This window comes from Rhinolophus sinicus, linkage group LG04, assembly GCF_036562045.2.
Source record: "Rhinolophus sinicus isolate RSC01 linkage group LG04, ASM3656204v1, whole genome shotgun sequence".
Lineage (NCBI taxonomy): Eukaryota > Metazoa > Chordata > Mammalia > Chiroptera > Rhinolophidae > Rhinolophus > Rhinolophus sinicus.
The window spans coordinates 68,132,200-68,239,574 of record NC_133754.1 but is presented as its reverse complement, the minus strand read 5'-3'; the positions used below and the strand labels follow the sequence as shown (position 1 = coordinate 68,239,574).

Below are 107,375 nucleotides of genomic sequence, written 5' to 3'. Positions count from 1 at the left end.
TATAAAAGTAATTGTGTTCACTGGGGTCGGCAAGGGTTTCCTATAAAGGAATTTCTGTTTTATTCCAGTTTGAGTAACTGCCACAGGGGTTTGTGCCTGACTTTAAGGGAAGGAGCCAGACTTTTGCTGGATGTTCCATCCCAACTAGTCTTCTACTTGTGTTGATAGCACTGCTACCAACACTTAAAAAAGCACCCACTGGAAGACTGCAGCAGCACAGAACACCCAGTATTTCTGAATACCCCCCAGGAGGGTGAAAACCATGAGAACTGACAGTACTGGCTGAGCGCATAGCAGTAAGGGCCAGACATGGACGACTACGTGATGCAGGAAGGAGAAGTGCTTACCACACTGCTCATCTGTCCCATCAGGGCACTCTCGCTCTCCATTGCACAGCCAGGCCACAGGAATGCATCTCTCTCCACATGCAACTTGCCTCGTCATGTTACAATGTAGTTCATCTGCATTGGATGATCAAGAGGCAAAGCCATGAGAGTTCCTGGCTTCCTTGGGTACAAGAGAGCACCTTTTCACGATAAGCTGCCATCAGTGGTCATTTTGATAGACCTTCCTCCAACACTAGGGAACACTAGGGAATTCGTTACCATAAAAACCTATGCGAGTGTGCCAGTGACGACCCTTGGGAAGGGTTCTTTCTAATGTAGCGGAATTGTTGCTTGAGTACTGCCATTTGTCTCCCTGTTTTCCTATTAGAATGGGGCAGATTTAACACTTGTGTTTAAAGCGACATGCATACTTCTTCCAGCTCTAGTTTGGTCTTAAAGACTCGGTGTATGAATAGTTGCAAGTTTAGAGATCTAGGTTCAAAGCACTTGATTCTTGTTTACTTTTAGACATGTGGAGACACATCTTCAAATGAAATGGGGTGTTTGGTCCTACACACTATCTTTATAAAAATGCCTCTAAATAGCCTGGTTACAAATATTTGAAAGTTTTCAGTTATTTGTAAGAGATTGATCTATACTATCAGTTTTATTTAAGTCATGAACATATGTTTATCAACCTTGAATGATTAGTGGTCAAAAATAAGTCTGTTATGTAATGTGGTCCTCAGAGGGAAGCTCCAGGAAGGCTGACTGTAATGAATTTACAATACTGTTCTAACTTTCAAAGAGAAAAAGCCAATCCTTGGTTCCTATTAAACATAAGTCACATGATCTGTACTAGTAGAGGTCTCTGCAAGACCCAGCAGTCCTACTCGCAGGGACAATTCGTGCACATGGAGTGGAAAGTGGTACACAAAACTATGTAATGGAAATTACACAATGGGAGGTCATTGTATAAACATACCTTCTTGGCACCACGTCTTAGTCTTATACTTGTCTACTTCTAAGATAATGCTGTTAGCAGTTACTCAATGTTTGATTCTTTTAAGGCTAGCTTATAAAAGCTATTTTAGATAAAATATCCAGGAAGTACTGGTTATCAATGAATAGGTAATAACTTTGCCATCTACTCACATACCATCCAGGTAATCTCACTTAACTCACCCAAAACCATGAAATTGAGAGCAGGTGATGTTATCAACCACTAATATGGGCGCACAGGCTGGGTCATCAGGCTACCCACGTTGGGGTTTTGGTTAGACCGCTTACTAACAACACAACTTCTTACTAACAACACAACTTCTTACTAACAACACAACTTCTTACTAACAACACAACTTCGGGAGTGCAACTTCCTCTCTCTGGACCTCGGTGTTCTTGTCTATAAAATGAGGCTAGTAAATAAGTAATCCTAAGAAGATTCAGGGAGTAAATGATCACAAAGCCACTTGGTACAGTACCCACCACATAAATGCTCATACGGCATTAATTCTTCTGCTCTCTCTTCCAGCAGATCCTTCCAGAAGGATCCCAATTCAGGCTGCAGTCAGCCCTCAAAGACTCACACTGCTAAATGAGTCACACCTTGAAAAATACTTTGCCCTGGTGATTCTCAGTCTGGAGACTAAATGTGTGTATAGATTCTACACATTATCGGCAGATGGGTCTCAAACATTACTTTCCAAATTTAGGTAAATGCTTGCTGTGAATAAACAAGAAATTTATTTGTTAATATAGTTATTTATGCATTAAATTTATGGTAGCTTTCTCATAGTCTGTCAATATACAAAGGACAAAGATCGTATGCTGTTCCAAATCAGACGTTATAACGATGTCTTCATACCAGAAGGTGTTGGGAAGCATAGCTTAGTAAAGAACACAAATAACTTTAATCCTATTTCAGGAGTAGTGCAAACACCCCACAGAGCAAGGGCTTACTGCCACAGCAGAGCTGCTCCACCCGGTGAGGCAAAAATCGGGGATAGTTAGCATCCCTCCCGGAACACAAACCACACAGGTGTTAAGTGGCTCCTCCCCCCAACTGCTTAACAGCACCTTGACCAAGAAAGGGTCTGCACAAGTTAAAATGATGTAAAGCCTGCTTTCTATCCATGGGGGCCACTCAGGGGCACCTGTCAGGAAGGAAAGGCAAGCCTGCGGGTCAGGTGGTTTGACAAATCCTGGGCACCTACCACACCGGGCTAGGTCGCCAGCCACCGACCTTTCCGAACCGTGGGTGTCTCTGTCACCCTGGCATTGCAGCTCAGCTCTCCTATGCCTTGGGGACTGCCGAAACCGGAGTGGTATCTATTGCAGCCGGAAGTAGCTTCCTAACTGCACCTCAGACCCAAGTCCATTTCCCCGAGGGTTTTCTGGAGTGAGGCACCGCTTCTCGAGGTGCCTGGCATCGAAGTGGCTCAGTTTTCTACCTAGTAAACCCCGAGCGGCGCGCGCATCAGAGACAGGCTAGAAAGCGAATCCCACTCGGCCTGGACGTTGGGGACAGGAAGGTGCGCCCTGCCCTCAGGTGTGGCGAGAGCTTCTTTCCCACCCGCTTGAGGACCACAGAAGGAACGACACCGAATTCTTCCGCTGAGTCCCCTTACCCTCCCACCCGCGGGGCAGGCGTGTACAGGATAACCGCAAGAAACTCACCTGGCGGTCCCTTCAGAAGGCCAGCCTCGCCCTCCTAGAGAAACTGTCACTGCACAATGTGTGTGTTGGGAGGTGTGGTTGCACAATGAGCAAGAGTCCAAGCTCTCCTTTGCCCCCCGCCCCTGCAGCGCCCGCAGCCCGCGCCCCCTGCTCCCTGCAGAGTGGGGTGCAGTTCCTCCCCAGCGCGCCCGCGAGCCCCACTCACCGGCCCCGCAGCCCCCGAGGCCGCCTAGCGCGGCCAGCACCCGCAGCAGAAACGGAAGGAACGCCCGGCGACCCATGGACCGGCAGGGGACTGAGCGCGGGGGACCCCGAGCTGCGTGCGATGCCTCCAGGATGGAGCCGCACTCGCCTGAGGAAACCCCAGGCGGGGAGGAGGGCGGGGGCGCCGGAGGCGGGCTTTATTCCCGCTCCCGCCGCTCATTGGGGACCGCTGGGTGGGGGGCGAGGGACTGGGAAGAATTGGCGCCGTCGCTCGGTGGGGGGGGGGGGGGACGCCCAGGTAGGAGCGGAGGCTTCGGGGCCATCGCTGCTCCTTGTGTCCGTCTCTCTCCAGCTCCTCGGTGGCGAGGAATGGCCAGGACGCCGGGCCCCTCCTGCAGTGAAACAGCAGACACCCAGCTAATTGAGGGCCCTTGCTACACTTGGGGACAAGGTTGGGTGGTCAGCGACACTTAACTAAAATCTTTTCAAACTTATATGTCCAAGAATCACTTGATATATCCTTCATACACAGACTCCGCTTCTGCAGGTCTGGGGCAGGGTGTGAGATTTTAACAAACTCACAGGTGATGTCTTTGTTGCTGGCTTTCAGACCTCCCGTTGCAAAGCAGGTGTTCAATAGCTTCCAAACTGAGGGCAACGCTGTGACTACTGGTCTCTGGGGCTGTTCTCTGGAGAGGACTCCCTCTCTGCCTCCCTAGCACACCTAGGCAGAATTAGGTTTTCATGACCCTGGGTCTGTAATGACAGCTCTGAGCTGTCAATCTTCTTTGGTTGGTGATCGGCAAACTGTACAAAAGAAAGGTAACAGCACAAAGCCCTGAAAAACACCATTTCCCTTTGAGTCTGACTCACTGCCAGGAGTGGAATGCTTTAATCAACAACTGGACATGGAATGGATTGAATTTGATGGGTCCAAACCAGAGTCAAACATAATCCTGGTCAGGTTGTGGATTTATAGGACTGGAAGAATTTAGAGGTCATTTTAACCAAATTTTGCTGGTTAGGGAGAAAATGATGAATAAAAATGAGAGTTTGTGACACATTCCCACAAGCACAGACCACCCTCCCACCCCCTTCCTTAGCTAAGCTGTGAGATTCCTTCCTTCCCATATTCAAGGAGAAGTAAGTGTCAGATTCTTGGAGAGAACAGGATGGAGTTATAATTTAGAATGTAAAACTGGCAAAGAACATTTATAGTGTTTGGGAATGAAAGGCAGCAATAAAACACCAGGAAAAAATAGAAACGGAGAAGTGAATTGCAAAGTGCCTTCTTAGATTTTATTTGCAACACAATATTCCACCAGCTTTCTTTAAATCATACCTCCTCTTCATGTTCACTGCTGGTCCCATCAAACCACACTTGGAAGGCGGCAGAATGCCATATGCTCTGAAGTTTTCTTTAAATTTGTTGTATGCTCTGATTGCATAAGCCTTCTACTTTTAACAAAAAGCTCCTGAGACGTCATATTGATTTCTGCTGAAATAATGCTGCTTTGGAACCATATCTCTTCAGATGCTTAATGGTATTCAGTGACACAAATAGAGCAACTCAGGGTTATAAGAATATAGACAAGTTTTCCACACAAGAAGTCATTGAAGCTAGTGGTAAGTACCGTGTTTCCCTGAAAATAAGACCTAGCTGGACAATCAGCTCTAATGCATCTTTTGGAGCAAAAATTAATATAAGACCTGGTCTTATTTTACTATAAGACTGAGTATAATATAATATAATATAATATAATATAATATAATATAATATAATATAATATAATACCGGGTCTTACATTCATTTTTGCTCCAAAAGACTCATTAGAGCTGATTGTCCGGCTAGGTCTTATTTTCGGGGAAACACGGTAGCTGGAACTGAGTATGATAGACCTGGGTTTAAATCACAGCTAAATGAGATTATATATAGAGAGAGATGGCAGCTGTATTATTGTTATAAACAGTTAGCATCAGTTCTTAAAAACCCATACCACCTGGGGAAGCCACAGACAAAAGTGATATAAATAATAACTAATTTAAATAACATTTGTATTTGACCTGGCCCATCTTGCCTCCTCCATGGAGACCTCCTCAACAGGTGTTGCCTGCACTACACATCTCAGCACTTAATTAGACTTTGCCTCGAGAATCTTGGCTTAACAAAAATGAACCTGTTGATTTCTTACCTGAAATTTCTTAAATGTAGGAACGGTATCGTACACCCCTTTTGTATTTCTTATATTCTCTTAATCAAATGTCTTAGTGCAGGTCCTTTGGTGACAAACATAAAAATTCGCACCGTCCTTGAATTCACTCAAATCATCAAACACCCGCTATGTTCTAAGCACTGTTTCAGGCACTGAGGATACATCAGTGAACAAAACAGATAAAACTTCGTACCTTAACAGAACTTACATTCTAGTAATGGTTGTTGAGGAGGGAGTGGGGGAACACAAGCAATACATGAAATAAACTCGTACATTTGATAGTTTGTAATAAAGTGATTAACTCTTATGAATAAGGAACTCTTACAGAGAAAAATAAAACAGAGAATAGGAATATGGAGTGCTGGTGAGGGTGTGGGGAAGAGTTTCGGTTTCGGATGGTTGTCATGCAACACCTTACTGAGAAGCTATCATTTGAGAAAAAGTTTAAAGAAGACAAGAGAAAACCTTTGACTCTGATCATGAGGGAGTAACTGGATTTGGAAATACCCACCCATGATAAACTACAAAAAAAATTGAACAAAATATAAAAAACAATTATTTTCAGACATTGGAAACCAGCCCTGACACTGAGAAAAGGGAACCAAATGAGGCGAGCCCTAGCATTGCCCAGACTTTCTGCCTGGAGGCAACTTCCAGACTTGGGCTCACAGGGAGAAAGAACAAATGGATCTGGGGTTCTGCCTTTATTGGGACCAAGGGTAGGGTTCCTAGGGTTCACTCTTTATCGGTGAATTTAAAACATAAGAACAGGAATTAGCACAGGAAGGAAAAAGCAAGCAGTCAGTCAAATGGTCAGTTGTCTTGGTCAACCAGAGCTTTCTAGAATGGGGAACTTCATGGATGGGGCAGGCCAGCTATTTATCTAGCTGTGTAGCTAGCAATGTGTTTATTCAAAATGGATGTCTTTAAAGTGGATACCTCAGCAATCAAAAGCTTAATGTCAGACACTTACAAGCAAAAAAGCTAATTGTCAGGAGTTTACAGCCAACCTTACATTCCTGGGATAAATCCATCCCACTTGGTCATAAACATAAATTTGTACTAAAGAAAAATAGCACGGTTAATAGAATACACACAAAAATAGACTCATGAGAACATAAGCATATAGTTAGCATATTACATATGCATCCATCTAAACAATAATCTAATGAACACTGGTCACTGTGAAATAACCAGAAATTCAGAAGTGCACAATTAAGAACAAATTAATAGCAAATGATAAGGCAACTTGCTATAAAGTTTTATACCAATGATAGCTACTAAAATTATTTATTTGGTGTTATATGTATTTTACTTTCTAACTCTGTGAAATTTTCTAATTCATGTGTGTTTAAGCATAGTGAGTCTCTGTCAATGAGTTGATTCACCAACACCTTATACTCTGTCAGGCTGGAGAGCTGAGAGCTGTGTGGGTGTCCATGTGTATATCGAAGAGCTGAAGGGAATAAATGTTGAATGATGACGTGCCAAGAGATATTAGTCTGGAAAGATTTCATGGAAGAGGTGAAATTTAAGCAGCAATTTGAAAGAAAAAAGAAAATGCCACAGAGGATTATTTTAAATAGCAAGTCAAATCTATGTTAATTTCCTAGCTGCTAATTTGTGAGTGCGGCAACCTGAATCACTGTGGAAGAACCCATCTGTTGGAGTATTAGTACCAGAGAATCACCTTTTCCAAGCCTCCCTTGTAAGTGTCCATCTGGGCCGTCTGATGAACAGATTGCTCATATAATCTGGTGTGACAGGAGACATTTTGAAGACCGCTGCGCTTATCCCATTGTAAGTGACACCCTGCTTCTTCACCAATGACTGCAGCCATGGGTCTTGGGGAATCTCCATTCCATGGATCCATTTGATTTCACTCCTTGCCCAAATTTGTGTCATTTATGATTTCAATTTTAAAATGTTGCACTCTCCATTTTGAAAGAGCCATTCAAATGTTATTGTCACTGGTAAAAATGACTCATTTTAGCTCCTTTTGCTGTGTTTCTCCAGAGTGTATCCCAGTGACTCAACCTGAGAGTCAAAGATCTTGAAATTATAGCACAGGAAAAAATAATGAGAACCTTATTGGTAGTTCATTTATAGCATTGTTGATCTTTATCTTAAAAAGAGTAGTGGCAAGTGTCAGCACGGACTCATCACAGGCAGGGACCATAAATAGTACAGAGAGAAAGACTTCAGAGCCTCAGCCAAGTGATTGGGGAGAGCATCTGTGTCAGTGTATTCTGTTTACATATTAAGTTGCTTACAAGAAAAACAGCATTTAGTGAATGTCTTGTGTACTGTACTAACCGTGGCATTGTTTGCTCCATCAGGTGTTCACCGGGCCCTGTAATTCCACCTTTTCTACCAACTCTCTCTCTCCCTCCCATTGCTCCCTCCTCCTTAGGCCCACTGGCCCCACCCCAGCTCCTCCCCTCAGGGCTTCTCACATGCCCTTCTCAGCAGTTGGCACCAAAGTGTTGTGAGCCGTTTATTTCTCTTCAACAGGCTGCTTTCTGTCTGATATGGCCACAAGTAGGCTTATATTCCCTGTCACCTAATTAAAGATAGATCTTGGTCTGCTCAGCAATTTTCCTTCTCTGCTTCTTTTTATCAAGTACTGCAAGATTGTGACTAAGAAAAAGATAGAGGTATCTGATATTACCAGATTTTTAAAAATAAGGCTGGATAGTTCATTTACCAGATTTCTTCTTGCCCCTCCTCACACACCTTTCTTTTCATCTTCCTCTGTTCTATTTATTTTTGGGGGTGTTTGTTTTTGTTATTTTGATTTGGTTCTGATTTCGGTTTGTCCTGGTAATATTTGAAGATCAGTCCTCATTTGTTTATATAACAATAACAAAAATGACTTCCCACTGAGATCTGGGCAGTGAAGAGGAGAAAGAAAGCAGGGATCTAGAAATGAGGAGACCTGAGTTCTTTTTCTTGCCCTGCTGCTTATTAGTTCCATGACATTTATGAAGCTTTTTAGCCTCTCTGGACTTTACATATAAAATCAGATGGAGGAAATTGTTCTTCTTTCAGATCTTTTCAAACTTCAGCATTCTATGCGTATAAATCTAAAAACATAGAGTACAAACATCTAAAAACACTCTTGAAAGCCTATATTAAAGGGATTCTGAGAAAATATCAGGTTAAGCCTACATTTCTGGGCCTTCCACCTTCCCCCTCTGTGTTAGGACCACACAACAACCAAGATATAACACCACATATTTAGAAACTAAACAGCATACTTCTAAATAACCCATGGGTTAAAGATGAAATGAAAAGGGAAATTTAAAAATATTTTGAACTGATTGAAAATGAAAAAATGACATGTCAAAATGTGTGATGCGTCAGAAACAGTACTCAGATGGAAAATAATAGCACTAAGAAACAAAATAATAGTACTAAACGCCTATTTTAGGAAAGAAGAAAGGTGTCAATTAATGACCTCAGCTTCTATATCAAACCAGAGAAAGGAAAGCAAACTAAACCCAAAACAAGCATAAGGAAGAAAATAATAAAGAGAATTGATCATAAATCAATTAAATAGGAAATAGGAAAAATAATAGAGAAAAATCAATGAAACTAAAAGCTGGTTCTTTGAAAAGCTCAGCAACATCAAAATAATAAAATTCTAGCCAGACTCGTCAAGAAAAAAAAAGAGGACACAAATGACCAACATCAGGAATGAAGGAAGGAGTCCCTATAGACCTCACATACATGAAAAAGATGTTTTAGATGAAATGGACAAATTCCTTAAAAGACACAAACTATAGAACTCACTCAAAAAGAAACAGATTATTGGAATCATCCTATATCTATCAAAGAGATGAACTTCGAAGTTAAAAACTTCCAAACAAAAAAAACTCCAGGCTCAGATGTATTCACTGGTGAAGTCTACCAAATATTTAAGAGTTTGTTATCGATTCTACATAATCTCTCCCAGAGAAATGGGGAGAAAGAAAAACAAGAACAACAATAACAACAACAAAACCCCACCAGAAACTGAAAGCTAACTGAAACTAAAACACCTAATTGTATTTCAAATTAAGGAGGGAGACAGTAAAGAAGGGAAGGGAAAGGAAGGGAGGAGAGAATGAGAGAGATGGATAAAAGGAAGGAGGGAGAAATTAATCCAAGTAATGTATGAACACAGTATTTGCCTATGTAGCCTCATTTTGGGAGAAAAGTAAGGGTCATTGAGGTGGGGAAAGAATTGAAAACAAACCCTGAACTCTTTTTAGTGGTTTGCTTATAATAGTAGCAGCATAGACAAAATAATTATGAAACTATTTTAGATGTATTAAAGGACTGAGCAAATGACTAAACATGTTGATATTGTTGGGAGCTAAATTCTTACTGTGGAAGAAGAGACATACAAATATGACTTCCACTGGCAAATCTGGGACAATTTGAGCACCAAAATAGTTGAGTACTGAATTACAAACCTTTGAAAATCTAGGGATTAATGAGCCATGCCTGTAAATTAGATAGATAGACAGATAGCAAGGGAGGGTTCTTGTTTACAGTCGAATACCAACAGGTAATTGGCGAATATGCAGGGAGTGATAAAGCTGGCAAATCACTATTTAGCAAACATTTTAAGTAATGATTGGATCAGGCAAGAATCATCAATAGATGATAAATCTGGGGGGAGCTTTGAGAAGGAGAAAAATAGTTGCAAGGCAATAAGGTATATCATTACAGACTGCTTATTAGTTTCAAGGGAGAAAAACAAAACCCTAATTATAGAGTGGAGAACAAGACAACAGCCTGCATAGGATCAAAATGAGCATCACGATGGAGTGCTGGGAGATAGTGTGTGACGGCAGATGAGATATCCTGAGGAAAACACAGCCTCATTGACAAAAATGAGCTGAGAATGCATAAGCTGAATCTAATTATGGTGGACTAATCTGAAAAACACAAAATAAACATTTTACTTTTAGAATATCAGGGGATCTGTATTATTAAAACACGTTAAATGTCATAAAATACAGAGAAAGGCTGGAGAGAGTTCCGGACTAAAGGAGGATAACACAACTAAATCTGATACCTAAGCCTAGACTGGATCCTGCACTAGAGAGGGGTGAGAAACACTATAAAAGGTATTATTAAGTCAACTGACAAAACATGAGTATAGACTATACATTAGATTAAACTATCATAGCAATATAAACGTATTAAATTGATAACTATGCTATAGACATGTAAGAGAATATCATTCTTCTTAAAACACTAAACAAAGGATCGGAGTAACATAAGGGTATATGTGTAACTTACCCACAAGTGGTTTAGAAAATAATTGTGTGTTTGTGTGTGTGTGTGTGTGTGTGTGTGTGTGTGTGTACAGAGAGAGAAAGCAAATGATAGAGTGAATTGGGGTATAATACTAATAATAGGTAAATCTGAGTTAAGGGCACTACAAATGTTCCCGTATTATTTTTCTAATTATAAAATTGTTTTCAAAAGATTTTAAATCCATAACTACAAATTCTAATTTTATAAACAAAATATGGGTATTAGGAAGGGGAGAATAAATAAGTGAGAAAGCCAAAGCATTCCTAAAACTCAGTTTGGTGGAGGGAGTAGGATTGATGACGTTAAATCTTTAGGGAGTCAAAGTGACTGTGATTTTAGTATATTGATAGAGACTTCTAACTTTAAACACGAGTTACAATGTAAGAGAGGTATAGTAGAATGTGTATCGCTTGAGAAGAAGGAAGGCAGGGGGAGGAATTTAAGAAATTAATGTCCTGATTAATCTAGAAGAAATTGGAAAAGAGGAAAAACATGAACAATAACAGATACAATAAATAGTAAATATTTAAGGAAGAAGGAAGGTAGGAAATCAAACCTATCAAAAGATATGTGAGCAGGTTACACGCCAGTATCAGATAACAAGGACTCTCAGACTGGATTAAGGAACAATATCAAGCTATACGCTCTCTACAGAAAGCATATTCACAGAAAGTTTGAAAATTAAGGGATAGGTAAAAGTAAATCAGGCCTATGCAACCAAATCATATGCAATGAAATGAAATTCAAAAGCAGAAATTTTGAAATCATCTATAGGTGAACCCTGTGGGTTTACAAGTGATGAAGAATCATTCTATATCGCCCTATCTTCTGTTTAGGATCTGCACTGTTCCCTTAGCAACCCAGTCAAAAGGGGTGAATTTGTTCCAGCATAAATAACATTAACATTAATGATTACTGCTGTCTGTCAGAGGCAGCAGTAATCATAATTTCGAAGATATCGCTCATTAAATTTGAATAATAATAATGCCCGAATGCTGAGAATGATATTCTAATTATATGTATGTAAAATTGTTTTCAAATTTTTTACGTTCCTTTATGTAAAAATGTTCTTTTATGTAAAAATCATACATATATATGCGTATATATGAACCTGAATATATGTCCTTTAGAGTTTATACTAGTGACCTCAGATATCTTCATTCACGCTGAAGAACAGATAGGATGGCTTTAAATAGTGTGTCGAATCCACTAAAATTATAACTGTTAAAATTTCCCAGGTCTTTTTTTTGTAAGTCACTAAAACTAAGTAGACAACCCATGGCAATCACAGTTTCTCCTTTGCTGACTGGCTCCATTTTCCATGCCTGAGTTTTTGCTGCCACCTACAGTCTCAGTCTGGGCACAGCATTTTTCCCATAAAGTTATTTTCACACTTGCCAAATGCCCCTTCAATATTGTACATGTTGCATCTTGCACAATGAATACAAATATGAAACCTCCACAAATACGGTGACTGTCCGATCCAGGACCTGCAGACATATAGCTTGTACATGTCAGGGAGGAAAATGACGTGATTTCAAAGGAAACCATTCATACCAGGAACGGTTTCCTTTGCCAGGCCCTGCGATGACCACTGAGTGTGGAATCCCAGGGTCACACAATTTTCCCAGTCTGGAAATTCAACTTAGTCAATAGTCAACCGTGCTTCTTCCTCCTGAGTTGATGAGAGACTGAGATGAGCCCTCACCCAGACCACACTGTCACTCCACACGGCAATAATAATGATAATCAGAGTAAACACCAGCATTTATTTCATGCTTCCTCTGTACCCGGCACCTTATCTCATTCATTCTTCGCAACAATACTATGAGATAGTCTCCCCCTTTGTGTAGACAAGGAAACAAACCCAGGTTCAGAGAAACCAAGTAGCTTGTCCAAAAATATACTACTACTAAATGATAGGTCCTGGCTTTAAACCCAAATCTTGTGGTTCAAAGGCAACAGATCTTTCCAGTATGATACACTTGAGTTACTCAAGTACACGGAAAAATCAACCCCATGGCTGAGCAACTGGGACAATCTCTCCCTAAAAAAGATACAATGTTACTTCACCATGATGCCTTTCCATGTTTTATTGTCCTGATGGTATCCATGCAAAAATGTCGTTCCCCCCAAATCTAGAGCAACCGAGGACATGAAGCTGCTAAGTTTTTGAGAATACAAATTAGTAAAACGGTCACATTACATGACCACACTAGCCTCAGTGAGCTTTTCATCTGGTAAAGGAGATAGCCTTCCCTCTCTCCCTCCCTTCCCTCATTCATTCATGCCAACATGTCCCTGGAGCTATGCTAGCCACATAAACCAGACCACAATACAGCGTAGCGGTTGCATCAACAGTGGTGTAAGGGGCGCGTAAAGGCAGTGTGATACACTGTCATCTAACACCGCTGACCTGGTCAGTTACTGCTTTACCCTAGTCAGATTCCTTCTTCATGAAAACTGATGTCTTCCTCAGACTACAAAGAATACATCCAATGACAGTGCAAACCTTTCTTTTTATTGCTGTTTGTTTCAAAGTTTATGTTTTCTTATTGGTTTTTTCCATTTAAATTATATAACTCTAAATGTGTTAATGTGATCATGTCATATATCACGGAGGGACTTTTCAATGCCCTTTTTCATCTTTTTCTTTGTTTGGTTTCACCCTGTCTTCTCCCTCCGCACGTCCCTGACAAAAGTTCCTACTTATCAAGGTAACACACATTACAGATATTCCATTTTGTACTCAGTGTTTATATATTCACATAGACATATAAATACACACACATTTGGGGGGAAGGATGTCAAGAAAAAACTTCACGTGTGTACTATATAACATTTTCAAGGCTATTGTTTAATTATTGTGTCTCAGCCACTCAGCATCCAAAGACTCTTTTGGCTGAAAGGGTCCAGAACCCCCCACCTGCTTCAACCCCTGCCTCATGGCAAATGATTTATAAAGCCTCTATGCCAGATTACTTTCTTCTTCAAAATATTTTTTTGTCAAAGACTCAGTGATGACCCCAGGCAGACTATAAAACATCTCTGTGTTATGTCTGCTAGAGCAGATACGTAGATGTTTTCTTATATCTAAATATCTCTCTAGCTTCTATTTCAACCTATTTTACAGAGTGAATCTTTATTGGATCCTCTGTTCTTAAAATCCTTAAAATGTATTTGAGAAAAGAAAAATGTGCCCTGAAGGAGTAAGCAATGTTGATTCCAGGGTGATTCAAGTCTCACTAAGAACTTTCAAATAAACCCCAGCTCCATACCTGCAGGCTGTGTGGCATTGGGCAAGCCACTTAACCTCTCTGAGCCTCTGTGTCTATGTTATGGACTTTGTTGCAAGAACTGAGCTAATATAATGCACAGTCCTTAGCAAAAGCCAAGACTCTGGCATAAATGATAGATTTTAGAAAAATACTGCTGACCCAGGTTTCTACAACAGAAGATACGATTCCGTTGGCTTGACAGAGAGAAACAGAAAGGTAGCAAACACTACAATGCTCCAGAGTGAGCCAGAGCATGGAGCTCTAAGTCCACGTCCCATGTCCCACATCCCCACATTGAATGTGGGGCATGGGATAATGAAACCTCCATATGAGCCTGAGGATCTGAAAAGTAGCCTGTGTCTCACTTCCTGGGTGGCTCCAGGGAAACCGCGGGACCCAGAGAACCCTCCCCCCAAACTGGTGAGATGCTGCAGTGGATGAGCAGAAATGGCAGCATGGAGTCACTACAAGGGCACCTGAAACAGCCCCGCGGGATTCTCCAGATCCACAGTGGCAAGAGTGGGAATCAAGACAGACACACACATAGCAGAGGCCAGCTGGCCCAGAGAGGCCTCCAGGTGTAGAAAGGTAGAAGTAGGGTTACCTGCAGACCTGTCAGTACGAAGCCAGATGAAGTTTGGACATTTTCCAGGTGTTGGTGGGCAGAGAAGTTCAGAGGCCAGTGGACATGGGGATTCAGCAGAAGATGCCACGTGGACACACAAACATGAGGGACCAGACACCCCCACCCTGTGCCTTAACTGTAAACCCCCTTGGAAGTCAGATGCAATGCTGAAGCGAAAGGAGGGAAGTGAGAACCCCTGAATTCACAGGAAAAACCCTAAGTTGGCTAAGATTAATTCCTATTATCAGAGGAACGTGGGCCCAAAATATAAATTCAGGTGTAAAAAAAAATTGATAAAGCAACTAATGACATATGTTTGTGTTTGAGACCTGAGCATTTCGTTTCACAAATAAAGTACTCAGCACAGGACTTGGCTGTTATAAATCCTTCATAAACATTAATGATGATCATTAATAACAATAGAGGCTTAAATACCAATTCAGTGAGGCAAGACGAGAAAGTAAATGACAAAGGTTCAGAAGCCTGGCAGCCATGGAAATGCACAGCCCAGACGCCCTGCTGCAGGCAGCAAGGTGAGCAGAAGCCCCTGTGTCTCCACTCTAGGTCTGCTCCTGGCCAACGAACAATGCCAGGGGGACCACGACCCCTCTCACAGCCCTTGGCTCAGGAACTCCGCTCCATCCTGGCAAAGAGCCCTAGGAGCTGCGCTGCGTCTGAAGCCCCTCCTCCCCAGCCCTCCCTCCTTCCTCCTCTGCCCGCTGGAGTCAGGGCTGCATGTGGTCTGCAGGCTCCCGTGCCCACTCCCCATCATCTTTCACAGCATCTTAGCCCCCCAATAACTCTTGCACATCAAATCCTATCTACTTCTCAGAGGACCTCAGCTTCTATAAGAGGCCCAATCTTACGGTCGCTGTGGGTTCGAAAGGACATAGATGGCTTCAGTGAAGAAGTCAGATTGGGTTCCAAAAGGAATTAGATGTGGCCGGGCTGAGTCAGAGAGTGATCTCCAGAGCAGGCGTGGGCCTGGGCTCTGCACCATTGGCTCAAGTGGGGGTCAAATTGCAGACCCTGTCAGAGAGGCTGGGCTTATCTGGAGCAATCGGTGGGGTGCCGGTTGGAGGGCTTTTTTCAGGGGGAGGACAAGGGTGAAGGAATTGAGGGCAACTCAGCCATTTTGCTCTGCAAGCTTTATCTTTCACTGCGGAACGCAAAACCCTGCTTTCTGACAAATGAATTCTAAGCTTCAGCAAGTATGTGAGGAACGTGATCTCATTGCACCGTATAATATACGGCTGATCCTAGACACACAAAAGTGTAAGTGCTGCCGAGAGGCCCAACTTAGAAAACAAAAAAATCTATATTGTACAAAGTATGTAAGGTTTAATTGGGGAGAAGAGTCATATTATTTTACCACATTGAGCCTTAGGTTAAGGAAACAAAACTAAATAAAGGAAAAGAGACCAGGTGGACTGTGAGATCCATTGTAGCTCTACTCACTTACGCTTTTCAGTTATTGAACTATGAGTGGTGGCATCATTTCAAACTTGCATTTCAATACTAGGAGACGCCGGGCTAACTTTATTGGCCAATTCTGGACATCACATCCCCGAAAAAGATTTATAAACATATCTGTGACGTGAGACTCTCCATTTCATCCGTTATAAATAACAGCTGTTGACAGTTTATACTGACAAGTGTTTGAGCAGCTGTCAGTGAGATGACCATTTTATTGATTTTTTGCCTTGTATATCACGACTGAAATTTAAGTAGCTCAGAGTATAAATATAATTGAACCATAACTCTTAGCTCCTTGATGAAAGGTCACAGAATCAGCAGTTTTCCCTCTGATGCTTCCATGAAGTAAGAGGATTATGAGGGAATAAAGGGCAGTGACGCAGACAGGTTTAGATTGGTATCCCAATAAGTCATCAAAAAACCCTCAAAACAGCCACAGGCTTCTTTAGAGATGATTAGCAAGATCCCCCCAGTGGGTAGCATGAGATACCAAATCAAAAAATAAAAGTGAACGTCTACATGTTAAACCCTGAAACTCACCCTACCCAGCCCCTTCCTCTGCCCAGCTCCGTTCATCTGCAGCCAGACTTACACCGTCTGACAGGAAATGGGAGGTGTGCACCCTTCTCGGGAAGGTGTTCATGTTTAGAGGTTGCCCACTAAAGCAGTGGGGCCCCTTCCCAATCATGCTACCGTAACCCCCACCAGACACCAGCCTCTTAAGACACAGTGCGGCCCACTCTAAACGGTCAGGCACAGCTTGCCAGATATTTGAGGAGTAGAGGTAAAATAAAAGTAAAGCAAAAGAGACCAAAACAAACACATGGAAACCAAAAATTTAAAAGAAACAGAGATTATGCAGGGAGCAGAAGAAAAAACGATGCATATGCTCAGAGAAAGAAGCAAATATGGCATCTATAAAACAAGAATAGTGTCAGTCTTTTAAAAGAACAAAGAGCAAGAAAAGCTTTGGAAATTAGAAATCTTCTAGCCAATATATTTTAAAAATCAGTAAGTAAAACTGGGTAGCTACCAAAAAAATCTGAAAACATTTATCCCTAAAGGGACGTGTGGGGACAGAGCCCCAGAGAGCAGTTTCCAGGCTCTTGGCCTTACATGGAAAGGTGCTGGCTCGGGTAGTAGATGGCCGTTGGCTGTGGCTAGTTGGCCGTCAGCTGTAGCCGGTTAGCCAATTGGCCACTGATATAACTGCCACGGCTGCGGTGGAGAGAGAGAGTTGGTCGGTTGGCAGAAAAGCGGACAGCAGGTCGCACATCATGTGAATCCAGCCTCCAGTGAGACTATAGTGGTATGACTCCCCTACCTATGGCTCCGTGGGTGTTCCTTTTTGGCCTCACCATATCCTGCGTTCTTATGTGGGGAGTGGGAGCAGAGACCCCGCATGACACCCCGTGTGACAGCACGTGTGCTCTAATGTTCATTGCAGCTTTATTTATGGTGGCCAAGACATGGAAACAACCAGTGTCCTTCGATAGATTAATGGATAAAGAAGTTATGGTATATATACACAATGGAATACTATTCTGCCATAAGAAAAGATGAAATAGTACCATTTGGGACAGCATGGATGGACCTTGAGATTATAATGCTAAGCGAAATAAGTCAGACAGAAAAAGCAGAGAACCATATGATTTCACTGATATGTGGTATATAAACTGAAAACAACAAAAGAACAAGACAAACGAATGAAGAAACAAAAACTCATAGACATAAACAATAGTTTAGTGGTTACGAGAGGGTAAGGGGGGAGAGGGGTGGTAGAAGAGGGTAAAGGGGATCAAATATATGATGATGGAAGGAGAACTGACTCTGGGTGGTGAACACACAATGTGATATATAGATGATGTATCACAGAATTGTACACCTGAAATCTATGTAACTTTACTTACAATTGTCACCCCAATAAACTTCAATTAAAAAAAATCAGTAAGTAAATGTGTTGAAAATAAAGTTGAAAAATCAATCATATATGTATATTTTTAAGACAATAGGAGGCGAAAGATAAATAAATTAGAAGATCATTGCAGGAGCTGCAACAGCAAAATAATAAAAAATCCAAAAGGAGAGAATGGAGAAATTACTGCAAAGAAAGTGATCAATAACAGACAGAAGAAAACTTCACCAAACTAAAGACACAGTTCTCCAGACCCTGGACCCACTGAGAGCCTATGACAATAAAGACTCACAACACGACACATCCCCATAAACTTCAGAACTGGAGATTAAAAAAAAAAAAATTAAACTTTTCCAGAACAACCAGGGCACACAAAATAAAAACAGGAATCAAATGGCATCAAACTTCTTAACAGCAACCCTGGAAGCAACAAAACACTGGAACAATGCCTTTAAGATTCTGAATGAAAGTGATTTTTCAGCAGAAATCAAGACCCAGCTAAACTGTCAATCATGAAACTATTAGGTGGTGCAAAAGTAATTGCGTTTTTTGCAATTATTTTCACCCTTTTAAACTGCAATTACTTTTGTACCAACCTAATAGACTAAAGACATATTCTGTGTGGCCTCAGGCAAGAGTCATAACCTCTCTGAACCTCGTGTTCCCACTATACAAGCAATCGAGAAGTAACACCCACCTTGACCTCTCACAGGGTCCTCCTGAAGGTGAAATGAAGCATAACTTCTATCCTTAGAATACTAAATCTAAAACTTGGGGGCAGTGTCTAATCATGATTCATTTTTGGACCCTCTAAATTACTCAGGCCAGTGACTTACATATAGCAGATATCAATAAAACATTTTTAAATAAATAACTAAGACTTATAGAAAGACTTTTGAGATGTGGGGCACTTTATATATAATGAAAATTTAGAAACTTAATATACATATTGTTATATTAGAGAAAAATTAAGGATGGCATAGCCAAGAAATAGACCATTGCGTATTCATTAGACTGAGTGGCTATTTATTAGGACATTGGATATTCTGATTCACATTTAGAAGCCAAACCTGAAGATCCTCCCACTACTCTGGAGTTGGGGTGGTGAGCTCAAAGGAGGACAAAAATCCTGCTAATATATTAGTGAAGGGCTCTTTGGCCCAATGCCTGGGACTTTATCTTAAAGGCCTTAGTATAAGAGACTGTAAACTAACAAGAGTTAAATTACCCATTGGAAGTCCTACAAGTAGCTGAACATGCCAGTTGTTACGGTAAAGAATGCGCCCCATCTGAGAAGAGCCCTGAAGCACGAGTGCAAGACAGCAGCAGGAAATGTAGCGATTGCTAATTGCAACCACCAGGTGGCGCAACAGAACGCAAAACTCTCAGCAGCAGAGGGTAAACCCATTCCTTAGCTGTTTTGAAAGAGGAGTTTGGTAACCCCAGAAATTTGTCTGGAGGACGGTTCAGAATCAGACCCCGTTGAGAGAGTAATTCAATACCTTAATTTCACCCTTTTCTCAGTTTTACACTAAAAAGTACTTCCAGGAAATGTATTTTCTGATAGAACTGGCTCTTGAGAGCCAATTGCTACATTTTCAAGAACTAAAAAAAATTTTTCAGATTATATAAATTTACAATTAACTAGATTATATTTTAAACAAAGATAATACTCAAATCTCACTGTTATCTAATTATTTTTATTACGTTTTACTATTTTCTGTGCTCTTGAGGTCATTATACATCTATTGTATCTATATGATATAAATCCTATATAATGGGCTGCTACTATCTCTTCCCAACTCCACGTTCAGGGGCAGTAAATTGATAATCTGAAATTGGCCACTTGGTGATTGACCATGGAAATTGGCAAATGCTACAAATCAGCTCTTCAGGGGCTGCTGGTTAAATATTTACTAACTACCAGTAGGTGAGGAAAAGGGGAGACCACCCATAAATTATGCTGGGAGGCAGAGGGAAAGGAGTTTTGCATAACAACTTGCCTCTGATAATAATTCAGACACAGCACAATGCAGTAGCTAAAAACTTGTACTCTGTAGTCAGGATGGAGACTTTGAATCTGTGCTCTGCCATTTACTAATTGTGTACCTTGGGCAATTGACTCTTGGTGCTTGTCTGTTTATCTGTAAAAAGGAAGTAAAAGTACCTACTTTATAAGGGTATTTTAAAGTCCTTATTTTAAGGACTAAATGAATTTAATACATATAAGTCACCTTAAATAGCTGTGTTGGTTATTATTGATAAAAGGCAATGGAATTCTTAATACACATGACAGAAGTAATGATGATGCAAACAGAGCAGACACATTTGAATTCTAAGATCTTAAAGCCATATACCAATCTTGTTATATTTTACATTTAATTTCACATCATGATTTAAATTTATTTTCTGGAAAGAGGTGAAACACCATGCCAGATCTCAATACAGAATAATAAATGTTTACTATCAGACATTCCCTTTTTAATATTTGGGAAGTAACTTTAAAATTCCCAGGGTTTAGTTCTAAACGCTTTTATCTTGCTTTCTTAAATATTTTGTAAATATCAGAAAATAGGTTGGGTATTCCCAAAGAGCATGCCATTTAATGGATGAGTATATCTTGCGTTGTCTGAGTCAAACTGAGAGGTTTCTCAGAAACTGAGTTCATAGAAACTTCATGTCTCATTCCCCTAATGAGGTTAAGAATTTTTCTCCATATTTGAATGATGGCAGCCTTTCAGAATAAATACAGAACATGGTCTCTCATAGTGACAGAAGGGAATGAGAAAAATCTAGAATAAATAGATGTCATTCCTCTCTTCAAAATCACAAATTAAATACCCAGCTTTGTGAAATGGAGAGCTTGATCAGTTAGGTCTGGTTTATGAGTGATTAAAAATTTAGGATGTCTGCTGGCATAAAGTTGTGAAAGCGCTTTCTGGAAGTTTTGAAGAATGTTGGAGTACAGCCTACAATCTGAGATCCTCACCTGCTAACACTTCCTGCCAGAGGCCAGAGGAAAATTCAGTGACCCACTGAAGTCATTTCCAACTGGCAGAAACGGAAAAATTGTGAAATAAATTGTTCAAAGAGACTGTCAAACCCATTGCACAATCCAAACTTCCAAACCTGGACTGCAGAATTTTCTACTCACACCAGTCACTCACATTATTTTTTATTCATTTTTCGATTAGCTAATCAGACGAGTATTTATTGGCTCTATTATTTATGCCCAACACTGTGAGCAGTGCTATTTCAAAATGTATTTTAAGAACTATACCTAAAAGGAAAAGAATACTTTTCCAAGGCACCCAAGATGTTCTATAAATCTGTAAGAAATAATAATTTGCTTTAAAAAAAATAATCAATGACCCTTCAACAACGCAGACACACTCCAAGTTCATCACTCTGGAACTCTGACGCCACCACACAATGACAGGGTGTTTCCTCAGCAGACTATGCACATTGCCATTTTTAGAATTCCTTCTGTTATGCGATATACTCATCGCCTCAGGGGAAAAGCATGTGACACTGTAAGTCATTCGAGACTACAGCTGTCTTACTGTCATGATCCCATTCAGAACTATTTTGGTTCTGGTACAGCTGCTGGGAGAGCCCAGATGGGTGTAACCAAGCATGAGGAGAGTAGTGACATGGACAAGACAACTGACGCTGACAAGGAGCCATCACGACAGATCAAGAGCCAAAGGCCTTGTTAGTGCCTTAAAAAATTTTAAATATATGTGTGTTATAAAAATAAATACATGCTTATTGTTGAATATGTGTAAAATATAAAAGCAAAACAATTAATTTTATTTTTTATTTCCCCTCCAGCTTTAGTGAGATACAATTGACATGACATTGTGTAAGTTTAAGGTGTGCAACATGATGATTTCATTCAATATAGATAGTTACCGAATTAGGATAGTTAACACATCCCTCACCTCACACAATGATTACCTTTTCTTGTTGTTGTTATAATGAAAACATTTAAGATCTACTCTCTCAGCAATTATCAAGTATACAATATAGTATTGTTAATTATAGTCTCCATGATGTACATTAGATCCTAAGAACTTATTCACCTTATAACTGAAAGTTTGCACCCTTTGACAAACATCTCCCCATGTCCCCCATCCCCCAGCCCTTGACAACCACTATTATACTCACTGTTTCTATGAGTTCCTTTTTTTTCAGGTACCATATATAAGTGAGAACATACAGTATTTGTCTTTCTCTGTCTGACTTATTTCACTTAGCATAATACCCTCAAGGTCCATCCATGTTGTCACAAATGGCAGGATTTCCTTCTTGTTTAAGGCTAAATATACTCCATTATAGATACATACATACATATATGGATATAGATATAGGTATAAGTATAGATATAGATCTATAGATATAGATATATAGCTCTCTCTCTCTCTCTCTCTCTCTCTCTCTCTCTCTCATATATATTATTTCTGAACCATCTGATAGTAAATTGCAAACTGATACCCCCTTGCCTCTAAATACTGCATGTATTCCCTAAAAATAAGACCAGTCTTACTAGACAACAAAATCAGGAAATTAATAATGATACTATTGTATTATTTAACCTATAGAATTTATTTAATTTCACTAATTGTCTCCTTATTGCTCTTTTAGCAAAAGAAAACCAATTCTGGTCCAGGATCCAATCTTACATTATTTATGGCATTTAGCCTCTTTGGTAGCCTTTAATCTGGGTAGCTCTTCCGTCTTTCTTGTCTGGCCTGGACATTTTTAAACAGTATAGACCAATTATCTTGTAAGAGAATTTTGAGTTTGTTGATGTTTTTTCATGAGAGATTCATGTTGCATCTTTGGCAGGAAGTTCTCCTCAGGGCTTTGTATCAAGTGCACATGCCACGGTTTTGTCACATTACTGGGGATGCTAACTTTGATCAGTTGGTTAAAGTGGTGTCTGCCAACATGCCCTACTGTAAACAATACTATTTTATCCTTTGTAATGAAAAAACTAGCTTGTGGGTAGATGACATTAATACTATGTATCTTCCAATTTTTACCTATTATTTTTACCATCCTTGATGATTTTTGCCTGAATCAATTATTATGATGATGGTTACTAAGTGGGGATTTTCTAATGTCATTACTCCTCATTTATGGGTTTGCGTTCTACTGTAAGGAAGTGCTTTTCCTCCTCATTTTTTTGTTATCTTATTTATAGCAGTGTTGATACTCATGGATTCTCCTTTTTAGTGTGAGTTAAATCTATTGCTCTCTTTCCCTATTTTGATGCTCAAACTGTCCCAGACTTGGTGAGCTGGAATCCCATCAATCTGGCTCCTATGTCTTTGGAAATGGCTGCATCACCCTCTGAGTGCACCCTTACTTATTTACACAGCAAGATGCTCCAGCCCTGGAATCAGCCAATCCTCCAAGGAACTCTAGTTCTTTTTAGTGGAGCATGGTATTTAAAAAACCATATCGTTCCTTTTCAGCACTCTCAATAAACAGAGTCAGGAATATGTTTGTGTCCTGAGATATATATTGACTTCTCTATCTAAATATTTAAAAATCATGTGTTTATACTGATACTCCAATTCCAGTACAACACCACAGGGTGCATTTTCGCCTTCTCCCTTCGTGTATTTGTAAGTCTCTTCTATGATAATGAAAAACCTAGATCCCTCTTTTTGCTCAGTCTGAGAGTATCCATAAAGCAGTTTCAGAATTGCTAACATATACTACTGTGAAAAAGAAACTTACTAACTACAATAATTGCCTACAGTTTTTATCTTTAGCCTGAGGGTATAAAATCAAATTATTGTATTTAAAAAGTACTTGACTGGTTCCCTATGCTCCCTTTGTTTATGGTTGTTATTTAAGTACTATTAGGATTCTTTTGTTTCTGTTCATGTTCTATTTGCAGTTTTCATCCCACTTCCTCATTGATTCTATTTATTAATTCATGTACTTTTTAATTTATCCTTTGAATATGTGAAACATAAAAATGGTTGTAAAAGTCAAAACTACACAAAAACCTTATTGAAGGGAATGTCACTCCTCTCGACTGTCTTACCCTGTTCCCATCCACCTACCCGGAAGGTGACCAACCTCATTTATTTCTAGTCTATTCTTCCCGTGATTCTTTTTGCAAAGGTAAGAAGATATTGAGTATTTTCTTATTTCTCCACTTCTTTGTTACACAAAAGGTGGTATAAAATAGATACTCCTTTGCATACTGCTTTTTCATTTAACAATATATCCTGAAAAATCATTCCATATTAGTTTATACTAAGACCTTCTTCATTCTTTTTCATAGCTGCATAGTATTCCATTACATGGCTATACCATAATTTATTCAACTTTTCTTATGTATAGGTACTTAGATTATTTCCAATACTTTGAAATTACAAATGGCGATGCGATGAATAACCTTGTGTGTATATATTTTTGTTTTGCTAGAGTTATATTTTCAGAGTAAATTCTCTGAAGTGGAATTGCTGGGTTCAAAGGTAACTTTAAATAGATATGTAGCTATTATTTATTGCCAAAATCGCCTCCAAATTTTCTGTACCAATTTCCATTCCCAGCAATGTATGAAAATGCCTATTTCCCACCATTTCTGTAAGAGAATGTGTTGTCATACTTTTAAATTTTCACCAATCTGATAGGTGAGAAATGACATCTCAGTGAAGTTGTAATTTGCATTTCCCTAATTATGAGTGGGATTGAATATTTTTCACATGTTCAGGCTATTTTTAGATTTTTTAAAATGAATTGCTTCTTAGTATTTTTTACACCTAGTTTTTGGTATTCCTTTAATTTTAAAAAGTATATATATATATATATATATATATATATATATATATATATATATATATAGAGAGAGAGAGAGAGAGAGAGAGAGAGACATTATTCCTTTGTCGGATAAATGTTGCAAATAGTTTTAGAAAACCTTTCTTCATAAACATGTTATAATAGAATTCACTCTTGCTTTCTTCTAGTACTTCTATGATTTTGTTTTTACAAAATTCATCATCTGAATTTTTGTGTCTCCCTTTTTTAAAGGTAACATATATGAAGGCTTTCCTGTATTGATAAAAATTCTTTTAAAATATGGTTTTGAAATGTTGCATTTTCTTTGGTGGATTGAATACAATTACTTGATTTATCTCTTATTGTTGGACATATAGATACCTTCTAATTTTTGATAATGTAAATAATGCTGTAATGTACATCTTTATACACAAATCTCTGATTATTTTCTTAGAATAAATGTCTAGAAAAACATAGTGGGCAATTTCATGCCAATTGACAGATGAATGGATAAGTAGATGATGGTACACCCATACCATGGAATACTACTCAGCAATAAACAGGAATTCATTAGATACAAGTAACGACATGGATAAATCTCACAATAATTATGTTGAGTGAAGAAATAGAGACCAAAAATAAGGGGATATACTATATTATTTAATTTATATAAAATGCCAAAAATAAAATTAATCTATAGTGAAAGAAAGCGCAGCAGTTGTTACTTGGGGGTGGAGGTAGACGATGTATAAAGGGACACAGACATATTTGGGGGTCATTTTTTATATTGTGATGGTAGTTTCATGGGTGCATATGTATGTTAAACTTATCAAATTGTGCACTTCAAATATGTGCAGTTTATTTTATGCCAATTGTACCTCAATAAAATTGTAAAACCAAAAAGCTATATGGCCAAGTGGACCAGGAGGAAAAAGACTAAAGGCACATTTAGGCCATTGATACTGCCAATTGCCCAGCAGGTCAGCTGTACCATCATATACTTTCCATAGTATAGGTGTATAACGACTTCTCCACAGTCATTAACAGGAATTTTGCACCTTTAAAAATCTTTGCTAGTTTGGTATACACGATCATAAGATTGTTCTAACATGCCTTTTATTAATAATGCAGTCCAACATTTTTATATGTGTACTTGCTACTTTTATTTCTTATGTGAATTGTCTGGGTTCATTGATCATTTTGCTAAATTTAACTTTTAAGGTTTCTTTTTACAGTATGCTATCTCTTTGTGTATGTTGCAAATATTTAAATTTGTCTTTTACTTTCTTATTTCATCTGTGGTATTTTTTGATAGAACTTTTGAAAGATACATAAAATTAAATGCAGTGATTTCCTTCATGGCTCTTGTTAGAAAATCCAACCTATTCCGAAATTAAGTAAATGTTCACTCTATTTTTCTTAGTGTTTGTTTCATTTCAGTGTTCACATTGAATTTCATAATTCCCCTCTGGAATATAGGTGTATGCTAAGAAAAAATATCTAACCTTTCCACCCTACAAGTACTAAAACATGTTTCCCAGAACCATTTTGGTGATATTTCTAAAGAATAGACGGCCATTAAAAGAAAAGAATTTCTATATTGTCCGATTTTTCCTATCTGTAAAGTAGGTATAATGATTTCCACCTCATTATTTCATCACACATAGAAAACATTAGCCGATGTCCTACCATGCTAGTTAGTTCCCCCATGCAAGATAAGCTTTTTGAAAAGAGGATATGTAACCCTGATGCTCTGAATTAATGCACCTAGGAGGGCTTAAATTCACTATATCGGTAACCCATCTGGAGCCCAAAGGAAGCACTTTGGGGGAAATATTCGCACTGATGGCATTTTCAATGTTATTCCTGAGCATCTTGTTTTTCTCTTTTTACCCAGTCCTTAAATGGACCACTCATCAGATACAGAGTAAGATAACTCTGGTCAGCTGCAAGGCAAGGAGAGGGAAAGAAGGAAGAAAGTAAGTAGTAAAATTCACCAGATTAAAAGAGAAATTTACAAATAATTTCACCTGCATGAATTTGACTCCAGATTTTTCCCTCTACATGCTATTCTCCTATTTATTCCTTAACCACATTTAAGACCCCCCCCCCAATGATGTAGTGATATACTGACTCTCACCTTTACAGACTTATTCTAGTCAATATTGCAGATCTAACCCTTAACATCTAATATGCAAAATATCAAGTGTATGCAAAATATAAATTAGAAAGTAAGTATGTTACTGCAAAATTATCTCCTCTATGGATGTTTTCAGAGTTAGATTCCTTGGTGCACCCAAACTCTGGCCCAGATGACGAAGTGCAGTGAGCATGGGTGCAGAAATGAAGCTCATGCCATTCTGTTTGGCGTTTAGTCTCTACACAGCTGAATTTCCTCCCAGGGAGCACTGTGATTGATCATCTTTTGGACCTTCATTCACAAAGCACTTGGTAAGTGGCCTTACTATTTTAATAACATAGGCACCCTTTATAACACTTAATGATCACAGGCTTGGGAAGCCACTGCTTACATTATGCACATATAAAACAGCCATTGAACCGGGTCACTGCACTGTAGCAAAGGCTCTCCTCAACGTCATTAGCTTTATCAGCATGTCCCGCCTTGTGAATATTGATCCTTTTCTTCCTCCTATGCCCACACTTGGAAGAGTCTCTGCAAGGGCTAATTGTGCTGATGTTATTAGTGACATTTGTAATCACCACCAGCAGAAGTGAATTCTGTGGCTTTGATTTTCTCATTTGTTGTGTGTCTTCAGGGATAAGGGAATGGCAGTAAAGGACAGGGAGACAAGGCCACCTGTCATGTGGGGCAGCCTGCGGGGTCTCTGCTCCTGCCCCCCACATAAGAACGCAGGATATGGTGAGGCCAAAAAGGAACACCCACGGAGCCATAGGTAGGGGAGTCATACTACTATAGTCTCACTGGAGGCTGGATTCACACGACGTGTGACCTGCTGTCTGCTTGTCTGCCAACCGACTAACTCTTCTCGACTCACCAACCAGCGCAGCCGCGGCAGTTATATCAGTGGCCAATTGGCTAACTGGCTACAGCTGACGGCCATGCAATCACAGTTTATGGCCATTTACTACCTGAGCCAGCACCTTTCCATGTGAGGCAGAGAGCCCGGAAACTGCACTCCTGGCTCTGTCCCCACACCTCCTCAAGGAAGGGAGGTGGTGATCATCTAAGAGACATGCATCAGTTTTGGGTAATGACATTTTATTTTCAAGGCAAATCTTATTTTGGGCAATTTGGAAAGCAGAGTGAAGAATAAAGAAGGAGGGGAAATAAAAATCACTCGTTCTCCCAAATCTAAAGTAATCTCTGTTAGCATTTTGGCTTTTTTGTATTATTAAGAACCATACAGTGAAAAGACTTCTAAACTGAGATGAAATACCTTCTTACCGCAAATCTTGAAAAGCTGCAGCCATGGGTCTTGGAGCAGATCTCGCATCTGGATACTTCAGCAAACATGACTTACACAGCAATGTATTCATGCAAGGAACTGTCATTTTTCCTTCCTAGTTGACCACATAGAATTATTCTTTTTTCTTGTTTAAGCTTTTCACAGGGAGGGTGGGAAGTTTGCATTTGAGAATGACCACCTGTCATCTCCTCTTGAGAAACCTGCTATCAGGCTGCATTGGAGAGAGCTGTGCGTGGTAGCTCAGCCTCCGTCCATGAAGCGTCAGCTTTCCTGCCTCTGGCCTGCTCTCTGCAGAGTGGTGTGTGTAGGGCGGGGGAGGGCAGTGGTGGTGGCTCAGGGACAGTCTCATTCTGTGCATCTGTTTTCACATATGTTGAATATATATATATAAAACTTGCAACCTCACTTTTCCACTTAAAATTGTAGCAAAAGCTTGTGTGTATTATCCAACATTCTTCAGAAGCATCACTAATGACACTTCCCATCATATACTTAACACGTGAAGTGAATCCTGTTCTCTTTGTTGCTTTAAATTTTTGCCAGAAACATCCTTATACATATATCTTTGACTATATCTCTATGATGTTGAGATACGTTCCTGAGAGTGGGATTGCATTTGGACACACTGACAGCTATTCCTAACTGCTTCCTGGAGTGGTGCCCCCTCCACTGCTATGGCCTCCACAGCATAGGAGTGCAAGAGGCAAACGTGAAAGGCACATTGTTCGGGAATAGTCGGAGCACTAGATGGCACAAGACATCAAAAACAAGGTGGCTTCCTGACATCTCTCTCTGGGCATCTTTATTTTACAATCCTAATAATGAAATACAATTCCATTTTGGATTCCATCTGGGCAGTTTGGCTTTAGCAATGCCTTACATTATAGTCTGGTCAGTCCATGTTTTAAAAACATGGTTCCAATAAACAAACAAACAAACAAAAATAAAACTTATATAAATAAAGGAAAACATGGTTCCAAGGACAGTGTTCTACAGGCGACCCAGGGTATAAAGATCTCTGATGAAACCGGATTTACTCTTTTCCTTTAGCTCTGTTGAATGTCCTCCTCAATTTTACAAGGGTTCACCTTTGCACAGAAATCACTCATCCAACCTATCCACTTCAGAACTTGAACATTTAGTTCTTTTCACTTGAGTTTAAAGATAACACTGTGATAAAATTGTTGAAGGTTAGTGTCCACATAAGTCGATCTGCTTGTCTCTGCATCAAAGACAAGCAGTCCTAGAGGCTGGTCCCCTAATACCATGTGTGAGTAAGAGAAAAGGTGTCACAGCCCCAGCCAAATCCCATTACCTGAGGCGACTGTGTGACAGACGCAGGGTAAGTCACCAGGAGAACCAGGTCAGAACATGTCTGCGGATCAGCGCAATTAGAAAAACGAGCCTAATGTGATGGGTCAGCTCCAGTAATTCTGTAGATGTGGGACAACAGCCTTATGAACTGGCACAGATTCAATTCAAACTGTGGAGGGGACCTTCAACAATCACTGTGATGAAGATGAGCAATCCGAGGCCTAAAGCAGTCCAGTGACATGCACAAGATCCCTTGGCCAGTTAGTGGCGATCTGGCTCGTTACCCAGGTCTTCTGATTGCAAGGTCAGTACGGCATTAACTGCATCGCTGGCTCATGTCCATGGAGTCTCGGCAAGGTCAGGGGGCTTGGCAGAACTGGCGGAGAGAGAAGCCTGGACATATATTCTTTATGTTGCGGCCACCCGCACCTAAGCAGTGGAATTTTCTGGTGTAGCCCAGCCACTGACAGTCATCTACTTATCTTTGTATCTCTCAGGAGGAGGAAATAAAGTTCATTTAAGAATTAATTTCCTCAGCCCTTTATTTATAGCAAACTCCTTATGCATGAAGGAATAGTTCCAAATCAAGATTCTTTTCCAATGAGAGGGAAACCAGTTTGCAGCGAAATATGTAACCAGGGAACTGTAATTCCCTGACCCAGCGTCGTTACACCTCAGCAATGCCATCAAGTTAGCTGGTTTTCACGTCATTGTATAAACACAGCTTTGCCAGTTCAAAGCACTTGGAAGCATTTCATTATGCCTTCTTCCTAGCTGGATAGTACTGACCACATGCCAAGGCTGAAAAAAATAACGAGCTTGTCCATCAGCTAGTGATGATGTGGGTCTGTAAGAAGGCAGCTGGACTAACGTTCTTAGACACACATCACCATTTCAATGTCACTCTGGAAGACAGGGTGAAAATGAGGGGCTTGCAACCATGTGCTTGGAAGTGGGAGTCAGGAATAAGAGAAAAGGGGCAATTCTTCATTTCTCCCTCCCTAGCTCCTCATAGGTTGAATTTAATTCAGCTGAACCAATATCATTAAAAGGAGGCCCTGTGGAAGGTTCCATTAACAGGCCCAAGGCAGAGGAAGAGTCAGGCCCATTTCTGTTCCCAAGCAGTTCAAGCTCCTGAACGTGAGCTAAGTGTATAAAGAACTTACACTCTGAGCCAAAATGGCAGAAGGGCTAACTGACACAAGAAAGAGGGAAATTAATTTTGTCTGAGAGGTTCTGAGAGGCTGCTCAGAAGAAACAGTATTTGAACTGTGTCTGGAAGGAGGATAGTATTTACCCTGTTTCCCTGAAAATAAGACCTAGCCGGACCATCAGCTCTAATGTGTCTTTTAGAGCAAAAATTAATATAAGACCCGGTATTAGATTTATATTATATTATATTATATTAATTATATTATATATTATATTATACCTGGTCTTATATAATATAAGACCCAGTCTTATATTAAAATAACACTGGGTCTTATATTAATTTTTGCTCCAAAAGACACATTAGAGCTGACGGTTCAGCTAGGTCTTATTTTCGGGGAAACACAGTAGCAGGTAAAGGGAATTCTATGAAGAGGAACCATTCTGAACAGTGTGAGTCAAAGGCACATGGCTAGGGGTGTGCAAGTGCAGGGAACGGGGCTGGGGGTGAATAATCCAGTGTGAGGAATGAACACTGTGGTCTGTGACCACAGGAAAAGCAGCTCTCAGCAGAGGTCCAGTCTGCCTTACCCAGTGCTGAATCTCCAGTGCCCAAACAGCACTCAGCATATAATGAGTCCCCAGTAATTGAATGCAGGACTTCCTAGGAAAGGGGTCTGCTGCAACAAGTATTTTTGGTGCAAATGCAGGGATCCATTCAATGGGTGGAGCTCAGGGGAGCTGGGTTATTTTAAGAATATATTTGGACTGGAACAATGGAGGCAGCGCCAGCTAGGGACCCTGATTGTCTCCAGACCCACTCCCAGGGGTGTGGTCTCTGGCTCGCTTTTCTGCATTGTGACATTCTACTCTGTTTCTGCCAGCTTCCTTGGCTTCATCCAGGTCTCTGATCCATTTTAACTTCAGTCCGGAAGTGGCCATGATGGCCACTCTGACCCCTCTCTCCCTATCACAGCGTCACCCCTGCTTCTGCTGTTGCTTGGCTCGGTCTTTCCTATTTCTAGTCCCAGGAGCAGGACACTTTTTGGCCTGGACGATTTTTGCATACCAGGCCACCCAGATGCCCATGCCTACTTCAACCAGCAATGCTGGACTGGCGGACGGGCAGTGGGAGCTGCGGGCAAGGCTGTTACCCTTAGAACTTGACGTGGCTGCACCAATAGTCTCAAGTACACCTGTAGAGGGGATAGAGTTAAGTTTGACTTAGGCCAAGTGACCAAGGAATTTGACCGGTACGCAGTAGGCACACGTTGTGGAAGGCTTTTACCAGGCACAGGCTGTGGCCCTATGTCCTGCCACGTCCTCAGACCCCACCATACCAGTGCTGGGCAGGAGCCTAACAACTCATTGTCCCCAAATATTTCCTATCAATTTTGTGTCTTCACTTGAAAGACTCATCACTCCATTCTCAATTTGGCTCCACCTCTCTCTCTGTCATTGTTCGCTGGGGCTTTCTCATAGACGCCTGTGCCCTCAGCTTTCGTAATGGCAGATTGCCCTCCATAATATGGGTGGGCCTCATCCAATCAGTTACAAGCCTGAACAGACCAAAAGGCTGACCCTTCCCCCCAGTAAAAGAAAATTCTCCTGCCCAATAGCCTGCAAACTGGGACATCAGCTTTGCAGATTTTGGACTTGTCAGCCCAAATCATTGAGCCAATTTCTTATAAGTCTCTTTCTCATGTATGTTATTGGTTTTGTTTCTCTGGAGAACCGTAATACACTCCTTAAAAGCAGCCTTGTACCCCTTAGCAGTCATTCCCTATCTCTCCTCCCGCCAGCCCTAAAAAAAACACTATATCTTTGCCTATACTGGATATTTCATATAAACAGAAGCACACAGTATGTGGTCTCCCGTGACTGGCTTCTTTTACCTAGCATGTTTCTATGATTTCTCCAGTGATAGGATACCTCAGTACTTCATTTCTTTTTATTGCCAGACAATATTCCATTGTATGAATGTACCACATTTTAGTTATCCATTCATCAGTAGATGCATTATTTGGGTTGTTGCCACTTTTTGGTTACTAGGAATTGTGCTGCCATAAACATTTGTTGACAAGTTTTTGGATGGACGTATGTTTTTACTTTTCTTGGGTACAATCTTGGATTGGAGGAATGGAATTGCCCAGCCACGGGTAACATTTTCTTTAACATTTGGATGAACTGCCAAACTGTCAAAGTGTCTTTACCATTTTATTGGCAGCATAGGAGAGTTCCAATTTCTCCTTGTCAGTGCTTGTTATTCTCTATGATAGTCATTATAGGTGCAAAGTGGTACCTCATTGAGGCTTTGATTTGCATTTCCCCCCTATTTTCTAATTACTCTTGTGTTTTCTTCTTTGACCCATGGGTGATTCAGTATTGTGTCACTGAGTCTCGTATTTTTCTGCATGTCCCAAATTTCCTTCCCTTCCTGATGGGTTGACCCTTTTTCATAATGAAGTGTCCTTCTTTATCTCCAGCCACATTTTTGTTTTTAATGTCTATTTTGTCTGACAGAAGTACAGCCACTGCAGATCTGTTATGGTTGTATTTTGCCTGGCATACCTTTGTCCATCCTATTACTTTCCACCTATTTGTATCTTTACATTAAAACCTGCTTTCTATAGAGCATGATTTTTAAATCCAATCACATAATCTCTGTCTTTTGATTGAGTTGTTTAGCCCATTCACATTTTATGAGGTGGTTGGATTTACATTAGCCATATTGCCTGTTGTTCGCTATATGGCTCATACGTTTTGTTCCTCTATTTCTCCCTTACTGCTTACTTCTACATTAAGTGGATAGGAGGAACTGACTGTTCAGTGTTTGCTCACAGGTTGTGTTTGAGCCCCTGTGGCTGTGAGGCTTCTGCCCTGGGGTGAGGGGTCTGTGTGTGTTGTGTGGATGCTTTTAAGGATGCCGTGTTTTGCTCTGAATACTCTTGAGTGGGTGCAGACTAGAGCACCCCCAGAATTGACTGTGATCCCAGGAGGGTTCTTCTTGGCTCTTTCCCTGGTTCTGTTCACTGCTGCCTACTCTGCTGTTTGACTTGCCTCACAGGGCGACCAGCCTCCTCTATGGCTCTCCACCGAGATCTCCATTATTTTGACCACACCCTTAGTTAGGCATGCAGTTCTCCAGGCTCTGTTCCAAATAGTCTGTTCTCCTCAGGCAGAGCTGGGGAGCTCTTCATCCTTATGGTCTGCCTTTCTTCTGGACAAGCCAATGTGCCCCTGCACTGAAACTGTGGGTGGGGACCCCTTTTTTTCTGAGAATGACACCCCTGCTCTACAAGTGGGCACCGAGGGAGGAAGAAGTGGTGCCCCTGGTCTTTCTGACTTGCTTCTCCTGGGGTGGAATGTCCACCCTATTTGAGAGTTGGGGCACGGGTGATCGAGCCCCATCTTCTTGGCCAACCCTGCCTGTGGTGGAGCTTTGGCCCTGGAAGTGGAAGGAGGCTCTAGTCCTCTAAGCCACTCTTGCCTGAATAGAGCTTCTGCCATAAAGGGCTGGCGGGGGGGTGGGGGATATTGGTACTAGCAGCCTGTCTCTCCCAACATGAAACAGGGAGCTGATGTGAGAGAGAATCTTCATCGTCTTGGCCGCCTCTGCCCAGAGGAGCGGGCCCATGGCAGCACTTCCGGAACATGAAGCTGTGGGGGAGGAGGGGTGTGGATCAAATGGAGGGCATGGGGGAGAAGGACATGGATCAAATGTCAGACTGGGCTGACATTATACTCACTGGATTGTCTCCATTTGCTATATCCTTAGAACAATTTTCAGAGATTTTAAATGATTGTGTTTTTGTTTTTTTTTCAAAAATAATTTTCCCTGTTTTGTTCTGTTGGAGTGACTTTCACTGAGCTCTTTACTCCATTACTCTGGAAGTCCTCTCATCTGCCATCTCGGCACACTTTTTGGATAGGAGAGAAAAGAGTAAGTGTATTGCTAGTTTGCTGGGCGTGACATCAACCCCTTGAAACACCCCAGGCATGTGGCCTGTACCCACCTTAATTTCATGCCATGATTCCTCAAGTACTGAGTGACTGTAAAATAAATCCAAACCATTTATTCTGTTCTATGTGTACCAAAGCAGTTAGTGAGATTTTGATTTTATTTCTGATGAATGAAACATGAGTTCACTTTTTAAGTCTGCTTCACTAAAAGATTCAGAGAAAAAGTGTTATATCTATAAGGGTCTTCCAAAAAATTAAAATCTTCACCAATCAAATCAACTTTCCCACTCCAATTTCAGAATTGCATTTATATGAAGTCTTAGATTGCACTAAGAAAACATTTAAGAATGCAGAACTTATTTTAAATTTCGAATGTAAGAGAAAAATCATTTCCTAATAATATAATAATTCTTTTGTAATCTTCCAATAAATTTTTCTGGCAGAAATTTTAGAACCGGGGGAAGCAACTTTAAAAGCTTTGGGGTCTTTTAGGCTTATAGGGAAACCGCCTGGTCTCTCCGTAGGTTGTATTAGAGTATGTACCTCCATTATATTATCCATTCACATACCATTTTCATAATTTTTGCCATGCAGTCACCATTTTTTTCTCTGCGTACCACCTGCATTTATTCACTTAATATTTTTCTTTGGAATACATTTTAAGGATTTCATTCTAAATGCATTCATTTTTAAAGCAAACATTTTATCGCCAGTGCAAATCACCAGTGAAGCATACGTGATGAAAACAAAAATAGTTAAAAATTGTAGCTGGATATTGTTCAAGACTCAGAGCCTGAGGTTCACTTTCTAGGTTAAAAAGAGAACTACACAAATAAATAGAATATGATTAGCTACATTTGACCAGTGCTTCCCGGTGCTAGGCTGTCATGAGCACTTTACACAGAGTATGCCATTTAGTATTCAAACAACTGTATAAGATGGATTTTCTCCATTTTATACTGTGGAAACTGAGGCATAAGGCAAATAGGTGACAGAGCCAGGATTCAAACAAAGGCAGTCTGGAGTGAGTGTTCTGAACCACCCTGCCATTCTGCCTCCTGGTAACATAAAAGTCCTGCAGAGAGAAGTGATTATCATCTGATGCTATGCCTGCCTCTCGGGTTGCACTATGGGGCATGTCCTGTACTTTGGGAACACTGGTCTCAGAGGACGTCCACAGGCGACTCTTGGGAAGTTTCCTTCCACACTCTGATCCATGTGAAAATGCTGCACATTCAATCCCCTTTTGGATACTCACAATTTATATCAACATTTAATAGGTTCTGAGCTCTGCAGCAAAAACTTTCCTAAGCTTTAATGCAGCATTTCTCATTACTTGATCTCAGAGGCCTTTTACAGAGGAACAAGTATTAGTATTTTAGGAGCCATGAGTGATTCATGGAGCAGTTTGGGAAACACTTAGTCTCAGCGTCTAGAATGAAATTCATTTCATTCAATAATTCTTGTATATAAAGATGAAGATATTTCTTACTTGTGCTTATATATTCAAATAGGGTTTCTGTTACGAGGTGAATTTTCTCATGCTGTCAAACTCAGACTAACTTCAAAGGTGCATCTGCTTTATAAAAGCTCTTCAGGTAACTCCACGTCCCCTCCCTACACACTGCCAACAGTAGCACGTTCTACCAGGTGATGTCCCTCCTGGTTCCAAGCACCAATGGGTGGCATAAGTGGGCATTGGCAAAGGAAGCCCCGGGCTTTGGAATTCAGCACCTGAGTGAGCAACTGCCTGAGTATTCAAAGCAAACCTGGACTCTACTTCAACAGCTCACAATTAAGTAGAAGAAATAGGGTTGGGAGAGAGTGATATACATGATAAATCAGGCACTTGTAGTTGTCACCATGGATACCTGCTCACCAAGTTTAAAGAACTCCAAGGTTCTTGGTAAAGCAACAGCAGACCCCAGCGATGCCTTCTGCTCCTCTGCTCTGTTCACCAAGAGGGGCCGCAGGACTGGGCACGTGGCCTTCCCTGGACTCAACTGTACCAGCAAGTCCGTCGGAGCTCTTCTTTAGAAAATTCTGACCATTACAAGGTTTCGGCTTTTCCACTGCCAGGGTACGTTTGAATTCTGGGCAACCTAGCTTCCCATTGAGGCCCTCTGGCTAAGGGGGTCCTTTCTTTCTTCCCTGTGCCCCCCCCCCGTGCCCCAGCATTGCAGGGCAGGGCTTTTCTGCTCTTGGTCCTTCCCTAGAGGCTGTGGCTTCTGCATGAAGCAACCACATTCCTTTTCTTTCCTTATCTTCTCAACTGTCCTTAAAAAAAACACACACACAAAAAAAATAGGGAGAATAGAGCCTCTGACCCAGGTCCTTGAGGGTCAGTCTTTCAGCCTGAGGATACAGACACCCCCTGGACAATAGTTACAAAGCGGTGGCAAGGACTTCTGCCAAGAGCCCTTAAAAGAGAGGTCAGGGAAAGGAAACTTGCAGACCTATCATAAACTCGTAAGCTTTGATTTAGGAGGTTAGCAGATCATCGCAAAAATGATTTGATTTAAGAGACCAGAGCTGATAGTCAAGAGTTGAATTTCCAGCCTGAAAACAGGCAGAGTTTTAATAGACCGCTTCAGTTTTCTTCTTGGGGACTAAATCCCCAACAGAGCTGCCACCACCCACATCCCACTGCTCAAAAGTGACTTAGCTAGAAAGATGCAATAGTTATTCATTAACTGATACAATTGAAGCTGAAAAAAAAATTCAAACAGAAATAACTAAACTCGGGTAATATTAACTGTTTCACCATTTGCATTTTTATTGAACTTTTTTGAAATTTTTTTTTTTTTTAATTTTCTGCCCGGTTATGACAATTAAATGGGAAACTGCAATTACAATTCACAAACAGTGGCATGAAAAAGAACACACACTCCATCAGGAGTGACACCAAACCCTTTCCATTTTATTCATTCAAAAGAGTTCACAGCACAACTGTCAAATCTGAGCACTGTCATTTTTTTTCTTGGAAGGGGAAAAACATTTATTCTGGTAGCACTTTTACAATTCCAGGAAGTGGTTTTGATACCACAAGTTGCAGGAATAGAAACCATAACAAACTTGGAGGGCGTTTTTTTGTGACGCCAGGGACTACTTGGCTGGAAGGCTCCCCTTGTGCTTAGTGAATTGCCTGTCAGCCTCGGCTGGCTGAGTCTTCCCAGGTGGCGAAAGAAGAAATGGACTTTCCTGCACAGACAGCGAAAATTCCTGTAGAGCAGAGTGTTTTCTGTATCTCTAACCCTCCCCTCACCCTGAAGCAAGTTCTCAAGCTTTTCTGGAGCTGCTTTCGGTCACATGACCTTCTATCACCATGACCTTTTTACTTAAACATATGTGACACCAAGATTTCTTCTTACACTGCTTCTCTAGGGTTCAGATGACAGCACAAAACATCACTTGTCAAAAAATAGCAGGTATTAAGAATGTGGGCATTTACGTTGATAATAACAGCACACAGTTTGCAGGGTATGTCACCCCAAGGAGTATTTTTTTTTTTTTTCATTTAATATGGTCCCCTGGAGAGTAAGCTAGAGTCTTTTCAAAATTAAAATCAGTTAATCTGACAGTTTAGGAACTGTCTCATGCCAATTGAAAAACTCTTATGCCCAATGATTCAATGATCCGTAAAGCAATTCAATGTTAGCATTCAGTTTACACTTACACACACACACCCCCACACACATGCATACACACGAGAACTGTGACAAAAGGATTAACCAGATTAACTTTGTGACTGTATTCTAAAAGAAAATGAAATCTCAAATTTGAGGTATCATATTCAACTATTTAAAAATGCAGAAATGGTCTGATCCCACTTGATTTTATGATCATAAGAAATCATACTAGTTTAATTGGAGGTTCTGCAGTTAGTGAAGTTAACTCCTGGGGCGCAAAATATTCTACAGAAATAGATTTTTTGCAATGCAGCCACTTGCTTGTTTGTTACTTCTTTTAAAACATGTGTTGAGACTTTCTATACTGTGGCATTCCAAGAGTCAGTACTTTATAAAAGAAGGAAAAGAATAATACCAGCTGACTCACTTTTCCTGTCTTACACTGGTGAGAAACAGTCTTACACGTTTCCACTCAACAGGCAGCGGCGGCAGATGTAGACAGAGTCCTTTCCGTTCTTCAAAGACTAGAATGTGTTACTACTGCAGCAGATGCTGTGTGGCCCCAATTAGGAGAAGAGAAAGCAATTTGTTTGGTTTGCTTTTCAAATTTTGCTTCTTGGAGACTTTAAAACAAGAGTTTTACTAGTTCTTGGCAATCAGAGGCTCTGTATTAATAAATAATGTGGGATTATGCTCTCCAATTAGGCCATTTACTATCTTCAGGCCTGACAGCCAGATGTGGGAGGCTTTCAAAGTGCTCTGCTAAATATTACAGACTGTTCTAGAAAAAGAGAAAAAAAAAAAAGGACTCATTACCAGAGTTCTTTGCATGTTTCTGAACTGACTAGATTATCTCAAGCTATTGGAAGGCTCAGGTTGTCTGGGGACCGGTCGAACCCTCCGTCCTGCTCCGCTGAAGAATGCTAACACCAGATCTCCATCAGTGCTTCACCCACTGACAACCCCCAGTTGGCATGGAAGCCTGCAGCAAGGACACCATGCCTCGCACTAGTGATATATGGACAAAGAAAGGGAATAATCCCACCACCCTGCCCAACACTTATAGGCAGGGACCTTTAATTAGAAGGAGAGGGGACATTGCCCGAAGGTTCTTACAGATTACTGGCAACCTTCACAAACCAACACTTAATTCATGGGCAGATAGATTTTTTTTTTTTTTTTTTTTTAATCTGAGAAGGATTAAAGAATAAAGAATGAACAAAAAGGTCTTATGCTAAAATAAGAAATCAGCCCCATCTTGGCACAGTTCTCATGCAGAATATTGCACCCAGTGTTAACTAACGCTAGAAGCTTCAAACTGTATAAATTTAAATGTATTTGCATATTACAAAAATAAAGATAAACATATACATATTTTACACTAGTTACGGAACAGCAATGAATGGTCAGTCGATCCCTCTTTCACATTTAATAGAACTGAAATCTGAGTGCTCTAAATACTGCCACCTGTACTGGAACTATGGCTTATATGTGCACAGAAAACAAAATCCCTGAGAAGCCATTCGACTTTTTTTCTTTTTCTTTTCTTTTCTTCAAGTAGCGCTCTCCTTGGAGGATCACAGTTCTGAGGTTCAGGTTGTAAAACATTTGCTCCATATTCTCTCCCATCCTCCCCCCACCCTTCCCCACCTCATCTGCAGGCCAGGCGTAGTACTGAAAAGCACCCCAAACACCTATGCACTCAAGTGCAGGGACTACACTTGGGAGAGTGGAGGGTTTACCAGGTACAAAAGATGGTCCAGGTGAGTTCTGATGCTCTCTTTTCTCCACGGAAATTCCACAGCTGTAAAAGTCACTGGTTTCTGTGCTTTTCGCCAACGTTCTTCCTATATGGATAGATGAGAAGAAAGCACAGAAATGACAAGAGGTAGTGATACTCTCAATTATAAGAACAGGAAGCGATACTGTAAATCTTATTTTTTGCACAGATTTTCATTTCTATTTCTAGAACGCCTTATAAAAATGTAAATGTCAGGCAACTAATATTCCTACAAAGGAAAGAGTCTTTTTACTAGAAAACTAGCCAAACATTTCAGTTTGTGATATTAAGTTCAGACTTAAAGAGGGGACTACACCAATTACATATAACCACCTATTATTCCACTATAATCTCACAGCTTAACTAGACTTCTGAGAACCTCAAACTCTACACCCAGCACTGCTTCCTTTTATGAAACACACAGACACACATACACACACACTAAACCCCCTCGAAGTAGGAATACGTAGTAAAAAGTGAGAACAGCCGTTTATCTGGACTAAAAGGCATGCTTTTACTTCAAGTGTTGTAAGCAAGGCTGTCAAACTAAAATCTGGAGTTGGATGAATATAAAATGAAGAAACTGCTGCATCTTTAGCTAAACAAAATGGTATTCAAGTCAGAAAAAATGGTAAGAGGGAAAAAAATGTCAAATGCCCCCATCCCTTATTTCAGCTTTCCTATAACATGCAATGTGGTGTTTTAAAAAGTTTTAGCAACGATTTAATAAAACACACAAAGACAGAAGGGCTTATGATCCACTTCCCTCATTCTCTGCCCCCTTATCTCTCCTAATGTGACTTGGTTTTATGGGAATTGATGAGTATCTACCTAAGACATCTCTCCAGCTTATACAAGAAACAGCTGAGCATAATATTAATAACATCACCAAAAATATGCACCTTCCATTTACTAATGACTTACTTACTACACACCGGGAATAGCACCATTCACTGTAGGACATTATTTCATGAATCCTCAACTCATCACAGTCCTCCCAGGTAAGCCCCATCTCCCCTTGCATTTCATTAAGAAGGAAATCAAGGTTCCAAGAAGTGAAGTAACTTCCCCCAGGGTGCACACCAGAGAGCTGCAGAGCCAGGCCTTTGCCTCCAAAAGGGTGATCTGACTCCAAAGCATGCTTGACAGGAATATTTGGGGCCCTAAGAGTAGTTTCCTGTTTCTAGGTACTCAACCATGAGGACTCTTTGAAGGCCTATTAATACAGGAAACTTCCCAGTAAAGTTTGGGAGACTGCCTCAAATTCAAGCAATAATATAATACATCTAACTGTAAAGAGGATGACAGTGTGAAAACACAGGTCTCAACCACCAGTTAACTTTGGTGGTGTGAGAGGTGGGTCTGCGTGGGAGAAGTGCTGTGTAAATGTTTTTCTCACTGAATCTAACGAACCTTCGGAAATGCACACAGTTCTGTCTGGCTGCCCCCTGGGTCACACACCTAAGACTGAGCAACACAAGAATACGTAACCAAGGGCACCTACGGGGAATGGTCCAGTGTTGAAGGAAATGAAAGGGAAACCGGTATGACCATTTCTCCACATTAATAGCACTCTACATGTTTGGGCTCTTAGAGAAAAAAAAATCCATCAAATCACCAACCTTCCCTCACCTCTCCCTGCTTCCCCATCTCATAAACTTGTCCTTAGATATCTATCAGTCAAAATCCACATCTAGTTCCTAGAACTTTTCTCAACTCTGGCTTATAGCGTTCTTTCTTCTCTGTGCCTACCGAGCTTCGCTGACAGCAGGTATCATATTTTAGTTGTAATTAGACACTCACAAGATTGTCTGGTTGTAGTTTTGATGCCCATTCTCCCCAAGGAGGCTATTATAGTCTTAGTTATTTCTGCATCCTCAACACCTGGCACAATGCCTAGTAGACGGCAAATATGCAACAAAGATCTGCTGAATGAATGATGAATAAGATGTGATGAAAAAGGCACAGGTAAAAAATATCCATGCTATTATGAGCTCATTACTATAATAGAGGTGTGCAAGAAGTATTAAGGAGATGTGAAGCCAAGAGTGACTTCAATGTGATATATAGATGATGTATTACAGAATCGTACACTTGAAACCTATACAACTTAACTAACCATTGTCACCCAATAAAATTTAATGAAAAAAAAGGTGACAGATTACAGTAAGAAGGGCTGGGATGGCTTCTCAGGATGGTACATGACCTTGGCCTTACGGATGATGAGCCTTCATCCAGTAGGAGAGAAGGAGTGGCAGCCAGCTAAGGGCCGAGAGCCAGCCAGGGGTACAGTGTGGCTGACCGCTCCCACAGTAAGGGAGTGTCACGTATGTTAGCGGGGTGGCTGGGGTCTGATGGTGAGTCATGCCCCGGATTTTGAACTTGAGACTATTATCACGAGGAAGCCATGCAAGGCTTTTAAGTGGAGAGAAGTGACAGGGTCTGACGTTGAAAGATAAAATTGGTTTGAAGGAGAAAAAGACTTCTCCTTCAAATAGGAGGCCAGTTGAGACCCAACCACAGGGGTCTTGGCACAGACTGGTGGGCACAGACGAAAAAATGGGCCTAAGTCATAGGGCCAAACGCACTCATGTCAAGACACACTGATAAGACAGGCTTACAGGTCTCAGTGCAAGACTGCATATGGAGAAGAGGGACAGTGTTGAAGCTGACAGATTCCTAGCTTCACAGATGGGTGCACAGCACGGGCTGATGAAGAGCTTTGTGGGAGGAAGACAATAATTCACACCTACGAAGTCTATAGCTCATCCAAGGGGCCTGCCATGTAGAGTGCTGGAAGCAAAGTTATTCAAGGTATTTATAAGCCTAGGCTGAAACAGAAGTCACACCATGTTGTATTAACCAGATCTTTTATTTTCTATATTCTGATGTTTTGACATCTGGGTCCTTGCTGACCTGGAGGAACTGCCCCTCCCAGTGTTAGCTAGCGCCTAGAGATAACTAATAACTTGAGTACGTTTCTCAAAAATAAGCCAAAGGATCCAGAGCCCACACCCCAACCACCCCCTTTATCGGCTCTCACACTCTGGGCCACTAGTCACCTGCCCTAAACAAACACCCCCAGGGACCTGCTACCAGATAATTAGGGGCAGTCCCGATGCCCAAGAGCCCGCTGCAACTATTCAAACCGGCCAGTCCTGAGCCTGTTCACCCTGCCTTCCCCCACCCCCCTCCACAGAAACCACAATCCAGGCTCTGGCCCACAGCTGCTCCCTCTCTTTCTGCCTCAACGACCGGTGTTCCCCAGTGTAGCCCTCCATAGGACGGCATGCCTCTCCTCTAAGGAAATGTAATAAACGATCTTTTCAGTGGCAGTCGTCTCCTGATCTGTTGGCCTTACTGTACTTCCGACGTTATATTATTACTCCATATTTTAAAACAAATGTGGAAGAACCTGAACCCAAGAGGCACGATGTGGATTTGAGGCCCAGCTGTGCATTCAGTCACTGATTGTGGGAACATGGTTGGTCGGGGACTCAGTGCTCCTGGCCCCATGGACCTTCCAGGGTTGTTGGAAGGAGCAAATGAGTCAGGGGGCTTCTCTCTGAGGCGTTTATCCAGGCACAGTAGGCATTTGTGACTAATATGAAAGGAATTATGTTACTCATCTCTATCTCGTGAAGACGGGGATGGGGTAATGCTGTTTACTGAGTAACTGCAGGTGGCCTTATCAACAGATCTTCATGTGTTGGTGGAGGGGAAGGTGAGCCAACATTCTCACCTACCTACCCAGCACTCACTTGGGCAGGTCCCTCAATAAGCTGAACATTGCTAATATGTCAGGGGGTAAATTTTATTCAAGTATCTATATTTGCACTTGGAAATTTCATTTTTTATTATTATCTTTATATGCCATCCACAGTGTTACACCACTAATAACTCCTAATGAAATAATAACTGAATTTGCTGAGCGCTATTTACTCAGTGAAAGGAATAATGCTACGTGTTTTCCCTGTAATTGTCTCAGTATTCACAACAACCCCATGAGACGAGTGTTTCTGTAGCCTGCATCTGACAGATGTCTACCTCACAGCGCTAACAAATCAGAAAGATTCAAACTCAGGAAGTCAACTCCAGAGCCCGTCAAATTACCTTGAGAAAATAAACACAAACACTGCTTTTAAAAAGCTATTTGCTGTGCTAATCAACTTGAGCTTTCACTGATGTTGCATTCTTGCATAATATTCCCATAAATTTTTTTTAGATGATGTCTCTTTTCCAACAAGGATCTGATTACTGATATATGCGATATCAGAGTAAATTAGGTGAAAGAATCAAGCAGCTTCCTTATTCTTAATTCCCAAATGCGTCTTGATTCTGGATAAGTAAAAAGTTTGTAACCTTAAAATATCCTGCTCTATAGAATCCTTCATCCCAAACACCAGCCCATTTCCCCCCCCCCTAAACTTTCCAAGTCCTTAGGAAGCCCTTATCTATTTAAGAAACCCTCTCTGCTTCCCAGAGACTTACCCTTAAAAATTGGTGCTCCTAAAGTCACAGATTGGGTACAGTAAAAGTGATGGCATAAGGGAAAGAAGCACTATCCTTTCCACTTAATTTTCCAAGAAAGTATGGAGATACCTAAGCAGAGAGGGAACAAATTCCAGTATCAATGTGGCTGATGGGAGACTAAATAATAAAAGAAACACGATTCCTCCTCACCTGTAAACTTTGCAAGGCAATGAGCTGCCTCATCCTTTGCAAAGAACAAAACAAATCAATGGTGCTACACCCCACAGGCAAATTCCACGGGTAGCCTTCCCGAGCTTCCATGTTTTAAAAATAGGTGGTCAGTGAAAAATTTTCCATTGCGATAAAGCCAAATTCACCTCTCGCCATTGCTTTTTTAAAAAAATTTTTCGTCAAGTCTATATTAACTAATCTGAGTGCAGTTAAACATAATTTGCCTGTTTATTTGGTGAGATAAAGGCTACAGAGTCTTCATCCTACTTTTTTTTTAAATTTTATTTATTTTAAGTGTGTGTTTCCAGGACCCATCAGCTCCAAGTCAAGCAGTTGTTTCAATCTAGTTGTGGAAGGCCCAGCTCACAGTGGCCCATGTGGGGATTGAACTGGTAACCTTGTTAAGAGTACCACGCTCTACCCAACTGAGCTAACCGGCTGTCCACATCCTACTTTTTATAAAAGGTATTTCAATGGGTCTTAAATATCCTTATGTCATAACAATGCAACTGCCAAAATCCCTACGCAAAGTAACCACTATATTTTTGAGAATACTTGTAACAATACGTAACTGGAGCTTTCCTGGGAGCTTGCTCAAATGGGAACACTACAGCATATACCCAATAACCCAAATTTAAAGGTAGTTTTGAAACACAGTAATTCAGCCTTGCCTTTTATTAGTAGTAGTACTTTCTGTTAAAGGAGAAAGCTTAGCCCAACAATTTTCAAGTCAGTTCATTTTTTCTAATTCTCTAACACATGACCTGTCAAAATCAGAATTAAGTTCCTTTTTCAGTCCCAGCGCCCCACATATGATGCAGCGCAGACAGACAGGGAACCCCCACAAGAGAAATGGCAACTGTCAGGAAATAAAAATGATATATTCCCATTTCCTGTGTGTTTAAGGATCAGTCCATTAAGAAACCACATGGAAGAATGTGGGTTGCATTGCAGGATACCATAGGTAAAACATTTTCATACGCTAACCTGTTGAATTCTCTCTTTTAAATGAAAATCAATAGATACATTGGGTTACCTGGCAGTTTATCAGAATATATGCTTAATTTGTAGAGGTAGGTTTGGTCTAAACCTCTATGGAAATAAGAAAGAGAAACATTCTATAGGGTAGCTAAAAACGAAATGCAAGCCCAGAGAAGTTCTCGCTTCTCTTCTGAATTGGAGTTTTAAGTGTCTCAACCTGTAAAGCAACAGGATGAAGATAGGAATTCACAAATTAAAAATTTTAAACAAAAATTAAAAATGATCCTTCTACTTGCTCCTTTCTTTTCCACTGAATGTATATTTTTGCCCCTTATGACTCCTAATGTCCAAAGCTCAGCATCCCTGTAACGTTTAGGGGTCTGTCAGGCTGCCATTCAGTTCTGAAGGATAAATATATGAGTTGACGGCTGTGTTAATTAACTAGGTGGTGGGAACCCTTCCACAATGTGTATGGGTATTAAATCACTAGGATGTACACTTTAAACATCTTACAATTTTATTTGTCAATTATTACCTCAATAAAGCAAAAAAAAGGCCAGTGGTTGCCAGGCGTTAAGTGGGGAAAGAAGGATAAATAGGGGAAGTACGGAGGATTTTTATGGCAATGAAGATACAGTGTATGATACTGCAATGTGTATGACGTGTGTCATTATACGTTTTTCCAAACCCACAGAATGCATACCACCAAGAGTGAATCCAAACATAACTATGGATTTGGTGATTATGATGCGTCAGCGTAGGTTCATCAATTGTAAAAAATGTACCACTCTGGTTTGGGGGAGGGGGCCCTGTTGATGACGAGGGATGTCGGTGACGGCAGAGGCTGTGCACGTGTAGAGGCAAAGGGTGTTGGGATCTCTCTACCTTCAGCTCAAGTTTGTTGTGAACCTAAATGGCTCTAAGAAAATAAAGCCAATATTTTTAACATTTGCTACCTATACTAAACAAAACAAAACTGAGAAGGTTGATCTCCCTCCAAGCAGTTCCACTTCCCCTCTATTGTTCAGGAAACAGGGGGCTAGCAATGGGGCGGGGGGTGCAAGTCAATTCACTGCCTTTAGGCTGAACTGGAGCAGGGGTAACATGCTTATAAGAATTTCTTTAAAACTGTCCAATCTGTTTATCACACCAGGCAGACAGCAAAACCATTCCTGAAAGTGACGCTAAAAATATTTATTGACTCTAGGGAACTAGGTGTCGTGGTAAACACAAGTGACTGCAAATGGGCAGGAAGTTTCTGTTTGCAATGAGTGATTAAAAGGTTCTACAATTACATTGTGTTGCACAACTCTGTAAATGTATTAATAATTATTAAATGGGCAAGTTTTGTGGTAGGAACGTATACTTCAATAAAGCTTTTCAAAACGCCTCGGATGGAATCCGTAACCTTAAGGAGGTCAGAATTGTTCAGAGGAACCCAGCAAATTTGCTGCTGGGTGAGTTTTCATCTCATCTCCAATGTAAATATCCTTGAACATCAGCCCAAGGTAGCCAAAGTGTGAAAATGACTCACATTCTTGATAAAGCAGCAAAGGGGACCAGAAGCACGCAGCCCCTGGTTTCTCCCTGGAGGGGGAGGTGCAGGAGGAGAGTCATTTCCTCAGGACAGAGAACCTCTTCCCAAAGGAATGCTGCTAGAGAGAGACCCCAGCCACCAACCACTGAGGTAAGTGGTGGGAGTAAACCAAGTTTTTAAAAAAATCACTACCTACTCTTTATTCTGTCTCTCTCCATAGGTAAATGAAACCCCTAGGAAAAATGTTAAATGAGAACTAGAAAAGCTCAGAATTCATAAGGATTATCCAATCAGTGGTTTTTCTTTATAAAGCACGATGAGCACCGTTCTTGTGCACATGGTCCAAGGCAGGCAGTTCATTGACAAGTCTCTGATTTGGCCTATAAAGGAGTAAACTGGGCAAAGAAGAGCTTGGAGAGTCCTTTTAATAACCACCATAAGATCTAGATCAGCGACCTACGAGGAGGGTGATTATTCTGTTATGCCTGAGACAGTTCTGGCAGATGCCTACTGTCCTGGCTTAATAATTATGAATAGCCCTCCTGTCATTCTCAATCCTTTCCTGCCTTGAACAATAAATTACATGTTTAGCTATAAATGTGAACTGAGGGGGGATGGATTGTGCTGATCCACGCAGCACGCACCAGTTTTGCCTCAGTGCTGGCAGCTGGTTACGGACCAGAGAGGCTCTACAGGCAGAGGGAAGGTCCACTGGCCAGGGAGCCCACACTTGGAGCTATGGAAGAGATCTACAAGGTCAGAAAGTCCAGCATACATACATTAGAATCATCTGGGTGATTTTTTTTTTCTTATTGGGCAATATTGGGGAACAGTGTGTTTTTCCAGGACCCATCAGCTCCATGTCAAGTCGTCGTTTTCAATCTAGTGGTGGAGGGTGCAGCTCACTGGCCCATCGGGGACTTGAACCGGTGACCTTGGTGTTATGAGCACCGTGCTCTAACCACTGAGCTAACCAGCCACCCGATTTTTGTTTTGCAATGACCCATGCCTGGTCCCTCCACATGGAAATTCTGATATACAGGCTTGATTAAGAAAGCCCAATCTTGACCATCCACCTACATTTTACGGGATGACAGAAAAGGTAAGTGAAAGATCACTCTACAGTGGCCTGCTTAAGCTAATTTGGCTGGTGTTGCAGAGCTAGTGAAATAGCCCCCGTCTCCCAATTTCCAGTGCCTGCTGGGACCCCCCCAGTCTTACTCTCAGACTCAGACCTAAGCTGTGCTGCTGTAACAACCACCTCCTATGACAACTTTCCTCATCAGCCCCCTAAATCTCCTGCTTCTAATATGCTAACATCCATTTGTAAATCAGACCTCCCACTGGGCCTGGCCTGGATATGTTTGTTTTCATGGATATTCATTCCTTCACTCAGAATTGAGACTGATACTCCAAACCTGCCATCCATTGGATGAGACTTTTTTAAAATCCATTTCAAAACAAAATTACTCACATAGCTCAGTCAAAAGTAGTTCAATACCTAAAGGTATTCCATCTAGAATCTACACATCTGAGGCTATGTAGCTCTGATTACCTGAGACTTTACAGACTTGTTCATTTTGGGACAATAAACTGTGTGAGAGAGAGGGCCCGATAACATTTTGTTCAGGTTGGAGTTAAATATCTTTCCGTGGCAGTACAAGAAGCCCATGGGAAAACGCTGATAAAGCTGGCTCCACGCCACTGTGGTTTCTGGTGCAAATGGATATTATAACCCCATCTCTATCATGCCTATTAATGCCACGTGGCTACGGCAAAACAGGTTAACATCTCTCCTGGCTCAGGAAAATCTACACCAATGCAAAGTGTACTGAACAACTGTTTCTCTCTGTTCCCTCTGTTCCACACCCTGCTGTTTCTATAGTATCCCGTCATACCTACCCTACGAGTTATCTGAAAGAAAGGGACCAATGTACACCAAAGAACAGTAAATTTCTGTTTGATATGGTCAGGTCAGGGGATATTATGGTTAATATGCAGTTACTGTGTAATCCTACTTTAATATTTAAGAAGTACTTCAAGATTTTACAATATCTTAGGGTTGTATTAGTGAGGAATTCCACTATATTCATGTTAGCTAAAATAGCATTCTGAATATAATAGCATTAGATAAGAGTTTCCTTGGGTGTTTAGTGATATTTCCTAGTAAAGAGGGACTAGGGACATTCTGGCTAATGAGTCACCCAGCTTGGAGAAAAGGGGCAGCAGTCTTTTCCTGCAGCTGCTAATGAATGAGACTGCCCCTGAGCCGCCAATACCCCCACACCACCACCACCACCGCTCTGCAGAGAGCAGGCCAGAGGCAAGAAAGCCGACGCTTCATGGACGGAGGCTGAGCTACCACGCACAGCTCTCTCCAACGCAGCCTGATAGCAGGTTTCTCAAGAGGAGATGACAGGTGGTCATTTTCAAATGCAAACTTCCCACCCTCCCTGTGAAAAGCTTAAACATAAAAAAAAATTCTATGTGGTCAACTAGGAATGAAAAATGACAGTTCCTTGCATGAATACATTGCTGCGTAAGTCATGTTTGCTGAAGTACCCAGATATGAGATCTGCTCCAAGACCTGTAGCTGCAGCTTTTCAAGACTTGCGGTAAGAAGGTATTTCATCTCAGTTTAGAAGTGTTTTCACTGTTTGGTTCTTAATACTACTACTACTACCAAAAAAAAAAAAAAAAAAAAAAAGAAAGAAAATAAAACAAAGAAAAGCGCCCAAACAGGGTGAGTTCTATTTATCCTACTAAGCTAACATTATACCCCAAAGTTAGTTCACATATGTATATTCTCTGTCTTTAAGTTCATTTTGGGGAAGATGGGAACAAAGGCACAGCCTCTGATTATCAAGGACTGATAGGGAAAAAATAATCTACTACAGATTTTCTGCAGGCTTTTCTTACTTAATGAGCCCTCACTGTTCTTTCAGGTGAGGGCCTACTTAATTCTGCAATGGCAGAATTAAGACCATCTATTAAAAAGAAACGAAACATATTCCTTTTGGTGAAATATATCTGCAAATATACAAAAAAACCAATGAATTATACACTTTTAATGAAAGTGAACTGTATGGTATGTGAATGATAACTCAGCAAAGCTGTTAAAAATGCTCTGACGTTTTTCGGCAACAGTGTAAAAATAATCACAAACAAGAAAAATAAAATTCCTAGTTTGCTTCCTAAGCCATGGTGTTGATGTCACCCAGATAACGAGGTTTGCCCTGGGTGCTTTTCGAGGTCTGCTGAGATGTGCTTTTACTTAGCTTCTGTGAACACAACGACAGGTGCGTCCAGGACGGAGGGTGGGGCTACCCCACCAGCACTCACTTAGAACAGGGGCTGATCACAGTCGGTGTAGGTGGGTAAACCAAGGCAACATTCACTCGTTCGCTGCCATTCTTGGGGCAAATGATCTCTGCCACTCCTTCTGGTCTGGGCTGACTCAGCAGCTCCCCTGCAGGAGGAGAGAGGAAAATGCATCAATGTGATTTGCCTTCAAAGATGGGACCACTTGATGGAGAAATACAGCACTTGCTTGGAATGGGGAGGCAGGGAGAAGGGCAGGTAAGAAGGATCCACAGAAAATGGATGCCAAGAACAAAAGCGCCACCAGAACTGTCAGCACTGGCTCTGCTCCCACTGTCACTGCTGAATTCTCATCTGCGTCACCGTGGAGAACGTTCTAACGGTTGCGGCAGGAAGGCCACCCTTCCAGACAAAAACAGCATCTGCCACTATTCTCATCACCTTCCTTTTCAGACTGACTTGGGAGATCTTCATCTACATGTGGCAGCAAATTGAGCCAGGATCCCCAGAGCCCAGAGACGCTGGGGCTGCCAAGAAGGTCGCTGTTCATAATTAGAATGCAGGCAGACGCGACGCAGGCAGGCGGAGCAGTTTTTCAACAAAGCCCTGCATAAAAGACCTGGAAAGGCAGCAGACTAAAGGTGTTATCAAGGTAAAGAGCCCAGCTTCATACTGGCAAGAGGATTTCCTGGGTAGGTTTGCTTGCAGATTTGAAAAGGCCAACAAAATACAATCTTATGGGTAATGGGGTCCAGTAAAAACAGGTAATTAACTTAATGGATTATCACAATACCCCAAGGATATCTGCATACTCTGCATGCCCTGGATATAATCCATCTCCAACTAGATCATTAAATCCCTAAGCGCAGTGATGACTTCCGTTCCTTCGTTTCCTGCCCCTTGTCCAGTGGCCCCCCGCGCTTTCTCTGCTCCCACGGCCAGCACGGTGCTCTCATTCAGAGACAGGTCAACACATAGCTCCCGGCTGATGATGGTACATGTACTCATTCTTGCCTAAATCCCCCTCTTTCATAAACCAAACCAAGGGCACAAAACGTATGCCAACTGGGGAAAGATGCTACTGAAATGAAAGTCAACTCTATGGTAGCCATCACTTGTATTACTGATTTGACTTTCTAAAGACCCCGAAGTACACGCCGCTAAGACTAAAATCCTTTGCCTCCAAATACTGTGTCTCTAACAGCCTCACCTTCAGAGCACTCACACTGACAGAGAACGCCCACGTGCCCCCGAGCTACCAGCTTTAAATGTGCATTGCACTGCATCTTTACAGTGTTCCTCGGAGTTTATCCTCATTTTACAAATGAGGAAGCTTATGCTCAGGGAGGTTCTGTGGCATATACCCCAAGACAAGAGCTGGCAAGTGGGAGACCTGGGATGTGACCTTGGGAACCCGTCTCTGGGGCACCCCCCTTCACCACCACTTTCTAATACCTCTCAAAGCCGGGACTACTTCTTTATGCCAGAACACATCTCTCCGAGAAGAACAATCTAAAAACACTATTTTAAAATAATGATATAAGCATTGGCATATTTGTACTTTTATGAAAGACATTTATTCCCTGGTTTGAACACTTTTTCCATGGCTTTGCACAATCGGAACGGGATGTACTCTGAGTTCCTTAGCTAAACTACTGTAAACACCAGATTACTGCAAAATTTGATGTGGCATGATTAGGTTACGCTATAGATACTTGGGTATCAGAACTATACTCCAACACCAGGTAGGAAAAGAGCCCAAAATGTAAAAATGCAAGTTAAAACTGTAAACATTAAATGTTATCAAAGTAATAAAAAGAACCACAGTAATAGCACGTTAGAGCTAGACTGACACTTAGAAGTCATCCAGTCCAAATACCACTTTACAAGTCAGACGCTCTTTCAGTTCAACAGATTTGCTCCACGCCCCATAGAGAGCTGTGCATCTTTCAACCAACCAATCCACCATGAACCCCGGGGCTAGAACTGCAACAAGAGGGTGCTCTGAACACCCAGGCCTTTAACACACCTGGCCCTGGACTGCCCTCCCCTGGTCCTTTCCCTGGTATTTCCATTTGTACTTTCTCTCCCAAGATTAACCACAAGGGTTGAACACAGGCTGACTGGGCCGCTCTGGTTTCCCCTGAGAACTCTCTCCTAGTCAGAAAGTCATGTAGGCCTCAGCTTTCAGCTGCCTGCCCAGATAACAACTGCAGATGTCAAACCCCACCCCAAGCACCCATCCCTGGCATCAGCCTGGCACAGCTGGCTTCCTTGCTGGGTATTTTGTAGGTTTTGTGAGCAGAAGTTCAGTTTGCCAGATAATTCGAAACAATTTACAGTAGACTAAGCATTGGTTATCAATATCCGTTAAACCAGCAGTTTTACTCTCCCCGTCCCCCATGCATCAGACTCCCAGTAACATGCAGGACCACACAACTGGGTTTTGTATCTGGCAGCACTGCCAGCCACTGAAAGAGCACAACAGCTGTGGGTACCGAGACGTTTCATGCGTATGAAAAATTCACTTGATGCTACAGAAAAGTGAGCAACAAGTAGAAGGGTTCACAATCTCCAGTACATCTGTGCACTCCGACAAGCGCCAGTATGCTTAGGGTTTAAGAAATGGGCCCCAATGCTAGATTAAGAAAATAACAGAAATAGCTTTTTCCTCCCCCAAAACCTATCTTATCACATGTACGAAGAGTGGTTCATAACGTGTTACCTACTAAAATAGAAGCTCATCGTCTTAAAATTCTTTAACACAAATTTGAGTTTAAAGTACAACCATTTGTTGAGTATTGAAATAGGGAGACACTACTATGTGTGAAGAGCTGCAGGGAACGCAGGGGATACAGGAACCTAAGGCAAGGCCTGTTATGGGGAGGATCTCAGCATCTGAGAAAGTCCAGTGTGCAAAAACAGAGCCACAGTCCTGCATAAGAAAAGTCATATGAGATGCTACAGGAGTAATGAGAAGGACAGACTAATACTAATTTGCAGAATTGGAAAAGACCTTGAAGAGTGTGGAACATTGACTCAAAAGACCCAGTAACGTTCATGATCATAATGGGAAGTAATACATGAGCTCTACCTTACCATCATGATGTCACATATGTCAAGCTAAAAAAGAAACACAAACTAACCTCAGAAGAAAACATAATCATCGCAGAAGCAGCTAACATTTATTAAACATTTATTATGTGCTTAATAACTATTATCTCCCTTAGTCCTCATGACAATCCTATGAAGTAGGTACAACTATCATCCTCATAATAGAGAAGTGAGGCTTGGAGGTGTTAAGGATTCGTCAATAGTCACAAAGAGGAAGTGGCATTGCCAGAATTTGAACCCTGGACTACCTGAGTCCACTTTTAACCTTTGTATAATACTGTCCTCTGGCCAGGATATTGTCATGATTAAATTAGATAACATATGAAAAGTGCTCAACACTGTATCTGGCATCTAATAAGTTCTTGACACTATTATTATAGTGATAAGATTTTGTAGAAGCTTACTTTTCAAAATATATAAAAAATTTACAGTACCCAGGTTCTCCACAGTAAAGCAATACACAAGGATTAGACCATTAATTAACTACGTGCAAAACACCCCCCCATCAGAAATTTGAAAACTATCAAATGAAAACAATTTAGATTTATTACATGTCATCACTAGTAAAAGCAAATAAAAAAGAGAAATCCCAAAGTTGGTGGGACCTACAAAAAAAAAGTTACATTTACAGAAAATATATTTTTATAAAATTTATTTATTTTTATTAGTTTCAGGTGTATGAAACAAGAGAATGATTATACACTTATATATCTCACAAAAGCATAACCCCCACAAGTATACTACCCATCTGACTTCGTACATAACTATTACAATACCAGTGATTATAGTCCCTATGTTGTACTTTATACCCTGTGACTGTACATACAGAGGGTGCCAAAAAAATGTATACACATTTTAAGAAAGGAAAAAACTGTATTAAAATTGTAATTCTCAATATATATCAATAACAAAAGATGACCAGTCACGTTTGACTTCTGCAATTACAAGAGGTGCTCAAAGTGGTTACCGTCAGTGTAATTTTAAGTTTTTTTTCCCCTTCTTAAAATGTGTATACATTTTTTTGGCACCCTCTGTATATATTATTTTATAGTTGACATTCAATTTTATTTTATATTAAAGAAAATATCTTATCGGTAGAGTAAGGAGAAATATACATGGAACCTGGTATATTTCCTTTTTAGGAACTTGCTTCGAGAAGTAGGTCTTGCTTTCTGACAAAAATTATACAATGATTACTCATACAACACTATTTATAAAATGGGGAAACTTGGTAACTTTCTCAAATGTCCACCAAAGAGGAAATGATTAAAAACTATGACACATTAATAAGAGGAATTCTCTGTAGTCATTAAAAAATATGATACTGGCATTTCAATGTGGAAATGTAGACTTGGAAGTACATTCTACTTAGATACATAAATTGACAAAGAACACAAATGACTTTAGAGTGAAACAGGTCATTCAAGATTAAGAGGTCCTGAGGTTATCAGTTTATTTATTTTTATGTTTGAGTTAATTAAAAAAAAAAAGAAAGAAAGAGAAAGAAAAGAAACAACTAAAGCATGCCTCATACTGAAGGGAGATGCCAGCTGTAAATGCTGACACTTTCTCCTCTGCTGGAGATTTTTCCATTCATTTGCAGTATACAATGTAATCAGTTTTTCTGAAGATGCAGAAATTTGGCCTGACAAACAGAACACTACATTCACTAAAGCTGTATCAGGCCACGACACTGTCTCCTTGTGCCCACTAAAGTTGTGAAAAACTAACCTTAATTACTCTAGCTCAAGATTTCTGGCATTAAAATGGCAGCAAACTCTTATCAACTGTTTACCCCTCTGTGCAAGAACAGAATACCAAGTTTTATTATGATTTAAAACAACAACAAAAAAACCAACAGAAGTGAAACGAGATCAACTTTTTCTGTTAATCGTTGGAATTTTCAAATATTGGGCACATAATGAAAATACTAAAAATTTATCATAGTTGGGGGGCCAGTTGTCTCAGTGGTTAGAGATCAGTGTGCATAACACCAAGGTCACCAGTTCGATTCCCACATGGGCCAGTGAGCTGCGCCCTCCACAACTAGATTGAAAATGACTTGACTTGGAGCTGAGCTGCGCCCCCCACAACTAGATTGAAAACAATGACTTGAAATGGAGCTGATGGGTCCTGGAAAATCACACTATTCCCCAATAAAAATAAAAATAAATTATCATACTGACAACCCAAATCACAACATTAGAAGCCCAAAACATTTCCTTTCAGTGCAAATAAAACCCACTTCCTGATCTAGGATAAAGATCTAAATTATGAACATCCCTCAACATCCAGCAAATGTGGTCTAGAAATGAAAACAATTACATAGGTTCTATGAAGGAATTATCTAGATATCTTCAAGGCCTCTTTCAACTCTAATATTCTAAAATTCACACCCCTCCAGCTCCATAGTCCACGGCTGTCTTTTAGTTAAGTGTGACTCTGGATGTAGCTGCAATGAGATCCATGAATGCATGTTTCCCACATCTCCTTGGGGCAAAGGCAGCATCCTCTGAAACCAGTGAGTAGGAGGGTTCCCCACTTTGCAAACCTTCCAAGCTATCAGGGAAAGAAAAGATTGGTGAACTGCCTGGTCATTTTCATGTGGAAGGGGAAAGCCAGGTAGAGATAAAAGAACACCTTGTCTTCAGACAAAATAAAGCCCAGAAAGCATATACACAGGAGAAGTAAACAGTGAACACTAAATGTTATATTTAAAAATGTGCTACTGTGCACACTTAAGAGTCTGAGAAAAGGCGGCAGAAATCTCAACACCTGTTGGTTCCAACATCACCAACTGTTTGTAGACTTGGCTGTCCTATCCAGTTTCAGGGGAGGGTCCCCCATGCCTGCACTCCATCACCACTGTGCCAACCTCAGGACAACGGCTAAATAAAATAAAATCAATAGACTGGGTTATACTTTTTGGTAGCCTTGATTTAAAAAAAAATATATTCCATTGTGTGAAATGGCTTTGGTCTCGGCCCTTTGATTATGAATTAGAACTTTTTTAGAAGAGAAAGTGACGTGCAGGAAGTAGTGGAACAACTTTGTGTAAAGAGCAGAAACAGGCCTGGGTGGGCCTTCTGTCTCCGAGCCCAGGGCTGTGCCCACCTCTGGCAGCCATCTCTTTCATAGAACATAAGTAAAAACTATGCACAATTTGGAAATAATTGTAAAAATTTTTAAATAAATAGGTCCTAAAATGTCATTTAAACATATTTTGTGTCATATTTAAATTAAAGGTGAAGTTTAAAAGTAAATTAAAATGAAAATAAATAAAAGGTAATGCAGTTTTGGAGTTGTCTTTGGAAATTCTACCCTAACCTTTAAGTAAATAGGAGCTATCAATAACTCGGAGCCAGCAAAAGTCATCCTGGTATAAAGTCGAGAGAAACTAAAGAGGAAAATCCTATGTTCCCACGCCTGGCTCTGCCACTGAGTTCACGCATTCATTCAACAGATGCAAACCAACCACCGACTAGTGCTGGACAGGCACCCCCCAGACTCTGGGCGAACAGCAAGTAGTAAGTACACAAAGATCCCTGATTTCATGGAGCTTATGGACTAGAAGGAAGAGTAAGAAACCAACCGCATAACTACTGAAAACTTGTTACCCAGATCATTAAAATAGGCTAACAAGATGGAGAGTGACTGGGTGTCTTCCTACACTGGGATGTCCAGAACAGGAGTCCTCTCTGAGGAGGTGAAATTTAAGCTGAAATCTGAACGATAAGGAGTGAGTCATGGGGAAAACATTCCAGACAAAGGGAATCAATCACTAATGCAAAGTTCTGAAAGTAGGAAGATGCTTGGCTGCCCGGCGAAAAGCCTGGCATGGCTGGATGATGGATGAAGAGGGGAGGGGACAAGGAGAGAAAGCAAGGCAGCGAGGGCCAGATCGTTGGCACTTGGTAGGCCAGGGAAAACCATCTGGTTTTCATTCTAAGTGGTAGGGAGCCATGCGCTAGGTTTTAAACGGAGTAATGACATCTGATCTGTTTTAAGATCACTCTGGCTGCTAGATAGGGAGGCAAAAAGGAGACTGGAGACCATTAGGAGGTTCGTGCAGGAGCCCAGGCAAGAGATGGTGGAGACCTCGTCTGAAGAGGTGATGGTGGAGCTGGAGAGTCTGGACTGTGTTTACCCCCATATCCAGTTCACAGTCCACAGGACTTGCCAATGAACTGGATATGGGGGTAAGAGGCAGAGAAGAGCTAAGGATAATTCCAAATCTTGGAGAAACTGGAGGGAGAAATCAAGAGTTCTGACCTAGCCAAGTTAGATTTTTGACTGTTAAGATAAACATGGTGATAGATATTAAGTGAATAATTACATATACACCATGTTTCCCTGAAAATAAGACCTAGCCAGACCATCAACTCTAATGTGTCTTTTGGAGCAAAAATTAATATAAGACCCAACCTGGTTTTATTTTAATATAAGACCCAGGTCTTATATTAAGTTTTGCTCCAAAAGACACAATAGAGCTGATGGTCCGGCTAGGTCTTATTTTCGGGGAAACACAGAAATTCTGGATTTGCAGTAAAAGGTTAAGGCTAGAAATAGAGATTTGAAAGTAATGAGCAAATAGGTGATACTTAAAGGCAGAAAAGTGTATGACATGACTAAGGAAAGTAAGTAGATGGAGAAAGGAACCAGAGACAAAGTCCTGGGGTGCTCCAAATTTAGAGGCTGAAAGGAACAAGAGAGACCAGTTAGAAACTCCCAGAAGGCAGAAGGAGAACGAGAAGAACGTGTCTTCACAAAAGAAAACAAACTCCTTCAAGAAAAGGCAGTGATCAGCTATGCCAAATTCTGCCAAGTGGACAAACAAGAAAACAACAGTGAAGAGACCGCTGGGCTTGGAGGTTCCTAGAGGCTTTGATAGAAGCACCCTCAGCAGAAACATGGGGATGGATGTCTGACTGAAGTCTTTGCCTGAGTAAAGAATGGGAGGTGAAGAAGTGGAGACCATAACAAGAGACAACTTTTCAAGAAGTTGTGAATTATGCTGGACCTGTCATTTGTACTCTCTGAGCTGGTTATACCACATCTCAAGAAAGCAGTTAGGGAACTAGACTTGTTCATCTGAGTTTTCTCCAGCTCCAGGGCTCTGTGTCTGAACTACCAAAATGAATGGGTGGATAGACAAAGGAGTGGGTGAGTGAAAGGACGGAAGAATGAATGAAAGATCACAGGCTTAAAAGGAGCCCTGGAGGGCCGTGCAATGAACTGCTGTTTTGGAAAGACAAACAGGAAATGTCCAAGTCTTTTCTGTGACGGGCTCCATGATAAGAAGGTCATCTGTGTGGTAAATATCTCCATTAAAAAAATAATAATAACAGTGAAATAACATCTGTTTGCTCTTTCAAATAGATTTTTATCAAAAATGTAAAAGCAGGCAAAAATGCTTTAACCACACTAATCAACTTAATGTACATGAAACTGCTGGTCCTAGAGAAACAATAAAAAGCAGTTTGCCTCTGGAGTCAGACAACCGTAGTTCCAATCCTGGCGAAGATTTACTGGTTGCAATGATCACTCAGGGTCCAGTCAAGAAACAGAAACCAAGAGTGAGGTTTCACATAAACAACTGACTTTTTACAGGGAATTTACTACCAAGAGGAAAGAGAACTCTAAAGAACACCCGAAGGCTGAGGGAGATTATCTAAGGAAGAAAAACTTGGATGTGGGAGAAGCCCTCCGCAAGGCTGAGATTCAGACCTGGTTGGACAGCGTATAGAGGAGCCTCCTGGATGGTGGCAAGGTCGGCAGGGTTGCTCCAGGCCAGACTATTCCACAGTCAGCTGACTGAAGCTAGCAGGGAACTGTCCTCTCTGGGTGCCAACAACATTCCCCAGGATGCTGGATAGGGTACCCATAGATTCAGCAAGAATCTTCCTGCTGGGCCACTGGGAAGTCAGCCGGGGTGGCCACTGATACTGTCTAACACTTGGCCATAAATACTCTTAGGAAATTCTAAGATTCAGAGAGTGGTCCCCCAAAACTGCAGGGTTGCTGCACTCTCCCTGACAGCAGAATTTGCTTTGGCTCAATTAGTTTCTCTTGGAAATGAGTCAAACTACGGCCAATTAATAACGAGATACATCCTAAGGTATGAATTCCAGAGGCAGCTGCAAAAACTGACACCATCCGAAATTGTGAGCCTCTTCTAGAATTGTGTTTTCATTTTCACCATATAGCCCGGCAACTCTTCAAAATGTCAGAATCCACTGAGGTCTAGGCAATTTAACAATGTAAAGATATTTCCATCTTCAGCCATTTATTGAATTCTCAAGTCTAGTTTTAATTCTGAATACCGGGACTTCTTTTTTAAAAAACACTCAGAAATGCCCTTCTGTGCCTTGATGCTTTGGGGACAATTTGTAAAGTCTTACCAGTGAGAGTACAATCAGGAGCAGGCCAATAGGGTTCTTAGAGATGCCCTTGAACGAGGGGTGCAACTCAGTACCCGTCTTCAGCAAGACTGCACTAAACAAACGAAATTTCAGTACCTTTCGACTTCTTCCCAACATCCCCCAAAGCTGTGGGAGTGGTGACCGGTACAGGTAGGAGGGGGAAAAAAAATCACACTCTTGATTACGTCCTTCTGTGGCTTACTCCATGGTGCTAACCTGTGAAGTCCTCAGACTCACCTGATGAATAACGCAACTGAAGCCCCATGCAGGCCTCATACTGGGCACAAGGGACTGAGACCTTTAATTTTTCCTTTTATGGCATCTGGAGCAAACAAACTGAGCTTTTCCTTGTTTAGCCCAATTCCTGACAGAAGGTGATTGTCCTAATGGTAATGTTTGCTTATAATGACATAAAGCTTTTTTGTTTGTTTGTTTCAGGGACAGAAGGAGGTGACTGAATATCTCAGGTATGCTATGCCCAGAGGAGCGGCATTTGGCCCATGGGGTCCCTCCCTGAGAGATAACCACTCAGGTGTCTTCTGGATCAAAAGAGTTATGACCTCAGATCACAAAGCATTTGGCCAAAGTTCAAGCAAGGAAAAAAAAATCTAACAAAATTTCTTTTCAAACCTCTGCCTGAGTTTAGTCACGTCCCTCACATTACAAGTGGACACGTCCCTTTCTTCATGTCTCTTTTTCTTTCTTTTTTTCAGCCATACACACAGCCAATCCTCTGCACCATCCTTTCCTACGATTTCCTCATTGAAATTCCCTCCCTTCAGTCCCCATTCCATCATCTGCAGTGGAACAAGAAGAGCTGCAGCCACCTCCTCCAGGCTGCTCTTCTGCCTAGACTCTCTCCACCTGCTGAGAAAGCCTCAGGGTCTCCAAACCTTCAGGTCCCCGAGAAGTTTCCTTTTGCGAGTGTTCTTCACAGCATTGGGATAAGATGCCAAGTAGAAACTTCAGGAAGATTCCACTTTGAAGTGTGAGGCTCCAACAGACACAAGATGAATATTCCAGGGGGCCAGAATAAACATCCGGGACCGCAGGTGAACCTGGCTCATGCGGCATTTATTACTATTAATATTAATATGTAGGAGAAGTTATTCCACTAAAGCCGCAGGAAGCTGAGGTGCCCATCAGGAAGGGCTTTGTTTTGGGTTCTAAGAAAAAGCCAACAGCAGCAAAATAAAAGAGTGTTTTATATCACAGTTCTTTATACTTGCTGTTCTCAGCATATTTGTCAGTTCCCTATTAGCCCAAATAATACACAAATTGCCATAATGCAAGAGATCCTGTCTTCAGATTCTGTATGAGATTTCCCTAGAATGTCTAAAACTGAACCACCCTGTTGTGTGCTAGAAATAAAGAACTACAAGGCACACCATTTGAAGCTTAAATGAGGTGGTTTCAGGACAAGAAAGCATTCGTACCGATGGCAAGCACACTTTCAAAACTCACTATCCATGAGAAGTGGCAAGGGCTGGTCTAAAAAAGTGTTGATGAATGCAGGCAAGTAAATCCATAGTGGGACATACTGTGAGAAAGTCAAGCTTTGTGTCAGAGGCTGAGTCTGGGCGGGCAGGCGAGGCTTTCCACAACACTATTCTCTTAGTCACGACAAAGACATGAAGTGAATGAATCATTCATATACATACATATATTTCACTGGAGTCATGATCTGGAGTTAATTGATTGGCTGCTGGTTCAGCCCAAGCTATTCCATAATGGCTTTATATGCAAGCACATCCTTAGGAAAATGCAAGTGAGAACCATCCTCTCCTCAGTGACTCTTAGAAGGTCCGATGCAGTATGACCCCAGACAAAGCTGCGTGGGGGCAGAGAGACAGACTGCACTGCCTCTTCCCGTCATTCATTCATTCCACCTCGCCTCCCCTCAGACGCGTGTGCCTGCCATTTGGCTCCATTTTCACTGCTAAGGGTTTATATAAACACAAATCCACCCAAGAAAGGAAAAATATTTCCCTTTTTCCTGCTCTGGATAAAGTTCCAGCAGACTTGGCTGAGGATTAGACATGCTTCCCAGATCAAAGTGTGTTTGGGGGAGAGAGAAGGAGGGAGGATCAGAGCCCAAACCCAACTGCCTTCCCTCTCTCGAAATGCAAGTCAGGATTATAAAAAGCCCTCACTGCTGGACTGAAGTGCTTTCCAAAGGCTACTCTTTATTTAGATAGTCTGTCACCTATTTCTTACTGGAAATGGTTCCCTGCTCAGAGAAGTTAATGCAGACAGCATAAAAGCATCCAGCCTCAAAGTGTCTCCCTCCCACATTCGTTTTTCTTTCAACTGAATATGGGACGAACTTTTATGAGTTGAACTGAAATCTGAAATGCTGGCCCAGAAGCCTTATCAAAATCTACCTGATTCTGAAATACTCCAGGCGCCATGTGAAGTCCTTAGAAATGATCAGAAACCATAGATTGACTCCTCATCTCCTAACAAGGAAGAGAAGAATTTCTGCAAATCCATTTTTCTCTGAGGAAGGGAAGAAGAAGGAGTAATGTCGGGCTGGGCAGGGGGATCTGAGGCGCCCCTGCAGGGCCTGGGAGACAGAGAAATCCCGCAGACTTAGAGTTGGACAGGACCGCAGAGCCTGCAGGCTAGACGGAATCTTGACTTGGTTCAACTTCTTTATTTTGCACATGAATAATATCTCCCACATGCATAAACAAGCTGTACCAGTGAATGTGTTCCAGCTGGGTCTTCTCCCAACAGAGCTTTTCTTTATCTACTCCCCCTACCCAAGTTTCATTCCCAGAAGACCCAGCCTGGACTCGAGGACACTTTAAACACACAAAAAGCATCTATGATGACTTGAAAAGCATTAAACCGCACGAACAATCAAAACTCAGTACTCCTTAGCCTCTACAACCTCTTAAAAGTTGTAACTGCAGACAAGAAAGAATTCTTCATATTTCACTTGCACTCCACCTGCAAGCTGATATAGCTGGCTTCCAAACTGAAGCCTACACACAGACAAAGAGGAGAACATAATCATGACAGCACTAAAGCTAGTTAGAAAGTATGGGATCGCCAAATAGAACCAGCCTCATCACAGGCCAGGGCAGCACCGTGGAGAAGCCACTTCTGGAAGCCTCTTCTGGAAGCCACAGGGAAACAAACCACCCTGAACTAGGTCACTTGCTTGCCAAGGCCTCGGTTTACCTCCAGTCCTGAGCTCTTGCCTGACTATCGGACCAAGATTGAACTACCTATGAAACATCACCACTTGGATACTGATGGGTCCAAAATCAAACTTTTGATGCTCAACTGGCCCACCCCCCAAAGTTACTCCTTTCCCAGGCTCCCCATACCCATTAATGTCCCTCTGTTCTTCCAGTTACTCTGGACAAAACAACGTGGAGTCATGTTTCCCGCCCTTTTGCTCTCATACGCACACTGAATGCATCAGCACGTCTGTCGCTCTACCTTCAAACCCATCCAGCATCTGACCACTTCCTCAGCTCCCAAGTCTACAGCAGCACCCACTGCTTCTAGCGGATCCCCTTGCCCCCGTCTCTTCCCCACTGAAGCCAGAGGGGTCCTAGTAGAACGCAGATCCGCTCATGTTAGAACCCTCCAACACCCCCTTTGTCATTCAGAATGACAACCCCCAACAGTCCACAGGGTCCTGTGTGATCTGTTCCTGTCTATCTTCTGCCCTCGCTTCTTCGTTTTGCTGTAGCCTCACTGGCCTCCTTGCACAGCACACTCCTACCTCAGGAGCCTCTCCTAACCTGAGCCCCCACCCCCACCCCCCACCCCCATACACATTTCATGCAGGTCTCTGCTCAAATATCACCACCTCAAACAACACTTCCCTGATTACCTATAAAATAGCACCCCCATCTCTAGGTCACTCGCTTTAGTTTTCTTCACAGTGCTTATGTCCGCCTGACATAGATTGCTCAACAGTGTGTCTCTTCTACTGGAATATAAGCTCGAATGTGGGGATTTCTCTTGTTCACTGTTGGATCCCAAGCATCCAGAACAATGCCTGGCACACAGCAGGCCCTAGTACATGGCAAACAACTGAATCCATCACTCGATGAATCCATACCTTGCGCAAGGCGGCCTCTCAGGTTCCCTCAGGTCTGTGGTTCCAAACCTGACCCTGGTGTGGGATGCAGTCAGGCCATTAGGGACAAACTCTACAGCCTCTTCTTCTGAAGGGGACACAATGCCCAGCCAGGGCAGGTTCCCAAACACCCCTGCATTGCACTGCCTCCCCCACATACTAGACCAAGCACAAAAACCAGAAGCACGGCAGGAAGTCACCGCGCCATTCTGTCTGACTTGATCCTTCCATCTTTGACAAGCTAAAGAGAAAGTCACATGAAAGTCAAGATCCATTTGGGGAGATTCTAATGCAAACATCTTGAAATGTTTTTTAAGTTTTGAAGATTACATGGCTCAGAGACTCTTTAGGAAAACCTGTAAATGTAGCTAAAAATGCCTTCTTCTGAATTGCAGTTAAAAATGGGTTATTTGGAAAGTGGTGGTGGCAGTGGTGGGGGTAGGGAAAGCAGAGGTACCACAGACTATTCAGTGCTCTGGGTATGGGGTAGATTACAGCTGAAATACTATCTTAGCACCCCCTTACCCGCCACCCCCCCCCAAACACACACACGTATTTCTTTCCTCAGTCTCGGAGTTTTGCTCACAGTCATGCACTGACCAGCAGCCTGCTGGGTTCTCCAGGGGCCCCTGTGAAGATCTCTGGAGGCCTCTCTCCTCTCCAGTCCTGTGTCCTGTAAACTAGTCACCTCGGTCTCCTTAACCAGGGCTTCTGCTGGGCTCTGCCTCATTTCCCCTTCTCTGTACAGCCTGGACACTCTCAAGGCACTAAGCTGGGGCAATGGTGGGGCTCAGATCCTTTGCTTTCTGTAGCTCACGATCATTGTCTTTTGTTGCCTGATGCTCAGGGTCCTGAAAAGTCATTGTTTTATATATTTGGCTGTTTTGTTTGTTTTCAGGTGCAAGAGTAAATACAGTCTATCTTAGCTGAAAGTAGAAGGGTATAGGTTTTGAAGTACTTTTCATACTGTGAATAAAATAGTTTCCTTCTAAATGGTAAGCCCATCAACAAAGTTAAAAACTTATACTCTTCTAAAGACACTAAATGAAAAGACAAGACAGAGACTGGGAGGAACTATTTACAAAGCACATATCGGATAAAGGACCATAGCCAGAATATACAAAGAATTCTCAAAACTCAATGAGAAGTAAAAAAAGAACCCAATTAAAACAAAAGATGGGCAAAAGTTTGAAGAGACATTTCACCAAAGAAGGTATACCAATGGTAAATAAGCACATGAAAAAATGTTCCACATCATCAATCGTTAGGGAATGCAGACAAAACCATAATGAGTTGCCACTTCACCCCTATTAGGTTGTCTAAATGGAAACGGCTGACCTAACCAAGTGTTCGTGAGGATGTGGAGAAACTACAACTCTCATACACTGCTGGTGGCATTTCCTGAAAAGTTGAAACATACACCTACCATGTGATTCAGTTATTTACTCCTAGATTCTTACCCAAAAGAAAGCATGAACTCACACAAAGACTTATACATGAATGTTCATACCAGCTTCCTTTGAAGTGGCCAAAAACTAGAAGCAACCCAAATGTCCATTAAAGGTGAGCAGATAAATTGTGGTATATCCACACAAAGAAATACTACTCAGCAATACAAAGGATGAATCATAAATATACGCACCATAGATGAATCTGAAAATTATTATGTTGAGTAAATGAAGACAGACCAAAAAAGGGTCCATATTGTATGATTTCATTATACACAACTTGAGGAAATGCAAACTAATCTACAGTGACAGAAGGCAGATCAGAGGTTGCCTGGGGGAAGGGTGGGGAGTACGAAGGGACAGGAGTGAACAAGAGGAAACTCCTGAGGGAGACAGATTTGTCCATTATCTTGATTGTGGTGATGGTTTCATGGGTATGTACATATGTCAAAACATCAAATTATGTAATTTTAAATTGTGCATTTTACTGTATTCCAATTATATCTCAACTACATCTGAATTATATCTCAATTAAAAATAATACCCTATAGTTAACCAAAAACCTAAACTATTACTGAGAAACACCAACTGGTGTTACAGCATGATCACTCTTCCCAAGAAATGAAAGGTTTGACAGATATTCAGGAAAGACAAATTTCATTTACCATATCCCATGAGCTTCAAGCTGAAAAATCAGGGAATCTCACAGATCAATCCATACAGGGCAGAAATGCTATATAAGCATGGATCTTTTACTAAGATTCTTTTTTCCAGCTTATACTTATGATTATTTCATTTGTGCCCCACTGTGACATTTACAAAAAGAAAACTATACTGTATTAGATGAAATTCAAGCTGAAGCTATACTTGATCATGTAGAAACTTCCAATATTAATAATACTAGATACTGTCTAACATTAATAATAATTGGTAGGTGACACTACCTACCAATAGCTGCTAAATTAGTACGTCAAAGTAGGTCAAGATAATTGATGGTTATGAACTTTCAAGGACGAGCAATGACATCTAAACATACCAACAACTGATGAAGGGCATGTTAAGGCCGACACATTGGGTAGGTCAAGGTAACACACGAGGTAGGGAAGGTCAAGGTAAACATACTCCCATCCACCTCTAATCAACTAGAGAAGTGTAAGCGTGGCTTCTTCCGCCTCCTCTTCCACCTCAGGAAAGCTCTCTCTTCCTATTGCAAGGTTCAGAGTATTATAGCTTAGATACAAATTTTAGTTCTTCCAACAGTATCCCAACAAACTTCCAGGAGAAGACAAGGCTAAGGGTGAGAACAGATAAGGATACTGGTTCCTTGCAGTCTTGAAGCACAAAGTAAGCTAGTGGCCCACTCACAACATTAGCTCAAAATAGCACCATCTTCTCTCCATGTAGACTGGAAATTACCTGACTTTTGATATAAATGAACAACAAAAAAGGAAAACTATCACAATAATCCCTATCCTCTATGAGAAAAATCTATCCTGGCTTTTATGGTGGGGAGGGGGGAAGCTCCTTATTTCTTGAACTGAGAAATTATACCAAATTATATCCAAGCTCTTTAATTGAAGCCTATTCGTATCAGAGGTTATTAGTTTTATAAAGCCATCTGAAACAAAAAGTAGAGGCAATTGCCAACCTACTAACATCTAATTTTCAAAAATAATAAACGGCCCCATTCCTCTTAACAGTGATGTTTTGTGACACCTAAGCAAGCCCACTGTTGCCCTATATCTTTGGCCCTGACTGCAGCCATGCCCTGATGTCTAAATGCAACAAGCTGACCTCACCAAGTGTTGGTGAGGATGTGGAGGAACTGGAACTCTCATCACTGCTGGTGCATTTCTTGAAAACATATACTACCATGTGATCCAGCTATTTACTTACTCCTAGATATTTACCTAAAGGAACGTGAGAGCTCTTAGGCCTCTCCAGCTTTGCTCCTCACTGTGGCTCCCTTTCCTAACCAGACTTCCTCACCTATGCATTCCACTACGGACTGAGAGTGCCAAGGAATTACAGCCACCAGTACTCTTTCAGAACGCTGTAGGTTACATGGGCTTTGGTGGTTTGGCCCGGAAGCAAACCAGCATTCAAAGCATCACTGATTCAGGGCTGTGTCTTCTCCTTTAGAGTCAATAGACAAAAAAGATTCTTGAAATACAGTCCTTTGAGGATTAAGAATAATCCTTATAAACCCACTGCAAATTTTCTCTTGATACCCTGCAAATGTATTAAAGGGGACTTTTGAGACACAAGCAATGTCCCACATTATAGGTCAACCATACGTGACATCAGTCTTTTATACCTAGTTCATTGCTCAATGCACCCCCAAATTTTCTGCAATGCAAGAGCTACAGAGATTTCTAAGGTTCGGGGTGGGGTGGGGGTGGGGGGTCACAAAGAACACGAGTACTCTGACCAAGTTTGAAATCTGGTTCTCCATCTATCCACTGCGTGACCTTGCAGAAGTTACCTAGTCAGTCTGAGCCTCATTTTTCTCATCTGTGAACTGCGGACAGTACTGTGTTTCCCCGAAAATAAGACCAGGTCTTATATTAATTCTTGCTCCAAAAGATGCATTAGGGCGTATTTTCAGGGGATGTCTTATTTTTTCATGTACAACAATCTACATTTATTCAAATATAGTCATGTCATCTTCTTCTGGCACATTGTCATAATGTACTAAATGCATGCGTCCGGCTGATGATCTTAACTGGAGCTTATTTTTGGAGCAGGTCTTATTTTCAGGGAAACACGGTACATATTTATTTGTTCATTCCGTAGGAATGCCACAAGAATTAAGCGATATTTGTAATTGACCTACACCTACACTTGGCACATAGTATTAATAGCGGCTCACTAAATGTTTATTTCTTCTTCACATCCTTGTTAATCGGAAACATAAAAACCAAGGCTAGGATAAAAATAACTTCTCGAAAGAGAAGTGCCTCAATGAAAAGGCTCTGACATTCCTAATGCGCTCTCTAAAAGCCCCGCTACTACCACGATATTATATCCCACCGCCAAAGCGGCACTGTTCTCTAAAGAATAACTAGCACTTTCATACATTTCTGAAGGAAGTGTACATTTTACCTCCTCTCTGGAGAGAAATTTGGCAATTCCACTTCAAGATATCTATTCTATGGATATACCACCCATAGATGTCAAAGGATATAGTTGCAAGTATTGATTTCAGTATTGTTTCTAAAGCAAAAGACCACAAACAACTCAAATGCTCATCAATAAAAGTCTGGTTAAATAAAATCAATTTATGCAACAGAATATCATACAACTAATAAAAAAAGAACTAGACAGCTCTCTATATATTATGACCAGAATACATTTTCAATTTTAAAAAGATATAAAACAGTGTTTCTATCATGCTATCATTTTTTTTGGGGGGCGGGAGGAACCTCTCTTCTGTTTATACATAAAAATATATATTTATTAAAACATAGAGCATCTCTGTAAGGACACTCAAGAATCTGGCAAAATTTACTGCCTCCAGGAAGGGAGACGAATGGCTGTGGACAGAGAGAAGTCTTTCTTTTACCCTTAGAGCCTTTTGTACCTTCTGAATTTTGTACCATTCATACAGACTACCCCTTAAATATAAAACTTAAAATAATCTACGTCAGTGTAAATTTCAATTTTCCTTTTTTCTCCCTAGAACAGCCTTCTTGTTTTTTAAATCTTACCTTAATTTTATTTTTTTAATTATAAAAGTTAACATGTGCTCATTTTAACAAGTAAATTAATATAAAATGTGTAAAGAAGAGGGTATAATCACTTTCCCCCTCTACCTCCTCCCAAGGGTCCATGGTTGAGCTGGTGTGTACACTTCTTTACCTTTCCCCTGCTCAGACATACTAAGAAAGCACATATGCATAAGTTTTTTTACTTCTCTTCTACCAGGCAGATTCATACCGTAAGCGTTAAGTGCAGCCGTCTTTCCTTTCATCTGACAGTATGTTACCTGATAGTCATGTTAGAGTGAGAACTATATTTGTTCCTAATTTCTTTATTCATCTAATCTCAATTACTTGCTCTTCCCTGTCCCAGCCACACTCCCACACAAACAATTTTATATAAATGGACTCACGTCACATTCATTTTTTGTTTAATCGAGGCCTTGTATTTGTTTAGTTTTTGCTACTACCATCCCCATTTCCTAAACAACCTCACGTCCTCTGAGAGGGTGAGTCTAATGCTCACTTCCTGGCCTGACCTGTTGGTCCTCCAGGGGCCATCCGAGGGCATCTGAGAGCAAGGGATGCCCTGGGGCAAACTGCAGCCAGCTGGCCAGTCAGTGAAACTGGGCTCTGGCCAAGTGCGAATGTGATTCCAGACTCAAGACCAGGTGCCATTTGCATCACAGAAATAAATGATCTAAAAGGAGAAGCCCATGGAAGCTTTTCACAAACCCAAATCACACATTTGATTAAGAAAAAAACAGCATAAGTGACAGAGAAAAAAAGCTCGCTAGCCAGTCAAGTTTTCTAGTTTTGACATCCTTCCCTACCCACTTCCTTTAAAAGCCAGCAAAAAAAACGAGAGAGCACATCAGTCAGATCAGGACAGTATCTGGGTCTCAGATACACGGACCTTCACACAGGCTGCCCACTGGGGTCTGAGGCCACTCACTGCCTGGCCTTGGCAGTGACGGCGAACAGCTGTGGATGCAGCCAGAATGAACTGCCAGGGGATTAGCGGCTTCTGTGCAAAGCTTACGGTATGCCTGCGAGGCCCGTGGCAGGAGGTCAAAAAATGAGGAGGAGGGAATGGAAAAGGAAGGTCACCAATTACTAAGCCCATTTCCATGCTGAATTTCTTGGTTCTTAGATTTCAGCGCGGCCAATTTCACGGAATGCAAAAAAGTACTTACAATCTGTGTTCGCAAGGAGGGTCGTGCAGGAACGATCACTTCCCTCCCAAATATGGTTCCACTTCTTATGTCCATAGAAAATCGTTACTGACACCAAGGGGTTATGAAAATATACGTCAATCACCACTGATTAATCAAAATTTGATTTCTGCCAGAGCATTACATTTTCTTTACAAGGGGTGGAGGGTTATTTTTTTTTTAATCCCTAAAACTAGTTACGATGTTTAAACCTTCCTTTGCTATTTCTACATGAACTTGACCTAGATTAAAGAAAGTCTCCTTAGAACCCAAGCATGTGAAGCTGTTAGTAGATACCATGCAGGGTTCCAAACAAGGTTTCCATCAAATCCTATTGACACCAAGTCGGTACTGATAGCCCAGGTGCCTTAATAGTAACTTCCACACACCTGTCAAAGACAGGTGGGTCCCCTCAGCAGCAGAGCATTTTGACTTATACGGAATGACTAACTTCAGGAAAGCTCGACCTCAGGAGGAGGATGGTGCAGTGCTGACGTTGGACACGGGCTCCCAGCTCGAGCACCTCCTGGCAGTGGGACGCGGAGCATATGGCTTTCCTGGGGCTCGGCCTGAGTCCCCACATCCCTGTGGGGGACAACGCTGCACGTCTCAGAGGGTCGTTGTGAGGACTGAATGCTATCATTACACCAGCATTCCACACACGGCCAGCTGCCTTACCCAGCACTCCTGAAACCCCTGGTCCCCAACGAGACCACCAGGGCTAACCGCCTGGCCACCAGCAGCCAATTCTTAAGTGTGGCAGCAACAAAAGCCTGGTGAGAAAAGCTGAAGTAGGCAGATCAGAAGGCTCTCTGGAATTGGAAATGGGGTGAGAGACAGAATTAGTCCGTGGGAGTGACTGAAACAGAAAGAGGCTGGTCTGAGGGGAGAAGGAAAAATTGGGCCAGTGCTTAGGGAGAGACAGAGATGGAACTGAGAGGTGACCACTTCTGAGGAAGAGGGACAGAAGATGGGAGACAGGTGACTGAGGTGGGGACGGGACCAAGAGACAGAGAACGGGGCTCAAGTTAGGCAGATGGAGATGAGAATCAGGGTGACTAACACATAGAATGACAGACAGGACAGGAGGTATCAACAGATTTGGCGGGGGGGGGGGGGATACCCTCAGACCCCTGATCTGGGGCAGGGGTCACAGAGAGAGCCTGGGCCAGAGGGACAGCGAGACACAGACCAGTCCCGAGTCCCCATTCCTATAAGGAAACCAGTACTTGGCTTGCTTTCCTTGGATTCTGGAGATTGCTCTCCACATGCTATAACCCTGCTTTCCCCCCCTTAAATTAGTTTTGACTAGAACATAATAATTAAAAATTGGCTTTTATTGAGCATGTCCATTTTTTTCATTCACTGTAAATGATGATTTATGTAGTGCTAATACATCATTATAAAAATAACTTGAAACCTTGGCTTTAAAAGTGACAACCTATTTCTCTGTATGCAAAGGCCAGATGAGTATCCCTGCTGGAAGGGAGAGGGCAAAGACCAGGCACTGAGTCCCGGGGGCTAGTCCCCAGGCAGCACTAACTCCTCGCAATGTCCTAACAAACCCTGACTCCTTTGGGCCTCCATCCTTCAGCGGCAAAAGGAAAAAGCTGAACTGGTTTATCTCCAGGATCTGTTCAGCTCAACATAGTCTGTTCCGCCTTAACATACTGTGAAAATGTATTTTCTACTGAATTTTCTAGGCTTCTCAAGTGAAACGCCTCGCAAATTTCAGCATGATGTAAAATAAGCCCTTAAATAGGCCAAACAAACATGTCCCGGGCTCTCCCCAGCCACCGTCTCACCACTTCCCTGACTGGCCATCCTCAGGCTTCGATACAAGGTCCTGCATCTACATGGCACCAGGAAGTGTGACCTGATCCACTCCTTGGACAAAAATGCATTTTCCTACTGGGTTGGTTTTAAGCAAAGCGTGAAAATGGTAAAATTATACACAAACTTCAATAATAAAAAAGTTTAATTGTATATAATAGTTTTTGTATGTAGTCTTTTAAATGTCTTAACTTACCCCTAAATAACAAAGAATAATAACAACAAAATGAAGGGCAATTACAAAGCAAAGCTCCTTAAAGATCATCAAACTAAATGTGTAACAGCTCCTTAAGGATACCTGATAACAAGTACTGATGACGTCTGCACGCAGATACTTGTTTCGTGGGAATGAACCCACCTCATACAAAACACTAACTCACTCCCCTAAAGCACACACACCTAATGCAACAGACAGCGTGAGCTAGCAATGACCTTGTCAGATAGTCAAGTTGAGAACCCTTATTTTAGAAATGGTAATAACACTAAGGCCCAAAGGGTTTTAAGTAGCTCACTCTGGGCTGCAGACTGAACAGGGATAAGAAGTCGCCGGTCCTGTTTTTCACTGCTCCCCGAAGTCTCCCTGACCCCAACTACCCCAGGTCACCTTGTAGTCTGTATGTGAACAGCACAAAAGCCTTGCTCTTACTCTCTCTCTAGAATATATCACTCCTCCAATTGTGCCATAATTTTGGGCAACATGCCATCTTATTTTGGCAACTCTATGTAAGATTTCCTGAATTTAAAGAAAGATGAGCATGACTTCTGTATCAGTACTAGAAATAAAACCCTTCCTCGGTCTCAGCAAGGCGTGCAGTTAAAAATAATCAGGGCTTGATTCTCCAATGAAAGAAGGAAATGAAGAGCAAAGCAATGTGAGAGGTGAGTGTCAACAGGCTTTTCTCTTTTAATAACCTGATCTGAGTAACAGGACTGCCCAACCATAGGTTTTAAAGGCTGCCCTGGAAGAAGCACTGCCCACCCTCCACGCTTTGTGAGAAACTGTAATCTCAGGTATCAGATTTGAATCCTAGCACTGCCTCAGTACACAATCATGTAACTTCAAAATGACTCTGGGGGGAGAAGTGCAAATCCTACTAGAAGCCCATCTCCTCCAGCCTTGCTGACAAGTGTGGTCTGAACCAGCTTTCGAGGAATGCAGAACCCTCGGCATTGCCCCAGGCCTCCTGCAGAAGCAGCAGCCACTGGAACAAGACACCCAGGTGATCCGTGTGCAGGCTGATGTCTGAGAAGCACTGAATTATTCTTGTAACGAGGTGCTTTTCTCAAAGAAATTCCAGGATGCTGCCCCGTATTTGTTTATTCTCAACTGGCACTTCAGGACAGAGATGCGGGTATCATTCTATATTATCTCTCAACTTTCTCTCTCATAGTTTGGAGATTTACAAATTAAGATGGTTTTAACCAATATGAAAACAAGAAAGTAGGTGTCTGGATTGCAGGTAAGAATGTAAGAGAGAAAGAGGGGAATCTGTGTGAGAGAGAAAAAAAGCAAATGGTGGGTAGGCGGAGAGTAGATGGAACAAGGCAGGGAAGGGAAAGAGGAGAGAGAAAAAAGGGTAGAGGTGTGGTTATTCCATACCCCCTGGATTTCACCCTCCCCATAAACACTAGCAAATCCATCCATATTGAACAGACTGAAAATGAAAGACTAGCATTCCTGCTGAATTTAGCTTTTTACACTAAGGTCAGTGATAATGAACCAAAAATGGAAAGGTAGACACTGAAGAATTATCTCTGTTTTATCATTATCTGGGGCAGAATTACCTGCCTAAAGAGGACAAAATATAAATAGCAGGAACCTAGTTTATAAATGATTGTAGAATCAATTTAATAAAAATCTGCTCTTCTCTGGGACTCTACTGCCTGGATGTCATACTGAAAGACATGGAGGCACAGATTCTAATCATTTGGAAAAGTATGATAAATGCAGAAGAAAAGAACCCTGAAGTCAGACAACCTGTGTCAGCCCTTCCACTCACTGGCAGGGAAACCCTGGGCCTAGATTGTCAGTCTCAGTTGCGTCATTTAAAGAAATGGGAGAAATCAGACTCAATAATTTCCAAAGGTCCCTCCATTTTAGCCCTAAAAACAGTATGACTCTAAGTCATATAATCACTGTCCCAATATTACTATACTGCCTCTCTTAAAAATGGAAAAAATGGCCCATAGACGTTCTCACCAGATGCAAGTTTCCAATGTGCTCTTTGTTCACGTTAGGAAACAGAACAGCCTTCTTCAAAATGTGACTATTCACACTTAACCAGGTCTCCTTATGAAAATACAAATAAAATATGCATAGCACATACATCGCTCCTGTCATTGTCTAACATTAGCATGACTCTTGCACCAGATTTTTATCTGAAAAGATCTAAAACTACACAATTTAGATGCTATAGTTCTGCAGCGACCTCCACCTTCTCTGTCATAATCCAGGAGGCTGGTGCAAGGTCAGATCTCCCCTTCAGATGCCTCCTTCTCAGACAGCCCCGCGCACGGCCCATCACTCTCGATGCCCTGAGTCTCTACCCCACTAGACTCTCATCGCCGGGACAGCAGGGGTATTGCCTGTCACTGCTGCATTCCCAGCCCCTCAAATAGTGCCTGGCACATAGAAGCACTCCACAAACACTGCTAAATAAGCAAATTTAAGTTCTAATACTGGTCACTTAGGTTGTTGCTTCAGTTTACAAAGAAGGCCCAAATACTATTAATAGAACAAAGCAATGCTTGGGTAAAATTATGAACAACAACCACTGCAAAAGATGAAGATGAAAAGAGAGAAAAAAAAGAAACTCATTTTAGTTGGAATAAAAGGAGGACTATGAGGACGTTCAAAATAGACTGAGTTATAACCTCCCTCCGTATCTTGAAAAAATGTTCTTTTTCCTTAAAACTAGGGACAGAGGTTTAAACTGATTGCTTTCATCCCTAGGCAAAGAAAAAAAATAGAGTGGATTTTTTTTTTTTTTAACATTATGTTTCAATTGTCATTCGTTCTCAGGCTCAATCAACTGAACAAAAAATGAAGTTTTCTAGGTTAGTTTGTATGAAAGTCAGAAACATTTCCACACACATAAAAGAAAAGAGAGAGAGAAGAAAAAAGTTTCTTTTACAGTGAATACCAATATTGGCAAGATTACAACTGATCTATGACGCACCAGAAAATCATATTCCTTTTTAATAGTATTAGCGCCATCACACAGCACATCAGGTAGCCAAGTCCAAACCTGGGTGCACACCCAGTTAGCGCCAGACGCAGGGACAAAAGGTCGCGAGTGACATCTATGAGGCTGTCTGGAAAAAGGTTCTCAGAAACCTACAGTTTAGTTAAATTGTCTTGGGAAAGACCCTTTGCTGGGGCCCAAATCATCCTCCTGGGGACACATTCCCCTAACTAGCCTTTTCTGGTTTTTATCCTGAATTTTTCTTTCCATCACTTAATGTTTCCATATCTAAAGTTAGTGTTGCCCTAAGATTTATTAATAAAAGCACATTGATCCCTACGGAAAAGCATTGGGGGGGCGGTGAAGATGAACAGAGACAGTAAATGCTTAGTAACTATCATAATAAAAAACTAACCAGGTCCCACTGTCAGCATTTGAGTTTTTCCTCAAAATCTCCTCTCCCTGTCTTTCCCAGCTCAGTAAGTGGCAACTCCATCATTCTGGTTGCTTAGGCCAAATACCTTTATGTCTTCCTTTCCTCCTTTCTCCTATAAACCAGAGCCAATCCTTCAAAAAACCCTGTAGCTCTATCTTCCAAACAGATCTAGGATATGACTTTTCACCAGCTCCACTGCAAGTATGCAGCCAACGGGCCATTGTTTCTTGCCTGGACTACTGCACAAGTCCGACACCTCTCCTCTCCACCTTCCCCTTGCCTAGTCACCACACACCACTCAGGGGCTTTTAAAAATATTTAGCTTAAAATTTTCTCAGCTCAAAAACTCACGTTGGCTTTCCAACTCTCACCGAGTTGGTCAGATGACAAGGGACTCTTATTTTCTTCTTTCTACTTTTATGCACTGGCAATAACCATATTTTATCACCCCTGGAAGGGACAGCCACAGGGTTTTTGATTTTTGTTTCCAATAAACTTGTTAGAAATGTCTTGACATAAAGATTCTCAGAAGTAGACAGAATTCACTTAAATTGTAGAAAGAAAACATGGGCTAGGATAGGAATTCATTATTAATAAGACAGCTAGTAGTTCTACACTAAGAAATAAAAGCAGGTTACGTATCCCTGAGAGTTACTATTGCTATTAACATTTTATAAAAAGTGGGAAATTATTAGTGTGTATTGTTACATCTATGTTAAGCTGTTTGCATTTCAGTTAATGAAAGAGAACTTTGACTGTGAACATTTACCAAGGGGTGTAGCTGAGAGTTAGTAGTTTGTGAGTGCTAACTAGTTTAATAGCTGGTTTATCCAGCTCTGTTATTAGTCAGAGGGCTTCTTTCATCTCATGAAATATTTTAATATTTCAGTTTAAGATTTAACAATGAAGGGATTTAAAAGTTTACAGTCTGATGTTTAGTTTTTGTTGCCTCAAACCTAATCAAGAATTGATGACTCACGTAAAACTATGTTCATTACAACAGGCATAGCTGTCAGGATTGCTCAAGGTAAGGATTACAGATTTTCTGCTGGTTTAAGTAATTTAATTTCCTTTGCATTTCTAAAAGTTTCTGCCATCCTGAGAAAGTCCAGTGGCTTCTCCAGAGACCAGGCTGCTTTCTGTCTTTTAGTATTTAAGGAAAGTACATTTTCTCAAAATGGAATTGTCCCTGGGTCATGCCAGGCAATGAGGCTTTGAGCTATAAACTACTTCCCAGGGTTTGGTTCCCTTTGAGAGATAGGGAAAGGAGATAAGTTTTGCTCTTGCTAGAAAGTAAAGCTTATCTACCCCTACCTGTTTGCAGTTTAAAGAAAGGGATAGTTTATTTACACAAAAGCATGGTTCCCTTGCCCACAGTAAAGCTGCCACTGAGGCTGCTCATTCATTTCCTGGAGACACAGATGCATTTTCAGCTCATGGGAGGCTCTTTTGGTGCCAGATTTGGGCTGAATTCTCAGGGAACTGTGAAGGTATAAATGTGCGACTGGATAAATATCTTTATAATAACCACACATTCTTCTTACTGACAGGAATATATATGTATAATATTACTATTTAGCAATGTGTGTTACTAAGTATAATATATTACTATTACTTTACTATATTACTGTATCATTATAGTAATAAATATCACTGACAGAATATATATACACATCTGTATGTATGTATATACACATACATATGTGGGTGGAGAAGAAATAAAAGTCAGTGAACTGTTAACTTTCAGAATTATTTCAGAGTACTGTACTTTGAGCTTATACCTTCACTATGATATTTGGGGGGAAATGGTAAATTCAGTCAGTTAGCAATTTAAGAGGAAAGTAAGTATAATGGTGGTTTGAAATCAGAAGTAAATCTCCCTCCCACCTTTAGAAATAAAAAAAAAATTAAAAAAGGTTGTTTGATTTAACTAGTTTATTCCAAACCAGTTTTGTGTATGGAAGCCAACATTGCACTGTGTTTGATCAAAGTAATTCTGTGCACATTTAATTCTAAGTTAATACTTAACGTTGCCTGTGGGCTGGTAGCTGGCTACAGTAGTGTGCATTTTTCATTTGTTGGCTTTTAAAAAAAGTAAGATCTGATATAAGGACAAAAAGCTTTCTTAGTTCTCTGTTGAATATTTTACTATTGTTTCAAAATGATTATCCAGCTCTGTTATTAGTCAGAGGGCTTCTTTCATCTCATGAAATATTTTAATATTTCAGTTTAAGATTTAACAATGAGGGGATTTTGGGTTTCCCCTGAGTTCCGTTTGCTGTTATATTTGTGTCTGTTTATATAAATGGCTTTCACTTTATTCTTTGCTTGAGATGGAGAAGGAAATGTAATTGGATGACTTTTTTTTTTTTTCCATTTTAAGCCTGACTGGCTCTTCATAAAATGACGAGTGGAGTCACTCCCTCAAAATGGCTCATGTGCTCAGCCGTGTGTAAATTGGGGTCATAATCCTTTCTTTGAAGAATAGGAGGAGTGCTGTTATGATAAATGTGCTGGAAATGATTAAAGATAAGAGGACAGCAGGACACAAGCGGCCGTTTCAAGCCTTTTGGTATCCGGTGGGACACTCTCTGAGTCCAGCTAACGAAGACTGAGAAGCAATGGGATTAGCCAGTGTGTCACACAGTATGTGTCCCCAGGTGAATTTTTGAGCAGTCCCGTTAAATCCGTGTCTAGGTTGTGCTTTGTCTTTTCTCATCCTTTGTTTTGGGGTGGGGGGAAATATCCCAAATAAGAAGGGATCAAAGCATATACTGCTTTATATCTTACCTGCATTTGCCATAGCAAATATACCCCCCCCTCAATGTCTGCAGATTTTTTTCTTAAGCACGAATGTGGTGGGAAATTGTGGTTATTCAGCTATCGGGGCTACCCCGAGTTTTGCTCTACTTAGTATACTCAGTACGCTAAGCACGATATGCCCTCAAAGCATGATTTGACTTTAGACACCTGCTATTTGACGTGGTTGGGAATGGAAATGTTCCTTTCACTGTTTATGAGAAGACAGAACTGTAGCCAATACATGTTTTCTGAAGGTCTAGAATGTGCAGGGAATGGACTGCAAAACTGGTTATGTATATGCAGTAAGTTGTCTCCCTTCAGGTAGTTAATACAGGACAATTTTAAATATAGGTTGCTTTTACTAACTCTCAGCTACACCCCTTGGTAAATGTTCACAAAGTTCTCTTTCATTAACTGAAATGCAAACAGCTTAACATAGATGTAACAATACACACTAATAATTTCCCACTTTTTATAAAATGTTAAAAGCAATAGTAACTCTCAGGGACACGTAACCTGAAAACACTTCCCATATTAGGGAGGTAGACTGTGGTACTGACATCTTCCTAATAGTGTATCATCTCCAAATTATAGCCGGATTTCTAAACTGAAGAGACTTTAGAGATCACTTAATGCAGCCCCTTACTTTAAAGATTAGAGACAGGACCAGAGAGTTGAAATGTCCAAAGTCACAGTGTCTATTAGTAGAAATAATATCAGAAGACCCTGAATTCCCAGGCCACCGCACTAAACACCAATCTACCTAACCCTTCACCACTCATGTGATCTCCACAGAACCTTCTCTCTCCCTGTCTCCATACTAGCCACCGCCTCTTCTAGCGGGTTCCACGTACACCCCAACAGCTCCTTCAACGGTTCTACCACCCTTGGACCTCATCCCCTACAGCCAATCAGCTTAAGTGAACCTCTTCTTCTTCATAATCCAGAAGTTTGACCAAAGTTATGTAAGTATGTTTCCCTCAAGGGCTTAGGAGAAAATTCCAGGGCTAGATGAATTACAGAAAATTAAAAGTACAAAGTTTGCTCTCCCTTTTTAAATAAGCTTTGGTTCTTTTCAGGATGCCCAACTCTGCCAAAACGTGTCTACACTTTTCATTTGTGCTGTGATTTAGACTTGCATGTCTGATTAATGGGAACTGTAATGCATGGTCTGATCCCAAATATGGATATTTAATTCTCATCCAGTGCTTCATATTGGCAAAGTTTCTGTCATTTACATGAGTAGCACACTGGCGAGTGGGGAGGACGTGGAGTCTCACATGGACCCATGACATCAGCAGACAGCTGCCCCATGAATAGCGCAGGAGAACCCTCTTCCAGTGAGGTCTGCAATCCACAGAATGGCCTCTGCAAACTCCACATCTGCAGTTACTATCGCAACAAGACTACTTTGCTTGGCAGTTTAACCAGATTCGTACTATCATGTAATACCACAAAATGGAGTTTTAATGTCTTGTTAAATGACCAGGGAATGGAAAGTTTACAATATTAATCTACTGTTGCAAAACTGATGGAAACAAATTCTTTAATATTCTACCCCTCCTTCTTGCCTTACTTTTCTCTTTCTATTCACTAAGGAACACTTTAACCAAAGAATGCAGTTAGAGCAAAAACAAATACAGGAAGTTAATCTGAATAAAATGCTAGCAGTGATGTTGAACTAAGGTAAATGGGAAACAGGACATTTTGATGCCTCCCCTAAAACAAAGGTTTTCTGGCACGTGAGACTTCAGGACTCATCATGCTCTTCATTCTCAGCAAGTCCTCACGGATAGAGAGAAAATGTTTTCTCTGGGCACTGTTGAAGCTTCCGTGTAAATTCCAGGTCGCCTAGTGCATCCCTGTGAAGGACTGAAAGCTCATCAGAAACACCTCTGCAGAGCCCAGTTTTAGAGGCGCAAGAAGTGGGGATGGGACACCAGCTTCTTCCCAAGGAGAACCAGCTCCAGCACCAGGCAAAACACCCCATACCAGGTATCCGCTCCTCCAGGCAGCTGAGGTTTCAGGAGGGCCGAGCACATTCCACATGTCATTAATGTGCTCCTTAAATCATACCCCACGAGGTTGTACACCTAGCGTCTGCTGGTTGCAATGGCTTCAGTACCAATGGAAACGTTTTCTTTCTTTAACATTCTCTGTTCCTGAGACACCATCTCCCTTCACTAACGCTGAGATTCCAATTTTTGTAGCCATTTGCCACTGATGCTCTTAATAACCGTTCATAGATTTGGTTCTCAAGTGTAGAGAAAAAGCTTTCTATTTTTGTTTTCCCTAACAGGGTACAGCCGACAGAGTGCACCCCATCATGCAAAGCTCTAATCTGGCTGACATCAGACCAAGTCTATTAAATGGTTTCTTGGATTAGGCCATAATTGCTGTTAGCCCTAATGAGTCAAACTTACGTTCTGGGAAAAGGGCATGTGTTCTCACTTCCAAATACTTTCTGGATGGGAAGATGACCAACCAATGTACCCCAAAGGAGGGGCAGTCCTGAGTCTATTCTCAGCAGCAGCAACGACGTGTACGTCAGCCTGTGTGTCTGCTCTCAAGCCCCCAATTTCACCCCTACCTGCTCCACTTCCTTCTACTATGAAAATGGGGATATTACCATTCACTCATGCTTCTTAGTTATACTGTGTGTGCACATTGGCCCACACATACACACCCATACACCCCACAGAGAAGCAAAGGCTTTAAATACCTCACACTGCCATCACTTGCTCTGAAGTTATCTCCTTCTTGTTCAGCAGATGGCAGACCCATCCTGCCTGCCCCTGCTCACCTTTCAAGGAGGAGAGGGAGCCGCGGAGAACTGTACAGAGAGGAACAGAAACAGCGGAATGGGAGAAGAGGGCCAGTACCTGACTTAGCCACAGTTCCATCGTCCCAGGCAACTATTTTACTAGGTAATAATGCACAGTCGCCCAAGATGGCTGCTCATTAACATGAAAAATGTGTATTCGGAGAGCCTGGCTCAGAGACGGCAAGAAGTACTAGCAAACCCATCGATTCAGGTCCTCTGCATATTTCTATTGTAAAGACTATCTCGTTGTAGGTGAACTGGTCCAGCTTCACTAATACTGTTTGTAAAGGAAGATAATTACGCCTATTTGCAATTCCTGGCTTACAGTTCCTAGAAGAGACCAAGCCCAGGGAAATCCTTGGTTTGTCTTAGTTGTGGTCACATTACAGAATTATACCTATTTGGATTAAAAAAAGTTTCTAAGGAATGGACTTTGTTTCAGCAAACAAAAATGCAAGACAACCAATTAAATCTGAATATTGCATGGGGCATATTTGTACTAAAAAATTATTTCTTGCTTATCTGAAATGTAAAAATGTATGTATACAAACTTAGTTGTTGTTTATCTGAAATTCCAGTGTAACTGAGCATCCTATATTTCATCTGGCAACGCTAACACTGCAATAGGACCTGGGAGAACAAAGACGAGTAAGATGTGGCATCTGACCTCTGGGAACTCATTCTTCGGTGCGAACCAGACCCGAACAAGAACAGCACAGGTTACACTGGAGGATGAGAGGTGTGTGCCAGTGTTTTCGGAAATACAGGCAAAGGAGCCATCAAATCCTAATTTAGTACACTAACGTCTCCATCCTTCACATGAAAATCAACATTATGAAACTTCTTATTCTGGAATTCTTTATATTCCAGATTTTAGAATCCTGATTCATGCACTTCCTAAGTGTTCTAAGTGCTTGTCCCTGACTGGACCTCCTCCACCAATCCCCCTTCAGGAGTAAGTTCCACAGCAGAAGCATTTTTCTGAAACTTCCGGGCATTAGGGAGTTCTCTCCTTCACCTAGAGCTATGCTCACAAGAACCCACATAAAAAGCAGAGAGTAATGTGGCTTGCATGCCTTGGGTGCTCAGTGAGGGTCATCTGGATAAGAAAACTGAACTTTACTAAGGCCACACCATGTTCAGGTGTAGCCCCCAAAACTGAACCATCGTGAACACTCATTACGCTTTCTGTCATTATTTGCACCTGAAGCAAGGGACTGTTAGGGTAATCTGAAAGGAGTCAGAGAATACTGGCCATAAAACAAATTTGAAAGGACAAGTTAGAAAAGAAACTGAGTTGTGTGCACTGCCAAATAAACATCACCACTTGCATGCTTTGAGAGCAAGTAGGTTTGCCTGTTGCCGATACAATTTAGAGGACAGTCCACCGTTTCTGCTGAGAGGAGAGATTCCCCACATACTGCTCCTGTGCACAGCTCTGAAAGTAAGATTTTTGGGCCCATATTTGGACAACTAACTCTCCTTTTATATCTGGAGCCCTTTTTTGGGCCAGCAGCCAAGGGAGCTGGGCAAGGCACGGAGTGGACTGGTCAGGTGGGGTCACGCCAGGACAGTGCCCAAGAGACCTGCCCCAGGCTCATGTTCTTCTCTCCTCTTGGCACTCAGCGAGGCGTGACGTGTACAGCCTGGCACAGAAACAGCTCTAGCCTAAATGTCACCTGCACCTTCTCATGAACGGCTACTTCATTTCCCCATGATTTCGAGATCATAGGAGAGAAAGCAAAAGGAGGGCAGGGCGAAAAGGAAGCAAGGAGGCTACGAAATAGGTGGTACATCTCTATTTCCCACTGGGATTGCCTTAGGCCACCGAAAAGAGGGCACGATGATTGCCAAGTTCATTAGGTACGGCTGTGAGACCCACTGGTGGGAAACCTAGAACATATTGCATATCAAAGACAATAATTCAAAGACTTAAAATTGGGTAATTAGCTTAATAGTTTATTTACAAGGTCTCATTTTCCAGTATTAAAAATACTACCACTCTAAAAAATAACATTGTCCCTCCATTCCTAGCCTCTTCACATTTGCACCCCCAGCACTGAGGACCGTGATGGCACTTAGCAGACACCCCATGATGTCTGATTAATTGGGGAGTCAATGGGTGGTGTCCATGAAGTTTCAATCCAATAAGCCAGACTCCCTACCATGGGCCTTATTAGTTTATTACTGCACCCAGAAGACTTTGCAGTCACCTGGTTTTGTTTATACACTTGCAAAACAGCCAACATGATTCTCCAGGTGATAAAGAGAAATAAGTACACTCAAATTCTCATCTTTCAAGGCCCAACATTAAAACTTACTCAAAACAAGACACTTTTCACAAGTCAGAAGAGTAAAAGCACTTTCATAATATAACAACAACAACAAAAGAATAAAAGCCAACGTGTTTATCATTTTATTTTGGAGGCAGTGCAGAAGGAAACATTTTGAAAGCACTGCCAAATCCTAAAAAAAAATTTTAAAAAGTGTAAAAAGCCAAAACCAAATTCAGCCCATTAAACAAAACAGAAACAAACACACCAAAAAACACCCCTGTTTCAATTTAAGGCAATAAAGGTTTAACAGAAAGTTCATGAAAGATTAATGAATAAATTCCAGATATGGCCCCACTGTTTAACCATGAAGCAGTCAATCCAATACAGCACAGGTTTGCTTCTAGCTCAAGATCGCTATCAGATCTCGGACTCCACAGTGAGGTATCTTCAAAGCCAAAATATGCCAACTATTTCTGCTTTGACATAAATATGTGAACTTTCTGGGCTGAGGTACTTTCATCTTCCTTTTATCCAGCCACAAATGGTCTAGTCATGCCAGCCACATTTAATAGTACATATAAGGAACGTATAAGTAAAAACATACATGTTTCCAGTAGCTCCCCCTGTCCCCCAGCCTAGGTTTAGCTTTCCGTAGTTTCAGTTACCTGCAGTCAGTCATGGTCCACAAATTTTAAATGGAAAACTCCAGAAATGAACAACTCATACGTTTTCAATTGCACGCCATTCTGAGGAGTGTGATGAAATTTCAGGGCGGCGTCCTGTTCCACCCCGCGTGGGTCATGAATCACCCCTTTGTGTAGAGCATCCATGCTTTACATGCTGCCGCCCACTAGTGACTTAGGAGCACCCTAGTCTCTGAGGTATCACTGTGCTGCATCCAAGTCACCCTTGTTTTACTTAATAACGACCCCAAAGCACACGAGTAGGGATGCTGGCTATGCAGTCATGCCAAAGGGGCGTCATAAAGTGCTTCCTTGAAGTGAAAAGGTGAGTACCGTACAATAAGCTATTTTGAGAGAGACCACATTCACATACCTTTTATTACAGTATATTGTTATAGTTGTCCTATTTTATTATTAGTTATTGTTGTTAATCTCTTACTGTGTCTCACGGTCATTCAAAAATTATGAATTAGAGCACTTTTTTTTTTTTTTTTTAAGTTAACAAGGTTAAAAGCCCAGGGATTTGATGAAGGCTCTAGAAGAAACAAGACCATTTCTAACTTCCTTGATTCACAACATGACTTTCCCACCACTAATAAATGGAATTCTAGTTTCTCCAAGACCCACTCAGTGAGAAGGAATGTCTCTCTCTTCTCTGAACTCTCATGGAATTTCGTCCAGATTCATTTTACAATGTCCTGCAGCTACACACAAGCCTCATCTCCCTTTCTGGACTCAGGCTCGGAGGCCAGGCTGGGAGGGAGAGCCCTGCTGGACCTCCCATGGTGCCCATACCTTGCGGGGAGGCCTCAGTAAATTCCTGCTGAATGACGACAGGATTCAGTGAATAAATATCCTCACTAATGTCTTCCTGTGTTAACTCTAAATATCATCCCCTTTCTCCATATTGCACGAACACTCTGTAGTATCTTTTGGTTAGTAATATAGACAAACTAACTTAAACGATTTTTCTTGCAAAGATTCTTTTAATCTAGTATGAGCTAAAACCGTAGTAGCCACTGAGAAGGACAGCCACAACATTTTTCAACTGGCTGTAAGCTGGAACGCTGACTAATTCCTATATGGGAAGCAGTCCTCCACAGATATGCACTTCCAAACAGACAGGGCCATTGGCCTTGGATTTCCCTCGATCTAGAGCCACTCCCAACTGCTGGGATCTTTGCCTCCAATCATTCCCACAAATGATCCTCTTAGGGAAGAGGAGACAATTCACCAACCCACAGTGCACTCCATGGTAGGCCCTTTCTAATTAACCCGGATGAGCCAAGCGTGACAACTGTCTGGGAGGTTCCTCTCTCAGAAAGTAGGTAGTCACTGTCACAATAGAAATGAGCAATGTTATGAGTGACTAAAACAAGCAATGTTACAAGTGGCTTCCACTTAAGAGTCACCATTACTTCATGCATGAAATTTAAACGTTACCTTTGGTATCATACTCACTGTGTTTCCCCGAAAATAAGACCGAGCAGGACCATCAGCTCTAATGCGTCTTTTGGAGCAAACATTAACATGAGACCTGGTATTATATTATATTATATTATATTATATTATATTATATTATATTATACTATACTATACTACTTTATATTATACTGGGCTTATGTTATATTAAGACCGGGTCTTATCTAATGTCATTAGAGCTGATGGTCCGGCTAGTTCTTATTTTCGGGGAAACAGGGAGATCCTAAAGGAATCTTTGCTGAGGAAGGGAGAAAGGGGACCAAAACTACAAACTAATTATCCGCTACATTTCATGTTTTTAAATCCCAATTACAGCTAGAGTCTAGAGAAAACTAGTGGGAGGAAAGATCATGGACATATTGTTAGTAATTTATTCCAAATTATTTTATTATATTATTAGATTATAAAGTAGTTAAGGCTTAACCTGCTTTTACACAGAGCATAAAGATCTTCAAGGGAACCCACTGCCTTGAAGAATTGAAAGAGGCTGCAGGGTGGAAGAGGAAGGGGGCAAGAAGAGAACTGCTTTTAGACATGCAAGTGAGCCAAGAAGAGGTGTGCGGGCACTAGGCTAGGTCATTAGCCCAACCCACAGCTGTTAACACCACAGGGGCTTCTCCTCCCACTGTCCCCCAATCCCACCCTACTGTGGACCAATTTGATAATAAACAAAGCACAAACAAAAGTAACTAACAGAAGAGGACAGCAAAAAACAATCATTCTGCACCAAACAGATTTCTTTCATGTATTTGCTCTGACCTCTTCTTTTACAAGTACCACCACTGAAAATAAGCTAGAACAAAAGATGATTCGATATGCACAGCCATAAAGAACTCCAGGGCACACTGCATACATAATTCATGATGCAAAGCAAGCGGCCATCAGCATCGTTTATCCTTTCGATATTTTAAAGTGGTGAAAGGTAACTAGGTATTTACTAAGTCTCTTATTTCTATGCAACCCTTCCAAATTTAAGAACAAATGGGGGACTTTATTCTCCTGCAAATGACATTACTTACAAACGTTAAGACTATAAATCTACCAGAATTCACTTGTCATCCATCATAGGAGGGTGGCTAAGCAACCCTAATAAACCAATTAAGTCTGCAGGCAATACATATCAGCCTTGTTGAAATCAGTCTTATCGAATCACTTCTGCTTTGTGTTTTAAAAATAAACACCCCAGTTTTCTTCCCCCTGTGGTTAAAATTCATCCCATCCCATACACCCAAATCAAAGAGACATGCTTTCAGTCTCACAGACGAAGACACTGAAGCCCAGAGAGGTTGCCTGGCATGTCTAAGATCTCACAGCCAGGCAGAGAGGCCCAGGTCTCCACCTCATTAACATCCTGGACTATTTCCTTCATCCCCGAGGACCTGCCTGGGGGCCAGTATCATGTACCATCTGAATTACCTCTGAGTGGTCCCCCCCAGACTCCATTCAAGTCCATCTTCCATGCTTTCTCCATGAGTGTTCTTACAAAATGTAAACTTGACATTTCCCCTCTCATGTTAGAAAAAGAAATTATCAAATCAAATAAAAACATTTCAGCTTTATACTGAGCTGCCAAACGTTCTATTCTGGTGGAGAAAAATAAAGTTAGCTGATGAGGTAGATAAGCTAAGATTTTTACATGGAATGTGCACTTATAAGTAAAATAGCTGGCTCCCAGTAATCTGTACAACCCTCTTCCCCCTACTCCTAGACTACAGAACTTCAGTGGCCCTGGTGGTTTGCAGAAAGTCCCCTAGTATCACCTCCACTCTGATGGAGACCTGCTCCTATCCATCCAACCCCAACCACCTGGCTCCAGGGGGCTTCCCTCCTCAAGCGTCTCCTGGTCCCTGAAGATCTTTTTATCTCAGCATTTATTACCCAGCCCTGCAATTGTATGTTTACCGCTTGTTCCACTTCCCTCGAATGCTGCTTCCTGGGACCAGGGCCTGTTCACCCGACTCTCCAACGCCCGCCCAGTACCTTGTCACTGCAGATTCCTAGTTCATGTTTACACAGCCTTGCGCACACATGCCTTTCACATAGGCTATTCTGTTTTTCATTCAACTAACCACCCATTTTTGACAGGTGGAAAGCTATCATTTTCCTGACAGGCAGTACAAGGCAGTGGCAGAGCGTGTAGGTTCTGAAGGAGGGTGGCCGGGCCCTGCCATGTACTGTGTGCCCCGGGCCAAGGTACTCAGCCCTCCTGTGCCTCAGCATTGTCACCTGTAAACAGGGAACACGGTATTCAGAGCTAACATTTGTTGCACACTTACTATACGGTATAAACTACTCTGGACACGTGGCGTCCATTCATTCATTCCGTCCTCACAAATCTAAGGAGGCTGTGATAGCAGGCAAGTGCTTAGGAACTGTCAGAATTATTTCTTCTCGGTTACAGATGAAGAAACTGAGGCTCAGAGTGGCTTCCCAGAGGCCCAAGCTTCTTTACTCCCTAATCGACTGGCTTTGAAAGATAAAAAGAGATAGTAACGCCTCTTTCTCTGAGGCAAATTTAGCATAGGCAGAATGGCAGTATTTATCTCTAGCTGTATTTCAAAGCTGTAAGTAATGTCCTCTGTCCCTTGAAACAATGCAGACTCCTTGGGATGAAGATCTGTCCCAGTACAGAAATGAGCTAAATCAGAGGAGGAGGAGGATGAAGCAGAAAGTAATTCATAAGGTCAGGAGCACACGCCCAGATTCCAAGCGTTATAAACTTATCAGTGTAATGCCTGTACCTGCATGCTTCCAAGGTGAGACAGCACCAGTCTGTGCACAGCTGTGAACACAGCCACTGACACACCACCAGATTCTTCAAAAGCAACTGTTTGTCTACAACCGAAGCAGCAGCCTTCTCTTCTAACAAAGAACAACGTACACTGTTCTAATTCCTGATTCTTCCTCCTGGCGTCCAGTGGGCTCTGACTTCAGTGGAAATCCCCCCTGCTGAATCAACGTGTCTTGAATCACAAACGGCAAGATAAATCAGGAGATTTATGGACTGTGAAAGGGATGGCGGGTGTATTCCCACCTTCCTGTGAACACCTGGTGCCCGCTAGGCAGCACTTTATCGCTTCCTGGAAACAGTACCTGCTTGTTTTGGCTCAGGAAAAGAATTTTAACAGCCCTGGTAATCAGCAAGACGCAATCACCCCTGCTATTTGGGGAAGCTTTGCATGCTGCCCCATGTCACACAGGCAGCAGCAGCTCTCAAGAAGTGGCCGAGAGGCTAAACAGCCCTAAGCAGCTCTGTCTGGCTGCAGTAAAGCCTGGCCAAACAGCCTGGAAGGCAAATTCCTGAAATGACCGTCAGAAAACAAGTTTCCTTTTCTCTCACCAAGAAAAAAAAATGGAAATACTGGAACCAGAAAGAATGCATGTTAGAGTAACCAGAGGACTTGCACATGTGTGTATTTCTTGGGGAGGGGAAAAGGCATACATAGCTGCAGAGGCTTAACAAAAGAAAAAAAAAATTCAAAAGAACACCTGCCCCAATCCAGAGAGGGGTGCAACCAGGGCCGGGCCATCTGGAGGTGAGCAGTGTCGGCAAAGGGGACAGATGCATCCTACAGGGGCTTTGAATCCCATTTTTTGTTACTATAGACTAGGTGCCAAACAGCCCGTTTGGCCTCAGAGTGTTCTGGAAAAGTCACATTTCTCTTTTTAGTTCTTCCCCATGCAATTCACGAGCAACAAGCCCCCTGAATGAAACGCATTGCAGCTATGCCATTCCGACGTGCGGCTGAGGTGACGCGAATGCGTAGTTTTAATAACATGTTCAAAAAAGGTGGCTTGTTCTTTTCCTCCTCACTGCCTGCACCGATCTGGACATTCAGGATGAGATGGAAGATTTTAAAGACCAAACACTTCAATAAGCCCTGTGGAAAAAATCTCTTTCTCTAAGAACCCGATTGGTGATTTTGTTAGCTTTAAACAAAATATACAATTAAGTATCTTTTCCTCACAAAAGGCACTCTCACAGGATTTAATGGTTTACTGTTTTTACAGGTCACACACATTTCCGTGTGCTGGGTTAGAATTGTCCTTTATTCATTATACAAATAGAAGAGCAAACGGTGCGGATAATCTCTTAAATTTTGAACCCCTACTGGTACCGGGATCCATCCAAGGCATACAATAGTGTGGAACTCTGGAGGCTGGTTCCAGGGCAGATTTTCCTTTACATGGCAGTTGGGGTAGAAAACCAGAAGCAGTGTTTTCAGACAGTGAAGCATAGTTCATTGTCAATTAGTTTTCATTAATTTCTCATAGAGACACAGCATTATTCTATCTGCCACTGTCTTATTTTAATCAGTGGTCTATTTATTTGCAGACATGTAAGATTTGTAATTATTACTATGTCTAAACATTACATCACATTATAAAGGATGAATTAAGCTGTGAAATGCATAATTATGCTGAAAACAATGGTTCCCCAATATGCATCACAAAAGCCAATTAAAAACATTACCCATATTTGACATCACAAAGTTAAGCTTTTATCATTCCCAAACCCCCTTTTAAGTACCCCCCCCATTCTGACTCAGAGATTTGTCTTTTTCTAATTGCATCTCAACAGTGGTCTGAGCACAAAGAGGGATTATCAACACTGAAGGAAATAAAATTGAGTATTTCTTAAGATGCTGGAAGGTGGAGAATTTACTTAGCTTAAATCTGTAAAAGAATCTGCAAAGAATCAAAGGTCTGTCAATATAGAACTAATTAAGCAGTACATCCGCTGGTAGAATATAATGCTATATGTACATATTCAGGTGTGTAAACACACAGAATAGGTTCATAACTGGACATATGGAAGCATCTCCAAAACATATTTGAAGAGATCAACAGCACCGTGCAGAACAATGACTATGCATGAGCTCTTTCAGATTAAAATATATGCAACTATGTTTTCTTTTCCTTAAAAGAAATTCACAAGAAACATTTTACAGAGAAGAAAGAGACTTAGGGAGGGAGGGGCTATGAGAGAGGAGCTTTGATTTTGAATATACCAACCGCATACAGATATTACTTGTTTATTGTCAGTCAAGGTTATATGCGTAGAGTGATTATGGTACACTGTGATTCCTTCTGTTACATCTCTGTATTTGGAAAAATAATAACGTTATTTTGTTTAATCACAAAGGAAGCTACCGATAAATTATATCGAATGAAATATAAAACGTCAAAACATTTAACGTCTTTTAAACGTCAAAAAGGCAGACAGGCTAGAAAATAAATACCTTAAATATGACAGACAAAAGGTTATCACCACTAACACGTAAAGTGTTCATGTAAACTGAAATCTGTGGTTATAAGAAATCACTGTGATAAAAACAAAAATACCACTACCATGATCATGTCAAAAGACATGATCAGAGGGCCGGCCCGGTGGCTCAGGTGGTTAGAGCTCTATGTTCCTAACTCCAAAGGCTGCTGGTTCGATTCCCACATGGACCAGTGGGCTCTCAATCACAAGGCTGCCAGTTCAATTCCTCGAGTCCCGCAAGGGATGGTGGGCTCTGCCCCCTGCAACTAAGATTGAACACGGCACCTTGAGCTGAGCTGCCACTGAGCTCCCGGATGGCTCAGTTGGTTGGAGCGCGTCCTCTCAACCACAAGGTTGCCGGTTCGACTCCTGCAAGGGATGGTGGGCTGCGCCCCCTGCAACTAGCAATGGCAACTGGACCTGGAGCTGAGCTGCGCCCTCCACAACTAAGACTGAAAGGACAACTTGAAGCTGAACGGCACCCTCCACAACTAAGATTGAAAGGACAACAACTTGACTTGGGGGAAAAAAAGTCCTGGAAGTACATACTGTTCCCCAATAAAGTCCTGTTTCCCTTCCCCAATAAAATCTTTAAAAAAAAAAAAAAATACACAATCTGACAATTCACAAAAGAAGCAACACAATTAGGCAATATTCATAGAGGAAAGCATTCACATGCCCTAATTAAAATTTGAACCATCAGTGAGATATTGTTTTCCATTCACTGTTAGTGCATTTTTAAGATGATACCCAGTACTGAGGAAGGGCAGTGAAATCCATCCTGCATCCTCAGAAAGTGGGTGTATGAACTGTGTCCTCGTTGTGGAAAGCAACACACACGTGTTGGACCTTAGACAGGCTTTGCCTTTGACTCAGTGACTACATTTCAGGGATGTTTGCTCTCAAGTGTCCAATGGTTAAAAAAACAAAGGTCAAAATCTCCTTGATGTACTATTTTGTAAGCATTTATAATTACTGTGTAGAGACTAATAACATGAAACCATATTCATGACAGTTTAGGTTAAAAAAAATTTAATTATTTATACAATATGATTACAGCTATATATTTTAATAAATCTAAGCTTAAGGGGAAAATTTGAAAATAAGTAGAGCACAATGTGTAATTGTGTTAGATACCAGCTATGAGTGGTTTTTTCTTTATTTTTTCTCTCTTTCCAAATTCGTGTGTTTTAATAAGAGGAAAGCCATTTTTAAAAGAGCATAAAGAGTTTATGAATAGGGATCACACTCTGTTACACTCCTATGAAAAATAAAGTTTTGTCCATAAACTTATCAGATTTCCAAATACATGTTTAGACTTATGCTTTGTGGAATAAGTGTAGTAACTGCAGCAGCAGCTAACATCTACTGAGCTCTTGCCATTGTTCTAAGCATTTTACATATTTTAAAACAATCCTCAGGACACCCTATGAGACAGAAACTATTATGATGCCCAAAGTCACATTGCTAACAAGTGATGGAACAGGGATTTAAACCCCAGCAGCCTCCCTCAAGAGCCCTTGCAACAACTATATAGTAATTCTTCCATTTAAAAATACAACACAAAATTCCAAATGTTTCAAATGAAATACAAAGTAAAATAAAATATAAACTAAAATTTTACAATGTCTTGCACGTCCTAGAATTTCAATGACAATGTAACTAAGTATATTTTGATAAATTGAGAGGCAAGGGAAGACAAACTCAAGTGATGATAAGATGAAAGATGCAAGAAAACTCTCTGACATTGTAGTAAGTAGTGTCCAAACAAACGAAATGCATAAAACATGGTGCACTGTTAGTATAAAATGAATTTTAAAAACCAGTATTTTCAGTCAGGCTGTGGTATCACAAAAAAGCACAGGTGAAAGTTAAACTTAGTCCACAATAACATGCTAATTGTGTTATAGCCAAATTCGCCTTTTCTCATGATCTGTTACGGTACAGATTTAGAGGAAGGAAAAGTGATGTTCGCAATCCATTCCCGGGGATTACAGAGGCACGTGGCCACCTGGCTGGTAGAATAACCGACACTCCTTTTCTCTCCATCTCAGACGTGGGGTAAGTGACCAGCGGTACACTTAGACATGGAGCTACAGGACAGGTGTGCTGTCAGCCCAACAATAACTTCATTGGAAGTCTGAGCACATTATTTGAAACGACCCTTCTGTTTTTCCCAGCCGAAAATCTCTCCCATGGTCTCCCCTGAGCCCCTGGCCTGATGGAAAAGGAACGGGATAGGACAGTGCTTCCAAAACTCTAGCTCATGGGCCAGCAGTGGTCGCTGGCAAACTTTTACCAGTCCATAAATGTAACTTAAGTCCTTATTACAATTGCTAAATTCGACATGCTTTTATGCACACACACGCCCACCCCCAGGCAGCGCGTGTTGAACTACCTGTATCCCCCCTGCCCTTTTAAAAGCTTCTAATTTGAAATACGCTTCCTCACTTCTCCATGCATGTCACTGGAAATCACTCCTTAACACTCAGCGACAGGGCAGCCCTTTCTGGAAGCCCTCTCTGAGCCTCCACTTCTCCCCGACACCTGACTGACCTCCACTGACCTCCACATGTACAGGCCCCATGCTTTACCAGACCCCGGATGCCCAGCAGCGACCACAGTGCCCAGTACTTAGTGATATGCAATGGACATCTGGGAAAGACAGGAGAAAGAGGTGAGTTTGTTATGTAGGAAAGCAGTGAGCAACCTAACACTGAGGGGCAGGGCAGGACTGTGGGTAGGAGCTAGGGTTTCCAGGCGGGAATTCCCGCCCGTTCTCGGGAATTTTTTTCGCTTTCCCGTTCCCGAATCCCAAGAAAAGTTGGTCGGGAAATCGGGAAAATCAGCTCCTTGAACCCAGGTGGTTGGTAGTATCGGCCATCACTCTGTAGAAATGATTCATCGTGGAGAACAGAAAACAGTTTATATCTCAGGATTCGGGAAGAGGAAAGTGAAAAAAATTCTTGAGAATGGGCGGGAATTCCCACTGGAAACCCTAGTAGGAGCAGAGGGTCTGGGCTGAAGTCCCAGAGCGCTCTAACTCAGGGGAATTCACTTAAGCTTCTAAACCTCAATTTCTCCACCTGGAAATGAGGACAATGGTAATTGAGGACCTAGCTCCTAGGTTGCTTGGAGGATTAAATGAGATTTCCCATAAGAAGCACTTAGCACTGTCTCTAGGACATTGTAACTCAACAGTGTTACCGATTCGCATATGTTTCCCCAACCCTATACTCTTAGAAAGACGGATATGATGGTTAATACAATAATAACCTTTGTGGCACGAAAAATAAGAATCTTATTGAAATAATAATAAAGTTGATACGTCAAACAACTGTACCTGGCAGAAATATCATTTTTCTGATTTTATCTCTTTGTTCTCCATTACCTTTTTTTTAAACTTCCTCTTCAAAAAAAAACAAGGAAGAAAGAAAAGGAAGGGAGGCTTGTTCTACTACCCCAAAATTCATTAGTATTATAATATTGTATTAATGCAATGTTAATTTATATGTTTCATTTTAGCAGTGGGGAGGATCTAAGAAAATTAACTCTTTAATTCTCTCAACATCTTACATGCAAAGCATAGGAAACCACCTCAATAACACATCCTTCAACAAAGAACTCTGTAAGTAGCAGCCATATACTTTTTATGACGACAGTATCCAGTTTAATTTATACTGTCTTTGGAGTCTGTGTTCAGTTAGTCTTTGGTGTTTATAAATCACTGATGACTTCAATCCCTCTCAAAGTGGAAGCAAATCCATAAATGACTCAGAGAAATGTGAAGGTTCCTGAAGAGGAGGCATTTTTTTCCCCCTCAAAAAACTGGTTAGTTTTGAAAGTCTTTAAAAATCCTCAGATACAATGCATTTTCCTTTTTTCAGCATCCTCTTAAGATCTGCCTGGGATTTCCTACACACAAATGATGCAAACTGAAAATCAATTGAAAAGAATGACCTGCACATGACTTTCCACCTACTTGTCTATGTCAAGCAAATTCAAAGCTGTAGCCAGTTTTTCTCAGTGTGATCCTACTTTTTTTCTGGAAAATCAAAAGCCAATTTTTTTCAGTAATTACTCACACACTCAAGTGAATTTCTCTGTATGTGGTCAGATTCCATATATACCAGAATCAACAATTACATCAACCAGTCTCTAGTTAGCTCCCCAAGGCCAAGGCCGTGTATTTTATTTTATTCTCCTAAAACTCCCAGTTCAGTACAGACTTTTGTATATAGCAGGTATTTAACAGTGAGTGATGCCAGAATCCAGCTAATAAACATCCCGTACACTTGTGGTCTAATTTGGCAATGACCTAATTTTGTATCATTGGAACCCTATCACCTTAACCCTCACATCTGCCTCTGGCTTTGCCTATCATTAGAGATCTCTACTCAAAATTCATTGGGGGGGGGTGGGGAAAGCTCTGTACAGAAGGTAGTAATTACACAGCAGTGATGTGTGCTTCTCTTCTATGTGTTCTTTATGTGTCAGTCCCCCATTAAATCCCATGCCACAGACTAGACCAGAAGGTCCCACGTCCTACTTCCTGTCCTCCCATCAACACTAAGAGGATCCGCACTGCAGCCAGGTTAAAAGATGTACATCAATGTGGCATCTCAAGGCCTGGCCTAAAAAGCCCTTCTCTCCTTATGTCATGCCTTAGAAGTAAAGGTGTCACAAAGACCTTGCCAAAGAATTCCCAGCGGTCTCACCCCAAGCAGGAAGCCACCACCCTAACCTGCTCCTTGCCTCGGGAAGCACTTGCCTTCAAGGTATGGTCGCACAACATCGTGCATGCACTAAATGCCACAGAACTGTTCCCTTAGAAATGGTTCATTTCATATTGTGTGAATTTCCGTACGAGGAGGAGGAAGAGGAAGAAGCAGTAGACGCAGCAGCCTTCACTCCGTAAGCCACCCCACCCAGAAGCAGAAAGGTACACACACCCCAAAGAGCAATCTTGACACAATTCCAGTTTTCCCTTCCTCTTTGCCCTTCTCCCAAGTGCCCTAGTGCACAGATTTGCAAAAGGAAACAGCTGGAACAGCCTGGGTGCCGAAGGCTGCCTGTTTGGAACAGGAAGTTCCTTCTTGAGGCCACTGAACCGGCCTCCGGGCTCACAATGCCCATGGGAACCTCCCTCATACCCTCCTCCCCCCCGACCGGTACCCCTGTACCCCTATCCTGCTCCAATTCCCCACTGCAACTTTCCTTCTGCCTTTGTAGTCTCTGCCTTCTGTAAATCTACAGCTAAAGAGAAAAAAATTGCTGATTTTTTTTTACTAATTTACTCTCTCAGAAACAACGCATCGATATTTTCAGCTAAGAGATTATGTTGAGGAAGGAAAAATGAGAAAATGTTTTCAAGCATTCAGTGCCAAAAATAATAGTAACTAAAAATGTCCCCCCTTCCCTCTCCGCAAGTCAGTCAGCCTGCTGGCAATGGCGTCTGGGAGTGGTTAGCCAGAGTGTACAGCACACATGGAACCATCTCTGCCTTCGTTACAGCCAGCCACTCGTGCAGGGTCTTCCATGAACTCAAACCAGCACCCTTCAGTCTGTGTGGTGCTTCTGGAAAGCAACAGCACATGGAGGAAAGGAAAACAGCTGGTACACACCATGAGAATCATCTTTCCTGCACCGCCACCATCACACCTTCACTCTCCTCACCATTTATTGTTTCCGTCTTCGAGAGGCCAATGTCAGGGTTGGGTTGGGGTTGGTTGGAAACAAAGAGCAATGGAACATCGGGCTTTGGGGAGTGGAGTGCTCACCACCCCAAAGAGAGCGAAGGTGAGGTCAGAAGGGGGGAGGCTTTCTGTGGCCAGCAACTTGCACTTCACTCACCTTGGCCTCCCCATACACTGTCCTGGGCCCACTCTCCCCCCACCTCACCCCATTTCTGGAAGAGTCAGGAGATGGATATGGAGGGCAGGACTATATGTACCAGAAAAATCACATGGGGAAATTATAAATGCTTACCTTAAAGTACACACTTTAGGACAAAGAACACCATAAACGACCCAAAGCAGCACTCTGCCGAGGAATCAATTAAGAAACATCAGAATGTCTTGAGTTCCTTAAAAATAACCAGCCCACTTTGAGCCCTTCTACCTGCTCAGTCCTACACCAGGCACTGTCCAGCCAGCGTCCCACCCTCCCACGAGGCATGGGAACTCAGAGAAGAGTTTATAACCATAGAGCAATACTGCCATACCTTATATAGGAGAAGGTCTTAATGGCTTGACAAACACGTGTCATCATATGTATTCTGTGGCTATCCGATGCCTGTCAATCACTCTAGTTTCTACAGGCTGCGCAGACACGAGGAGCCAAAAGGGACTAGGAGGGTCAGCTTCACTAATGCGAGAGCAGGGTTGGAGAATGCAGGCCAACAGGGGCCTCCTCATCCCTCCCCGCTGAAGTGAAGGAAACCAGCACCCAAAGGAAGGCAAACCTGACAACCCACTCAGCAGCTGGGTTTTGCAATCAGAGCAGCTGAACCAGGGAGAACAGAGACTTGGCTGGGCCTGCCTCAAGCAGACCCCAATTCGTGTGCTTTCCTCAGAGCTTGGAAACACAAAGCAACGCTCCTCTCTATCCCAGGTACAGGAGTGCCAAGGCTGCAGGAGATAGGAGAGGGCAAGAGATTAGGATGGCACCTGACTCCTGGTTTTTTAAAAAAACAAAAGGCACCTTAATGGTCAGGTCCTTAATTATAATAGGCTCCCATGGAGAGAAGCAAGTTAATGGATGGATGGATGGATGGATGGATGGATGGATGGATGGATGGAGACAGCAAACAAAAGTGTTCATTCCAATAGCTCCCAACTCCCACCCCCCACCCCCGCATAATGGAGCAAAAATCCCTCATTTCTTTACAGACAGGGGTACTGTTTTTCTCAATACATTCTCTCACCTAATCCCCAAAACAACCTGTGAAGTACACAATATAAATGTTTTAGGTGTTAAATGACATAAATGAGCAAGAACAGTCAGGTGAAGTTTACTGGGGAGTAAGACGAGCCGGCGGCAGAGTATGGCATGAAATGTCTGTTAACAAATAAAAATATTTTCTCTAGGAAATTCTAAGCGACTTGCACAGGAATGGCCTTGAGATTCTACTCTAAAGTTTAAAGAAGAGGCACCTAATACTTCATATAATTTATTTTCCAAAGGCCTTTCTAGCCTTTGAATTCTGTCATGTATGGTATTTCTTTCTCCTACGGCATGATTAAGGTTTTGATTTTTATATGAAACAAAGCCCAGGAGAGTTCAAAGAGGACTGTTCAGAAAAATAAAAGCCAAGAGGCATCAACATTAATAAAGCTCAACTAAAAAGATATTCAATAACCTTTGTGAAATTAAAAACAATGACTAATTGAACCCAAACAACTAGGTCATGCTCAAATTCCAGTAACTCTAAAACTGCGCTATAATACGGCAAGAATTTTGCTTTGCTTCAGTGGTCAAAATGAAGGACCCATTCAAAGGAAGACCAGTAAATACAGGGACAATGGGAACACTATAGGGACATTTGGGGCATAGGGGAAGGAAGTTGGGACACAGGACAAAGCAAGATGATCACTAGATTACCACCTGGGAATTTGATCGAATATGTGAATAACAAAGAGAAAAAAAGTCATCCCTCACAAAAGACCAAACAATCATTCAGCAAACATCTACCCTGTTTCCCCGAAAATAAGACCTAGCCAGATCATCAGCTCTAATGCGTCTTTTGAAGCAAAAGTTAATATAAGACCCGGTATTATGTTATGTTATGTTATATTATATTATATTATATTATATTATATTATATTATATTATACCTGGCCATATAGTAAAATAAGACCAAGTCTTATATTAATTTTTGCTCCAAAAGACACATTAGAGCTGATGGTCTGGCTAGGTCTTATTTTCCGGGAAACATGATAGAAATTCAAAGAAGCCAGAAAGCCTCAGGCATGTGTCCTGCTCAGAGGAAGTGAACAACCTACTCAAAGAGATATTACAACACACACAAAAACCAGCAGAACAAGGGAAAATGTGCTGAGTCTCTCAGAAAGGTACAAGGTGTGCAAGAAATTGAACATGTGCAAAAGGCACTTGACGGGCGATCTGGAAAGGCATCAAGTTACTTAGTGAATGAAAGAAACCAAATAGAAAGACCACGTACCAATTCTCTGTCTACGGCTTTGGATTGCTTTCCAATTATCCTAAAAAATGACCTTTAGGAATTTGGAGAATAGGATCTTTGGTGAAAAATTACATTGAACCCAAGTTCAATTACTCACTATGACACACTCTTCCAATTTAAAAACACACAGCATTTGTTCAACCGCTTAACTGGAACAGCAAAGCACTAGAATCTTGCTGCAGACCTATGACCTAGCCACCACGTCTTATTCCATAGACCACACATCCAAACTAAGGAGTAGTCAGCTTTTCTGGTTTAGATGTCATAGTGGTAGAAAAGAATGAAAGCATAATAAATACCACACAAGAAGAAACTTACTCTAGAACATCCAAACAAGTAACATGGCGGAAAGCCTGGCTTCAGATGTACCTGCAGAGGAGGTGAAGACTCGCACACCTGACGTTCAGGCTCCATCACAGGCTTCCTTCGAATTTCAAAAGCATCTGCTGTCACTCCACCCACCCATCTTAAATGAGACAAATCGGTAATCTCTCTGACAATATAATTGATATTTTTTATAAGAACTTTAAAAACCAAGTGGTTGTTGGCTGAGGATTTTCCAAAACATGGCATTTCTTTCATACATCAAAATCAAAGAAGAGAAATCTAGCACTGTACTTCCCCCCAAGCCAACTACATTAGTGCAGCTCAGGCTAAAAAATTCCAGTAACTCTTTGGCCCATTGACAACGACAGGGCCAACACAGATTTTTCACAAAATAAGGTTTAAAAATATTAATGCAACTTTACATTTCTTCTGTATAAAATCAAAGAAGACAGTAATTTGCTATTTACTTTTAATGTCCCAAAACTAAAAAAAAATTAAATTCCAGTTTTTTCACATTGTACCAAAATCATTAGTTTACTGGGGAACTGGACACTTTGATAAAATGTAAAACTATGTACAACGTTTTAAATGTTTCTAAAAAGCAAAATGACTTCCCAAAAACATATTCAAAGGTTTCTGCCAAGTTAAAACATATTTTAATAATTTAGGGACTCAATGAACATATTTTTAAATGCATGTCCTAACTAATTAAACACCCTACATAATTCTGCTCCTACATCATCTTGATTTTTTTTATTTATTTTAGCTCTTCTCAAACCTTTCAGAAATGTGGCAAATACTAACAGATGACGGCCACCACAGAAAAATATGACAGAGGAAAATGCATTTTTTTCTTGTTGTCTTAATGTGATGAATACTATAATCATCTTTTCCCACTACTTTTGTGCCCCCTGCTACTTTTTAAAAGAAATACAATCCTAAACAAAGCAAAAAAAGATAACTTCTTTCTCTGACCATAGACAGAAATATACAGTCTATATTATCAAAACACCTGATTTATTCTTATTCAACATATAAGATAATTTTACCATTTTTAGCCATTTGTTTTTTACCATGCAAGAAATCCTCTCTTCCTTAGAACCTGGATTGCAAATCAGGTAGCTTCCTTTAACAGGTAAATAGGCCAACAATAACAAGAGAATGGGCTTGTTTGTGCAACTTATGACTCTTTAAAAAAATAAAGAGCTGAGGTTAGGAAAAAAGAACCCCAGCCTCATTGTTTACTCCTCAAAGTTCTTGGAATTGCTCTACACAGATCTTCAATTGTTCAATAACCTGTGTCTTTCCCTTTGTTGTCAATAACATCAGTTTTATTAATGCTCCATCTGAATTAAGAATTAGCTTTAAGTAGCTCCTTCAATCAGTTACTCTGTAACTTGCAACCATTTTATTCAACTTAGTAACAATAAAAAAAGCATTTGCTTTCATGAAGAAAATACAATGACAAATATAAAATGAACTGAAGAGTCTACCAAGTCTGGGAATGTGACAAGACACCAGATAATTATACAGAGTGGATGGCTCAGTTGACTGGTAACTGAATAGGGTGGCTTTTTTCAAGCTGAAGAATTAAACTCAGTCTAGATCTAGGGCAACGGGAAGATGTTACCTTCGGAAACATTGGTGTCTGATTCCTTCCTGATACCCTGACGAGCTGCATTCAGACTATGACAAAGATCAGAGGGGCATGCAGTCTTCCATTTCATCACCCCTCAAGGTGCCCTGGGGGTGGGGGACAGCGGGGAGAAACTGGCAATGAAACTATCATTAGGTTTGTCCTTAGGACACTTGGAATGGTGTTAACCAAACCTGCTCCACCAATATCTGAGTAGTTTAAAGAACTGCTTCAAAGAGTGCATTCACATGTGGGAAACATATTCCAAACTGAAGACTCAGGACACTAATTAAGCAGGCTCAAAAAGTCCCAGACAATTAGTACGAGAATTATTCCACTCACCTACAATGGTTTAAAAAAGGGGGGAAAAAAAAAAAGGCTGTTGGAAAACACTCCCCAAAAGAGGGGGGGAAAAACCTTTTTTGCCAGTGTTTTGTCCCTTCCATCTCTCACAAAGTACTTCCAAAAAGCTCTACTCTCTAACATCACAAAAACAACCCTTGAGATATATCTCTAAAGCACAAAATTGCCAGGAAGTACCCAAGGAAAGCACCCGAGAAAACTCCCCTCAGAGATGTCAGTAACTTCTCGTTCATGCCCAGGAGTGTGAACAGTGATCTCAGGATTGAGTCACGCATTACAGACTGAAAGTTTTGTCTTTACTAATCCATCCTTAGTAACAGAACATTGTCTTGACTAATCCAATCCCGATTACAAGACATTCTTCTCTGGAATTTCTTAACAAAAGTGAGTAATAAGTTTTACTTTCTGACTACACTTTGAACAGAATGTGACAACAGACATATCAAACTCAGAGCACCTCCAGCCCTTCAAGATGTGACTAATATGCACATCCCTGAAATGTCCTTCCCTGAAAGGTGCGCTAACTTGGGAAGAGGGAAAAGGAGATCCACATGTTTTGACTGGAACCCATTTTGGAAGTCTGAGTCTTTCTCGTGGGAGACCGTGATACTAGGGCCCGTATTTCCTATTGCTCATGTACTTGTTGCCTTTTGCTTGTTCTCAAATTCCCCCTGTATTTACCTTGAGAAGCTTTCCCAAGGAGACTGTGAGGTTAAGCAAATAATATTACAAATCAGAAACAAAAATCAAAAAAAGAAAAGGAATAGAGAAGAGCCACCCCCTCCACCCTTCTCGCCACTCACCTGGGAAAGCATGTGGATTGGGCGACCCTCTTTTAAGGCACTTAGAACAGAGAATGTGCACAGTGTAGTGCAGTCCAGGCCATTCTTGAAGTAGGACATTCAGTTCCTCTACCAAGGGCGTTATGGCTTGCCATGCTGTCCATATATTTGGTAATGAAGCATGGCTGGCAATGGACAGAGTGTCTGGCTGCAGGACCCCCTTGGCAGGTCTGTAACTCACCACCACAGGAACTTTCCCTCTGTATGCAAAGATCTGAAGTTTCCCATCCGACCTGTGCACCACGTGGCTGTTGATCTGGACACTGTAGCGTGCAAACAACCCAGGTGGAAAGGTAAAGGGAAAACTATATTCAATCTGCAACTGTTCAGCCACAAAAGACTGTCCAGCTAGGTTGGTCCCATTAATCCAGGCCTCTGCATGGGGCACCTCGTTCTGTACATAGCATGGGAACTTGTACCAGGCCGTGGACCCATTCAAAAGCTTGCCCTTGGGTTTATTGAGACAGTAGCAGAGTCCCATCTTCTCCAGCAGCTCCAGCAGCAGTTGCAAGTCTTGCTGGGCCTGGACATGAGGCTTAAGCAGCAACCGAATGACATGGGCCGGCAAGAGCCCATGAAGCAGAAAGCCCTCCACGTAATGATGGAGCTGGGTGGCTCGGAGCAGGTCCTGGCTCGGTGTGGGCAGTGCCATCATGAGGGAGCTATCCCCCTCACCCTCGCCCTCTCCGCTGGTCCCTAGGAGCAGCTTATGCAGCAACAGGGCAGGATCCCTCTGGAAAAAGACATTGAGGATGTCAATGAGGCGGGTGAGGTTATGGAAGACATGCTCCTTGAGGGCCGGGCTGTCCTCAAAGTAGAGCAGCTTGCCGCTCTCATGCAGGTAGGACAGGGCACTCTGCAGCCGGTCCTCAGTCAGACCTGCCTGTAGGCCCAGGCGTGCCGAGTCCCACCAGCTTAGCCAAAGCCGTTGTGCCTGAGGTGGCTGGAAGTGCAGTTCCTCCAGCACCTGCCAGGACCGAGGCAGTACTCTATGTAAGTTGGGGAAGATTTCCCGGTGCTCAGCGACAGAGAGCAGTTTGTCCCGAAGACGCTGTAATTGGTGGGGATCCCTGCAGCTCACAGGCAACACAGGGGACAGGATCTGCAGCCGGTGGTTGAGCAGGTACTGAAAGTGGGCCTTGCGTCGCCGCAGGTTCTTGTCCGAAACACCATAGTAGGCTGCATGGGGGCTGGCAGAGCGAAGTTCAAAGTCCTGGGCCAGCGCCTCGTCCACCACCTGAGCCAGGTGGCTCAGCCCCTCGGCGTCATGCTTCTCCTGCAGGGCGATCTGGTGGTGAATATCCAGACATTTCTCCTCCAGCTCCCGCTCCCCACACAGGTCTGCGTGAGTGCCCACAATGCACACCACAGCATGAGGCACCCGGGCCCCAACCCGGTGCAAGAAGGAGCCCACCGTGGAGGGAAAGTGCAGTGGCTCATAGGTGGCCAAGTTCACCACCAGCACATAAAGGGCCCCTGGGGAGAGGAAGAAGGGCTGGATCACCTCATAACTTTCATCTCCAGCTAAGTCATACACAATGAACCGCAGGCCCCGAGAAGCATCAGCTGTCCAGCTGGTCACCTCGATGCCCTTGCTCACGGGAGGAGATGAAGGTGGGTAGTTCTTTTCCTTGTCCCCTCCTTCGTTTCCCTCCACTCTGTCCTCAGTGAGACAGTGACGGAGCAAGGTCTTCCCTGCAGCCTTATGGCCCATCAGGAGCAGCTTGAGGCGGGGCTGCACCGCAGGCTGGGAATGGGCCAGCTCCTTCTGGTAGGCTGCGATGTAGGGGATCCCCTTCATACAGACTTCGTAAGGGGGCTGGATCAGTGGATTGTCCTTGATCTTCCACAGGCCCACCCGGGACAGCTGACCAAAGTTGTCCGGCAGCACAGCGATCTGGTTCCCTTGCAGCACTAGCTCCTCCAGGCCCGTGAGCTCCACAATGGAATCTGGCAGGTAGCGGATCCGGTTATTATCCAGCCACAGGGTGAGGAGCCGGCCCAGGCCCGAGATCAGAGATGGCACTGAGGTGAGTTGGTTGCGACTAAGGTAGAGCTCCTCCAGACCAGCCAGGGGCAGCAGTGCAGCAGGGAACTCCTCAAAGAGGTTGGAGGAGAGGTTGAGCATTTTGAGCCGCTGCAGACGGCTGAACTGGGCGGGCAAAGCCTGAAGCCCGTTGTTATCTAGCATGAGGCTCTCCAGGCTGGCCAGCTCACAGAAGCCCTCGGGCAAGGTGCCAAGCTCGGCCCCACTCAGCCAGAGGATCTTAAGGGCACGCAGGGCACTGATATCCTCAGGCAGGCCCCGCAGCCGGTTGCTGGACACGTCCAGCTCCTCCAGGGCCGTCAGCTGCAGCAGCTGCTGGGGAAAAGCAGTGAGCTGGTTGTGGTCCACGTCGAGGGTGCGCAGGCGGTAGAGGCAGGAGAGGGAGTCGGGCAGGTGCGCCAACCGATTAAAGCTGACATCCAGCTCCTCCAGGTGGGCGAGCGCGCCCAGCTGGGCGGGCAGGACGGGCAGCTGGTTGTGGCTGAGGTTTAGTTTGCGCAGCTCGTGCAGGGCGCTCACCACCTCCGTGCCCAGGGCAGTCAGTCGGTTGTGGCTCACATCCAGCTCGGTGAGGTGGTGGCCCAGGTCAGCCACCGCCGGAGGCAGCCGGGCAAAACGGTTCCTGCGCAGGACTAGGACGCGCAGGCTGCCCAGCGCCGACCCCAGCCCGTCGGGCACCTCCTCCAGGCTGTTGTTCCCCAGGTTCAGCACCTCAATGTCCCCGATGTTGGCCGGCAGCACGAGCTGGGGGGCGTCGGAGGAGTCGATCTGATCCGCCCCGGCCCCGGGGCAGCCCCCGGCCGCGCTGAGGGTGAGCTGGCGCAGGTTGCTCCGCAGCTTCCTGGCGCGCAAGGCGGCGTCCCGCCACAGCCTCACTGTCTTCAGGTTCCCACTGTCCTTCCCAGCCATGGCGGGGCCGCGGCCCGACACCTTCACGAGGGCGCGGGAGCCCACAGCTACATGCCGTGTGCAGCCCGGGCGAGCGCCCGTCTCCCGGTCCCTCTCGCTCCGCCTTCCCCACTACCCCTAGGCGACCAGCGGCGGTGCGTCCTAGCGCAGCCAGCGGCCAGGCGCCCGCAGCTGGGGGGCGGCGGCGACTCGAGCAGCTCCGGGGGCCGCCGAGCCCGCGGCGCGGAGGTAGGCGGCTGCGGCCGGCGGGTAGTGCGGCTCGCATTCTCCTTCCTCCGTGGCCATGGGCGCGCCCCAGCAGCAGGGCCGCCGCCCGCCGCTCCGCGGAGGATGCCTGCTGCTCCTCCTCCCGCTCCACCCGCCTCGCCGCACCTCTGGCCCCGCTACCCTCGCAGCGGCGGCTCCGTGGCAGACAGCGGCGTCGCCTCCGCGAGCTCCTGGAGGACGGCGGCGCTCGGCTCGGCGGCGGGCATGTTGCGGGCACAGGGCCCGGGCGCAGCCGGGAGGAGGGGGCGGCAGCGCGGCGGCGCCTTCTTGTCTCCGCTTCCCGGGGCCCGGGCGGGAGCGCGAGTGCCGCGTCCTCGGCACTGCGAGGGCGCGATTGGGAAGCTGCAGCGCCGCCCGGCGGAGCGGCCCCCACGTGACCCGCGGAGGCGCCGCGTGTTCCTGGCACCGCCCCGGGGGCGGGCGCTGGGTGCGGAGCTGGAGGCTCCTCGCCGGGTGCGGGCCGGAGCCTTGGACCCCGCTCGGCGGGAGGCGCGGGAGGTACTGACTTCCGATCTGAGGCTCCCCTGATTGGGTTGTCTGCGTCTGGCTCTTTGTTGGCCTGCGCCTCTAAGGATTTCTTTTTCTTCCCTGGTGTGTTGGATCCGCTGTCTTCCCTTGCTCATTCTTTATCCCCCTTCCCCTTTCGACTCACCCTGCATCTACACCGTAATGGAGCTGGAAAAATGCAGGGACCTAGGTTTCATTGTGGGAGCTTAGAACCAGAGTGTGATTACACAAAAGGATAAATGCAGACAACCATTCATTCATTTGATAAATATTTATTGAGGCCCTATTTTGTGCCAGACCAGCTGAGACACGTTCTCAGCGCTTCTGGGGAAGGCTTTTTGAGCAGGCTCACTGCCAGCCTAATTGGGGGGAGGAGGGTGGAGAGTGGGCGGGGGTGGCGGGGGTGGGGGGACAAGGTGAAGCATACTGTTTTATCTGGGATGTCCCATTTAGCCTCACAACAACACCGTGAAACAAATACCACATCCTAATTGTACAATACTTGTTATGCTGTAGGTTCAATAAAATGGCAGCTGTTTCCTCTGAGGAAGTTTTCCTTGAGATCACATCTATGCTAAGTAAATAATTTCTTCAGAATTTATCAGAGCCTTAAAACCTATTAAGTCTCCCCCACCGCAGCCTCCAGATTAGTTAACAATGAAGCAAATAGTTTGCAGAGACACAAAACGGAATTGGTTAAATGCATCACTTAACACATTGTGGCTCTCCCCCACGCATGACTATACTGTTATTTGGGGGCCCATATTCCGTGCAGTTATTTCAGTAGTAATAGTTTGTCTCTTCAAAAAGAGCCAGTGAACATCTC

The 107,375-nt window shown here is 42.2% G+C and overlaps 1 protein-coding gene across 3 annotated transcripts; it reads right to left on the bottom strand.

Annotated features, from left to right (window-relative positions):
* Nucleotides 1-38,976: 38,976 nt before the first annotated feature.
* MFHAS1 (multifunctional ROCO family signaling regulator 1) lies at nucleotides 38,977-106,364 on the bottom strand. 3 transcript variants are annotated; one of them, XR_002139041.2, is made up of 4 exons: nucleotides 102,781-105,920; nucleotides 50,679-50,805; nucleotides 40,077-40,181; nucleotides 38,977-39,115 (listed from the first exon to the last, which is right to left on the bottom strand). XR_002139041.2 is itself a non-coding variant. In XM_019750541.2 (3 exons), exons 1-3 carry the CDS (start codon nucleotides 105,773-105,775, stop codon nucleotides 40,148-40,150), a joined length of 3,156 nt encoding a protein of 1,051 aa, XP_019606100.2. In that variant the 5' UTR covers nucleotides 105,776-106,364; the 3' UTR covers nucleotides 39,501-40,147. The 3 variants fall into 3 exon arrangements, 1 of the variants encoding a protein (XP_019606100.2); XR_002139042.2 differs by lacking the exon at nucleotides 38,977-39,115 and adding an exon at nucleotides 44,606-44,716 and having other exon boundaries at nucleotides 39,863-40,181; nucleotides 102,781-106,364; XM_019750541.2 differs by lacking the exon at nucleotides 38,977-39,115 and having other exon boundaries at nucleotides 39,501-40,181; nucleotides 102,781-106,364.
* Between the last annotated feature and the right edge of the window lie 1,011 nt (nucleotides 106,365-107,375).

What these genes read in the sequence shown, in the direction of transcription:
- MFHAS1 (XM_019750541.2), bottom strand. Translation starts at nt 105,775, where the DNA reads ATGGCTGGGAAGGACAGTGGGAACCTGAAGACAGTGAGGCTGTGGCGG. An exon ending in CAATCCACATGCTTTCCCAG is followed by an intron (nt 50,806 to 102,780) that starts GTGAGTGGCGAG and finishes CTCCTCCTGCAG; the next exon opens with GGGAGCTGCTGAGTCAGCCC. An exon ending in GTGATCAGCCCCTGTTCTAA is followed by an intron (nt 40,182 to 50,678) that starts GTGAGTGCTGGT and finishes CTATCCATATAG; the next exon opens with GAAGAACGTTGGCGAAAAGC.